Consider the following 144,179-nt stretch of genomic DNA (forward strand, 5'->3'; position numbering starts at 1 on the left):
TTCTTAAGGTTTCTTCTTTCCTGTTGAAGTTTTGCTTATGCTTGTGAATTTCAACGGCTTCCCTGTGCAGTCTGACAAAGTAGTTGGAAGTGTTGTCCAGTATTTTGGTGTCCTGGAATAAGATACTGTGCCCTGTTTGCGCTAGGCTATGTTCAGCCACTGCTGATTTTTCAGGTTGTCCAAGTCTGCAGTGTCTTTCATGTTCTTTTATTCTTGTCTGGATGCTACGCTTTGTGGTCCCGATGTAAACTTGTCCACAGCTGCAGGGTATACGGTATACTCCTGCAGAGGTGAGGGGGTCTCTACTGTCTTCTGCTGATCGTAGCATCTGTTGTATTTTTCGGGTGGGTCTGAATACTGCTTGAAGGTTATGCTTTTTCATAAGCTTTCCCATCTGATCAGTAATTCCTTTGATATATGGCAAAAACACTTTTCCTGTAGGAGACTGTTTTTCCTTGGTTGAATCAAACAACAGGAAGAAACCTTAAGAATGAACAGAGCATGGTTTCCAGTTCTGAAAAACACCAGGCTAACAAAACATTCTATCCCCAACAATAGCCCTGCAGAGAAGATTAGCACATCAAGTACCAATCCATATGCAAAAGAACCTCCTCAGGATACAGTGAAGCCTCCCGCCATTAGCATTCCACACCCTGGGAAACTCTTACAGGATGACTCAGCTCAACCCCACCCCTCCTGAGTAGATACAAATGACCTACATCTTTTCCACACTGTGACACTGAGAGATCTCTGTCTTTTGGTGCTACACCTCTGAAGATGCCAGCCACAGCTGCTGGCGAAATGTCAGGAACTACAATGCCAAGACCACGGCAAGACAGCCCGTAAAACCCACAACAACCATCTAGTATTTTTCACACTATTTTTAATGTCCATCATCATTGAAATCATCTTTGGAGTCCTCAAGTTCAACTGCAATGTCCACATCTGTTTTTTTTCTGGTTGCTACATGTCTTTACTTTCACGCAACAGTGCAAGTCTATCCATAGGACAGTCCTAAACAGTTCGGCATCTGACAGGAATGCACACAGTTGCTTGATAATGTCTCTAAAATTGCAATTGGTGCAGATGGTTCATGCTTCCAATCAATGACAATATTGTCGTCTCTGTCTGTCATCCATAGTTTTTTGGGTTAGGTACATTTGGCTGGTGTTGCAAACTGTCTCTCCAAATTCCTGCCTGGAAGTTGGCCCTAAGTGTGTGCATGACTGGGCAATCTGCATTCTGGAAGCTGGCTGGACCTCAACTCTTCATGCTTGGCACAAAAAAGTTCATAGCGTAGTTTGTTTACAGTAGTAGTACAGGTATTTAAGAAAATACATTTGATAGGTGAATTGCTGGACTTAAACTCTGTAGAACTATCTCATGTCTTCTCTGACTGAATGTGTCCTGGAAGTCCTTGATTTTTCTCATTATTTTGTTCCACGCTTTGCTGCAAGTAATGCATGCTGCAGCATCCTAGTGTCAGTTTCTTTTGTAGACCTCAGCTCACACGTCTTCCCAATGGTTTCTAGTGATCTTGAAACAGGCCTCAATAGTTGTTGTATAATTTCGTTTTCTCTTCCAACATCTTCATGTACTTAGGCATCCTTCACTGTTGTGCCAACATTTGTTAGATGAGCTGCAGATTTATCTTTTTAACTAATGTTGTAAACTGATGCAGTATTCTTCACCTGCAGACAAACATTTGTTCCTCGCTTGCATCTTCCAGCCTTTTTGACAGAAGTTTCAAGGTATACATCAAGAACATCTATCCTTTCACTATGGGTACCTTCATGAAGTATTATCAGACTATAGATTCTGCTAGTATGTCAAGGGGCACATCTAATCATTTTCTCTTCATGCTCTAATTAGGACCAGAAGAATTCCTGCCATGCCCAGATAAGATACCAAGAATGCTGCCAGGCGTCCATTTCCATATCTGAGGTAATTATAGTAGTGCTCAAGGAGCTCCATCGTCCTTGAAAATAATAATTCATTATCAAGGATTTCCATCAGTGAAGTTGTGCATACTGCCTGGTAAAAGCTTCATACGATGTTCACTATTTCATCCAAGTATACAATGTTCTCTCCGTGAATGTCCTTCAGGCATGACTGGAAACTCTGCCATGATAGCTGCCCAAGTCCTTCATAAAGTAGTTTCTGAAGTCTGACTGCAAAATTATACCTTTGACGATCTATCATCCAACCTACTGAACCTTTCACAATTGTGCCTGACTCAATGCACAAATCCCACAGTACAGCATCTTAAAACTGCTTACTGATGATAGCCATAAAAGTGTATACATGCATATACCCATTCTAATTATGACAGTATGCTGTCATATGATTTCTACTGCTTTTGGACGCTTCCATATGATTTCTACTGCTTTTGCATAAAATGCCTGATCAAATGCATACCCAATTTCAGACAACTGACTTCATGTAACTGAGATTGGTTTAGGACCTCATAAACAGTTGACACTTTAGTTGCTGGAGCATTTATTGTCAGCAGATAGCCAATATTGTCTTGCACAACTGTGACATCATGGAAAAGTATGTTGAAGCCTGCCCAGATGTGTGCTGATTTGTATTGATGGCTAAATATATTTGCCAGGAGCCATATGACATTTGTCTGCAACGCAAGGCAGAACAATGTCTTTTTTCAGTGTTGTACATTGGTAACGTAAGTGACCAGCTAGAAATGCTTCTGTTCTTGGTTTTGACCACATGAGGCTTTGATTAGGACAAATGAGGCCCAATGAACTTTATTTTACTTCATTTATACCCTGTCCTCCTTCCCAATGGGGACCCTAAGTGGCTTACATCATTCTCCTCCTTCTGCTGGATGGATGTGTGACGTCCCTTGCGCTGAGTATGTTTCAGTCTTTATTGATGGATAAAGCCAAGCCAAGACAGCAGGGATTTCCCTGTAAATATTAGCAGGAAGTGCAACATCTCCTTCCAACAACTGTTTGCATGTAGAGCTGTATCAGTATCTTGAAGCTGGGAGTATGAAATGCTGTGACCAAGGCAGTTCAAGATCTTGATCAGTTCTATATTTCCTGTTAGAGACTTTACTGCAAAGGGAAGGAATATATACCTTGGATCTTTGTCTTGCCACAGTTAACAGCATATACCAGTCCTGATCAAAAGAGGAGACAAGCCTGCAGACGTTTGTAGGGGTACAACTGGCTTTGGCCATCTTGATAATATCATAAAAAGCTTAAGTTACCAATCAGTTATCATATCAAAACATAACACACAGACGTAAACCTTTCAGAAAACCCAAGTCTTGCCACCTTGCCTGATACTGATATCTGGTCTGGCCCACAAACTAAAACCCTAGCAATATGCATGTATCCAGGCCCTACAGAGACAAACAGTTTATTCCTAGGGACAAAGAGTGGGTGTGTATGGGGGAGCATTTTCACCTGAAGATGACATTTGAACCATGGTATTATCTGCTACTATGCAGTTCATTATCCATCATAAAAAGAGGACACAAGGACTTCTGTACAAGATAGAAAGATTTTACCTTTTTAATGTATACTCAAGTCACAGTATTCACTCAGAGGCTGTTACTCCAGGTAACATTATAGTTTTCCTATTAAGGGGACATATTTGATCAACCTTTCTGAAGATGGAGGCAGACTAGAAGGAGCCCCACAAATCAAGGTTCACCAGGAAAATTAAGGAACACAGTGGTCAGCATTTTCTTATCAAGTCATTTACATCAGGAATTGATCAACACAGATTTTTTTTAAAAAGCAAAAAATCTGACTCTCCCCACACCCCAATACTCAACATTAACTTTCTATTACTAGAAATCAGTAGCTTATGCAAACTGCATATGGTTCTGAAACACACAGATTGTTCACGTGAAAACATCACCCATGTTCAACTGCGTATGACACACTCTCTCTCTCTCTCTGGTGGTTTCAAGAAAGCATTTTATACAATTTTTAGTATAGAAAACACCTGAAACAGTTAATTATTGAAATGTATTAAAATCAAACACTGACCCTACACCCTTAGCAACAGATTCTCCCCTCCTCCCCCCGCCATTACTGTAGGTTGTCTCTACTGATCTTGTGCAAAAAATCCTGCAAAATGAGCATGATTAGAACAGAAAATAATTGTTAAAGCAGAGTGGTTTTGTTAAGGTAGGCATACTTGACCTCTCTACAGCATTTACTTGGTAAGGCCATTGGACTGACTTTGCCTTTCCTTCAGTAAGTTATTTCACAATGCAGTGTGCAGAACAGAGGTGAAGGGCATTTCTTGAAGAATGAGGAGAAAAGTGGAGCAAGAAAGGAAAAGTGGAGGGGAACAGAAAGTGATTTGCATAAGTTCATGTGTCCTTTTGAATATGGAAGGGAGACCACAGCCTCCACGCAGTTTCATTAGCTAGATCCCTCCTCCACTTTGGCTACAGAAGGAGTAGTTTCTAAATCTTTGTTCTGCTTTTCTTTTTCGTCATCATCATCATCTTCCTCCTGAGGGTAGAGATCAGGATACTTCTGCATGCACTCCTGCATTGCACGAAACTGGTCCACACAATCTGACCCCTTTATATCTTCCTTGCTATAATGGAAGCAGGAAAAAGCTGACTTGAATTGTTCCCCGCAAGGGCCGCTAGCCATTCCACCGAGACAAGGACAATTCCAATTGATATCTCCATTGGGCAATATCAAACCTAAGCAGGGAAAAATAAAAACTGGTAAATTAATGGTAGGTAACAGGGATTTTTAAAATGGTTAATGCATTTATCCCATCTGCACAACTGAACTAAAATTCTATCATTTCAAAATAATGCAGAACCAGGCCAACACTAAGTCTTGCAGTGAACTACCTATTTCATTAAATATCATTCCAATCCATTCTGTGTCTTGTAGCCACCTTAGTGGATCACATGTTGTCTGTCTTCTCTGATATTACTGGCAAGTAATGCTGGGGCTAAGAAAATCACCCAGAAAAAAAGTAGCCAAGACATAATAAACAAACAAGTAGCCAAATCTGAGACTGGAAAATATGAAACAGATGAAAAGAGACCTTTGTGCAGACCAGTGCGGATATGGTCTTACTTTACAAAATGAAAAACTAAAGTAGATGCCAACAAGGTAGAAGAGAACAGCAGCATGACATTTCAAGACATTTATCAACACATTAAAAGTAGATCTCAGCAGTTTCTCTGAACAAAGTTTGATTACAATGTGGTTATGTAGTTCTCTGGGAGCAGCTCATCAAGCAGAGCTGCTGCATACCCAAAATGAACATCAGTGAGGCCCAACATTAAGTTTGGACCTTTTGGAAGGAAGTTACAGAGAAGAGGAGAATTCAATTTAAGCAAGTTATTTATGTGTATCTTGAAAACATGTTAACAAAAGAGGAAACAGACTGAACTAAAATAGTAAAAAGTCCAGTAGCACCTTTAAGACTAACCAACTTTACTGTAGCATAAACTTTTGAGAACCACAGTTCTCTTCGTCATATCTCAAAAGCTTATGCTACAGTAAAGTTGGTTAGTCTTAAAGGTGCTACTGGACTCTTTCTGATTTTGCTACTACAGACTAACACGGCTAACTCTTCTGGATCTATGACCATGGAAAGACTGAACTAAGACATCCTGCAGGCAAGCCTTTGAAATACACATTGACAAAAAGCCACTGATAAAATTATAAAGTATCTGATACCATTTACACCAAGACTTTTTCATATGTTAGACAGATAGGGTAAGTTAACTCTGATGAACAAGAGAATTCAAAGGCTCATGACTATGCTATGCTGAGTCAGGTTACCAGATTATGTTTAAATCACTTCCATATTTAAGCAACTCACAGGAACATCTGCTTACCAAAAAGAAATGAACATGCAAAGATTAACTATGTCTAAAAGCAAAGTACAAGCAGGCTTGTAACCTTTGACTGCTTATGGCTAGGGAATCTTTTGAAAAACTGGAAGACCTCTAGTTCTTTCAAGCAGTTGATATGGCATGGAGAAGAGGACATTAAGTGTAGGAGTACAGGGATGATAAAATTATGGACTATACATTTTTCTTGCCTTAGATGCAAGAATGCAGCTTTCGCTAACTGGTGCTCTTCCATGTTATTTTTTGTCTGTAATTTGTGACTTTAGAGGACCTTATGCTCCTTCCAGAATAAGGAACATCATTTTCTAAACACCTGGTACATCAGTGTGGCTATGGAAGAATAAGCAGCATTGTTGGTTTCCCTTGCCAGGCTCTTAGAATAATTGGCTGCCACTGATTAAGGCTTACACTCAAAAGACATGTTTTAAACTGGATCACAAACTGGAGGCAAGTGCAAACTTCAAATACAGCTGTCCAAGTGTGTGAATGTTGCCCCCTAGAGATGAAAGCCAAACACAGATTTCAAACTTTGGATTTTTTGTAATGAAGGAAACCTACCATCCAAATTAAAACTACTTGTTCAAACTGGATTACAGGAAGAATACTATTAAACACCAAGGGTCACACAACACATCAAACCTTATAGGAAATATCCTAGTGACTTCCAAAAGGAACTGCCTCTGTTATCTCCAGCTGATTTTAGCATCACTAGATTTTAACATCTCAGTTCATTCCAGTCCTAATTCACGCCTGGCACACTTTTTACAAGTCAAGTATTCTTCAGCTCCGCCACAGCAAGCTGCCAACCAACATTGCCTGAGCCTCTGCAAAGCAAAGATGATGGTTTCCTCCACTGCAGTGAGAAACCAAAAGTGTGGATTATGAAACAAAGAGGATACAGCCATACAGTATCTCCAAGTTTAACAAAGATATACATGAGGCCTACTTTATGGAGAGTCAGGAAGGTGTTGGCATTTACTGCTCAAGTAACATATGTGGCTGCCTTACACTGTTGTTCCATCTAACCCAAAATGTTTATGCCAAGTGGCAATGGCTCTTCAAGACCTCAAACAGATCTTTCCCAGCCCTGCTATCCAAAATCCTTTTAACTGACTTGAACAGGGGCCTTCTGCATCTAAAGTATGTGCTATCGTCCCTACTTTTGTCAGACGTGACTAGCAAGCACTTAATTTTTTGCTGTGAATCAAGAGGAATGGAAAAGGGAGTCTGGAGGCTTCATGCAGCTGCAATAACTAAGCCATAACACTATGCCACAGGTTGTCATGAATATCTGCCCATAATAAAGGCATCCTAGTAACTGACTACTAAGAGGACTTAGAAGCATGGTAGCATCACCAGAAAAAGTAGAGAGGGAATCCAGCAACTAGAAAAAATACCATACCTTACAGTTAAAGTAAGTCAAGAATTCTCAAATATAACTATCCTTTAAAAAAAGTTTGTTCACATGGCAATATTCACTCATGTTCTTTAATCTGCACAACAAAAGGGAGAAAAAGCCTCATAAGATAGCAAAATATAAGCACTATGCCTTTTACTCAGTTGGGAGGGAATGGCCAAACTATTCACACTTTCCTTAATATGTCTTAAGAACCTCTGCCTGCAACTAAATGGTTCCTTGTTAAGACAAACTTTCAAAGCCAAATGAGCTTGCATCAGTCTGTAACTTCTTACATCACGTTCAAAATGGCAATCTGGATTTGCTTATCCTGGATAGTACTAATGAGGAAATTAATAACTTTTAGAGCACGGCAGATCAGAACTCACCGTTTTTGTCGGCCGTTTTTAGGCTACTCTGCTCTTTTCTTTCACACCCAAGAAGAATGTGCATCTTGGGCTCATTCACTTCTTTTCTACTCACTTCACAGTGCCTGAACATTAAAAACCTTAACTGGGGGTAGGCAGGGGTATTATTTCACAGTGGCAGCTATCTCATATAGCATTGAACGCTGGCATGTATCCCAACAATGCAGTTGGCATTTCCATTTGTGAGTGAGGGGACACTGATTTCTGTTGACTGCCCATCCCCCCAGACCCCAATTTTACCTTCTACTTTGATCCTGAGAGTCTGCCAACCCCCAACAACAAAATGTTAGGAGACTGGGGAAGAGGCTACAGAAGGAGGTCTAAGTGGTGAAGTCTCCCTTCATAAAGTCTGCAACTGCCTGGATACATCCCAGTGGTCAGTTTGGTCCTAACACTACATCTAATACTGACTTGCTCAAAATTGTTATTGAAATCACGATGCCCCCTAACATGATATTGGAATTGTTCTTTCTTGCTGATCTCTGAGACAAGAATATATCCCATCATCACTAACTACAGAAAGTTCCAATTTGTGTATTCACTTTTGCACATAACAAAGAGATAGATGAGAGATGGAGTGAGGGAGAAGTTATGTCCAAAACACCACCAAAGTCATCCAAGTTCCAAGTTGTTACTTACAAAATTTAAAATATTATGAACTACATGGCAGTGGTTCCTAGGAAAACAAGCAAGGAGTTTGAAACTGGCAATCGGATTTGCTTGCAAGTATCAAAGGCATGTAATGATTATTACTATTCCAAGCAAGTACACCAAAAAGGGTCTAATTAGCTTGGCTTCAGCCAAGACCCACAGGCACTGGGAGTCAGGTAACCCTACCTTTCCAAAACAAAACACACAGTCACAAAATTCCTCTGTGCTGCAGAGGCAAGTAGAAGGACAATCTGGCCCTAAGTCAGCCACTTTCATATATCAGCACATACAAAACCTGCAAGCTGACCTCATAATTGATGTCACAGCTGTTTAGGAAGGGCTTGTGGAATAGTTAGAAAAATTCTATTTCAGAGTGTGTGTGTGTATGCCTTTCCTCCTTTTTAGTATAAAATTTTAACTATTGTATAAACTGCCTGGCGTCTCAGGGACATTGTGGGATTTAAATTGGAAAAAACAACTGTGGACCATTTATTAGTTTGACAGGCTGGTCAAACTATTAGTCTTAACAGGACAAACTGACCATCAAAATTGTTAGCAGACTGACAATGTTGATTCTAGTTTGCACAGTGAGTTTACTTGTAGTGCAATCCTCCTCATCAATACATTACCTTTATATCACCTAAAACCCATGGTTCATGCATTCCTGGGTTTTGCGGTGTAGGAGCACAATAGGTAAGCTATGAGATATCTCCTGTCACCCAGTTTCACAGACTGAAACCCCATCAGTAAGTTCTGCTTTTTTTTTTACTGCATTTCAAAAAATAGGCTCTATCCAAGCAACTAAATTGTATATTCAGGTGGCAAAGGAGGAACAGCACTGACTGCACCATTTGTGAGTTCTGAAGGCTGATCTAACTGACCAGCTTCATTAGGCTCATTTATTTTGATCTGACCACAGGGGTACATAACCAACATAATAATACATTTGAATTAAAATGAAAATACATATGCAATTTCCATCCAAAAGCCACTTAATTCAGCAATGCAGGAAACCAAATGTGTATTGAGACATTTCCCATAAACCTGTCATGGTCAAATGGTACTGACCTTGATCCTCGTACGGGTCATTGGGGTCATCTGCTACCAGTTCAGCACTGCTCGGTGTCTCATGATCCTCTTTGGTCACAAATATAATTTTGTCCTTTCCTGAAATGTTAAAAAAAAAAGAAGTTCAGAGGAGGATTAGGTCCAGATAAAAGAGGCCGTTCAAAACTGTTGCCTTGCACAAGCCTTTGAACTTCATTCAGGGTTTGACAGGAAAGCATCTGTTTTTGGATGGAGTTGTTCAAAGCCGAGTATTGGCCTGTGCATAATGTTTGGTTAATGTGAACTGAAAAAGCCTCCAGAAATTAAAGATGAACTTTTTTCCCCAAACCTTTGATCAAGAATTGCAAGGGAAGACTGACAGAAGCAGACTGTGTTTATTCTAAAGAAAGTGATGATTGAAGCTAGGCAGATTACTGGTCACAAATGCACAAAAAAGATGGCATAAAGGGGTCAGAGATCAATTCATCTCGTTAGTCCACAAAGACAGGAAAAATGGTAATGAGCTGATGATGGCAACAAGGTAATTGAACGTCTATTGTCAATCAATTTGCTTTGATGGTGCAGTGAGGAGTCAGAACATGCCAAAGATGGTCACATGAAACAGCTACCCTAGGATGACCTTTCAAATGAGACTGTCCCAGAACAGATTCCTCTGTCCGCCCCAGGAAAACACTGAAAAGATGCATCAGCGTTTTTGAAGGAAAGGCTCCCCAGAAGTACTGCCTAACCCAAAATAACCTACACAGACCACAGGAAACTGAACCCTAAGCAGCCTTCAGCGCAATCATTTCATAGGAGCTGAACCACAATTTATTCACTTTATTCTGATCCAATCCATTCTCCCCATGAGAGAGATCTCATGGAAATAAATGTCTAAAAGAAAAACAAGAGTACGACAAAGCTTTCTTTAACTAGGCTTATATTGCCTTACACATAGATAACATTCAGTTTCACTTTTGGCTATTAATTTAAGCTATCAGCAAAGTTACAGTTCAATTTATTTATTTTAAAAAAAATAAAGTTCCTTTTTGTCAGAGAAAGGCCTCAAAATGGACAAACTGTAGCACCAGACTGAATAGTTTCCTCCAAACTATCCCAAGGATGCCGAGTGAGCAACAAGGAAGCTAAAAACAAGTTCAAAAGCAGAATACTGCAAAGGCCTGTTCCCGATACGGTGCGGCCCACGCACCACCACACAGCAAGTGGGAACCAGGAAGTCCCCCCCCTCCCAATCTCCGCTCAAGCAAGAATGCATTAGACAGCCTTAGGCAAAATCATCTTCTTAACATTAGCTCCTACTTTAATAGAGAGAATGCTAGCTCACTTTACTGAGCCTTTTTAAAGGGCAGAGATAGTAATGGGAAACACTTTGCTATATAAATGTACATTATTATTATGAATATACGGAAAATGTAATCCACAACTGTTGTGAGCCTCATGCACATGGGGTAAGCTTTTCCAACATCTCTGTCCATAAGATCTACAGGGTAAGCTGAAAAAAGATACAGTAGGTTCTATTTACCCATTTTTATCCTGCCTTCCCTCCAAGGAAATCACAATAGGGTACGTGGTTCTTCACCCATACACATTTTGTCCTCACCTTGTGAGGTAGGTTAGGCTGAGACACAGAAAGTGATTGGCTGCCAGACAGCTGATCAGCTTCAGAGCTGAAGGAGGACTGGAACCTAGGTCTCTCAGGGTCTAGCCTGATACTCTATGCAGAATGGTGTAGTGGCTAGAGTGATGGACCAGGATCTCAGTTACCCAGGTTTGATTCCCTGCTCTGCCATGGAAGCTTGTTGGATGACCTTGGACTAGTCACATGCTCTCAGCCTAACCTAGCTCACAGCATTGTTGTGAAGAGAAATGGAGAAGCGAATGATATAAGCCACTGTGTTGCTATTGGGGAGAAAGTAAAATAAAATAAAACAAAATAAATGCACTTCAACCAAATGTGCTCGTTACTAGTGACTGGCTTCACCATTGCTAATTTATAGAACAGATTAGGAAATGAAGGGATATAATGTTTCAAGCAGCATAAAGAGGCATGCCACCTATTCTGACATTGCTAAAAGAATGTTTGTTTCAGCGGACTTGCATAAATCACAGGACATATCATTAAAAGGCCAGCCATTACATTTCTGTTCTTTCAAGCTTAAAAGATGTTTGTTTTCCTTGTAAATGTAAGTGGGAATAGACTTTTATCAAGAGTGGATTAAAGTCTGATAGGGTCTTTAGGGGACAGAAAGAGAATTGCTGGGAGTGAAGGCCTGATTCTGCTGGCTACTTTTCCATCATTATTCTAAGGCATTGTGAATAAGATTTACCAAACTGTTTTGTTTACATACAAGAAAGAGACAAGTCTGTGTTAGTGCTAGAAGATCATGGCTTCCAGCTCACCTGACCCATCAATTCACTCATTGAAAATATAAACAAGGCAGAAACAAACTCAGGCAATTTTGGTCCTATCAACAAACTTAGAGAGTGCAAGAAACCGGTGCAAATCATATTCGCTGGTTTAAAAATGGATGCTGCTTTGCTTGGAAAAACTTATCAAAAATCAACAGAAAAAAATAAAGCATTAAATTAATTCTTTAACAGTACAATCCTAAACAAAGCTGCATCATTCTAAGTCCCCTGAAGTCAATGGGCTTTGAAGGCTATAGCTCTGCTCAGGACCGCACTAAAGTGACTTGAATTTAGCCTTACATTATATATGATTGCTTTCATTTAAAACTGCTTTACAAACACCCCTACCATGTTATTACTAGGGCATAATTACTACCCTGTGTTTATTTATTGTTATAGACTTTGTTCTCAGTAGCACCTTAAGCACCATCTATTAAATTACACACCTTCTAATTCATACTTCTGCAAGGAGGATGCCATTAGAGCCATTAAGCATTACCGTTACCATTAGAGCCATTAAACATTACCGTTACCATTAGAGCCATTAAGTATGAACCGTTAAGCATTGCACCGCTTGAATGCTATTGCCAGTAAATGCCAGTCATATAGCTCACTTCATTTTGTGAAAGTGGAGGAGAGGAAGGATTGAACAAGCTTCCTCTTTAGAATGGTATCTATTGATAAAGAGCCCAGCATCTTATTACCAGTACCCAGGGTTGTTTTCTGTGTTTTCTGGCAACACACATCAGTACACAGTATTGACACCTCTTTCCGCAGTACCAGCACCTCTTCTAGCCAGCAGGCTTAGGCTTCCAACATGCCAAACATGAGTACCGGCACCTCTCTCTCTCTCTTTTTTTTAATAGAAAAAAAGCACTCCCGATATCAAATTTGATAGATAGTATATCCAATCAGCACACCAGGGAAACAGTGAGAACTGTTTCTGCTTGGGTTCAGTCCTTTATGACAGCCATTTCTATTTTATGGAATGATCTTCCCAAGGGCAGGAGGAAGCACCAATGTTGCAAAGAGTTCTCTCAAGCAGAACTTTTCAAACATGCTTTCGGTGACTCGCATGCAGACTTCACTTAGTATGATAGGTGATACTTTCTTCAGTTTGCACCGTATTTCTGTGGACTGACATATCACATATCTATGGCACTGCTTCTCTACCTATGACCAATCACAGCAGCTTCGTTCATCTGAACAGGGCCTTCTGTAGTACCAACTCACAAATGGGCAAAATCAGCAGCTGCCCATACATGCATATCCCCTATGGTGGCGTCTACCTATGGAATGGCCTGCCTGAGATTAGAAAAACTCCCACTCTCCTGTCTTTCTGCAAACTATGAAAAACTGAATCATTCAGAAGAGCTTTTTACACAGGTAATAGGGCCGAGCTGTAAGGAAATGGTCCAGAGAGATGCACTGGTAAAAGGATAGGTGTTGCTGATTATATTACTATGTAATACCTTTTACTGTAATTATTCTCTTACTGGATAGTTTCCCCACATCAATAAGTCATGTCAATTTGCTTATGTATTGTTACAGCATTGTTTCAGCTCTATATTGGATTTCTGCTTATTTTAAATTCCTAATGTATTGTTTATTGGCTGTCCCAGCCACTGATTTATTTATTTATTGAGTCTCAGTGAGAATGAATAACTATAAATAATGTAAATAAAAATTGTAATATATGATGAGTTGCCACTTGCTTAACTAAAGGACTCAAGCCAACCACCACAGAAAAATCCATTTTCCTTTGCCTAAGTCTTGGTGTCTTCAGAAAATGGTGTAAGTACTTTTAAAATTGAAATTAGCTTTTGACAGCCAGAGTCGATCAATTTTTTTTTAAATGCCCAACTCATTTAACAGATTTTCTGGTCAAAGTATTTCATAGCCAAAAAGAAACATATTAGATCACATTTTTGTAAAAACACGGGAACTGTAGCATGGCCAGGTGTAAAAGAAAAGCAACTCTTCTGTTTTACAAGCACATAGTATAACATGTGCCAATTAACCACTAAATAAGTAACCCTGAAGGTGTATGCCAACCACTGGGATTTTTAAACATTATTATTTCATCTTAGTGACTTCACCTTAGAATTTTCTCCCTCAAAACGACACCAATGTGTGATATTACCATGATTTGTGCCCGGCCCCAAAGTATATGTGAAAGCTTTCTCTGTCTGTATATGCAGTATATATATGGGTTAAACTTCCCTAGAGACAGGTGAGCAGAGAGAGGCAGAAAAAATGGAGGTCAAACTCAGCCTGCAATGGCTTGTGCCGCTCCCCCCGCCCCCTTCAGACCAAGGGACCTCAGCGCTGCCGTATTTCCTCCACGACCCCTTCCAAGCCGCGCCAGTGCCCCAGTCCCCCTGAGGCTTTTGGGCTTCCAAGCGAACCTGCTGCTCTCAGACCGGGCCGGGCGCTCAGCTTCCACCGGGCTTGTCTCCGTCCTCCCCCCTCCCCTTCGCGCGTGCCCCGGTACCTTCTTGCCTGCAGTAGGACATGGCTGGGGCGACCTGAGAGCGCGTTGTTCTCTCAACGACGCCGGCTGGCCCAAACCGCGACCCGTCTGCTCTTTCTCCTTCTGTAGCCGGCGCCACAGCAAAGCGCACGCTTTCTCCTTCCAGGCTCCCTAGCGGCGACCTCTCACCCTAACAGCGCGGGAAGGACCCTGAGCAGTCGCTCACGCCGCCTGACCGCCTTTGCTTCTCTTTTTCTCTCTCTCACTCGCTCGCACATATGTACAAAAACGCCCACAGAAACATAGGCAGAAGTTCCTTCCCGAGCTATCACGGGGACCTTAGAAAAGGCAACGGGAAAACTAATCAGCCTAACCCGTTATTCACGAAAGGACTACACATCCCACTATGCTTTGCGTGTAGCAGCCAATTTCCCGACGTGCTTTTGTGACAGGATAAATGTGCTCGACGTAAATCAATGATATTCCCAGCAATGCTTTGCGAGAGACCGTTTTAGCCGCCCTATTTGCAGACTACATTTCCCAGTATGCTCTCTGCCAGCATGTCGGTACGAAAGAAGGGCGGGACCGTCTGGGGAGTGACGGATTAACTCCTGCTGGGTGGGGAGGTTTGGCAACGTAGTAGCATTCGTTTCTTAAGGGCTGTTACAGCCGCCCTTTTCTTTCTGTTGGAAGAACTTTAATCTCAGAATTTAGCGGAGCTTGGAGGCGCAGGCAGGCACTCACAATGTCTCGAAATGTAAGTGTGTTTCTTTTTCCGCCTGTGGGTAGGAGTCTTGCAAGACTTGCACGTTTTTATCGTGGCCGACGAAAGTTTACGCTAGGATGAGAAGTTCGACTTCATGATGCCACAAGCAGCATTTTTTTTTCAACGACGGAGTAGTTGTTGCTCTGGAATTCTTTCCTTAAAAGGGCTTTTTATGGGTTTTTTTCTCCCCCGGGCTTTTTAGGCACAATAGGAGTTACTGTCATGGCATGCAGAGGCTGCAAGCTTAATTAATAGACTTAATTCTATGAGAGCCGTTATATTTGTGGCAGTGTAGTAGCGGATTACGACTGGTGAGACAAATGCTCAGTCGGTTACAAAATTCATAGTTTGGCTGCCTCACAAGGGTGTTGTGGGAATAAAAATGGAAGAGATTCCCATTCCCCTGAGATCTTTGGAAAAACAGCTGGGTAAAAAAAAATGTCATTTAAAAATGTATCGTAGTATTGGTCTGTTTAGGAATAGATAGTTTAGGCTCCAATTCCAAGTCTCCAGGAATTTCCAAAATCAGAGTTGGCAACTGTGGCCCAGGGCTGTGTGAGGATTGGGAAAATAGGGGGGCTATTGGAGTTAGGAGTGCTTTTGCCCAGCCTCAGTGTGTCACAACCAAATGCTGGGCATAAATGGGTCAGAACTACCAAATGACAAGACCACTGTGCCCATGGAAAATAATCAATGCCTCAGTATATTTATCAATTTTTATCTAAAGTGCAAGGTGTATAATAAGGTTAATAAGTGATTGTAATAAATAAACTTCTTTTATGCCACTGGCACCCATTTCGTAATTCAGTATCTCAATTCTCATACATACACATCAATTAGTACAGATTGCATGAACATCATGCAATAAATATATGTAATAAATATTCAAAATAGTAAAACCAGTATAAATGCACATATAAAGGTTGTACTCTAGGTTCTCCAACTTGAATATGTTAAATGCAACCTCGGTCCGCTCTTTCCCATGGAATGAAAAGACCATGGTAAGTAAACTCCATTCCAGCCAGGTGGGCGGTTAGTTCAGTTCATCATAGGTAAGTGCTTGCAGACACAGAGAATGAAGGATTAGAAAATATAACAGACTGATGAATTGGACCAGAAAGTTGTTGCCTTGAAAAAGAATATATGAAACAAGATTCAAGCTAGCAGCCTGTCAGGACATTCTCGGAGCAAGCTGCACCCCATTCCATCCCTGAGGGGCAGTCAGTCAACGTTAGCAAGGTTTGAGAGCATAGTTTCTGGATTACCCTGGAATAAAAGAACACACAGAATTAGTGTGGGGAAGACACACATCATACTTACCTATGATGGTAAGTATGAAGTGCACATTGTTCGCTTTGGAAAGAACATCTGTTCATTTGTGGTTTGTTTAGCACATTTTCACATAAGATGTATAACAGTTGCTTTTTCCTTTCTACTGAGCACAGCGCAAATGTGTGACCTACCTTGGCTATAGTATACATTCAGTTTGAATGGGGCTGGACTTCTGAATCTCCTGTGTTAACAACATTCACACCTTTGTCAAAACAAATAGTGTGAGAAGAATCCTAATGGCAGTTCAGGGCTGTGTGTGAAAACACCTTTACTATGCTTTTCTCTTGAATGCTTCTTGAGGCTGTGTACAGTGAGGACAGTACAGTGAATAACATGAGTTAACACCCTGAAGAACATCTTTCTGGGAAGCAGAACAATTTGGGGAGGAGAGGCCTCTGTCTACATGAATTTGGCAGAAAAAGCCAAATCAAATTCTCAACAGACTTAATTTAATACATTCACAGTACAATCCTAAACAGCATTACATCCTTCAAGCCCATTTACTTCAGTGTATTTAGAAGACTGTAACTGTGTTTAGGATTACAACATGAGTCCTGATTACATTTTGGGTTAAGTGTATTACTAGATTATTACCAAAATAACCTCTTGTGATGCTTTTGATTTTTCACTCATAATTTAGAGGAGAAAGGCAAACAGAAAATTTTGGAATCTGAGTTAAGCCTGGATTGGCTAGGTTTATTCATGAAGTGGATAATTAATTAACTGCTGTCAAGTTGCAACCAATTTATGACATTCCCTCATGGGGTTTTCAGGGCAAGAAATTTATCAGAGGTGGTTTGCTATTACATTTCTCTGCACAGTTTCAGGTGGGTAGCTGTGTTGGACTGCAGTAAATGAGCAAGATTCGAGTCCAGTAGCACCTTAAAGAGCAACAAGGAGTTTCCAGGATATAAGCTCTGAAGGGTCAAGCTCCCTTCCTCAGCCTCTGCATAGTAACCCTGGTCTTCCTTGGTTGTCTTCCATCTAAGTATTGCCTGTGGCTGATGCTGGTGAGCTTCCAAGCATAACCCAGACTAGTCTGGGTTATTCAGGCTGCTTCATGAAATCTTCATTCAGTTTATCTTTTCTGGAAATTAGCAGAGATTATAACCAGAAAAGCTTTCTTTAGTTCATTGCCTATTAGTTTGATATAGGCTGTTGACAACATTTGAATGGTTGTTCAGTAAGCTTCCAGTATGGATTTGTGGCTCAAGTATTCCTTATATCCTATTTTAATTTTTTTTAAATGTCATTCTTTAGATTCTTAACTCTCAGACTTCTTTCTGCAGAATCACTGGATCACCTCACTCAGGGTAGTCCTTCTGTGGCGGTCCAGTGGGGGTAGGGAGAGGAATGCACACTGTGTATGGCAGACATGGTGCAAGTTGGATATTCCAAGCCTGAATGGCATGTAAGGGCACCTAGAGCTGACTTTTGCGGTGTTCTCATTCTCCCTTTTTCCTGAAGGGAAACGGTCATATGAATTGGATCTCCATATAAACAGGCCTAAGTGCGGAGCTGTACCTGCACAACAAGGAAGACTGTGCAACCTACTCCCTCCCTACAGAATTGTGATCCTTGGCTGTGTGCCTGTGAATCAGCCCATTGTGACTACTCTAGTTGACTGAATATTCCATTAAGATCTGGGAATTGCAAGCTTGATCCTTTATAGTGACTTTATTTTGTGACTTCACTGGCTTTATTATGTTGTGGCGAGTGATTAATTGTGAATCCAGTACAGACTCTTGGTAGCGGAGGTCCTTCGTGCCTTCTTAAAGGCCCAACTGATGGTTGTCATCTTTTTGAGCCCTAATAAAACAGATTTGTGCCTCTATCCTATTCCAAACTAATGTTTTTTTCCTGGGAAAATGCCAACCCTACTATTTATAAGACCTGCTTAGCACCACTGATGTGCTAGGTGATCCTGTAGTCCTTGCTAATAAACCTTCTGTGTAGAGAACTGTTTTCGTAGGGGCTGGGTAGTTTTGGATTTGTGTGTAGAAGTGATTTCATGACAGGAACACAGTCCATAAATATTTCATTTCTTCTTGTTTCTTTTTAACAGTTCTCTGACATGGGTAACAAGAAGGAACATGTTAAAATCACAAGTGAGCGGAAGCCGGGGTTTCTGGAGCGCCTCAGTGAAACATCTGGGGGGATGCTCATTGGGTTGGCCACATTTGCACTGTCTTTCTACATTCTCTTTACCAATGAGGTAAGCATACGGGGACAGCTGTACAAGGATATTTGGGTCCTTTTTAATGTGTACTGGGGTACCAAAAATGGCTTTGGAGAGGTGTTTCCATTACTGCATACAACATTCATATCCCGTTCCATAAGTTTGGTAATTGGCAGGACCAAGAAGCCACAAATGGCATACTGGCATACTTACTCCCAAGTAGATCCATTGCTGGAACAGCCCTAGCTTTCCATTAACTTGCATTGCATGCTAAAAGGCAGTCTTGCAGGCAGTCAGTGATTGTTGAATTTGTGATCTATTTCACTTATTATTTTAGCACAACTATGAACATGGCTCCCGGGCATATGCTTGGCGAGGAACAAAGTTCAAATAATTCTCCCCTAGAGCAGACCTGTTAACCGAGCATTGATTAACATTAAATTAAAATACTTTTTTCCCCAAAATACTTGTGTGTTCTGAATTTTCCGTGATTTCCCCCCAGCCTTTCTTAGTGCAGCATTAAGGAGAACTGAATATTCCCTTTTCAGCCAAGCATTGTGCTTCCGTCATTGGCAACTGTCTTCTGAGGAGTTCCTGCAAGACTAAGCTGTGCCAGCCTATATGACCACCAAGTCTCCCGAGACATCACTTGGACAAGTCTCCTTACCCAGAATCTTTAGCACAGGGGACCTTTGTGCTGGAAAGCAGAACTAACTCTCCTGCCCCTAGGCTTACAGAGCCCAAGCTTTATTCAGTTGCTCTATTTTATTTCTACAAAAAAGGCTTTTCTGTTGAGCAGAACTGAACAGATGAACCATCCTCAAGGTTATGCACTGTTGCTTGCAGATAATTTAACTGACTTCTGCAAACACAGTGTATAAATTCCTTAACCATTCAGCTGTGAAAGTGTGACAAGAGACCATCGGCCAATGCCCTGGAGGGTGGCCACTTCAGCACGTTGACTCTGGACTCTAAACTAAGCCCCCCTCTGTGTCCACTGATCCTGATACCACAGCATGTTCATAACTTGTTCAGTGTTGTTGGTCGTGGAATTGGCATATGAAGGAGTTTTAAGAGATTAGATTTAGGGCTGTAAACTCTGCCAGGGAGGTCTAGTGAACAGCCATAGTAAAGTTTTGACAAATGCCCGTATCCTCTGCTCCGTGCCTCAAAATACTCAGTTACAAAACTGCCTGATCTACAAAATTGTGCAGAATATCATTATCCACAGAGCACCTGCTTTTACCAGCAGAGTTGGATGATTTGCATCTGAGAGTCCAAGGAGAGGTGGCTTGCAGTGCTGTTAAAGACTTACTGTGTTTGGTGCCTGTATTTGTACTGGGAGATCCTGTAGGATCGGATGAGAGTTAATTCGCCTTCAGCACAGTGATTCATTGGTTTTGTGGTGGTGGTTTTTTCTTGCGCATGTACTCATTTTCTTCTCTCTTCCCTATTGCCCCTAATTTAATTATCTGTAGGGCCGAGCTTTGAGGACAGCTACCTCTCTTGATGAGGGGCTTTCTCTGGTGGTCCCACTTGATGACATCCAGACTATATTACAAGAAAATGACCACAAACTTGTGCACCTCTCAGGCACCCTTAGAACATTAAAGGTAAACGACATGGTTTTATTATACAAAATATTAAAAATTGTGGTAATGGACAAAAAGAAATATTTTGGTGTTGTAGTTCTTGGGGGATGTAGATACTTCTCCTTCCCCAAGGGTTTCATCTTTTTAAAAAATTTCATCCCAGATTTTTATGTATTTTTGCAACTTTGCATCTCTGGTCTACGTCCAGGTTAACTTGTGGAACTGGCAGTTGTCCTATGGAGCTGTCTATTGTGACTTGTCAATAAATTATAAATCTTTGGAAGTGCTCCTTATTACTACTTCAGGTGAGAATGTGGAGCCGCCACAAAAATTAAGCTGCATAAAAGCCCTGTCTAAAGGCCTTTCAAGTGTGACATCACTTCGAGTGTGCCTTTCACTGTGACATCATCACAGTGAGATGATGTAATTCTAATAAAGGAATTATTTTCCTTTTGCTACCCAACAATAAAGGAATTATTTTCCTTTTGCTACCCAACAATACTGTATAGCAACATAGGGAGTCATGATGTTTAAGTAGTAGGATTTGTCACCTTGGTATTAATCAGGATTTTTTTTATTGGATAGTTTATAGGCCCATGAGTTTGCTTTTACAAACAAGGCCAATGTGGCATGAAACTAGGCAAAGACGCTGTATTTTTAGTGTACTGTTATCATGCTTGGCCAATGGTCTTTGCAAGACATAGGATAGAACTGATTCTGATTGGGTGGGCATGGCTGTTTGCTTTGGATACCAGTTAGGATTTCAGCAGGCTTGCTTTTCTAAACATCCTAGTCGGCAGAAAACGCTGGGTACAGTTCACGGCTTGTGATGGGCCTCAACAGCTGGCCACCCAAATAGATTTCTGGACCGAAGGACCCCGGCTGTAGTTGGTTTATTTATATCACTGCTTTTATCTTGTTAGATCTTAATGATACGGTTTTATTGTTTTGTTGTGAGGGGTTTTTTTTTTAACAAAATGTGTGGGATATATTTAAAATAATATCATGGGGCCAACTGCTAACAAGTATGTAAGGATGTGTACATTTAAAGGGTATTTTTTCTTCATTTCCTTGGGAAAATCTTTCTGAAGTACAGAGCCTTTTACTGATGTAAATTTCCATTGTATTTCCTAGCCTTTGTATGATCCCAGCTATGGGCTCTCCGTCCGGGCTGTCAAGCTTAAACGTCATGTGGAAATGTATCAGTGGGTAGAACATGAAGAATCCAAGTAAGATGCACACTTATGAACATTAAGTCTGCCACAAATTCCTATCATAGCAATGCTGTATGAGAAACTTATATAATTCAACTAGAAATTAAGAAGTGGCACCTGTATTTTTCAGTAAACAGCAATACACTACTTTGAGGGCATGGCTATAACAGTGATTTAATGGAGTCTCTTTTTTGGCATCAAGTTATTTTTTTCAATGGTGCCTGGTGCTTCAAAGTTATAAAGAGCAAATGAATGCACAGCTATGAGTCACTTGTTTATATCTGGCTTCAGGAGTGGAAAGTCTGAGGAACTGAGATCTTGTAGAGAAAAAATCCTTATCCCTGGTGACTAGGCCTGCAGCTCCTCATTTAACCGTGTCTTGGGTGAGCAGTGTGCCAAAATGGGTTACAGCCAAATACCATATATATTGGCATTTTGCCGACATGTATGTGTTACATCAAACTTGAGGCTATTTGACTGAATATTCCACTCAGAAGCCTAGCTCTCAGTGCAGATTTGGAAGTTGTCAAGATTCAAGAGGAAATGTCAAGTTTGGGGAGAAACTTACTTGGCTACTTGTGGAAGGGGATATTCTCTGTGACTTTGACATTAAATCAAGGCCTTAGATCCCCAGTACGTGTCCATGCAAATTGGACTTGTATATTTGGGACATATTCTTGTAAGTGTGCTACATAGGGATTTTCTTAAGGATTTCCCTGATGTGTTGAAATTTTAGTCTACCTTCAAATGGCTTTTTTGTGGGGCTGTAACATGCAAAGCTACCCTTAGTCCCTCTTTTTCCACAACTACTTTCTCTCTTTTTTTTCTGCTCCACACACCCTTCCCACACATCCCCTATTCCTGCCCTGTTGTGTTCTCAGTGCTTGTCTGCTTTCCATTTGATGTTGCCTTTCCCCTCAGTCTTGCCAACTTTACACATGGTTGTGTAAAATTTTTATTTTCCTCTCATCAAAGCAGAGCTTTCCCTTACCTCACAGATGCTGTACGGTTTGCCATTTTTCAACTGTAGATGAGTTCATCTGATTAACTAAACTTTCATATTGGGTTTAGCTGATAATTAGAGTAGCATGTATAAAAAATACAAAGTTGTGAGGGTAATGGACTTCTTACAGTACATACTTCCTTGTGTGTTGTGTCATTTCTTCCTTCTATCTATAGGGATTATGAAGAAAATGGTGAACTTAAGACAGAAACAAGATACTCATATAGTAAGTCTTCTGTTAAGCATTGTCAGTGAGAGCTGCGTGACTTCAAACAGCAGCATGTCTTTTGGAAATTTAACAGGAGCCGCTCTCACCATTACTTGTTGCTTCACAGTGCACAGTTTTTGAGGCAAGTGATGATGATAGTTGCATCTGTTGACTTTCTGCCCATCCTGCAGCTGTTGGGAAACCCAGTCTCTCCTGCATTCTGGATTTAAAATGCCTGTGGAGCATTTATTGATGTTTGTACTATGCAACCTCTTCAAGGGTGGAATGGGTGTGGCTCTCAGGAATAATCAGTATTCTGAAGGGCACAGAATCTGGCTGCACCCTATATCAAGCATACTATGTCTGCATGAGTCATGTGCCAGTTAACACTGAGTCTGCTTGGACGTCATTGTTCAAAGCATATGATGAAGAAGACTCTGCTACCGCAGAAAATTAAATAAGGGAACTTGTGGAGGTTCAACAATCCTATTACCCTTTACAATATGGGGAAGATTTGGTTGTATTGTTTGGCCCCTTATCTGTTAGATTTTTATTGGCTTATTCCCACATCTCATCCTCAGCTGATGATGACTTGTTTTGCTCCAACACCTCACCCCTGTGAACCTCTCTTTTGGGTCCTATTCTAAAGATATTCATGGCAGTTTTTTCAGCGTGCAAGTGTCCCTTGGTAGTTGTCCTGTGCATGCTACATAACTAGTAGAAACTGAAAAGAACATTTTAAACCCAGCATTTTAGGTTTTCTTTTTTATATATATATTTGTTATTTCCTTCTAGATACTGAATGGAAATCAGAAGTTGTAAACAGCAGAAACTTTGATCGAGAAATTGGCCATAAAAACCCCAGGTAAATCTTGTGTGTTGGGTGGAACTTCTTCCAGCTCAATTCTTCTGATTCTGTATTTTTGGGTCATTTGATAGAAATATTCCTTTTTGATTGCTGGGTACTTTACTAGGGACTATGGAAGCATCTGGGTTCTTTCAATAGGCCAAAAATGTTTAAGTAGGTAGAAGCTTTTGTGTCCACCATGTTATTTTATTATTTTATTTTATCGTATTTATATTCCGCCCTCCCCGCAAGCAGGCTCAGGGCGGATAACAACATTAAAACATTTAAAACATTGCATATAAAACATTTAAAAACATTATACAAAGATTTTAAAAATAGCAGCACTCTTTTCTTGATGGCGGCAATACCGTTGATTACAAAAAGTGCAACAGTGCAGTTGAGCATAGCATTAGCTTAAGAACAGTGGTGGGCAGCTCTCATAGGGAGGGGAGTAGATGTTGTATTCTCCAGCCAGTGGAGGCCCAGCCTCAGCCATAAGCCTGGCGGAACAACTCTGTCTTACAGGCCCGGCGGAAAGATAGTAGATCCTGCCGGGCCCTGGTCTCGGTAGACAGAGTGTTCCACCAGGTAGGAGCTAGGACTGAGAAAGCTCTTGCTCTAGTCAAGGCCAGGCGGGCCTCCTTGGAGCCAGGGACTGATAACAATTTCTTTTCTCCTGATTGGATGTTGGAATTCATCTTGCCATTCTTTTTGTCCCTGCAGTGCCATGGCTGTTGAATCTTTCACTGCAGTTGCTCCTGAGGTCCAAGTGGGCAAATTTTTTCTTTCTAAAGGTAAGGTGTTTCTTTGGGTCGGGGGGGAATGGTCAAAGATCATCTCAGTGCTGGGGAATCTTGGAAAAACTGAAATGAAATGTTTCACTTTAAAGTCAGGTAGTCTTTATTTTCTGGTTTCACTTAACTTTTGCAAAGCAGATACTATATAAAACCAAAATTGTCTGGATGGACTCTTGTAGTTAAATGTCTTGTGCTGTACATAAAAGGGAGTTAGCACTTTATTCCTTTCTAGGCCTCATTGAGAAGATTGATAACTTCAAACAGATGAGCTTGTCAAACCTGGAAGATCCGCATGCTGATGTAATCCGCTCTGGGGATTACTTCTTTCACAGTGAGAATCCTCGACGTCCAGAAGTAAGAAGCCAATGGCAAAAGCAGTAATAAGCCCCACTGTCTTCTTTAGCTAGTTACGTTAACAAGGTTACATCCCTTTTCACCGGTCTTGCTCCTGCAACACTAATAGTCATCTAAGAGTAATTCAATAAGGACTCTCATTAAAAGCCTCACCTGCTTAATTCTGTGTCCTGCCGTTATTAAAAGTAAAGGAGCAGGACCGGTGAGCAGGCGGCAGCACTAATGTGCTGTATATCCTTTATGTCCCATTCAATGAAAACACAGCATCACACTGAAGCAGGCCCTTGTGCTGAACAGGAACATGTGTTTCCCATTCTCTGTTATACTAGTAGTCTTAATATACCATTGCACTAAAAGAAACGGGGGGTCATCTGTTTCTTTTTCATCTAAGCAATCTGTCTGGGTTGGCATTCTGCACAGCAATGAGCTAGGAACAGATTGGCTGTGTTTCATGGTCCTCCTTGGCTGAAGGTGGACTGTGTAACTATGCTCAGACCTTCCTCAAAGGCAGTCATTGTGTCTGTGTGGATAAACTTGGAAATACCTGGGTTGTGTGCTCAGCCTTGTATTCCTTAGATGGCTTGACTCTTCAGATGTGTCTTCCATCTGTAAAATGGTCCGGTATAGATGTAAACAATGATTCTCAATGAATTTGTTCTGACCTCCTCGTCAGCAGAATTTCCAGGACAGATGTAAAAATCTGCCTCTTGGAAAGACTGAAATGTGTTGATTCCAAAGTTCTGCATTGTTGCAAAGTTTAGAGTGCCTTCTGGAAATCTCACTTAAAGCATAGGAATAGCATCTGCTTAGAAAATACAGGAAACTTGTGCCCAGAATCTTGCACTGGGAATTTTCTCTTGCTATTCATTTTACTTCTTTCCCTCCCTTTTTTCAGGTCGGAGACCTTCGTGTTTCCTTCTTTTATTCAGGTTTGAGTGGAGACTCATCCCACTTGGGGCCAGCAGATACGGTAAATCTTCCTCTTCTCTTTCTAAAGCACTAACACTCCACAATTTATAATGTGTGGGACTTTCAGGTCTGTTAATCTTATCAATTTGGCCCATTTTTAGGTGACAATAATTGCTCGGCAAAGAGGGGACCACTTGGTTTCATACAAAACCAAATCTAGTGATACTTTGGAGATTCTTTATCTTGATGAGCTCTCTGCTGAGGTAAGAGTTACTGATCAATATAGAGGAGACCAGTGAGAAACATAGTTGGATCTGGATAGGGAGGTAGACATCACAGTGGACAAATAAGTTTAATCTTTTCTCATCTTCCGTTATCTCCTATTACTGGAAATCATACAACATTATAAGAGTAGGTCACCTTTTATACCTAGTTTGTATAGCAGAAGCACTCCATAATTGATTCCTGTGCCCCATGTGTAGCTAGAACTCCCGTCTGCAGATGTTTTCTCCCCCTTCCTTCCTTTCCCCCTTCCTGCTCTTTTTTCTTTCTTTGGCTTCTCTCTCGTTCTCTTTCACCCACTTGCATCCACTTTGCTTCTCTTAGAATATTGCAGTAGTGAGCCAGTAAGTACACTGGCAGTGTCATGCTCAGGGGAGATCAAGCTAGCCTTTTCTTCACCTTTCTGAGCCAATCGCTGGGAAATCCAGTCTCTTCTCAGGAAGAAGGGTATGGTAAAGTTGACAGTGCATAGGAGAAATGCATGTTTTTCTAAGCCCTTTGGTCCATCAAAAAACCAACTCCATGGCCCGTGTGCCTAGGGGCCAGCCTGGTCATGGAGTCTGGGATGGCTGGTCCTAACTCGCAAGGAGGGAGGAGGGATTCCCCCCTCTCTGCGGAGAGTGTTTTAAAAGGCTCTGCAGTCTTGTGTGTGTGGCTCATCTGCAATGGAGAAGGAGACCAAGGTGGAGGAAGCTTGTCATTACTCCTGGAGTATCCACCAAGATGTGCACCTATCCTGAAGGGATGCTGAGGTATCTTTTGTTACTCTCAAGTAGTGTAGCTAGACATTAGCAGCTTATTTTCTTATTTAGCTGCTAGTCTAGTGTGATATATCTTCATATTGTGTACTGTTTATTTTATATTCTATGGTAGTACAATAAAGATCTTTCTTTAGTTAATAACAAGCTGTGTCAAGGTGTCCTCACTTACCTATCACTCAGCCATTGCTAGTACTTTGCACATGTTCAGAGGTTCACCAGTGTCCAAATGACTGGTGGGAGTTGAAACCTGAAAACACTTGCTAGTAGCAGGGAAACAAAGGGACTATCAATAGGGGGAGTGAGAAGTACCACCACCCCCCGGCTGTTGTAATAGGTTGTAACCCGCCTCACTACATTGTATCTTTTTAGAGGGACAAGTAGTGCTCCTGGATGAAAAGCTAACAACCAATTAATAGGTTGATTCATCCCATGCCAGCAAATACAGAGTAGAGGAATTTGGCTGGAGCACAGGTAGGATATGTATAGGACTGTTCTTGCAAATTGTTGCCATGCTAATATTGAAAAGTGTTAATATCCTCCTTGACTTTTGGTATTACTATCATTTTCTTGAATTGGAGGTATAAGTTGAAGTGCTTTCCGCATCACAGGAATTACTTACAGAGCATTTTCATAAATCAGTTCCCCAGCATTTCGTGCAGTTTGAAGAGTGGAGTATGAAGGAAATTCAAATTACAGAAGCATTTGTAGGTTTATCAATCTCTAGGAGTTCTGCTGTGGCTCATTATCAGAAACTGATTCTGCTTTTTTCTCTTTAAAGAAATGCTTGCCAATTTATTTTTAGGCTAAAGAAATAGTTCAGTATAACCTGAATAGAGAGCTGTATAAACTATATATTATATAAACTAACTGGCTTTCTTAATTTACATCTTGGTTATGTATAATAAGTGTTCTGTCTGTTTTCTGCACCACCAATATCTCTTATCCGTCTCTTTCCTCTACTCATACAGATTGTTTCCCACGTTATTAAATGTCATACTTTCCAATGTATCCATGAAACAAGCAAGAAATAGCTGCCCCGCCCTGAATAAATTCCACTCTGTTTAATGAAGCATTGTGTGTATGGGCTGTGAGCTACAGTTGGTTGGGAGTGTCCTTACATGCTTGGACAGCACCATTCAGCCAGTCCCTGGCAGGTTTACTCCACAGAGGGATTATCTCATTCCTTGCTTCAAAGGAGCATTGATGTAATTTAGCAATGTAGATCAGTTTAATGGAATGTTGTTTCCTAGTACGCGACAAAGGCAGGAGCTCTAAGGCAGCTATTTTATTTTTAACATTTTGCAAGCTACAAAACATCACTTTGCTCATGAAATTTTGAGAAACCAGCCATTTTAACAGCCACAATGTAATTGTTTGCGGCTCTAATTGATAATAGGTTTTTCCCCACTCTGAGGTGTATTAAAAATAAATGTAGTATTAAATATACAATATGTTTGAGTAAGCAGTAGACCTTTTTGAAGCCAGCCAAAATATCACAAAATAGCAAGTTTTGGAGTTCCCTAGAACTCTTCGTAAAGATGTTCAGCACAAAAACTGTTCATGGCTGTTAACAGCCACACGGCTGTTAACGTGGGATTATCCTAGAGATTCTGCATGGGGACAGTTCAGTCCTCTGGGCTGGCTCACAGTCTCACTGTGTTGATTCTTCCTGCTGATGTGATTAGATAAGCTAGTGCAGTGATCCTCAACGAACAGCCTGCTGACATGTTTCCTTGTGCCTGCTTCCTCCTTCTCTAAAGCAAAGAGCCAATCCTGGCTCTTTTCCACCTTGCTGGAGCAGGAGGTCCCAGAGCACCCCCTTTGTTCTTGCAGGGAATAACTATTTACAACTGCCTCCTTTCTAGGTGGATGCTTGGCTTGGAATCTCCAAAATGTTATGATTGGCCCCAGGGCAGCTATTTTGTTGCTGGCTGTCTCCCCCCCCCCCCGCCCCCCAAGGCCAGTACTGCGCATATATGGATAGAGATACAGATGAGTTGAATGAAGTTTGATCAGACGTACTCACATTTTAGGAGGTGTTCCAGAAGGAGCATGAGAGTAACAGCATGAAGACTTGGGGTCTACGTGGAGCTGGCTGGCTGGCTATGTTTGTAGGCATCAATCTTATGATGAGAATTTTTTATACCCTAGGTAAGTGTGCTGATAGCAACCTAGCTTGATTTTATAAATATAGTATCAAGATCTTGGATCAAGCTACTTCATTGTTAGGCTTCCTTAGTTTACTTGCATTTGTATTCTCTTGTGTATGTAAAATGCCATCACGTTGCAGTTGACTTAAGGCTTCTAGAGTTTTCTAGGGTCAACCCTGCTTAGCTTCTGAGATCAGATGAGATTGGGCTACCTAGACCATCCAGGTCAGGTAGTTTATGATGTCTATGAGATATTTCTGCTTTGTTCTCTGCTAAGCATGTGAGATAGAATGGGCTGACACATGGTAACTTGCCCAAGGTAATCCCGTGAGTTTTGTGGCTAAGTACAGAGATTGGAACCCTAGTCCAGCACTGTGACCACTATACCACACTGGCTGTTCAGTGCTCAGATCAGTGTCTAATGGGAGGGAAAGGTCTGATAATTGGTTAATGTAATGTTAGGAATATGGAGGAGTACAGTGAAATCAGTGGATATTGGATAGGCTTCTTGGAGTTAACTCCTTTCCTCCCAACAGCCTTTCCTGGCCATTCTGTCTCCTAGAGTTTTGAAAATGCTCATTTATGGTTCTTTTCAGCCTCAGTTACCCCAACTGCATTTTGTCCAAGGCAAAGTAACATTTTTGTGCACTGTTACCGTCATGAACAGATCTCCCTGGTTCTGCCCATAAGGGCCATATTGGCACCTTGGGGTCTTCCAGAGGTTAGAAAATTACCTTGCCTATTGGACTTTGGGAAGTCTCATAAGGCAATTATGTGGAAAAACTTTTGATGAGGTTTAACCAGTGTTGGCATGTTGGATTAATCAGCATCCTCAGTTCCCCAACCATGCTGGGTTTACACAGCTTTCACTGTATTTTTGATTTGTTCACAAACTTGCTGATGATTCATATCTTGTTTAATTCTTTTCTCTTCTACAGTGGACTGGTTTCCAGTAGTCCGGGACCTGGTTAATGTTGGCCTGAAAGCATTTGCCTTTTGTCTGGCCACTTCTTTATCCCTGCTAACTATTTCAGTGGGGTGGTTCTTCTACCGGCCACTCTGGGCAATGCTGATTGGGCTGCTGGCTGTAGTTCCCATTGTGATTGCGAGGTCCCGAGTTCCACCAAAGAAGCAGCAGTGACAGGGTGAGGAATGTGCCTCTGCACCTGAATCTCTTTGGAGCCTTGACACATCCAAAACATCTATCCTGCTTGAAGCTAGGAGGATCGCTTTATTTATGTGCTTAAAACAAAACTTGACAAAGCAGTACATACAATTAATACCAAAGATTTTATAGTCAACTTAGCCGCACAATTATTTGTACAGTTTTTATTATGTAATCAAGTGAAAAGTGGTTGTTTTTCTACTAAATTGATAAAACTTGAGATGCAGCTATTTTTGAGCATATAATTGCTACATTTATGTGGCTGTAACTTTCATAGTATCTGCCAGTCCTTATAAGGGAAGGATAGGTGGAGTGTAACCTTGGTGGCGATCAGGAGAGGTTTTATAATAGTATGTAAATCTTTTATAATCTTTTTCTTCTACCTTGCCATTTTATTTTTTGTTACCATTTTTGTTTCTTGCTGTCTTTATAGTTCATTTATTTCTAGTTTGCTTGTGCATTTAAGTTACCCTAAATCTGAAACTTTCAGCATTGTAAAGGTCACCCCTGTATCCTTGTCAGGGTGCTTACTGACACTGGCGTGTGTATGTTTGCTATTACCACTGAGCTGAAATTCTAAGCAAATAGAGTTTTGTCCATTTAGCTTGCATTTTGGGGAGCCTTTTTTTAAGAATTAAAAAAGGATGGTAGATGTTAAATTAACTCCATTGGGTTTGTTTCTGTATGTGAAATGTAAATGTGAAGGAATTGTTTCACTTACCAGTAACTGCATTTTAATGGCTCAGTTAAGGAAATTAAGACTTCTCGGACTGTCACTTTACAATGGATGCGCATAAACACCCATAGGAGATACTCAGCTCTGTATTCTGTAAGGTCTGGAATAAGCTGAAATGTACTATCGGAGCTTGTAAATCATAATTATTAACTGCAGTGAATTAAAAGGGAATGTTTTTATGTAGAGACATCATTGCAGATCTATCCCTATCTTGCCTGTCCTATTCTTACAGTGCAATCCTAAGAAGAGTTACTCTAGTCTAAGCCCATTGAAATCAATGGTCTTAGATTGGACTAACTCTTTTTAGGATTACACTGTTAGGGCAATATAGATGGTTTTTCTTTCTTCCATCTTTACAAGAACCCTATGAGATTAAGCTGTATGGATCTGTGTGCAACTTTATGAGCTTCATGGCAGAGTAGGGATTTGAACTTGACTCTTCCCACTCTTAGAGCCAAGCTACAAGAAACGAATTACAGGAGGAGGAGCGCGTGAAGGGAGTTGCAGTGTTCGCCGGGAAGCTGCGTTTTAAAAGAGATCGGAAGGCTTTATTAATTTCCCCTCTCTGCAGAGCCAGGGAAATGGACTCAGAGGGTTTACTTCCTCTTCGCCTCTTAGAAGGGGAGGTGAAACTGACAGAGCCTTAGGGTGACAAACAGGAAAGTAACAAACTTTCTGAGCATCTCCCTGGCTCTGTAGAGAGGAGAAATTAACAAAGCCTTCCAATCTCTTTTAAAACTCAGCTTCCGGGCTAACTTTGCGACTCCCTTCATGTGCTCCTCCTCGTGTAATTCATCTCTTGTAGCTTGGCTCTTAGCCCGACTGTCTATTCTCCGTTTCTGCGTTTTTCACGCTTTTGTTGTGATCTACTGTATTTGGAAAGATAGGTTAGTCTTAAAATTATGTTCTTCCTGTGTCCTTACGGTGATATGATGGGTTAGTATTTTAACAGCTGAGTCAATCCTGTGTGAACAGCCAAATCCCTACAACTGGGCCAGCCTCAGCTATGATTTAGGGTTCTACGAACTAAAATAGGGTGCTATGCTAATGTGACTTGTCATGCTTAAAGGGAAAAATGAGCCTTTATCACTGTTGTATATTTTTCATAATAACTTTTGAAATTCTTGTTTTCTCTTAGGAGAAGTGCCAGACTTCTGAATTTTTTGAATAAAACTTCATGAATGATGCTGGATGTTTATTTTCTGAGGTGGAGTTCAATGTTAAGGATACCAATTCAGCTAACAGAGGTCTTTCGCACTCGCTTTATACAGCACGTTCAATACCGTTTCACATCCCATGTTTTTCTGTCTTTTACACTTCCAGGCTAGTCATGTGACACTACTCTGGGGTATCTGACTACAGACATATCTCGACTTTTTTTTTGCCTCAGATGCTGACTCGCCCTTGAGTCGGTGAAAGTAAGTGTAAAATGTTTGTTTCCCCCCCCCCCATCCTTTCCTATTGTAAGTTGATTGGCCAGAGCAGATTTAACCATACCCACCCTTGTCAGCTCCCCTAACCCTTCTTTCGCCATTGGGCAGCAACCGTTGAACCAAGTAGCAGCTCAGCTGTGCCCATCACTCACCTCCTCTGCTTCCTTCCCAGACAAGCAGAAGTGGTGCTGGCTCTGCCTCTTCCCTTCTCATCTCCCCATCTGATTTCTTTTTTACTGCTTCTGAAGGGTAGTATCGTTGAGATGTCAAGCACTTTAAAACAGAATTGTGGGCATTTAACAGTCGTGGAGATGGAATCTTTCCCCAACACAAACCTAAGAGGATTATTTTCTTTAAAGCATTCTGTTGTGACCTGGTAACATGGAGTGGTTCCCCCTCTGAGAGAGAGAGGGAGGGACATGCACGCATGCTCTTCTCTGGTTGCAGAGAACAGTAAAAAAGGCGGCCGGGGAGGGAGATAATTCCGTGAATAGTAGGCAGTGGGGGGGGCGGGGGTGAAAGGATTGGTGTTAATCTCAGTGCAGCTGCTCTTGTGCTGTCTTCCAAGTAAAAAGGCTCACACTTTCAACAGTCAGGGTTTGAAATAGCAGCACAGAGAGAGTGGAGATTCTTAGTCTTACCACACATGCTCATACTTAAAAAGTGACTTGTATTCAGTAGCCCACAAAGCTCGCAGTAGAACAAGTGAATATAAAATGCAGCAGAGAACGTGAGACTGAATCAGGAGCAGAGAATGTAAAAAGGGGCGGTTCCAAGCCAGTGTGAAGGCTATAGGGCTGGCTGCTCAGATCCATTGCTTTTAAACTTAAGTGCGAAAGGGCTCAGAGTCAACTCAGTGCATAATCAGATAGTATTTGAGCAACTCCTGCTGGACTGGGCAACCACAGAAACCACTGGCACTGGAGGAGGAGTTTTCTGTACAGCTCCTTTCCGTACCAGTTCCATTCCACTTCCTGAACCTGAGATAGTGCCAGCACAGGAAGGATTTGCAGACTTCTCCACACTGTAATAGAGACTTACTCATTTTTGTGAGTCCAACCTAGATGAGGAATCTCTTGGGGCCTCTCCTGCAATGCAGTCTGCTCTATGGGGGTGGGGGTAAGATACCAAAGGCCTCACTGGGCATTTCAAACTTACGGCTGTAACCTTTAGACACAGTTCAGTTTGTCAGGAACACAAGCATATTTGATTACATGGATAATGCCATATTTGTGCCAATCATGTTGAAACAATGTAGTCTAAATTGTTAAAAGTGTAATACGGTGTCCCACCACCAAAGTGTTAATTATGCACTTCATCCAACAAATACAATAAAAGGAAAGAAACGACACAAAATAGCTCTTATTAAAGTGTTTAATATTTTTTTTGCCAAGGACTGAATATAAAAATATTTTTGAATATATTTAAAGCGCTGAAGCTAACCGCAGTAAAGTCCAAATGGTCAGATATTTTAAAAATATGACAGGATCTACACTGTATATTTAAATCTTCTGTAAAGCCTTCTGGTATAGTAAGAACATTTTTTCTGCAGTAAAAGTGCACATAAATCAAGACAGTCTTAACAGGCATACCAGAAATTGTACAATGTTAATTATGTGTGAAAAGGCAAATTGCAAGTGTCAATATGTAATTAAATCCTATTCAGGTTGCATTAACTCAGAATGTTTAAAATTTGAATTGTAATAAGTTAAATAAAGTTATCAACATGACCTGTTAAGATCTGAGCATACAGAGGAAAAGTACTGACAACAGATAAAAACAGAACATTCTCAAAAAGGAGGTCCCCCACAGTACTTTTTAACATTAGAAAAAAATCCACCCGGTTGTTACTAAGACTTTTAGGGACATAATTCATTGAGAACAGCTCCTGTACAAACCCCACCAACCTAAAAATAAACCGTACAAGAGCAAACCTACAGTGTTACACAGCTGCCATTTTATTTCAATGGAGCTGGTGTAGTAAAACTTCCTAATAATGGATTCTGCCCTAAATGTGTGAGAACACTATATCCTGAAACCTGTCAGAATTCTTACCTATTTACAAGCACAGAATTCTACATGCCCTACCTTCAAGCTAATTGTGATACCTCTGGGGCACTTCTATAGCTGCTTTGGAACACAACAGAAGCAAAAGATGAGAGCAGCAACAGACAGTGAAAGGGAAACATACATGAGAAGTTACAAGAACATTCAATGGAAGAAGGACTTCGCAGAGATTTTTCTCAAAAAGACTGGTCTCACCTAGTGTATCTGTGCCTCATAACCCGTATATAAAAGTGGGAAACCTAAGTTCTTAAAAGGTGAGAATTAAATACGTCTACTTGAAAACATTTCAAGACAATTCACACTTGGAGCTACACTGTGGAGAAAAGTCTGCTCTATGGCCTAGTCTTGTAGTTGTTATTAAATCCCTGATTATCACCTGAAGTATTTTTACATACAATCTACTTAAATATTGCTCTATTTATATATTGACTCAAGTCCAAGTCTCCACTTTTCAGCAAATACAACAATGGAATTCGTTAAGCCTGAAATGACAGGCAAGTTTGAAAGAAGCCACAAATGTCTACTTGGCACAATGGGTTTCAACAAAAGCCCAATATCTCCTCCTGGTCACAGCTTCTCAAATGGGAACAAATGCTTTGCTTCTCCTTTCTTCTCCTTCTTACTCTTTCTGGTTCTTTTTTCTCCCCCACTCTCTCTCTCCCCTTGTCGATTTTGGGGCCAAGAAACAGCCATGTCCCCAACTGGGGTCTCTGAGCTTGGTCCTTCTTCATCAGAGGAGAACCCAGTCCCCTTTCCCATCATGACATCTGCCTCATTCTGGAAGAGATGCAAGTTTTAATTCACACCGTCAGAAAATTCCTTTTTGGAACAGAACATTAGAAATCAACATGAAAACATGTGCAGCTCACTGATCAAAATCATATGCAAAGAACTCCAATATTCAAACAACCTGTTCTAATGCATTCACAAAAAGTAGTAGAATAAAATGAACTACACGACAGTAGTTTAAGCCTTTTTGCCAGTATCATAAATTGAAGACAACACTCTGGAGGATGGTGGAGCATGCCATCTCCACTTTCTGGTCCATAAGAATGTCATGTCCATTCTTTACTCAAAGGTCAAATGCAGACTCTACAGTGTTGACACAATCCTGAGTCATCTCCGGCCTTAAGAGCTATACTTACTATTCACCGCCACACATCATTATTAGTTCAGCATCCACTATTACAAGTTCCATCACTCCTTATAATGAGTTTGTGGTAAAAGTACTAAAAAGATGTGCGGAATTTCCTTCATCATATATAAAGTTCAGGGAGAGTTTTTCTCTTCCCCTCCCAACAGCTGGAGCATAATTACCTTTTCTTTCTTCGGTAATTTTACACAACCTCTTAGCTGAGTGGTCTCCAACCTTTGCTCACAAAGTGATCTCTACTTATTCAAGCCACTGACTGCAGAGTCCTTCTCCCATCCAGACAATAGGGTCGAATCACAAAATAATTTTATATCCAACTTGTAGATAAATATTAATGCGAGTCCTATAGCAAGCATTACCATAGGGCTACCTTGAACATTAGAGATCAGTCTCTGTAGCAAGAGAAGCATTCTCCATATCACTGTAAGTATAGCAGGGATGCTCATTTTGTCACAAATATACTGACTGGGCAGTCCTTCAATCAGCTGACTGATCAGTGTGGCAAAAGGCCTATGAAACAACATGCAGTAGACTTTTCCTGCTCAGAAATAACAGCATTCGATTTATACACCACCATTCAGGACAACTTAATGTCCACTCAGAAAGCTGCAACATCTGAAGAAGCCCTTTGCTGAAATATAGAAGAGGAAATTACACAGATTTGGGGGAAAGGACAAACACTGTCCATCTCAGTTCAAGAACAGTTGACACACACACGTTTTTTTTTTTAAACCTTTGTGAGTCAGATGTTGACTCCAATATACAGTTCTGAATAATCTCAGTGAGTGCTGCTGTAGTATAGTGGTTAAGTGGGTGAGTTATGAACCAGCACTCTGCTGGCTCAAATTCCACTAGTGCCATGAGCTCGGTAGGTGGCCTGAGAGCCACTCCTCTCAGCCCCAGCCTCCTTAACTATTTGTGGGGATAATAACACACTGATTTTGTTCACCACTCTAAGTGCGGCAGTAATCTGTCTAGAAGAGTGGTATATAAGCGCAGTTATTAACAACACCCAAGCAGAAGAAACAGGTTATACTATTTTTTTTTACCTTAGTGGAGTAGCGTTCCTTCAGTCTCTCTCGGATCAGAACTCCTTTCACTAGCAATTTCCAGTTCCCCAACACTCTCTTCTCTCGCTTCTGCATTTAAAATTCACTCATAATTAGGAAGTGGAAGGTACAATTAAAATAATTGTAGGCCTTATATTTTACAAGAGAACAACGCAGTAATCTGAACTCTCTTGGGCCAAAGGGAAGAACTAGTATCCAAATCCTTATTAAGCTCTGCATCGAAGCAGTAACTTTCTATGTATTCCGTTGAACTGGATGTATGAGAAAGTAATTGAAATGCAGGAATCGGCACCCCTCATGTTAAACGTACCTCCATATTCACAACTAGGTGATAACCCAAGAACACAAACATTTAGGAATCTGAGATGATATTGGAAACTGTGATAACATTTTGCTGTTCACTAGAACTACCTTGCCCTAATGATGCCTGGGTTCTCTAAATGCCAGTTCAATTCACTGAAGGGGAGGATCCCTTTCAAAGGGATTCTTACCTCTTTTTCTTTCTTTTCTCTCTCCGCTTCTTCATTCTCCCAGGCTGCAACAAGCACCTCTCTGTATTCTTCACAGACTATGTAGCCTTCAGTACTGGTGAGAACATCATAATCTAACTATGCAGATATAGTTTGTGTGTTGATGCAACAGATTAACAATTCTTACAAGGCAAGATTCATTATGACATTGCCAGATTTTCCTAGAAACATCAACATGGTTACGTCACTGTGCAGTGGCAACTGGCACCCCATTTCATGCCACAAAATGTAAAGACTATGTTGTTGAGGCAAGATCCTGACCTAGTGCAAAGGATGTTGGCCTTGGGCCTATATTCAGATCTCTACTTGACCCTACAGTTCATTGGAGGGTTTAGGGCACAGTCACTTCCACTCAGCCTACCCTAATTCACAGTCTTCAACGTGTTTTCTGTAAATAAATCTCTGGTTATTATTCTGTTCCAACTGTGTGCTGTCTGTCAAGTAAAAATAGCTGTGGGAAAGGGGTTTCTAACAACCTCATTCTCAAGTACCACATTACTAGGGTCCCAAATAAAAGCTCTTTGGAGACTACAAAGCTACCATACAGTAAATAAAAGCGTTTGTCCTCCTTTTTATGGATATTGTGGAAGCTGGGGTTTAAGTAAAAGGAAAATAGAGGCCAGAGTTGGGGTAACTGGGCAGCATTCAGTCCAGAGGGCCTTTCATCTCAGAGGTCTTCCCCCATAGCTCTCCCTTCTCCTCCTCCTCTTAACATACCAGGACAATGCCATCAATAAAATCAGAGACTGCCCAAACCAGGCAGTCACAATAAAGAACAAAAATGGTGACTACCAGGTGTGGTCTTAGCCATGCAGCAAGCTTCCATGGCAGAGTGGAAATACCCACTCTGCCCTGGATGCTTGTTGAGTGAATGTGGGCCAGTCACATATTCTCAGCCTACATATCTAAGACATATTCTCCACTGATGGAACACATATCAGGTCCCACAGATGAAACCACTGTAGACCTAACAAAACCAGAACAAGACTGTGACATACACTGGGTGTGAGTAGCCACCATGAAAATCAAATCCAGTAACAGCTGAAACACAGTCAATATCCAATTTACGTGCCACTCTGTGAAGGTTAGGAAGCTTTAGCTGCACACAGCCTACTGGTAACATGCTGGGCTGGAAAAGATACACATTTCCAAATTCATTCCGAGGAACCTGAAAACAAGAAATAAGGAAGAAAGATTAAAGTTAATGTTTTAAAATATAAATTGCCTCTTGCTGAGATGCCCAACGCTGTTTGAAATGATAAACTTTAGAAGAAAATTTGCTGCAGGACTGGTATCTACAAGATAAGTTCCCAAGAACACAAAACATTTAAGTGCAATTCTGTTTACTATGTTTAAAAAGCCATAACTTTAGGAGTAAATTTAAGTAAGTACTCTTACAATCTGTGTTTGTACTGGCATGCTAATATTCTTATCAGTTATGAAGACTGTCCCCGAAGAACCTGGTGGAGGTTCACACTTGCATCAATCTGTTATTATCCTTTAAAGGCCAACCCATAAATGACTTTAACCAACTTTGGCCCAGTTCAACTTGATTCCCCCAAAGTAGCTTAAACAGTCTGTAGATACGCTTGACTCCTCATCAATTCTAATTAATAGCAAAACATGGCAGCAGCAAAATAGAATAGATCTCGAGGTGCACGAACAATCCTTACAGCACCTGCACAACTTCCTGATTAGAGTTCTTCCTTCCAAAATAATGTTTTAACTTTGATGCAAGGAATTCAGACAACAGAGAAGGATCCTGCACTATTAATTCAAGCCTTTTTTTTAAATCAATATATATTTTAAAAAATAACAATAAACTATTAAACTATATACAATCATGAATTTGCAGTCATACAATAAGTTAATACTAAAATCCGTTAATAAATACATACATCAAAATTAATTCAAGCCTTTTATGATGGCCAGGTTACAGTAGTCCAGACAGCAGAGTATAATCAGAAAGTTTGCAATTACTTACACACTGAAACGTTTTGCCATGTAAAAATATTTGTGTGTTTTATTTCTGCTAATTACTGTAGGATTTTGAATGCATGCTTGCTTGAGTTTCAAATGCAGGCCTCTATGGTTAAAAAGAGGCGGGCTAGATGGGTAAGTGAAGTGTGTTATGATTGGATGGTAGCTGTACTCGAGGGAGCAGAGTCAACTGCAGTTTTAGATAGTGGTTCAAAGAGAAAGAGTGAAAGATAGAGGAAGAGTGAGGTTCTGGAAACTTAGGGAAGTCTGTGTGTTCTTTCTTGTAGGTGGTATTAGCCTAAGTGGCACCCAAGGGAATAAAGTCTTTGGGTTTAGTTCTATTTAGAAAATACAAAGAAAATGTGTACCTATCTAGCAACTAGGAAGCTAGTAATCTTAATGAAACCATTTACACTTTTGGAACTACCCTGAAACATTACACATATGTACTTCTAAATAAACTCTCTGTTTAAGCAGAATTCTGTTTTATCTAGAATAAAGGATCCCTTTTAACCTCATAGCCACTCCTACACACTAACCATTCTGTCACTATACAGTCATAACTAAGCTTCATCTTCGTTCTTCTGTGCCTCCACACATGGGGACTGCGCAGGCGCAGGCCAGCCGCCGGAGAATTTTCTAGAGCTTCCATGGCTCCGAAGGGGCCGTTTGTCGCGCGCCTCAGCGACCGTTTTCCCGCCCAAACGGTCACGTGATCCTCCAGCGACCAACGGCCCCTTCCCTCAGTTCTCTTCTTGCCGCCGCTTGGAGAGAACGTGAGCTTCGTTGCTCTGTGCTTTTTTGTGCTTCGTGCTTTATTCTGACTGATTGCTTGGATTTTGACTTCGGACTTCGTGACCTCGACTACTCTTCGGATCTCGTTTTGGACTTTGTTGTGGACTCGGTAATTTGACTCGGACTGTTTTTGACCTTCCTTTCGCGTGCCCCTGAAGATGGCCTCAAAGGCTCTCTTCAAGCATTGCCTCCAATGCCACACGAAAATGGCCAAGACCGATGGCCATGAACTGTGCCTGTTTTGTTTGGGGGAGACCCATAACGTGTCGGCCTGTAAGGTTTGCCAGGGCTTCACCAGCAAGGCCCGGCAGGAGCGTAAGGCCCGACTGAACTCCTCCCTGTGGCAGAAGGTCATGTCCGGAGGCGCTCCGTTGCCCTCCCCCAAGGCCGGCCCTAGCCCCTCTGCCGAACGGCATTCAAGAGCTGGCTCAGTGGCCTCCGCGAGGTCGGGGTCGAAACCGCGTCCCCCGAGTACCTCAGCGTCGAGAGCGGCCTCTCCAGCGCAGGGACCGGTGCGGCCGCCCCGTAGCGCGTCATCTACCAGGTCGGATCCGAGACCTACGTCGGAACCGAGGATCCTGGTACCGAGTCCCCGGTCGGAACCGACGTCCGGATCGGTTCCGATGAAGCCTAAGAGGTCGAAGCCGAGGTCCCCTTCGAAGGCGAGGAGCGCGTCGGTTCCGAGGTCTTCTTCGGAACCGGCGAAGAAGAAGAAGAAGACCAAGCACCATCGGTCGCCGCGCCCCGCTCCTCAGGAGGAAGTCATCGTGCTTCCTCACACGCCTTCCCCTCATCTGGGTTCCCCCGAACCAGAGGACATCTCCGTGCCGGTGCCGGATCCGATGGCCTTCGAGACGGTGCCCGCAGAATTCTCGTCGGGGCCGGAGCCGAGCCCGCGCCGTCGGAGCCGACCATCGCCTGCCCTTCGGTCGCCGAGGCTGGAACCGAGCCCGTCTCCTCGTCGGAGCCGTCCGTCGCCTGTCCGTCCGTCTCCACCTCCGGTCGGTCGTGAGCGGCATGGTTCCGGGGACAGTGTCCGATCTGTCCGGTCCACTGCGTCCCGGCATCGACAGGCTTCCTACCTCCCCTCGCCATACCGTTGCCAATGGGAGGGGGCACCTGCGGGCTTCTCCGTGTCGGAACCGAGGCCTTCGACATCGAGGTCGGCGTGGGCTCCCCCTCCGCTCCAGGTTCCGGAATCCCAGCTCGGTTCCGATGAGGAGGATGTGGAGAGCTTTGGCGGCTACCAGTTGGAGTCCTGGTCCGAACCATCGCCAGCTGAGGAGCTAGTGCCATCTGCGGACTCGCCATTCGAGGACCTCCGCATCTACGCCGACCAGATGGCAAGGATGGCCAAGGCTCTCGAGATGGATATCTCTTCGGCAGTCCCCCAGACCAAGGACAAGCTCCTCAAGCGTATCTATGGGGATAATCCGGCGTACGTTGGCTTCCCCATGCTCGAGGGTATTGAGGAGATTGTGGAGAAGGTGTGGCAGGTGCCCTGTGATCAACCTCCAACATCTAAGCGCATCGAGCAGCTTTACAAGATCAAGCAGGGCACCTGGCCGGCGTTGGTGAAGCACCCTCCGCCTTCCTCCTTGGTCACAGAGGAGTTCAACCCCCGACGTTCGGGTCATTCCTCGGTGCCTGCCGATAAAGAGGGCAAGAAGCTTGATGCCATGGGCAGGCGCCAGTACATTGTAGCTTCGCTGGGTCTGAGGATTGCCAACTACCAGACCATCATGGCAGGGTACCAACTGTACCTCTGGGAGAAGTTGGCATCCTACACTCGAGACCTCCCACCTGAGCAGAAGGCTGTCGTCTCCCTGTTGCAGACAGAGGCTGTCCGGCTGTCTAAACAGCAAATGAACGCTGGGAGTCACGCTGCTGACACTGCTGCTAGGGGGATGGCTTCTGCGGTGGTCCTCAGGCGCCACTCTTGGTTGCGGTCGACGGCCCTGTCCCAAGAGGTGCGTTCCAGGGTGGAGAGCATGCCCTTTGAAGGGGACTCGCTGTTCTCCAAGTCCACCGACGAGACCCTGAAGAAGAAAAAGGAGGACAGACAGACGGCGCGGTCTTTGGGTCTGGCTCCAGCGGACAAGCCCTCCTCCAGGTCACGGTACGCTCCCCGGTCTGGCCCTTACCACTACCAGGGCAGGTACCAACAACAGCGGCCGGGCTACCAGCAGTATCCTGCCTACCAGCAGCGGCCTTACCCTCCCGCACAACAGCAGAGGAGGCGTCGGCCCTTCAAGCCTCGTCCGGCACAACAACCGGCCCAGCAGAAAGATCAGCAGGGCGCCGGGAGGCAGTACTGACGGGTCACGCCAGCCGTATCCCCGAACTTTTCGGACAGACTGAGTCCACTCCTCTCTGAGTGGGAGTCAATAACATCTGACTCATGGGTCTTAACGATTGTTGAACTGGGATACGGGCTGGAGTTTGTTGAGCTGCCTAGATGCAGTTCACCCCTGACAGCTGTCAATAACACTATGGCCGAGCTGGATGCGGAGATCGTGTCGCTCTTGGCCAAGGGTGCTGTGGAAGAATTGCCCTATGAGGACTCTGTAAAGGGTTTCTTCTCTAGGTTCTTCCTGGTCCCTAAGAAGGATGGGGGCTTACGTCCCATTTTAGATCTGAGGGGCCTTAATGCCTTCCTCAAGGTGACCAAATTCAAAATGGTTACGTTGGCGGCTGTGATCGCCTTGCTGAAACAGGGAGATTGGTTTGCGGTTCTTGACTTAAAAGACGCATACTTTCACGTGGGCATACGGAAGGAGCACAGGAAGTACCTGAGCTTTGTTTACCGGCAAAGGGTTTTCCGGTATAAGGTGCTCCCCTTTGGCCTGTCCACTGCCCCACGAGTGTTCACTAAATGTGTGGCCCCTGTGGTTTCCTTCCTGCGGGAAGAAGGCTGTACCATCTTTCCGTACCTCGATGACTGGCTCATCGTGGCTGAATCGGAGTCTAGGCTGGTGCAGGACATTGGCATGGTACTTAGCACTTGCCAACGCCTGGGGCTCCTGGTGAACTTGGAGAAATCCAAGCTAGTGCCCAACTGCAAGGTGTCCTACATTGGTGCACTGTTAGACTCTGTGGAGGGTAAGGCCCTGCTCCCCTTGGAGAGGGCTCGGTCCCTAAGGGGTCTAGTGTCCATGTTTAAAAGGAACCGGTTCCAGTCTGTGCGCACTATCCAGTGCTTACTAGGGCATATGGCAGCGGCTACCTCTGTGGTGCCTTTCGCTAGGCTGCGTATGCGCCCTCTCCAGAACTGGTTTGTGCGGAGGTACGATGCTCTGCTGCACCCTCCGTCCCTCAAATTCTCTATCCCGAGGGTCATCCTCTCCTCCTTGGACTGGTGGCTGTCTGATGACAACTTGTTTAGAGGGACCCCTTTTGGGTATCAACACCATGACATCACGGTTACCACTGATGCCTCCCTGTTGGGATGGGGGGCTTACTGTGGTGATGTGTCTGTGCAAGATGTCTGGTCTGACAGGGAAAAGACCCTCCATATCAATGTGCTTGAACTAAGGGCCATTCGTTTCGCACTTGTGTCTCTTACAGCACTGCTGAGGAATCGTCAGGTCTTGGTGCAGACGGACAACACGACTGCCATGTACTACGTGAATCAGCAGGGGGGCACAGTGTCCATGGCCCTGTGCCGGGAAGCCACACTCACTTGGCAGTGGGCTATCAAGAACGGCGTGTCACTCCGTGCTATACACGTGGCTGGGTCAGACAATGCCCGGGCAGATGCCCTCAGCAGGGCCCCCTTACTAGACCACGAGTGGGAACTGAACGGAGAGTGCGTTGGGCCGATCTTCCAGATGTGGGGTCATCCGGTGGTAGACGTGTTCGCCACTGCGGCGACCACCAAGGCCCACACGTTCTGTTCCAGGGCAGGGAGCGACCCCCTCTCTATTGGGGATGCCTTCCAGTTTACGTGGACGCAGGGCTTGCACTACATGTTTCCTCCATTCCCCTTGATTCCCAGGGTCCTGTGCAAGATAGAGGAGGACGGGACGGACTGCATCCTGGTGGCCCCCTTCTGGCCACGGCAGGTTTGGTTCCCGAAGCTCCTGCGGATGTCCCAGCGGACATATGTGAGTCTGCCCCCTCGGCAAGACCTTCTCCTAAACGGGAGCCTAGTCCACCACGATCCCAGGAAGCTGCACCTAACGGCTTGGCGGATCGTTCCTCCCCTGTAGGCTTTACTGACGAGGTACAGAGGGTCCTCCTGAATGCTCGTCGGCCATCCACTAGGCGCGCTTATGCGGCCAAGTGGTGCAGGTTTGAGCTCTGGGCACTTGCCAGAGGAGTGGTGCCCGATAGCAGTCCCTTGGGGGTTGTGTTCGAGTATTTGTGCCACCTGCGTGGCCAGGGCTTGAAGGTGTCCTCCCTCAAGGTCCACTTGGCAGCGATATCAGCTGCTCACGCCCGAGTTGAGGGTGCTACGGTGTTTTCTCACCCACAATCCCGCCAGTTCCTTAAGGGCATGTACAATCTTTACCCACCTGTGTCGGCGCCAGTGCCTCAGTGGTCGCTGTCCTTGGTGCTCTCACGTCTCATGTTGCCTCCATTTGAACCTATGGCTACATGCCCCTTGGATATGCTATCCTACAAGGTAGCATTCTTGGTGGCCGTCACATCGGCCAGAAGGGTCAGTGAGCTGTCTGCACTGCGGTCTGACCCTCCCTTTCTTGTGTTTCATCCCAACAAGGTGGTCCTGCGTCCCTGCCTCGGGTTCCTGCCCAAGGTGGTGTCCGCCTTCCACCTCTCGCAGGAGATCTCACTGCCTGCATTCTTTCCTCAACCTTCCTCTAAGGGGGAAAAGGCCCTCCATTCCCTAGACTTGAAGAGGGCCCTAGCTTATTACCTGGATAGGACGAAGGGATTCCGCTCCTGTCCTCACCTGTTTGTATGTTTTGGGGCCAAGGACAAGGGTAACAGGGCTTCCTCACAGACCCTGTCTAGGTGGATTGTGACGGCCATTAGCAAGGCCTATTCCCTGGCAGGGGTGGCTTGCCCGCTTCGTGTCAGGGCCCACTCCACGCGGTCCCAAGCATCCTCTTCGGCACTCCTCAGGGGGGTGCCCCTGGTTAACATTTGTAAAGCAGCCACATGGTCCTCTGCAGACACCTTTGTCAGGCATTACGCCGTTGATGTCAATGCGGAGCAGGATGTATCTGTGGCCAAGGCTGTCTTACACTCCCTTTTTTCCTGAGGGAGTTTTGGAATGACTTTCTTGGCGTACCTGTTGGGTACCCTTGAGTGAAAGTGTGTATATATGTACCTGGGGGTGTGTATATATGTAAATATTGAGTATTTATGTGTCCTTACACAGTATTTTTACATAGATGTATATATGCATATCTATTTATTGTTGATCTTGTTTGCTTAATAAAATTGTGTTGGACTTCACCCCCGCCTTCCTTATTGTGTGAAGCTTGGTACACTCCCATGTGTGGAGGCACAGAAGAACGAAGATGAAAACAGGGTTAACATACCTGTAACTTATGTTCATCGAGTTCTTCTGTGCTGACACACAACCCTCCCTCCTACCCCGCTGTGAACTCCAATGCACGGTATTGTGATGGCTGTAACGGAAATTGGTGTTTTTAAGGTGTTACGGCTGAAGTGTGTTGGTCAAGCGGCGGCAAGGGAGAACTGAGGGAAGGGGCCGTTGGTCGCTGGAGGATCACGTGACCGTTTGGGCGGGAAAACGGTCGCTGAGGCGCGCGACAAACGGCCCCTTCGGAGCCATGGAAGCTCTAGAAAATTCTCCGGCGGCTGGCCTGCGCCTGCGCAGTCCCCATGTGTGTCAGCACAGAAGAACTCGATGAACATAAGTTACAGGTATGTTAACCCTGTTTTCCCCATTCTTCAGATTAAATGTAAAGAACTAAGGAAATGGTTTTTGGTGGCAGTGAAAATCTAAGGAAACACTAATGAAGTCAGAGAGGCAGCATAATACAGGTCTAATTAAGAGAGCCAGCAGGGCATCCTGGTTAAAGTGCTGGACTAGGATCTGGGAGAACCAGGATTGGACCCCACTCTGCCATGGAAGTTTGCTCGAACTTTGCTGGGTGACCTTGGGCCAATTACACACTCTCAGCCTAACGTACCTCACAGGGTTGCTATGGGGATAAATAAATAAAAGGAGTAAAATGCCACAACACCCAAAAATGCTCCACTGAGATCTTGAAAAACATTTTGGGCTGCTGAATTTTTTAAAAAGACAAGGCCTAAATGCTTCAAATCAACACAGTTCTGCCATAACATTGCCCCTGAAAAAGCCCAATAATCTTCTTTTTCAAAGGTTGCCCTCCCCCACCCCCCAGCCAAGGGTGAAATCTTATCAGCAATTAAGATGCAGTTTTCAAGCTGATTATTCTGGAGTAATTCCACTGAATCTAATAAAACTACTGTAGAATTGGTGTTGAGAATACTAGGACTGGTTTGGAAAAGCTCAAAAGAACTGCAGTTGAATCCCAAAAACTTAGTATATGCTTAGAATCAATAAAACAGTATACCACAAAATGTGATGTGTTGCTAATACTACTGATAGCATATTTAAATATTTGGAGGATTGGGAAGGGGGGATGGAAACCACTTCTGACAATACTTGCTTTTCCTGGGTGGAGACAAACAATGGTTGGAAATGCATGTATATGAAATACTATGCCAGCAGCATTGTCAAAAATGATGTTACAGTGGTTAGCAGGCAGATACAGTAGCACAGATACTAAGGTTTCAGTTTATTAAAACCTCTCCATTGTAGTTGATCTTGTCTCTGCCTTACCTTTCCATCCACTGCCAGAGGGGGCTGATAATCCTCTGTTTGCCAGAGACCAAAAAGTGCCAAGTCCTTCTTGTCCCGGTATGCAGGTTCCACCATTCGTGCCTTCCTTGCCTGGTTGGAGTAGCCTTTGACCATCTGTGCAAACAAGACAATTGAATGTCAGACACACTACAGACACATTAAGGCAGGCACTCCATTCAGATGAGATAGGGCAGAAGAGACAGCTTTGCTTATCTCTTGGCTGATGCAGGTAGGTTATCTTTTAGGCCAAACTACATGCAGTTAAGTATAGCTTTGAACAAATTGAAATAGGCACTATTCTGTCCATTATGAGAACATACAAGATACTACTTCAAACAGGATATTACTTCATTATAGCACTTTAAATGGAACAGGACTTCCAGGGGGCAGTTGTAAGGAGGGAGAAATGCAGATGTTGGGGAGCCATAAGTTTGAGACTGAGGAAATGAAACCAAAGTAACTTGAAGCTTAACCATGAGTAGAGAATCAATAAAGCAGAAAGAGAAAAAATCTATCAGAAGATACTTAAGCATGAAGAGATTTGACAACAAATGCAGAAGCTTAAACCAGGCCTGGTTAGGAAATGGAAGCCAATAGGTGGTTTCACAAAGGAGATCATAATACTTTGGTGGGCCTTGTTTGTAACTCCATATCCTCTGCCACGAAATCTAAACTGCTTTTCTACTGAAGTCAGCTGGAACCACCTAGACCACCACTATAATTCTTCACCCAGAAGTCATAGTAAAGGTCAGTGACTTCTCCACACTCCAAGACATTTAGTTAGCATTCATCTTATATTAAAGACCAGAACAGGAAAATATGGGGTGAGAGGCACCACAGTCAATTCCCAAATTTGAAGTGACCAACCCTCAGGGCTGTGGAAAATGCAAAATTTCAACAGACATAGTTTGCCATGTGTGAGTGATACAAGGGTATGAAAAGCTTCACCTACCCCGAATCTTCCATCTATAAAAAAATTAAAAGCATGGAAGCCTTCAGGCTGAAAAATGGATGTGCTGTCCAAAATATCCCAAGAACTGTGGAAAGTAAGACACATGTAATTTGCTAATTCTCATATGTCTGTCCTAGCAAATCCCGTCTCCAATTTATTTGATTTTTGTCCCACAAAGAGCTCAAGAGCCAGTGAAGTGTAGTGTTTAGAGACCAGGATCTGGGAGACTCGGATGGAAATCCCCACTTGCTGTGTGGCCTCGTGCCAGTTATTTCTCAGCTGAACCTAAGTTGCAGGGTTGTTGGAAGGATAAGTGCAGAAGAAAATGAGGTGTGCCACCCTGAGCTCCTTGTAGGAAGAGCAGGATAAAAATGGGCTTAATAAATAAAACACTTAATAAAGTGGCCTGCATTCCCCCTTGCCCACATTTCTTTCTCACAGCAGCATTAGAAGCAAGAATGACAGACCCAAGGTCATCGAGAGCCGAAAGCACTTGTCCAGCCTCCTCATTCCTCCTACATTCAACTGACACAGCAGGCTGAGCAAAAGGCGGCCAGGAATTGGTGGCATCTCCACAGGAGTGGCTGCCTGATTCCCCAGCCCCTGCTTGCCTATTCCTGCCTCTGTCCAGGAGTCAGAGTAACTAATATTTTCCTCCTCCTGCCACGGGAAGAAAGTGGAAACTATGACTAGAGTAGTGATCAGGTTTCATCAGGGTGATGAAAACCAAGGCAGCTTGCAAAGAGCTACCAGAAGGGTCTCCACAAATTGGGTGAGTGGGCAACAATGTGGCACATTAAGTTCAATGTGGTTAAGTGTAAGGAAGAAAAATCCTAACTTTAAATACAGGCGAATGGCACCTGAACTGGCTAAGACCAAAATTTAAAAGAAATCTTCTTGTAGTGAAAAGCCTAGTAAAAATGTCAACCCAACGGGCCTCTGGGCCTCCGATAAAGTTGATGGCCAAGATTCATAATGGACAAAAGGAACTACTTTACTCAACAAGGGATTAAAATGTGGAATTTGCTGCCAGGGAATGTGGCGATGGCCATAGGCATAAACAGATTTAAAGTGGGACAGTTTCATGGAGAACAGGTCCATCCATGGCTATCAGCCATCTATAAATAATAAAACATGGAATCCCAGTAAAAGGAGGGGACATCAGAGGAAACTTCAGAGGCCCAAGCACTATAACGCCAGCTGACAGCTGCCATTCCCTTACCTTATATGGTACTTCCCCAAGCCTCACCACTCGAGCTTGCTTCAGCCATGTGTCCTTGGAGTGCAATGTGTGAATGCAGTCTCTGAAAAAGCCCAAGTAAGAGAGCATCCCGTCTCAACATGAACGCGCACAATGATTCTGGTTACTATTCAATATTAATGCCACACTTTAAAAATGAGGGAATTGGAGCAGCACAAACATAATCCAATTTCTAGAACAAGAGCTAAAATTCTGCCATGAGTAAAACTGAGCAAACGTGTTAATGGTTATAATTTTGCATAATATTGTCATGGACAAGGCCAATGAACAACGTAGGTTGCCGAAGGCCTATGCTTCCCTCCACAACTATCAGTTCTTTTGAAATTTCACCAGGCATTGCCTACACATGTTCAAAACTGGTCTTCACAGTCATAACAGCTAGAAATCTTCGGTTAAAAAATGAAACTTGGGAATCTTCAGATGCTGAATTCTGTAATCCATAACAAATGCTGCACTTCTGTGACTTTTATACCAGAAAGCACAAATCTCCAATTCTTAACATAGTCAAAATGAAACCTTGAGGATATCATAAAAGAAGCCTATAAGGAATGAACTTTAGATGTGATTTGTAAAGGTTCAGCTTTATTCCTGGTACCAGTAGCAGGGGATTCAGTATCTCATCACATACCCAGGGAAGCCACTTTTCAGGGTGTACACACCTACGAGATGTCTCACCTGGAGTACACAGCCTCCCCTCGGCAGTATCCCAGCACAGCAGCTGACTCAGGGTAGATGGCTTCATATTTAAGGAGGTGCCTCTTCAAGGCATAAAGTGGGTGATTCTTGTATTCACCAATGGCTGTTGGCAGGGGCTGGTCTTGAAGCTGGACTAAAAACTGTGGGAAACATACTGTCAGTGACAAGTTTCAGAGTTTATACCACACAAATATATTCTTCAGTTGTTGGAAGACTAAGGCCAGCTGACACATCTGATCAAGTGATGACTTGTGTGTGTGTGTATGAGCTATCACAGCTCTAACACTACAAATGGAACTTTCATGTCACTTGACACACCACCTCAGAAGACATACTTTCTTGTGGGGTCAGTTCGCACATTCAGCTGTGAGTTTTCGGGCTGAATGAAACAACCAATGAGATAGGCAGTGTACACACCTGCATGAACCAGATCTCTACATACAAGCAGAGAGTTCAAAATAACCAGCCATTCCTGACTTGGTCAGGATGTAGTATGAACTGAGCCATCCCTGGAAGCAATTTTCACTATTATGGTTGAAACAGCTAAGTGGCCTTTCCCAGTTATTATTCCAGATGTTGTTATTCCTAATCTACAGGGATATACTGATCCACAGAATCAAAGCAACTGGGCTCACTTTATCAAATTTATGGACAGTCGGTCTATAATCAGTGATATATTACAATTGCTAAATGGAATTTCTAGGTTCAGAGCCATATACCTCTGAATATAGTTGCTGTAAACCAGAGGAGATTTGTTGCCTCCAGACCTTGATTATGGATCACCTGCTTAGTAACTATTGGAAACAGGAGGTCAAGCATCCATCCACCCATCGACTGATTAAGCAGGGAATACAGAGGAATACAATGCCTACCAGACCAGATTACTTATACTACTAGAACACTACAAGAACATGCTCTGCTATGGCTTTTTGCTGAACAATAAAGTTTCACTTGACAGTGAGTTGCACAAGTATTCATTCCCCTCCAAATAATTCTGGCATATATGAACACTAATTCATTCTGCTTACAAATTTGTGGCATACTGGAAACTAAATGGGAACTGCTAATTTATCAGGTATTTGCTTCCTCAGTGAAAAGCTTTTAGATTTTAGAGCTTGCTACCCCTTAATCCTCCATCAAAGCCATTTAGTGAAGCCCATTCCACAAAAATCCAGAATGCACTTCACACCTCTGACTTCTGTCTCCCTGTCTGCCCTGTCCACCATGTTTAATTATTCAAGAAAAGAAAATCAAAAGTATTATCAGGACAGGGAAGCATTAAGCCAATTTGGAATCAAATTTGGTCACGTAGAAAAAACCTGACCAATTCCATAATACTTACCTCTTTTTCTTCTTTTCTCTCCCGTTCCACAAATGGACTTCTGTATGGTTCCAAAGTGTCCTCCCACCACTGGGCATCCACACGACTCTTCCGAGTTGAAGTCATCCATGCTGGATCATATCTTTGTGTCACATCTTTTACACATCCATCGTTGTCAATGCCAACAATGTAGCACACCGGTTTGGTGGCATATTTGAAGCTCAATGAAGGCTGACCAACTGTGCCATGAACACAGTTCACATCCACCCATTTGTCTTCTCTTTCAATGAATACCTCCACCCATTGATCAGTGCCTCTCCGTGTAACTGGCTCTTGCCTTCCTTCTTCATCATCACTACTAGAAATTATTTTGTTCCTTTTCTTTGATGAATTTGAAGAACTTGAGAGAGTGTTTTTCCTCAATGAATGCTCAGCTTTGTTTGAATTCTTGGGTTCTTTCAACACCGCGGGTGTAGATTTTCGTCTATTCTTAACTGCTGCTCTTGCTTTAGGAGTTCCCAGTGAAGGCCTATGCTTCCTATTAGTAGTTTCAAAATCATCATCAGAAATGCTGCTATCATCATCATTCTCTGAAGCATGGAATTCGGAATCACTACTTTCATCACTTCCACTCTCCTCTTTATAAGACACCTTTGAGGCCACTCTTCGTTGGCGGTCATTTTTGGGCCGTCCCAACCCTTCCCTTCCCCTCAAGTTGCTTTCACTACCACCAGACTCTTTTTGTTTCTGAGCACCCGCTTTAGACTTATTTGTTTTCCTTTTGGCTTCAGGAGAATCTGGTTTTCTGTCAACTTCTAGGTTCTTTGATGAAATGTCCTCTTGGCTTGCTTTTTGTTTGGCCTTTAGTCCTGTGTATTGTCTTGGGGCAACTCTAGGCTTTTTGGCACAACTCTCCAATTCCTCAGAGACTATATTGGCAGAACGCTTCTTGGATGGGGGCTCTCCCTGAAATAAAGCAAAGGAGGTTTCTGTTCATCTTCTGTTAATGAGAAGATGAAAGAAATTTAAACACATTAGATTCTTTTATATAGGCCAACATCTTAAAATAATGTTACTATGCCAACAGTGCTATGCTCTGAAGTATCCATTCTGTACGTTCGCTACTTAGCTCAGCTCAGAATCACACAAAACCATGGTTTAATTAAATTTACCGCATTAATGTGATAGTAAAACAGCCTCTGTTCAGAAAAACTAATATATTAATTATGGTCCATCAAGCCAGAGGCTTCAATCCACCAAAAATTCTGATGAAAGGGATCCCCAGCAGTGGAGCACAACTTCTTTGCCTGCCTTCTCATGCTGTAGCCTGAAATGTTACTCCTGGGGGACACGGAACCCCCCAGGAACAGCATACAGGGGAAGACAGAGGTCTGCAGAAAGAGGGGAGGAACCAGTGGAAATCACCTCCTCCATTCCGTTCATGAAAATCCTCTCATGGATCCAAGTCAGAATCTGAAACTGGCTTGAAGAAACAAAGATAGGGGGAAAAATAGTAATTTCTTTTTTTAAAAAACTGAAAACACATGTCTGCCTGCAGTGATCTCGCTAACAGAGATCAAGATGGAGGTCCTGTACTTGGGCTGGGGCTACCAGATTTGGGAATCCGGCTCCCGGTCTTTGATGGGGCACCATTGATGCCTGTCTCATCAGTCTGGAGTCTTGGAGTGATACTGGACTCCTCCTTATTGATAGAGGGCCAGGTCACAGCAGTTGCCCAGTCTGCATTTTTCCGTCTTGGACAGGCCAGGCAGCTTGTGCCCTATGTAGCAGCCCACAACCTAGCTACAGTGAGCCTCACTACAGTCACCTCCAGGATAGACTACTGTAACTCGCTCTACGCAGGGCTTCCTTTGGGCTTGACCTGGAAATGACAGCAGGTCCAGAATGCTGCTGCACATATCCTGATGAGTACACCACACAGGGCACATATTACTCCAATCTTGCAGCAACTGCACTAGCTCCCCGGGGAGTTCCAGATCAAGTTCAAGGTTTTGGTGTTAACCTTTAAAACCCTAAACGGACTGGGACCAGCATACCTGAGGGACCACCTCTCTCTGTATGAACCTAGGAGAGCACTAAGATTGGCAAATAAGAACTTATTGGTGGTCCCTGGCCACAGGGAGGCTCGGCTGGCCTTGACCAGGGCCAGGGCCTTTTCAGTCCTGGTCCCAATCTGGTGGAATTCTCTGTCGGAGGACACCTGGGCCTGCCAAGATCTTATATCTTTTCGGCAGGCCTGTAAGACAGAGATGTTCTGCCAGGCATATGGTTGAGGCCAATCTTTGGTTGTCTTGGGAGCCTCCCTACCAGTCTCCCGCCAGGCAGGCTATGACATCATCTGCCCCCTCTACAAGCGCAGTTACCGGAATGTTATAAACTGTGCCCCCCCCACCCTCCCCTCTTTTGTTTTTACATTGTGATTGAGAATTGGAGAGAAATTAGAGGGAGTCACCATCTGAGATGTTGACTGTATATGTACCATGGTTCTTGGATTTTTTATTGCATTTTAGTGTTTTAGTGTGTATTACACATTTTATTGTACCCTGCCCTGAGCCTGTTCGTAGGGAGGGTGGACTAAAAATCGAATTAATAAAATAAAATAAAATATAACCAATAACTTTAATGTGCTGTTCTTACCTTCCCTGCTTGCTTTTTCAGAGGAATGGGTTGCAAAGACAAGACAAGCCGGCACAGAAGTTGCAACGACCGCAGAATAAGTAAAAATATCTATTTAAAATACAAACACAAATAACTGTTTGGTTCATATTGATGGTCCTGCCCCCCACACTCACAAACACAAGTGCATTTTCCTACTCCCCCAATGACCTCAGTAAAAATTGTTTCCAGATAAAATGGAATGAAAAGCAATCCAAATAGCACTTTCCCCACAGCAGATGAGCAGAGTCTGATCTCCTTTGACACCAGCTTCTATAGTTGCTGCTACTTGCATAGCTGCTCCAGTGCTGTTCAGGTTCCAGGCAAAAGCTTCTGCCCCAAAGGCTTTTCTAGCAGCAAGTTTTTGCTCATCTGAAGGTGCCATCCTGCAAATGGGTAAGACCTACAGCAACTTATACGTGTGAATTCTCTGCAGTGATTCCCACCCTGCGGAATGGCCTGGCTATGGAAGTCAGGAAGACAAATTTTTGTAAAGGGCTAAAGTATAAATGAATGGTTTGGGAAGGTGCTTTTATAAACAGAACAGAGCTATAGCATATGCAACTGTGTATTATATGTATTATCTATTTGTTATATGTATATTATCCTGCTCTTACTGCATTGTTTCCTACTTCATAATTACATTTTCTGCATCACTTGACGTATCATGTCTGATAGTGCAAAAAAGTCTAATTTTGTAACTTTGTGTTTCAGCAAGAATGACTATAAATAAATTCGTTTAAAATATCAGTCTTGCCATGTCCCCTGGAGTCAGTGCAAATCAGTATGGCTTGCATAGTATGCAAAAGACACTAACCATATAGGTGGAAAACCTTACACAATCCATGGCCGTTTCCAGATGGCTTACCTGAAGCCGCTCCATGCCTCAATGTTGTGGATCGTGCCGGGGAAAACGCGATTATTTCGCGTTTTCCCGGCACGATCCACAACACTGAGGCATGGAGCGGCTTCAGGTAAGCCATCTGGAAACGGCCCATGTGAGAAGAGCCATGGAAGCGACAGCAAGCATCCACCTGGGGTTCATGTAAAAGCTGCCTAGTCTCCTATTTCAAGAATCTGAATTCCCAAAGACTTTACTGCCTTAAAAGCCTTTTCACTTACATGCACCAATTCTTCATCATCTCGTGCAGCATAGACAGAAAAACGCCGCTCTAAGGTGGACTGCCAGCTTTCTTCATTAATAGAGAGCTCACTGTTCACAGTAAAGGTTGCAACAAACCTTGAAGAACAAAACCGTGTGTTATTTTTTCTACTTTCCTGGTTAGCTTCTTCATATTGCATTCCCATATTTTAGAAGCCATCATACATTCTCCCATTCTTACAATTAACATTTTTAAAAGAATAGATTGCTAATACTTAGATGGCTACGCATACAGAAACAAATATTTTTCTCTGTTGCACTAAAGACACAAATACCATTTTTTCAAAAGAGCTGGAAAAGAGAGAATTTTACCATTTCACAAGATTTGACAGATACAAGCGGTCTGCACGATCTGGAGGCACTTTGGTAAAATGGGCTGGGATAATGGAAAGGCCAATAGCTTGGAGATCTGGCTGGTTGCAGATTCTGTTCCGATAGAAGCCATTTGCTAACAAGCACAGTAAGTGAACCTGTTGAGAAAAGAAAACAGGCCCCCCAAAGAGAAAGCAGCAACCTTTGATTAATGATGCTGCTTCGAGTTCAAAACCAAAATGGACAGTTCCAGTTTTTCCAAAAGCATTCTAGGAACTCAAAACTGTTATATCAGTCCTACTGCCTATATTTTACAGATTGGACTTTCTCTATGTGCCCTCTTGAGCCATGAACAGTGACTGCTAAAAGCAGTCCCTTTACTGTGATCACCCTGAATCTATGGAATGATTCCCCTATTAAAATAAGATGATTTCCCTCTCTATCTTTACTTGAAAATAGAATTTTTGAAGATTAGAATTAACTGTTAATTAAACTGACTGTAATGTACTTAGCAGGCTATAGTTTCTTGTATTTGCATCCTTTTTGGTTTACTGTTTAAAGTTATTCTTTTAATTGCTGTTTTAGTCATGATTTTTATGCCACTCTGAGCATAGAAGAAGTGGCATATAAATATTGTAAATAAACAAGTAAGTTTAGGCCTATAGGATGAAAGCTATACTAAGATTTAAAAAGAAATATATGTGAAAGGGGATTCTTGAGTGGCATTTTGTGCTATTTAACAAATTTCAACAACCAAAACAACAACCATTTTCTAACCCCCACCAAAAATAAGTATTTTTCCAGATGACTTGGTGAACATGTCTCTTGCTAGTAACAACATACTGATCCTGGAATTTTAATATGCACAAATTTCAATAAAGTCTCCTATCAAGAACCAGAATAAGGTAACAGAAACAGAATCCCAAATTTGTCCTTGTCATTTACTTTCTTCAATTACATTCCCATTACATTATGAGCCAGTGTGATATAATGCTTAGTGTTGGATTAGGATGTACAACTAGGGTTGCCAGGTCCCCTTACCCTCCAGGCAGGAGGTGGGAGACATGGCACTCACCTTATGGATGTCCTTGTGTGCACTCCAGGGACTATGCAATGACATCATTTCTGGTAAGTGATGTCATCGCACAGGCCATGTGCTGCACCTTGGAGTGCTCCCGCACTCCACCGCAGGCTGATTTTGGCCCATTTGGAGCCAAAATTAGCCCTCTGTGGAGCGCAGGAGCACTCCCAGGGTGGTGCGACAGATCCTGGAGTGCTCCTGCACTCCACAGTGGACCAATTTAGGCCCATTTGGGGCTGAAATCAGCCTGCTGCAGAATGCAGGAGTGCTCTGGGATCTGTCATGCTGCCCCTGCAGTGCTCCCACACTCCATAGATGGCTGAAATAAGTCCACTGCAGCATGCAGGAGCACGCTGCACTGCTCAGGAGCGCACCCCAAAAGGTGTGTTCCCCTGCCTTTCTCCCCGCCGTCCAGATAAGCAGGGGCAGGTGGTGGGAGCAGGGGGTTCCCCACCTCCAGCAGGGGACTGGCAACCGTACGTACAACACACAAGTTCAAATCCCCACTCTGCCATGGAAGCTTGCTGGGCGACCTTGGGCCAATCACTCTACCTGCCTCCCACAAGGCTGCAGTTGTGGAGATGGGGAGAATGTGGTTATAAGCCTCCTATGATCCCCACTGTGGAGAAAAGAAGTTTGTAAATATATTCATAAAATAAACCAAGTGACTCTTACCTTGTGAGTATCTTCATGAACTTCTTTGTTGAAGCGCTTCATCATCCTCCGGAGATACGTCTCAAACTCAGCTTGCCTTTTCTCTCTGCAAGATGCCACATGCTAAACAATAAAGTCAGAACTCATGCCCCAGAAGACACAGGAGCAGATTCTTCACATTATAATATGCATACAGCTGTATACAGGACTCAACAGCTGCATTCAGACCTCACAACAAACCAAGATTAAACACAAACCTAGCTTGTTTCCAGCTTGCGTATGTATGCCATGCCCCTTCCCTTCTCAAGTGGAGTGAGACGAAGGAATCCTGCTTTAAGATGAATTCCCATTGACCAAGATTTACAAAAACAGGAATGAAATTTAATCCAAGTTTCTAATCTTGGTTTATGAAGGGAAAATTAACTCTGGTTAAGTAAGAGTGGCTTGCAGCCCATGAACGGGTTCTGTAGATAGTCTGTGCTGCAAAGTGCACTTTTCCACTAAAACTTCCATTTGCCCAAGAACAATGGCTTTCAGTGGGCTCTTGCGCAAACAGAAGGTTTAGTGGAAGATGAAGCTGCACAGACTATCTAGGGTGCACAGAATGCTCACAGGATTAAAGCTTTGCCTGCATTCATATGTCGCAGGGAATAAGATTTAGCTTTAAACCAGGACTACTTCATCATGTTTTATGTGAGAAGAGGGGTGGAAGTGGAAGACAGAAGGAAGCCAGCAGCAAGCTGGACTTATGCCCACTCAGGCTTGTCATGACACTGAATTGCAGACACCACACACTATCCTTTGGATTTGCTAACCCACATGGGAGAAAAGACAAACTAGCCGCAAGTTCTGAATATGGAGCTCTCCAGCCTCAGCTTACCTTCTCTCTCTTTTCTTCACTTGTTCTGGTGTCTCAATCTCTATCTCAACCATTTTGTTGGGCAGGGCAGGCACTGGAGAAATGTCTTTCAGGATCCCTATCTCAGGCTCATGAACTTCTGGAAATGAAAGAATGAAAATAAATCTAATCTGCACAGTTCAGATAATGCCCAGTTAAGATGCCAAGCATTTTAGTTCTAACTCACAGCTGATTCTGATGTAACCTTTCTAATAAAAGGCACTTTTTCAGACCAGAGCCTTATAAAGAAATTGCATAATAAAGGAGATATGAATGCTTCAGTTTCACAGAGAAAATACATGTTCTCTCAGCTTTCAAGGACTTTACCAAATAATAATCTTGTCTGTTAGACAGAAGGGCATGCAAATCTTTGAACTTGATGTTTGCATGGATCTTAAGACAATGGGTGTACAAGGCAGGAACTAAAAATGTAACATGAAATGCAGACTTCCGACCTTGTACAAACATGGTCCAACTGCCACTTGCTGTCAACAAAGGATTCAAATGAACCAATTTTATACCTGTAGCTTTGAAGACACCTTAGTGGAACAAAGCAAACATGGTATCACTATCAACCCTTTTGACAGAAAATGAATATGAATGCTTTAGCCGCTACTCGCAGGTTTCATGTGTCAGAAAACACATGACTGTGTGAAAAAAAGAAAGTGAACGGCCATACAGATTTCCACCACAAATTAGCGGAACGCTCCATCACCATGTCTGTCTCTACTGGCTGGATTTTAAAACTTGGCCAACTCACTAAACTAGTTCCATATTTCTAAGGTCAAAACAAATTCATTCCCTCTAACATACCAGTAAACAAGTAATCTATGAAGAACTCTCTTTGTTGCTCATAGGAATAACCTCTCCCTCGTTCACATACATGAATTCTCTGTCACGTGTGTGTGTGCATGTGTGTGTGTGAGAGTGCACGCAGACACACTCCTCATGCTAGAAAAAAGTACTGAAAACACTTAGGGATATGTTCTCCTTTCCACCTCAAGAAACATGAAACAACCTCTGATAACTCAGCACTGCATAACGTTACCTTCAGTTGCATCAGATTTCAGAACTTATCTAACAGCGCTCTCTTTTACCCTTTCTCTTATTGGGGAAAGGACTTTTTATACTACTCAAGGAAAGAACCTGTTCATTTCATGGATGTTTCCAGTGGAAGCTATGTTCAGCGTTGATTACTTGCTAAAACACAGGTTGAAGATCATGTTTCTTTCTGTCCAGTTTTTTTCTGAGGGAATACATGAAACTTCTCCTGCCCCTCCCACAATAACTGCCTTGAGAAAAAGAATTACAGAACTCAAGGCAGACATGTGCCTACTTTCCCTATGAAGGAACCACCTGTCACTCACACACGTAAAAAAAACCACCCGCAATGAAGCCCGTTCTGGCTGAAAGGTTGGAGGTTGCTCTGCATCAACCCAAAGGGATGCCATGATGCATCAATCCATGCTCTAATGACTGATTTAAACCATGTGTTTGTTCTTTGAAATAGTTGCAAATAAAAAAATATTCAGAAAAATATGTGCCAAACATTTATAATGGGTAGTCTGCTTGAGTTAAGGAGGCTGATATTTCAGGAGGACTAGCCCCTTTTCCTACTAAGTAATTCTTGCATTTAGCTACTCTGCTAACTGGATAAAGGTCCACATATCATACACAACCAAGAAGTCTTATGTTATTATATTTCTCTTGAATATGAAGTTGTTACAACATGAATACAAAACTCTACTCAGTTATCATAAAACTCAGGAGAATTTAGCATAAGAACAAGCCCAAAGAATAGATAGAAATCTATAGGAAAAAAAATAATGGTTTATAACGACAAAAAAACCCAGCTACCTTCCACTTCTTCCCATTCATCTTCACTTTCCTCTTCATCCTCATCCTGTTTCTTTTTGATGGCATATTCTCTTTTTGAGCATGTCTCTTCCTGTAGAAGACTGCTCTGTAAACCGCTATAAAAGGTGCAAGAAGAAACAAACTAGCTAACAAGTTTAAGGAGACCACATTGAAGACAGCACCTGAAACATACTTCTGAATGCCAGACACTGCTGAAAGCCCCAACTGAAAAACCACAAACGTGTGTGTGTGTGTTCTGTCTAGAAAAGTGAGGGGGAAAAAACTTACCCTAAGAATAAGCCTTAACCCAAGAATGGCTTCTTTTTTTTATATATATAATTTTTTATTTTCAATATCTAACATACAACTACTACATACATACATACCCTGCAGAACAGTAACTACAAAAGACTACAATAACACAAGGGATAGGAAAGAGGAGAGAAAAAAGAGAGAGGGAGGGAGGGGTGGAAAAAAGGGGAAGGTACCCTACAAACACTAAACACTAAACACTACATTTCTGTTTTCCCTTCATACTGCCATTATTCAAAAGTTAAAGCTTTATATTATATTGATGGAGTGGTTGACCTTACTAAATGCAAATTACAATTTAATTTCAAGTTAAATTTTTCTTCCCCTCCTGGGTCCCGGACGGAGTTCTCTCTGCGCAACTGCAGCCGCAGTGCTCGTTTCCTCCCCCTCCCCCTCAGACTTCTCCTTTTCGTCTTGCTTGGTGCACTGGAATTCTGGGTTCCTGTCCTCAAAATCCCTTAGTTGATCTTCTGATAATATCTTAAAGGCTTGATCTTTATGGGTGAACCAGATTCCTTCTGGAAATAACCATTTGTACTTTATTCCACGTTCTCTCAGAAGAGCTGCGAACTTTTTATACTTAAAACGTCTTTTCCGGACTAGAAATGGGACGTCTTTCAATATCTTAATTTTGTTGCCCAAGAAGTCCAAATCCGCATTGTATGAATTATATAGGATAGTGTCCCGGATCCTCTTAGATGAAAAATCGATGATGATCTCACGCGGCAACTGACGCTTCATTGCATACTTTGAAGTAGCCCGACGGGCTTCCAAAATGGCGCTTTTAACTTCTTCTTTAGTTGCCCTCGTGGGTGTCGCCAATAGTTCCGAGACAAGACCCCGTAAGTCCTCGTTTTCCTCCTCTTTCACATTCTGGAGGCGCAAAATTGTCTGTGTTCGTTCCACTTGTAGCCCGATCAACTGATTCTCCACCAGTTTAAGCTCTTTATTCGTAGCCTTCACGAGTGACGCACTTTCCCGAGCAGACTTCTCTGCCCCCCCCACTGCTTCCTTGATGGTTTTCACTTCGCTCTCCATTAAGCCCACCCTTTGATCTGTTTCATTCAGCTTGTCAACAAAGGGTTTTATAGCTTCACCAACCGCCCTCCGTACAATTTCCTCCAGCGATTCTCCCTTTAAGGCAGCCAAAACTGACTTGCCAAGGGCAGGACTTTGTTTTTTGGTTGCCATTTTGGGGGGGGGGGCCGCCAACCAAATTTTGAGACTCAGCAAAGGGGAAGAGTGAGCCTTCTTAGCTTCAGATCTCACCTCTCCTTCACGTACGCTTGTAATAACAGAAGGAATTCGCTTACTTGTAGGCTCTCGCCTAGTTCTGCTCTTTGCCGTTTCTCATGGCCCGGCAGCACTCGAGGCGCCGCGCACGTCCGCCGGCCTCCGTAGGGACAAACGGGCAATTAACCCCCCGCATTGATTCCAGGGGGCTCTTCCCGCAGCGTCCCGGACCCAGCCTCCCTCACTGGGAGTTTTGGGGGCTAATCTTCGCAGATCAGCCGCCCGGACAGGGTGCCCGGCCGCTTCCTCTCGAGCCAGCGAAGAGGAGCGTCCGACATGGCGGAGAAAACGAAACCGAATCCCCCAAGAATGGCTTCTTTACACTTCCCATTAAGTTCTATGAAGAGGATTTAACAATACAGGAGTCATCTGCAAAACGGGGACATTCCACCATCATCACAAAGTGCACAGGGACTAGAACAATTTTCATCTACTGTTCACAGTCCACAAGCCATAAGAGGTGCTGAACCAGATGGACCAGTGGTCCATCTGGTCCAGCATCCTGTTTCATATATTGGCCAACTAATTGCTCTAGAGGGCCAGCAAGTTGGTTCATTTACAGTACTGAGGTCAAACGAATTCATTCACTCAGTACCAATTTCAAAAGAAACGTTATCTGATACTGCAGACAAAGTCCCATGCAATACCAGGGAGAAAAATGATCATGCCTTGCGTGCCTCCCACTACATAGGATGTTGATTCACAAAGCACTGCGTGAGCACATTTGTACATCTCAGAAGCTCCCCCGACCTCAGTATAATGTTTTATATGGGGCTAGTCTAACAGTAAGTTAAGAAAGAAAGAAAGTAGAGGAGTCAACATTTTGCCAGTTCTTTCAGTCATTTTTGTTCAATAGTTTATGCATAAAGATTACGTGAGTAAAAGCAAACATTTTATACCAGGATTCAGGAAATAAAGCATAGCCCCCTATGAAGACAGCCAATGTGGTGTTGTGGTCAGAGACTAGAATCTGGGAGATCCAGGTTCAAATTCCCACTCTGTCATGGGAGCTCACTGGGTTACTCCAGCCATTACTCAACACTTTCTATCATGGAGTTGCTGCAAGTTGTGAAAAACAGCCCTAGAAAGAGTTCTGCCTCCCCATGCCATTTACTGACAGAAAACAAGGCCTAAAGGCTGAAAACACTGTTGAGGTCGTCTAGCAACAGCTACTGAGAACGTTTCTTAAAGCTAGAGATGCTGCTTCTAGCATTTTGGAGGGTTTGAACCCTCTGTTTTTTTTTAAGATTTTAGATTTTTCTGCAAACCTAGGGCTTTTCTCAGGTTTGCAGAAAGGTCTGTCTTGTCTATCCATGGCTCCAGTCTCCAGATTTAAGAATCCACAGATGAGGCCATGTTGAGAACTGGATATACTAATACATTCATTCACCTGCATTTCCCCCTTTTATCTTCTACATCTATATTATTCTCTACTTTCACTTTCAATTTTGCTGCTTTCTGCCTTGAATTTCTGCAGGATGGGAGTTGGGCATTCCTCTCACAAGCTCTCTTCTTTTTTCCAGACAAAAGCTTGGTCTTATTTTGCTTTTCCTCTTCAAAGTCATCTGGGATCAAAAACAAAAACAAGTCTCACATGTTTGGAGAAGCAATGTATATTTAATAGTAAGTAAATAGCAAGCCATGTTATGAAAAGCTTTCAAAACAAACCAGTAACAAATTCTCCTATGAAAATTTAAATCAAAACTATTGATATTTGTTATTAATTCCAAATTGACACCAGTCATCACAGAATCTTTTACTTAGGTATAGACAGATTTATACAAACAACAACAACAAAAAAGATTAAAGGACAAATCAAAATACTTTCCTTAAGACTCCACAGGATTCCAGGGAGTCCATATTCAAAGCTGGTACACTTGGTCCTTCCTCTTCAAGGACCAGCATTGAAGAGCTTCCACACATATAAAATTTAATTATGTAAGTGACAAGATGAAGACACTCTTTAAAAGGAGCCTGCATTGCTAGTGTAAACAGTTGCAATACCTTTCTTTTCTATGAACTTTCCAGTTTCTGAAGAGCATCATTACAGGCCCTGTTCCACCTTCCTTCATTTAACGTTGTTAGAAGGAACAGAGCAAAGCCCTCTCTATAGCTACATCTAACCTACAGAACTCTCTCCTCCAGGAGATTAGATTGGACCTCTCATTATACAGCTGCCATGAACAAGCAAACACATTTTTATTTCCCAAGGTTTGCTGGATTAGTGAACAAGCTAGTGTGTACGTGCATGTGTTTTTGATTGCTATGTTGGCATTTCATGGTTTTACAAGTTTTGATGAAAATTTTAGAAACATCATTTATCACCTAGAGGTCTATAACTGTAAATAAATAAACTCCACAGAGCTTCCAAGTAAATATTTCAGAATTGAGCCATAAAGGGTGAAGAAACAGAAGATTTTGCTTTTGGAAACAGCTTCCCACTTGAAATGTAGATGTGCTAGATGTCAGCGGCAGACAATTTATTCAGCACTGGAAATACAGGGGTATTTTTACCACTGCAGAGATAAGATTACTACCATATGCATTCCTATCCACCTTTGTCCACCCCTCAGTCTTCACCTCCCCACCACCAGTAGCCTCTCCCATATGAGCCAGTTACATACTGCCAGCTGAGCCAGGCCCAGATGCATAATGAGGAACCTGCAAGGACTTGCTGGGGTACTTCACTTTCCTCTGTATCCCCCTCCCCACATGATTTCCTCTTTTCCTCCTCCTGGCAGCCTCCATATGCTCACCTTTCTCTATGTCTTCTCTCATTCAAACCCACTAATAACTTACGCCTTACCTGCTGCTTAACACTAGCAAGAATCCATGTAAGTCATGTGGTATCAAGTCATCAGCTGGTTGCTTCTGGGCTTCACCCCAGTGAGTCCCTCAAAGGCCAAAACAGCCCTGAAAATGAACTTGCCCCCACTCCTTGCCTTTTACTGAAAGCAACCAAGTCTAGAATACTGACTGTTACGATTGCCTAGCAACAGCCAGTGAGGGCATCTAGTTAAAACTGCAGGTACTCCTTTTATCATTTTGGGGTTTTTTTTTAAACCCAAAATGTTTTTTTGTTTGTTTTTAGATTTCAAATTTTTCTGCAAACCTGGGGCACTTTTCAGGTGTGCAGGAAGATCTGTCTTGTCTGTTCATGGCTCCAGTCTCCAGATTTAAGTATCCTCAGATCAGGACCACTTTGTTATTAGTACGTAAGATGGTATCAACCAATGACTTGCGTATTCAAATTAACCATCACAGATTCAACAATACATTCTGAAAGTCACTCCATTGGCTATCCATCAGTTACCAACTCAATTTAAGGTTCTGGCTATCACATACCCTTCATGGCCTTGGTCCCTCATACTTACAGGGTCACTTCTCTCCCTATGCTCCACCACAGCAGCTTTCCTCATCTGAACAAGGCCTTCTGCAGGTCCCATTTTGCAAATGGAAAAAATCAACAGCTGCCCTTACACTCACATTTTCTGTAGTAACCCCTACCTTGTGGAACAGCCTGCATAGAGAGGTCAGGAAAGCTCCCACTCCCCCAGCTTTCTGCAAACTCTGCAAAATTAAAGTATTCCGGAGGGCTTTTTTACACAGATAATAAAGTTGTGTTTTAAGAAAATGATTCAGAAAGATGCTTTGATAAAGGAAATGGTTCAGAGAGATACTGTGATAAAGGAATAGACTGTACACTCCCTTGGTTATCCATCTACTTAGTACTGTCTGTTACGAATATATCATGTTAAATTGCTTGTTTTGTTTCAGCATTGTATCAGCTCTGTATCAGATTTTCTGGAATCTATACACTATTACATTGTCTATTTGAATGTCCTGGCCATTGTTCACTGTATAATCTACCTTGAGTCTCAGTGAGAAAGGTGATCCATAAATAAAAACAGATAAAGCATCCCAAGTAGAATAGCCTAGCATCTTACATCACCTCCAGCACAATGCTTATCAACCAAGCTCATGTGTTCAACTGCAAACCATGAAGGAATGAGAAATCAAATGACAAACATATATAGATCTACAAAGGGGCCCAAACAATAATGCCATAATGGCCTGGTGAAATGGGAAGCATTTAAGATAAATAAACACTAAACATTCTTCTAGAAGCAGCTACTGCTTTTCAGCTTAAAACACTTCTTTCCCTTTGATCAGGGTAGCTATCTTTGCATTATATCCATTTTCTTTCTGCAAAACAATTTATAAACGTATCTTTTCTAAACATCTATTTACATAAACAAACACACATCCTCTGCAGCATTTAAATGAAGTGGTCACAACCAGCAGCTGCTAACCATGTGGCATACTGTAGAAAGCATCAGGACACATATCATTCACTGCTACATTTTTAACTCCCCACCACAAAGATATTTATGTGTTTTCCGCCCCAGAGACAGCAGTTTAAAGAGGAAAATCAACAAAAGATTGTGATTTACAAATCACAAAAAATTAGTGGGGATTGGAATCAGGTCATTCAGGTGTATTGTCGAAGGCTTTCACGGCCGGAGAACCATGGTTGTTGTGGGTTTTCTGGGCTGTATTGCCGTGGTCTTGGCATTGTAGTTCCTGACATTTCGCCAGCAGCTGTGGCGAAAGGTGTAGCACCAGAGGTGTAGCACCAAAAGACAGAGATCTCTCCCTCCCGCTCACTGAGAGATCTCTGTCTTTTGGTGCTACACCTCTGAAGATGCCAGCCACAGCTGCTGGCGAAATGTCAGGAACTACAATGCCAAGACCACGGCAATACAGCCCGGAAAACCCACAACAACCATCATTCAGGTGTGTTTTTTGTTTTAACTTTCACATAGTCGTCGTTAGATCAAGACGGGCAGCCGTATTTGTCTATAGCAGCAGAAAAGAGGAAGAGTCCAGTAGCACTTGTAAGACTAACAAAATCTGTGGTAGGCTATCCGTTTTCCTGAGCCACAGCTCACTTCTTCAGATAGTTGTTGCTGCTGTTGTTAATAGTGTCAGAAAGTGTTACAAGTGTTTTACGTATTTCCCGGGAAGGGAAATTATTCAGCGACGGAGAAGCGCGCCATAAAATCAGCTACCTGCCAGGGTTATGACAGGAAAAGCTCCTCCTGCATTTGGCCCACCTGGCTCCCTTGATCTCGGCTGCTTATGCAACCTCCGGCAACCGGCCGCGATCTTTGCCCACTCACCCTCTGGCTCCTGCTCGGGAGCTGGCGGACCCGAGGCGGACTCTGGCGCTCGCCCTTTGGCTTTCTTACTCGGCCCCTGCGGTGACGGGCCCCCTTTGCGCTTCGTGCCCATGCCGCTACCTGCCCGGAGGCGTGGTGGCCGGGACACAAAGGAGGCCGCGAAGGCGGAGGAAGGCAAGCCGCTCCCCAGGAAGGGGCAGGACTGGGCCGTGGCTACGCGCACCGCGGGAGGTTCGCGGCAGGTTGCCGGGGCAGCCGCGGGTCCGGGTCTCCCTCTCTCTGCAGCCCGAAGCGGAGAGCAAGGAGGCCCGGCCGGCGGCAGGCAGGCAGACAGGCTCCCTCGCGCTTCTCTCTTCGCTCCTCCTTCCGGGCGTCCTTTGCGTGCTCTGCTAGACAAATGCGTGCAACAGACCGCAGCCTGGCGCGCAGCGTTTAGAAGCAGGCGGCGGCCTCAGGAGACCCTGAGAAGAGACACTCTCGTAAGCGGAGGAAAACATCCGCGCAAGCTTGTGGCAAGCTCCGGGTCTTTGAAGCGCCACAAGGTTCCTCTCTTCCCCCCCCCCCCCCAGTAGGCTAATGAGATCCTAAGCACGTCTACTCGAAAGTAAATCTCACTGAGTTCAGCGAGATCAATTGCCTAGTAAGAATGGTTAGGGAGGCTAACCTATCGCTGTAGTATTATTCAGCAGTCCTTTATGGAGTTTACATGAGCTGGGGCCACTACTACGTTAACACGCTTAGAACAAAACATCGATCCTGGAGCCCCTTAAAGGCACATTTCTTATAGCTTGAACACACACACACCCTTCTTCAGATGCGGCTTCATTTCGTACCACAAACCGCTCCGTCTACCTAGTATCGAAACTTCTTTGAATTCAAAAAGAAATAAAAATCCATTTATTCCATGAGCGCTGTATCGTTGCTGGGGCAGCCTGCGCGTTAAAGATGTTAATACTCTGGTTTCTCTTCAGACAATTTTTAGCCCTAGCGTTTGACCCAGGAAATGGATCTCATGCAATCAGTAATAACGTAATAAAATATACAATCATACAATAAGTTCAAAAGAATGTAATAATAAATAATGCAATATTAAGTAGCAATGTAATGAGCAGGCGATGATACACGATACCGAAAAACTAGCCGCAGCTACAACTCGGCTACCTCTGCGCATGCTCGCCATCTTTACCCCCAGTTGCGCACGCGCTACTACAGGGCATAAAGTCTCACGAGAAAATTCTAGGGTAGGGTTTGAAAAATGGCGGACGAAGTGGACCAGGTGAGTGGGGGAAAGAGAAGTTGTTTGCACGGTGACGATTTTATGGATCGTTGCTTTCGGCCGGGTTGAATGTGCAGTTCTCTTGTCTTTCCTCCCTGGGTTCGGTATAGGGTTTTTCGGAATACTCTGACAAACGCGCCTTGGCAGAAAGGCAGTATGCTTATCTTACAGCCTTGTATCTCTCTGTTGCTGTTTGGAGCGTTGTGATTGGAGCGTTGCATCGGTCTCTGGGTTCAAAACCCCTTTCAGTCGTGAAGAAAGGCCCTGGACCAATTTCACGCATTTAATGTGGTCTGATCTCTAAGATTGTCATGATGCTACAATGCGAGAGGGAAAGTGGTGTAAGACATGCCGAGCCGCTTGGCGAAACAGTGGGATAAAAATGTGCTAGAAAAGCTTTTTACGCTATGTAATTTAACAGTATGCCCTATGCTGATAATCTTTCTGATGGACAACCGCTAACTTACTGCGGTTGTCCATCAGAACAACCGCAGATCGTTCCCATGGTTATCGGTTATGCATCTGTAATATGTAATTATTAATGTTAAATGTTATAGTCCTCAATTTTTTAATAAAACACTTCTTGAAGAATAGAGCTGAGTTTAAGGAATGGAGCGATTGGAGAAATTTCACTTCTAAATAGTGTGTTTCTTTAGAAATTTTTATATACTTTTATATTATTACTTATACCCCATCTTTCACTCCAATGGGGACCCAAAGCAACTTATAGCCTTCTCCTTGCCTCCATTTTGACTTTCCTACAACAATTCTCTAAGGTAAATTATACTAAGTGTGTGACTAGCTCAAGATCGCCTCATGAGCTTCCATGATAGAGTGAGGATTTAAATCTGGGTCTCCCAGATCCTAGTTTAATCCTCTAACCATGCTAACTCTCAATACTATGTTAGCATATGTGTCTCTATATATTTGCTTTGCTGAAGTGCATGAATTCCTTTTCTGGGGTTCTTTTACTACTAGACAACACAGATTTTATGTTGGACCCCTTGAGAGATAGTTGGTTTGCTTGGCAAAACATGGTTCTGGAGGTCTGGAGCAAGGCAGTGGTACAAAAATCTTCTGTATCAGGAGAAGACATTAAAAAACAGATTATATTACGTGATGGAACTAAGATATCCATTATGCGTTTATACATTGTTAATAGTGCAGAAGAAGTGGCAGCATGAATCCTCTCTGGGTTCAGTTGTCTTTATTGGTAGGGCAATTCTAGGTTGAAGGTTAGCAAAAGTGTTGGGGACAACTGTACATTCATATGCAGGTTGCTTAACGGCGGTCTCAATGATTCAGGTCAACTCTTATTTAGAGTAACTGCATTGGATTGCACTGTAAATCTCCCTAACTGCAAGATAGCAGCTTAAATTGCCAGTGTCATGTCTGCAATTTGTGTCCATTGTTCCTTTTGATGTGGTTAGATTTTATTTCTTCCCACTGTAATGTGTTTCATTCTGGCTGAATAATGTGCACTAAAACTAATAATACGCTGTTCACAAGGGATCTTTTCCTTATGGTAAAGGTATCTGTTGCCTTCACAAATTCTCTCTTCTCTCTTCTCTTCAAGCAACAAACTACCAATACTGTAGAGGAACCCTTGGATCTCATCAGACTCAGTCTTGATGAGAGAATATATGTGAAAATGAGAAATGACAGAGAACTTCGAGGCAGGTTACATGTAAGTAAAACTCTATAGGGATATTGAAAAATGTGATGGATAGGGAAAACCTGCATAGATGTAAGATTATTCTGATCTGCCATTGTCAAAAGGTGGTTTAAGTAGCAGGATTCATTCAAGTGTTTCGAGAACAAATGCTACAGCTTGTAATATGCAATAAAATAACACTCTGGTTAACTTAACTGTTGAAATCTTCTTGGGGGATTCATTGTGCTCATTGTTTGCCTGAAAATGATACGAAGTGTACTGTGAATGCTGAACCATTGCTATAACTGTAATCCTGTGTGAAGTTAGTCCAGTCTGATTTTGATGAGTGTTGACTGTAGTAACTCTGCATAGGATTGAGGGTTGTGTTTTGTAGAATGTTAGCTGAGTGTCACTTCTGGTTTTGTTGTTTTTCCTAAACTGGAACATGTCAAACTGTTCCTGCAAGATCTTGTTCCTCCTATCTAGGTAGTCATTTTGACCGTGCATATTTGGCTCCTGGCTTGAAGTGTGTAGAAGATTTGGTTGGGTCAGAATCTGTGTGTGCACTAGTATCAGTTCTTTCTTATGTGCTGTATTGAGGATATAGTAGAACCTTGGAGAGACTCAACAAGATTTTCTGAGTGTAAGCTTTCATGAGTCTGAGTTCCCTTCTCTGGCTCTCAAAATCTTGTTGGTCTCTAAAGTGCTACTGGACTCAAATCCTGCTGTTCCTATGTGCCATTTGTTTGATAAAAACCATGCCTCCCAAAGGTGCTTTGGGGTATAATGTGTGTGTAGATGAATTACTGTTTCAGTACTGGAAAGTTTTCTTATCAGCTTAAGGGGTGGGTGTGAGCTTTATAGTGAGGAAAAAACTGAGGCAGAGAGATAATATAGCCATGATCCACATTGGGCCCTGTCAGTCTAAAAAGGAACACTTCATTTGGCCTTTCCTTTTAAAAAGCTGTACAAAGTTGTTGAAGGCTAGCTGATCCCTGTGGAACAAAACATTTGGAGAGTAGGATTAAAGCCTTTTTTTTTCAAGTTGCAGAGGAGTTAGCCGTGTTAGTCTGTAGTAGCAAAATCAGAAAGAGTCCAGTAGCACCTTTAAGACTAACCAACTTTATTGTAGCATAAGCTTTCGAGAATCACAGTTCTCTTCGTCAGATGCATGGAGGGCAAGAAGAAACTGGTCAGATATATAGGTGGAGAGGGGAGGGTGTTGTAGATGCAAATAGTAGCTTCTGATATGGAGATCCGTTTGCTTCTGTTAAGGAAGTCAGTTACTTCTGATAATGAGATAACCATTCATAGTCTCTATTCAATCCCAGCCTGACTGAGTCAAATTGCTGAATTCCAATTCAGCAGCTTCCCACTGGATTTTGTTTTTGAAAGGTTTCTGTTGAACTACAGTGACCTTTAAGTCCTTGATGGAATGTCCTGGTAGATTGAAGTGGTTTCTGGATGTTGCCATTTTTAATGTCAGATTTGTGTCCATTTATTCTTTTGCGCAGAGGTTGGCTGGTTTGTCCAGTGTACAGAGCAGATGGACATTGTTGGCACATGAGGGCATATATCACGTTGGAGGATGTTGCACATCTTGGAGTAGTCAGTATGGTTTAAGAAGTGCTATCACGAAAAGACAGAAGATATTAAATGATGCTTCATGAACAGTCAAAATATTTCAGATCTCTAAATATCCATGTATGTTTTCAGCAATGCTCTTTGCACAATATCTACTTTGTTTTAACGGTCTGTCTTTTTTCTCTGCATTGCTGCTTAACTCAGAAGGTACAGTGCCTTCTATGGAGGTGGTTCTTTATTATGTAGGGCTGTGTATATTACTAGTATGTTTCAAGATAGTTGGTCTCCTTAAGCTGAAGGATTCATTTGTAAGAGGGCATTTCTCAGGAATGTGCATGAAAGAGAAATGCTACAAACTTGACATCATCCATAGAGCAGGCATTTATAGTGCAGGAACCTTAAATAACTGTCATCTCCAAAATGTACACGCTTTTTTTTGGTGGGAAAGTACAAACTATTTGCAGCTAATATGCTCATCTATAAAGAGCAAACAGTTTTTAAAAATTTGCTTTCTATTTCCAGTACAGTCACTTTTCTGAAAAATCTGATGGGTAGCTTTCATTTATTTTTAGTTTATGTTCTCCTTTTCTTGTCCTAATAAATGCAAATGTATTGGCACACATTTGGAAGAGCTACTCATTGAGTGATTAGATTTGATTTAAAATGTGTGGAATATAATTAATGAAATTGAATTTCAGCTCTAGTCTAATAAATCATAAAGATTGGTTTTCAAGCATAAGACCATTCCTCAGTTGTGTTGAATAGTCCCATATTTTTCAAAGTAGGGGGAAATATGTAGGGAAAGTACATCACAGTGCAGCTGGAGATTATGTAACTGTACCTTTTTGAGTTAAATGTTTGAGTTAAATATTAGTGTTGATTCTATCAATGGGCATCACAATTTTAGACTTCTTTCATTTCCACAGGCTTATGACCAGCACTTAAATATGATTCTGGGTGATGTCGAAGAGACTGTGACAACAATAGAGATCGATGAAGAAACCTACGAAGAGATTTATAAAGTAAGAACTTCCAATGCTTTTTAATCATGGCCTTTTAAAAGAGAAAATGCTGCTTCAGAAGCACAGTAATCATTTCATTTGCTTCCCGTTAATTACCAAGTTCAATTCAAGGTAAGTCCTTAGAATCATAGGGTTGGAAGGTACCTGTAGGGTCATCTAGTCCAACCCCCTGCACAATGCAGGAAAATCACCACTATCCCTCCCCACCCCCGACTGCCCCAGTGACCCCTACTTCATGCCCAGAAGATGGCAAAACACCTCCAGGTGGCCTTTGTCCTTCATATCTGCAGGACTGCCTCTCCCCCATACTCTACCGTGACACCTTTGCTCATCTGAGTATGGCTTTCTGGTGGTGCCACCCTGCAAATGAGCAAGATCAACAACTGCCTGTACATGTGCATACTCTGTTGTTGCCTCCACTTTATGGAATGACCTGCCTAATGAGGTCAGGAAGGCTCCCACTCCCTCGGCGTTATGCAAACTATGCAGAACTGAGTTATACAAGAGCATTTTTCACAGGAAGCTGTAACTAAATGGTTCAGAAAGATACTTAAGTAAAAGATAGAGACTGTTCTGTACTGTAGTATATAGTTCATACTGCCTGTTGCTGTAAGGAATTGTGTGTAATTTTTGCATTGTGAAAATTGTCATGTTAATACTTATGCTTTGCTTCAGCTCTTTTTTCATATTTCTGGTTGGTTCCATATTCCTACAGTCTTAATCCACTCCATTGTTTATTGGATGTCCTATCCTGTATTGATGTCTTCTGTGTAATCTGCCTTGAGCGCCTGTGAGAGAGGCAGACTATAAATGTAAATAAATACAATTATAGTGGCTTGGTGTCTGGTAATATTGAAAAAAATATAGATCAGTAAAAGAAACAACATTGTATTATCTGTACAGTGAAGGAATGACCATATTTAAGATTTGTTTGGATTTATTTCGATAAAATATAGTTCTTGCACATTCAGAATTACACTGTTGAAACACTATTTATTTACCCTGTACAGTTGCTTACAGTCTCTGCATTGTTTTTCTTCCACAGTCTACCAAGAGGAATATCCCCATGCTGTTTGTCAGAGGAGATGGAGTTGTACTTGTAGCTCCTCCCCTGAGGGTTGGCTGAAACTATGAAAATGTGTCCTTTGCAAAGTGTCAGACCACGGGACACTGACTTCTGCTGTTCACACAATAAGATTTTGCATCTCTTTTACAGAACATTGTCAGCGTTCAACAATATGTTGTAAAGGCACCATTTTGTTTGGGAAAAACGATTTAAGAGTTTACCATATTAATTTAATTATATAACAGTTTCTTGTGCCAGTTAAATCAGTGGATTTAACGTATTTAATTAAATCAGTTGCTTCAGTTAAATCAGTGGATTTAACACATTTAGTTACATTTGTGGCAGTTATCTTTTTAAAAAATAAATCTCTAGTTTGCTTATTTAATGTGTATTTAGTGTGAAACGTGCTTATTAAATTGCGCTGTGTTTAATTAGGCCATGTGTATGCCACCTCTCCCGAGAACTGCTCAAGGGAGCTCAGAATGTAAAATATGATAAAATCATAAGCATTAAGTTGCATAGCAAGCCAGATCATAAAAACAGCATAAAACATTTAGCAGCCTAAAATGGTCCTCATTAAAAACCGTCCTTGGGCTGGAAGCAGATGGCAAAAAAATTGAAAACATCAGTAGCCTTAGTTAAGCCCGCAAAAAGAGAGATGTTCTTGCCTGGCACTTGAAAGTAGAGTAGATGCCAGCTCAGCTTCTGGGGAAGGACATTTCACAAGAGAGGTGCCACCCCAAAAAATGCACTAGAATTGCTGATTATTCTCAGTCAACCAACATTCCATCAGATATCAATTACTCACTGTGGCTGCTCTAGTAATTTGGGTCTGCATGCATGTAGCTCATATGCTTGAGTAGTGGGACTATTTGGAGAGTGTACTAGTTCTTAAACTCACAGGCTATCTAGCGGAGAGAGTGATCACAACGGATGGAAGAAACTGCAGCTTGTGTAGTTGTCTCACTTCCCCCCCGCTCCGGTAGTCAGATGAAGCTATGGGCACCTTTGGAATTTTAAGAGCAGTTGGTGAGCACTACCCCAAATGGTGCAGAAACCCAAGCCCAGCTGGTGGCTGCAGGAGGCAGAGCCAAGCAAAGTACCGCCCTCCTCACTTTGCTAGAGAACTACATGGCAACCATGCTGAACACATGAAGCCACCTTTCCCAGAGTCCAGACATTGGTCTGTCAAGATTAGTATTATTTATACTTTGGCTGGAAGCCTGGAGAACGAGTAGGTGGACTTCTGCTCCTGAACCTCCCTCATACAAAAGTCCAGCTCCCTGGGCTCTCAGAACAAAGCTTCCTATTTGATTTGCAAAAGGAAGTGCCTAGGCATAGTTGGTCGGGCCCGAAGGGAAGATGTACTTGCGTTGTTAAAATATTTCTCTTAACTCCTCTTTACCCAACTTCTCCCTGAAATCCAAAGAGCCGTTTGTTTTCAAACTGATTCCATTTTGATCAAAAGAGAAATGGAAAAAGAGGAGGGGCAGAAAGGTGGTGGTACAGAACGTCAGGACTTTATTCTGGTAATGTTCAGAGGCAGGCAACATCTTCCCAAACTTTCCTGCTGGAGCACCGTATGGTCTAGTACCACAAACTCTTGTCTTTCCTGTTTCTAGGACCTAGTATAATTCTTATACAGGTGTATCTGCAGCTGTCTTAAGATCCTTGCTGGACACTAGATGGTGCTGCCTGCATGAAAATCTCTTGGCATGTCTTGCCTGATAGTTATCAGTAATGGTAACACTATATACTAAGCGGCCAAGGATTTCATAAAATTAAGTCATTTGTTTCTAACGAGCGGCTGCCATAATCTGCAGTCCTGAGTGGGCAGTTGCAACATTCTGAACAGAAGTGCTTTAAAGAACAGAACGTTCTCAGTCACTTTGTAAATATCAGTAGTGTGCTCCTGAGAAGAATAATGGTTTAGTATGTTTATTGTCAGATAGAAGTCTTATTAAACGATAAACTTCCTGGATTAACATTGCTTTTTGATAGTCCCAGTTGCATGACAATGCCTGTGGGAAAGTGAGTGGGAGAAAGAAGGTAGGATCAGACAGGAGTGGAATAAGAGGCTACCATGAAGTGTTCACCGCAGAGAGTGGTGCATATTAAACACTGCAGGTAGCAATATTGTTTCACAAGGAAAAGAACACAGTGGTATGGTAATTCTTTTAAGAGTGGTTAAAATGACTATAGAGAGAGAGATTTTGAGTTCTGCAGAACTGTCAAATTTGGCTGATCAGTACAAAGCAAAAAGAGGGAAGAGAAGACAAATTATCTTTGGCAAAATGGAAGAGTGCCAGATGAGCTGTGGGTAGCAATCTGCCTTACCAGCAGAGCTGTGTTAGCACTTCAGAGGTCTGATGAACTGTTGAGTTTTTATTCTCAAAGGGAGAATCTATGTTCTGTGTTCTGGCAGCACAGACTGAAATTTTGTCTGTATCCAGCACCAACTGCTTAAGTCAGGAACTCCTTAGTACTTTAAAACATACAAAGTGCAGTCTGAGGTTGTCTGTCATGCCTGGAAACATCTTTTGCTCTTCTCCCTGCCACCTTTCTTTTTGTTGCCTTTGCCCTTAACACCTAGCCTCATCGAAGAATTCTGGGGAACCTGAAGACTTGCTCATCACTTTCACACTTCAGTTATTTCCAGTAAAAGGCACTGCTGTTCCATTCATATGTACTAGCAGCAGGCCTAGCCATACTCAAGAAGTAGTTTGACTGAACTAGGTGGGATTTAAGTTAGAATTGTGTGTACTTATGAGGAAATGAAGAGCCAGCCCTTATGTTTGTACAGCAAGATGACAATCTGTGTACCTCTCAAACTGCTCTTTGCAGTCTAACCATCTCCTTTATGGCTGTTGAACCAAGGGAAGGACATGCCTTAATCACCCACTACAGGTCTAAGGACTAGTGAGAGGCTGTACCTGTTTTCTGCTCGCAAAGGAAAGCTTTCTGACTTGAAATACCTATTTTAAAAACTCACTATTTCGAGCTTATCTTTCCACTTGTTTTCTCCCTCTCTAGCTAGAGTGTAAGCTTTCATCTCTCATAACTACTTCCTGTAGAATCTCTAAAAATAGTTTTCTCCCCCCCCCACCCCATCAGTCTCTTTAGCAGAGGAAATACATTTCTGCTACAGCTGAGCGTAGGCTTTTTTTTTTACTAGCCTCCCAGTCCCAACACACAGGGATCTCTTAATCCTCCGGGAGTGTCGTGGCTTCTTTTTTAGCTTGGAGTGTGATGACTGCTAAGAAAAGTAGTATCCCATAGGATGTGGTTAATGTCAAAACCTAAATAAACAGCTCACCTAATTGTTCTTTGGGTTGGTTTATGCCCATTTGAACCAGCTGCTGCTGATTGTGTCTCTGAAAAGCAAAATTGCTATCTCATCTGATGAGGATTAAAGGAGATTCTAACACGGTGAACAAAAGATTGGAGTTAATCTCAATTCTTTCACCCTGTTTTAGCCAGGGGCTAGCATAGTTAGTAGGCTGCATGCAGTGTGTATAGTAATTGCTACAGATTGTGCTTCTCCCAGCTCCTGCCCACTTGTAAGAAGAGGGGAAGAAACCATCTTAGGTAAATACCTTGACAAATACCTGTGTGTTGATAAAATTTTCCATGGGCATTGCATAGTTCTCAGATGGCATCTGATGGAATAGCATGCTCAGTCTGTCCTTGCACAATCTTTCAAGTGTGTAGGTTACATGTTTAAGCTGCAATGAACACAGTTCTTAGGTGCATGGTGAAAAAATGCTGTGTCCGTCTCTTTGATTCAGTGGGAGATATATGAAGTACAGGCCTATGCATGTTTACTTAAGTCTTGATGTGCATGGGAGAAAGGTGGGCATATAAATGTTTTAAATAAAATACCTAGAAGTCCTTCATGAATTCATTTGTACGGAAGTACGTCTTAAGTGTTCAGAGGGCTAGCCTTGTTAGTGTCATTTAAGACAGTCCCCTGATATTTTCTTACCAACAGTAATGGATCATCTAACAGAGACAAACCCATTGCTCCAGCCCTGCAACAATGCAATGTGTAAACTTTGTTGTGGTATGTACTCAGGCAGTACTATTATAGGACCTAATAACATCAGCCTTGCTCTCTTGGGCTCATCCTCCAATGTAATATAGGCCATCATGTCAGCAGCACTGCCTTCCTCTCCCTAAGGACAAACTGCTCAGCCCTTTTGTAAAAGAATAAATAGGTATGAATTTGACAGATCATGATATTCAGAAGCTAGTGGAAGAATGTTCTACTGGTATACTGACCTCAAAGTTACCAACAAGATAATGTCAAAGGGAGACTGCAACAAGAACTGTCTGAATTGGGATTATTAACCTCATGGTTTCATGCTACCTCTCCCCCTGGGTTCACTCAGTATTTTTATATCATTTGTAACTGCTACTCCCCAGGGAGATATAAAGTGCCTGTGTAATAGCAGGCATTTATTTATGAATGTTGAGTGGGTAGAGATTACAGAAGCAAGTACATAGACAAAGAATGGTAGTCCCAATAAAACAGACATTATTTCCCAGAACGAAGCCTACCAGTCAAATCCAAATGACTGCTATCTAGCTAGTCTAGCAACACACTACCCTGACAGAGACTAAGATAAACCCATGTAGGTTGATGTGACTGCCAAGTGTCCATTAGTATCTGTTGTCTTCAATGAAGAATAGGCCTCGCCAATTATATCGAGAGAGTTCTTTTTCAGTTTTGATAGAACCACATCTCCACTCTTCCATGGAAGTTTGCTGGGGGACCTTGAGTCAGTCACACACACTCAGCCTACCCCACCTCTCATACTTGTTCTGAGGATAAAATGGAGAGGTGAATACTGTGGGTATAAATCAGGTAAATGGGAACCTTGCCTGGCTATTGAATGCACAAAGCTGCCTTACTCTGAATCAGACTCTCGGTCCATCCAAGTCTACTCAGACTAGCAGCTGCTCTCCAGGGTCTCAGGCAGAAGTCTTTCATATCACCTACTACTCGACCCTTTACCGCTGAGTCATGGCCCCTCCCCACACACACGTGGCTACCTTCCTCCCATGGCTGCTGTTCCCTAGCCCTTTACTTTTTAACTATCAGACTCCACCCCATCTCTTCTTTATGTCCTTGACAAAGCGTCTTGACATTGCTGAAAAATGCACTGTGAGGAATAAATATAATCTTAAGAGTTTCTGTCTGTTATTTTTAAAGTATAAAATATGAATAGGGGGTAACAGACACAGCATTACACTTCTTGTATTTCTGAAGCCAATCATTACTTCATTGACAGGACATGCCCTAGATTTTTCAAAGCCCCAACCGGGCATGCGCTAGCGTCAGCAGAAATCCTCATTTAAGTTATTTAGAGGCAATCTTTGGGTATTCCAAAGCCTTGGTTAGAAAGGCCCTCAAGAGGCCATGTTTACAAAAACCAATTAACCCTCTGAAACCTCATTCAGATAGAAAGCAGATGCTATTAATCCCAGCGTTGTGTCTAATACTCTGGCATTAGGTTACGGTGCAGTTCTAAACAGACTTATGTCTGCTGAAGTCAATAGGCTTAGGAAGGTCCAACTTTGCTTAGGATTGCACTGGTAAAAGTGCAGGGGGAAGTAGAACAGTGAAGCAATTGGTACTTACAGGCAAAGCTCTCTATTAGAACTTTCGCCTTTTTGGTTTCTCTCAGCTTTGTGTTCTTGACCCTAACCAACATTCCTTTAGAATATAACGGCAGACCTGATGCATCAATTTGTTCCTCTGAATATTCTGCTTCTCAGGGATACTGTTTGGGATGCTGTTGTATGGGGAACTGTAGTCCTTGTTTAAATGTCTGAAATACTTTGTGTGCATTAGTTCAATCTTTTCAACTTTGCAAGGTAGGCCAGTATTATTCCTGTATTGCAGATAGCTGGACTGAAGCAGAAAGGATCAGATCTCCATGGAGATAGTTTCAGGTGAGCAGCCATGTCGGTCTGTAGTAGAAGAGCAAGATTCTGGTCCAGGAGCACCTTAAAGACTAGAATTAGATTTCCAGAGTATGAACTTCTCGAAAGCTCATACCCTGGAAATCTAGTTGATTTTTAACATGCTACTGGACCTGAAACAGATCTCCAGAACATAATCTAGTTCCTGTGGAGAAAATGGCTGCTATAGCATTATACCATGCTGACTTTCTCCTGCTCTACCAACCCTGCCCTCTCCAAGGTCTATGCCCAAATCCCCAAGAATCTCCCACGCAGAGCTGGCAACCCTACTTGCAGGTCACATTCTTAGTCAGTGTGTTTGTTTTACCTGCTCTAGAGCCTAGAAGGGGTCAAACAGAAAACTCTCTCCCTCCCTCCCTCCCTCCCTCCATCTTGCCTCTGTCATTAACCTAGCCCCATGACTTTCTTCTGCTAGCTCTGAAGTAAGCTGAAAGTGATTATACCGTGGTGGTGACTGAAAGATTTCTGAAATCTGAAAGATTTCTTGGCCTTCTATAAAAACTATTATCTTCCATTTTCTCTCTTGAACATTTCATTTAATTGACATTTTATTTTAAAGGAATATGTATAGGAGGAAGTTGCGGTTATGCCTCCACCATGTTAGTCATTTTGTGTTGGTGGCCTCTATTCTTTTTCAAAATTTCTAAAGTAACTGCAGGCTCAATAGGATTTGGAGTGCCTGTTCTTGTTTGTGAATAAATAGCAGTTTGGAGATTTTCACTGGTGAAGTTTCCCTGCATTGCAGCACTTCATCCATTAGATGGCAATGTTGAATAAAGTGGGCCAATCAGCTGTGTTCCTGTTTTCAGAGTGTTTGTGCAAACTTCAGCAGCAACAGTGACTTGAAATGCATGATGAAATTCACAAGATCTGGGGTTACGTCTGCTGTAATCTTAAAATGGAAATAACTTTGGATTGTGTAGTGAGAGCTCTGACGTGAAGAATTTGCAGGGAATCCAATTTTATCTGCTTTGTGAAATCCTCTGTGGTATCTTGTGGTACACTATATTGTAATGGCATGTGTAATGTTCCATGGCTTCCCACGCATAAACACAACAGAGAGCTGCTTCTGCTGCTATGAGCCTCAAGGCCTAGAATTTATAATTGCCTGTTCCACTGTAACATTGTGTTATGGTATGGCTTTATGGCTGCAGCTAATTAGTCTTTTACTAGGGTAATAGCCCAGCATTGTGGGTTGAGGCTTCATTCATGAAAGCCCAATGGTTAGAAGTGGCTTCCTGAAAGCCTGAATGCAATACTCATTAGAATTTGGGGGCTGTGAGACTCTTTCATGTAACAAATGTAAGTTGTGGGATTGCCCTCAGTTCCCATGTGTATGGTGCCTGATTCAGCTCAGAGCCATGGCTTTCCAGTGGACCAAAGAGCAGCCTCCTGGTCCATTTTAAATCTGGAAAATGGTACTTGTGGCAGTGGGAGAAGAATGGATGGAGCCCCTTCTTCACATGCAATCTGAATCAGGCACTGTGTGTGTGGCTATTGAGAAAAATCCTTACAATCACATCTGATGATTGGAGGACCTAAGAGACCCAACCTGTGCACTCTGTAACATGTTAATCAGCCATATGAGCTGTCTGAAGATGAAATACCTTGGGGTCTAGGGTATCTGTCTAGGGATCTGCTAGTGTAGAAGATCTCCTGTCTTGTAGGAGGCCCTTTTTGCCTCCACTTATGCTCCTCTTGTATATTTGTATGTAAAGTAAATATTGCCAAGATAGTATAAATCTTCAGTGTTCTCTCATCCCAAGGAAACCAGAGCCAAATAAGACTGCCCCTGACGCTTCTTTTTGCTGAGGGAAGTGGGGACACACGTAATGTTTTTCAAGCAGTTGAGTAGCAGCTTCCATGGCAGATAGCCAGAACTTGGCCTAATCTATAGGTTCATTTTGTTACGAAAATGCCGCTCCTTCCCCCCCCACACACACACACACTCCCCACCCACTCGTGAGCCAGATCCCTGCCCCTTCAGATGCAGGTCTGTAAGGCACTGCTATTGCAGGACAAAGAACACATACAGGCATCTGGTAGCCACTGCTGTCAGTATGGTAGAACCCTGGCCTCAGGAAATTGGAGTCACATGCAAAGAGGAGAGAGCACTTTTCAGATACCTAGCAACTATAAGAGGTGGCACATTCTGATTGTATCCTGATCTGGGAAACACAACAACAAAAACAACAATAGTGCGCTTATATACCGCTCTTCTAGACAGATTAGTGCCTAGCCTGAGTGGTGAACAAAGTCAGTGTTTTTATTATCCCCACAATACAGCTGGTGCTGAGAGGAGTGGTTTACCTAAGGCCATCTACGGAGCTCATGGCAATAGTGGGATTCAAACCAGCAGAGCCTGCTGACACTCACTTTCTTTGGGGTCCATTGTAGTATGTTTGTGGAGTGTGATTGAGGAAAAACTTGGTGGATCACTGGTTTAGAAGGAGGGGGGACTAGTGGTCAATGTGGTTTTTGGGTTAAGAATTAAAATAACTTCACCAGAGCCTTGTTTCCCCAGCCCGGAAAAGAACAGTGTGTGTATGTGCCGCTAACACTCGCCTTCTTGAAGCATTCTTTGGAGTCCATAAACATCAAACCTAGTTTTGGCATGTGCTCAGACTTGGTGGGTCAATGGTTTAGAGGTGAATTGCATTCTGTGTGATTTCGGTGTCATTAACTGCAAAAACAGCTGCCCAGAAGAGCCTTGAAGGTCTCATTGCAAAGAACGGGGCCGAAACTCATGATAACAAAAACCCCGAAACAGATTACATCCAAACCAGCAACGCTCCACCGAGATAAAAACAGTAATGGTACACAGTTCATTCAGCAACCCTGGATTCAAAACTGAAACGGAAATGTTCTCAGTACACACCCCTCATGCTGGGCTCCTTGTGGCCCATCCTTTAGGGAAGGGGAGTAAGTCAGTAAATCTTGTATTCTTAAGACGTAAAAGTTAAGTTGGAGTCTATCTGCACTTTTGCATGAAGTAGATTCATGCAACCCTCCTGGGTCTGTACCATTTCAGAACGTGAGAAAATAATATATTTGAGGGCACTCCCATGTAAAAAGAAGCCCTTCCCTGAATGCAGTAAACTAATGTGTGTTTGATCCAGTAATCTGCTAATACAGTGTTCTGTTGATATTGTGAATTTCCTACATTCAGCTCCCCCCTGCAGCCCTCTCCAACCCAAGGAAAGTTGATTTCTGGGGTCACAGAACCTGCCTGAACTAATTGCCACAGGTGTTTGGGAGCAGCAGAAGGGAGAAGGGAGTCCTTCCTGCCTCTCCCATCAATGGAGGTGCAAGTAATGCAAGAGGGAAGAGAGGAGAAGAGTGATTTTGCTCTTTTTTTACCGTCTCCTCAGCAGAGCCCTCTGACCAGCATGGTTATTAGTTCACATAGATCCTGTGAGCCTGGGAATCAATTTCCTGGGATCAGAAAGGATTGGTTGAGGGAAAGGAATGCAGGAAAAGCTCGTGATCCTTATGGCCTAGAGTTGCCAGTCTCTAGGTGGTGGCTGGAGATCTCCCAGAATTACAACTGATTTCCAGTACATAGCGATCAGTTCCCCTGGAGAATATGGCTACATTGGAGCATGGAGTTGATTGTATTATACCCTGCTGAGGCCCCTCCTCTCTCCAAACTTTGACGTCTCCAGGCTCCACCCCCCCAAATCTCCAGGAATTTCCCAATCTAGAGCTGGTAACCCTACAATGGTTCACTGAACCCTATAAGCTTGAAACCTTGAATGTTTGGTGTGTTTTTTTTAAAGTTTGGGGCAGCAATTGATCGTGCACTTCCTTCATCTGCATTCTGCAGAGGTTCTCTCTTAGGTGGATGAAGCATGAGAATTTTCTGAACATGTCAGTTGACTCTTAAGCTCTCTTTCATCTGGCATTCCCTTCCTATGTAGGATGATTCTATCAATAAGCAAGTTTAATATCATGAGGCTGTATGTGAATTATAGGGAGTGATCCAGGAAATCAGCAGCAACCTTGGTGTTTAGACACACACACACACCCATTCATGAACAGAACACAAATTTTGAACCTTTGAACTTAGAGAGGAGGGGGAAGTAGTGCTCTTTCAGACTCCATCTCTAATTATTGTCACTCTTGATCTACATGGGTAGATAAGCACAATTGTTGAATGTTATGGTAAAATGATCGTTAAAAAAACCCGAGCTCCATTCTTCTGCCAAATTCTGCAGGCTTAATATCTTTGTTCCTAAGTTCAGCTTTGATTGCCAATTTATAACTGGTCAGAAAAGAATGTTCTACTTAATTCGCTGTCTACAGTTGTCCTTCAGAGCTGGTCTGAACTTTGAATGCACCTGTAAAGGCGCCACTTGCCTGGGTTGCTGCTGGTAACCGCACAGATGGAGTCAAGCAGAAAGAAATAAGAATCAAAATGAAAGGCTTCATTTCAGAGACTGAAGCATGGTTAGCCAGCCAGTGTGAAAGGAGGTGCTTGTAGGGCTATCGCTGCTGCAGTATCTTCTGTAAACTTCCCTTTACAAACATCATATGAGCAGAAATTCTAAAGTGTACAAGTTGAATATATTTATAGAAAGGATGTGAGTTTACTTATTTTATGTAATTCAGGTTGCAAGCTTTTCTCAAGTGCTCAGTTTGTCCAAGATAGGCACAAATGCAGTTTATTACATTGTCCACATGTTTTCCTCACTTCTTTCTCCTTTCTTTATCCTCTGCACATGGAGTACAGTTGAAGGTTTTGGCTTTAGGGAAGCCTAGAATCAACTCTCACTTCACTCTGAGGTCTGAATGCAGGTGTCTGGATGAATAAGACTTGGTTTCCTCCCCTCAAACTAGAGGCTTTTCTAAAACTTGGTCTAATTCCAGTTTAGACTCCTGGTTTATGGGGAGATAAACTCCAAATCACCCAGGCATCTGGCCCTCATGGCAAACTGGATTTTGATTCAAACAAGACTTTCCCAAACTTGGAAGTCTCCAGTTGCACTCATCACACAAAGGGAGGAGGGAGCAAAGCACTCAGGCATGGCAATAGACTTGTGTTTGTGCCAATCAAAGGCAAGCCATTGTCATAACATTAGGAGTTTAAAAGTGTAGAATGGAAGAAGCATTCAAATGGTAGAATTAGGAAGGTAAACATGCAAGAGACTCATGAATGGGGCCAGATGCCACTGGCAAGAAATGAAATAGTACCCTGGGTGTATATTGTTCCCTTTTCATGGCATATATTAACAACAACAACATTTGATTTATATACCACCCTTCAGGACAACTTAACGCCCACTCAGAGCAGTTCACAAATATGTTGTTATTATCCCCACACTAATCACCCTGGGAGGTGGATAGGGCTGAGAGAGTTCTAGGAAAGCTATGACTGACCCAGGGTCACCCAGCTGGCTTCAAGTGGAGGAGTGGGGAATCAAACCAGGTTCTCCAGATTAGAGTCCTCCTGCTCTTAACCACTATTCCAAACCTCATGAACTGATGTAGCTGCATTATTCTAAATCAGATCATTAGACTATCAGGGAAAGTGTTGTTCATTCTGACTGGCAGCGTCTCTCAAGGGTTTCAGGCAGAGGTCTTTCACATCGCCTGCTACCTCTAATGGACGGTGATATGCTGGATCTTTTCCTTGTCCATTATGCCTCCTCTCCAGGTCATGCCTGCAAGGTCTCTTCCGAGTGGAGTTCTAATTGTACTTTTGTGAGGGCAAACACATGGCAAGAACCCCATGAAGGTTAAAGAAGCAAAACAGTTTTTCTGCCGTGAAGTATGTAACAAAACAACAGTATTATTTAATAGACGAAGGTTTTATTGCCTTTACATGTTGGTTTCAATCAGTTAAGATTGATGTTCTTTGATCTTGGGTCCACAGCTTTCTCTGTTCTTGTTGACCCAAAAAGGTTATCCTGGGTCATAGTTATGCTATCTCAAAAACACCAGGCCAAATCATCATAACCCCATTATTTGATTAGTTGTAGCTGGCAAATCATGAAAGGCACTGAGTCCTGAATGAAGATAACAGGAGTGCTTCTGTTACAAAGAATTTCACTTTTGCTCTTTTTGGTCCTCTTAAGATATAGTTCAGCTTATCAACCTCAAGATAGGGCCTGCTATGGAGAAAAGAATATTTTCAGAGGATGGATTCTACAGTATACCATTAACCGTGATACCAGCGTCCAAGTAGGGTCTGGAGACGTCCCAGAATTACAACTGATCTCCAGACAACAGAAATCAGTTCCCCTGGAGGAAATGGCTGCTTTGGAGGGTGGACTGGACTCTATGGCATTAAGCCTTGCTGAGGGCCTTCCCCAGGCTCCACCCCAAATCCCCAGGAACTTCCAAACTTGAAATTGGAAACCGTAATGCCATAGACTAGTATAGGAGAAATGGAAGTCCTTGAGCAACATCACCCCCCCCCCCCCAACGGAGCTCCTTCCCCAAACTGTTCCCTCCAGGAATTTTCCCAAACCAGAGTTGGCAGCTGTAGTGTTATCCAAATGGCTACCCAAGTGCATCCCCTGGCCTTTAGAGGCATCCCTCTGAGCATGTCCAAAGTACAAACCAAAACATCAGCACCAGGTGAATGTTCGTGTGGGGATCTTTACCTGTGTACACAGAGCCCTATGAGGAGTGCGGTTCTTGGTTATTGGGGGGAAATCCCACTTATAAGTGAGAGAAAGATTTCATAGCTGTCCTGTGTTACAACTCACTATTGTAGGGTATTATTAACATGTTACCTGACCAATTTCAAAGGAACCACTTAGACAACTCATGGGTTTCTTGTATAAAAATGTATATTACTTCAAAATAAACATATACAGGAATGATAATGAATGCAATAATCAAAATCCACACTACAACACTGAACAACAACAAGCTCAGTCAGGGCTCGGAGTACAATTTCCCATTCACAAGACAGATGTAAATACTGCTCTCAACCTCTAAGACTTAACATGAGGCCTGGTTAGAATTATTCTATAAAGCATTTTCATGCCATTATCCCTGAGGTGTACAGGGGAGACTGCTTTGACTTTAGGGTTACCACCAGTCCCTTGGTGGGAGCGGGGATCGCCTACTCTCAGACTCTGCCCCCTCCCCCCGCCATCACTCACCTGGCCAGCAGCAGGGGGGAGCACAGGGAATGGGCTCAGGAGTTCTAGAGAACACCTGTGTGCTCCAGAGCATTTTCTTGTCATGCCAGGAATGATATCATTCCCAGTGTAACAAGGAAATTAAGGCCCCCACGTTGGACTTTGATGAAAACAGGGAGTCGTGTTTGGATGACGAAGTGGCAGGGGGTTTAGATCGTGTACCCTGCTGTGTTGTTGTAGGATCTCTTTCCTCTGCTAAAGTGTATATACGGGAACAGAACTAAGAAGAATCAGGATTCAGAAAGATTCCCCCTGATGAAGCTGCATGTGAAACGTGTAGGGGTTGTACAGCTATTAAAGATTCTTTTCTTCTGCACCAATTCTCTCTTCATATTTGTTTTGTCTACATTATATACTGGAGGAATATTAGTTCTTAAAGCACTTGATATAAACATAGTTCATGCACACAATCATAAGAGTGCAAATAAAATGGTAGCTCTGATATCACAGTAGGCATAGTTAGCATATCCAATATTTCTTTCCTTTTATTAATTCTCACCTTATCCCTGATTCTGCATCTCAAACCATGTATATTTAGTTTAGCTGCAATCATCTTCATGCATCTGGCTGGGTATGCTTTTTTGGTCTATAAAAATTCCCGTTATTGGTCCATTCATCTCAGAAGTCTGAGCCTCTTGTTGTTTACAATTAACAGGAGGCTGCCGGGGGGGGGGGGGGCGGGGAATGCGCCTTCCTGTCACCACCTTCTCTGTCTCTGGATTGGATTCTTTCCCTGCTTTAAATGCAGTAAAGGGAAACACTAGAACCAAGCTTGACTGCAAGTAACTCTTAGCCACAGTTCCCATTTAACCAGGATCCAAAATCAGTTTTTAATCTTAGGTTTCACTCCTGGTTAAACAGCAGCTCTGGTTAGCATTAACTGCTGTGAATGTTGGTGCTGCTATTGTCCTTGACCCTGGCTGAGGTGAGGGATGGGAAGCAAATACACTCCAGAGGCTGATTTTTTCCCCTTTAAACTGCAGTTAAGTAGGAGCTAGCTTTGTGTCTGCACCAGCCCTTTTGTAACCTCTTTGCTGCTACAAACTAGCCTGGCTACACTGTTGAAACCGGTCCAGTTTTCACTGTAATAATAACAATGTGGCTTTTGATGATAAGATGGTAACTTCAGTTCAGATTGGGGGGGGGGGGTTGTAAAGAAACATTCAAGGGCATGTGCGCTTGGCAGCTGAGCTATCCACATGCCCAGGTCTCTTGACTGTCAGAGCAGTGCCCTTGCCTCTTAGCCCCTTTGGCTTAACTTCAAGTAGTCAATAGACAAAGTCCACTGATTTTATCTAGCTGGAGATTAGACTTGTATGTGATGCTGCTCCAAAGGGCTGAGATTCTCATTCTCTCGAATCTGCTATGGCTCCAAGTGTTGTTTAAGCAATAAATCATATTGTACTGTAACTAGATCTGAATCCCAAATTGTTTTATTTGTTCTGTTCTATGCTTTGAATTTTCTTTTTAGTGCAACAGTGTTACATGATGGGTCAAATGACCGTAAATGAAGAAATGAATGAATGCAATAAAACTTATATTGACCTACACTCCGATATGATGGTGATGGAAGAGGCTGTAATGCATCTAAGAAGCAATATCTGAAAGTTGCTTGCATCCAGCATATAGTGGCAGCATACATGATTAAGAGCGTAATCTTATTCTTTGTGTCAAAACATGCTTCCAGGTATGTTTATTTAAAAAAACCTGCATCATACCGACATATGAAGAGCTCTGCTGGATCAGACCGATTGTACATCGACTACTCTTTCTCACAGTGGCTAAGTGGATGCTTCCCGCAGAAGGCCAGTAAGCAAAGCATAGAACCCACAGTCACCTCCTATTGTTCTTCCCCAGAAAATAGTATAATAGATATGCTGCCTGAAAACATGGAGCTCTTTTCTCCATGAATTTGTCTAATCCCTTGTCTAAAGCCTTCTAAAATAGCAGCCATTCTATCCTGTGGCAGTGAATGCTTTAAATTAATTCTGTGTTGTGTGAAGAAGTACTTCATTTTATCTACCCTGAGTCTACTCCACCAAGTAAGCCAAATTATGCCTGTAAGGCAGTGATCCCTAATATAGCGCCCATGGGCACCCGCTAATGCCCGCTAATCTGTTCCATGGTGTCCAGTTGTGCCTTACCCAAATATCTCCCAAATCAAAGGGCCAGTCCTGGTTTCCTCCATCTCATTTGAACAGGAGGTGCTCACCAGAGCAGAAGGCATTCCTTTTTAGTCTGCTGCGAGGGCTTATTCAGAAATAGCTGCTCCCATCATAGAAAGATATTTGGTCTGGGACCTTTCAACCTTATGAAACTGGCCCCCTCGGCAGCCATTTAATGGCTGATCCTCCTCTCGTGCCAGTCATTTTACAATGAGTAAGAATGAATGGATTTAAAAGTAGATATGGTGGAATTTAAATCAGGCATGAGCAGAAAAGAAGGAACCAGTGTCGGGTACAGTAAAAAAGAAAGAAATTGGTCAAAACGATGCTGAAGAAATTAGACAAGTTGAAGAATTCAAGGGGACAAAATAACTTGAGGGTAGAGGTAGAAAGCCCAAGCAGGGGAGTGTTATATTAGCCAGTGCACAAAATGTATGCAAATTGGATCTTCCTCTTTGATAGGCAGTTGCTTGTTAGACCTTCCCTTTTTTCCTCTTCAGGTGCCATTTGCCCTGCTACACAGCCTGCTTCTGAACATACAATTAGTACAACACAGTATTCCAGGGACATTGACTGCGCCTGACATACTCAGGTCTTAGATATCTGAATGCTTGGCACGAAGTGACCTAAGAGACTCCCTTTCCAATGCTCTGCTACTTCGCCCATTAAATTTAATTCCCAGAGGATGATAGTGGAATAGCTTAAACTCTCATTAACTAACATGTGCATCTGCATAATTTCATCTTGAAGGTTTCCTCTGTTAAGTATGTGATCAGTGCCAGTCCCTTAGTGGTCATTATCACAGCTCTGATGTAAATTCAGGTAGCTGAGTCAATCATGTGTGCATCTTGTTTGCTACATCATATTGATTTCTACTTCATGGTAATGGAGAACTGCAAAAGGCACACTTTCAGTGAAATCCTAAGTAGCGATACTCCAGTGTATGCCCACTGAAATCAATGGGCTTAGACTGGAGTAATTCTTTTTAGGATTGCACGGTTTGAGCTGGATCCAGCTAGCTTTTTCACTTAATCTTACCCAACCCCCCTCCATAGTACAGGGCTTTTAAACATGCAGGCCCCATAATTCTCAGCATAGCATTTTTAGGTGGTCAAAGAGTACTCCATCCTTTTGCATCAGCAGAAAAGATGATTGGATTCAACCCTTTGTGCTAAAGTACAGTGATGATGGAAACTTACTGAATCCTAAAGCAGGAGTCTCAAAACGTGGGGGACAGAAGCCGTTTAAAGCTCATGTACTAATATTTTTATAATTGTATTAAAATCATTGTTCTTTCACAAATATTAGCTTTCAAAAGGTGATGGGTTCAAGCAAAATATTTATTGGACTAGAGGTGACTCAGCATGCCTGGACATTTGAGGGGGGCACTATTTTTCTTTTTTGCACCAGAACCAGGCTGCATATGTGTAATACCTCTCTTTGTCTGAGCTAGAAGCTTCTCTGGCCCCTCCTTCTCTCTCTGTTACTTTGTTCTCTCTCTCCTCCTGGTCTTGCAAGAAGCAAGGTAGGTTAGGCTATGAGAGTGTGACCTGCTCAAGGTTACCCATTGAGCTGCCATGGCAGAGTGGGGAATCAAACCTAGGTCACCCAGATTGTAGTCCACCACTCTAGACACTACAACACACTGACTCCTTCTGTTCTGAATTACCTCAGTCGATGAAGGTTTTGGAACACACATCTGCCAAAACACATTTTTGTTCTGCCTTAAGAGCCTTTTTCAGCCACCTTGGTGTATATTTGTTCTCAAGCAGTAAATATGAATTATGAATGGCAGATATATTTCTACTATATGATCAGAGAAATGTATTTCCCTTTCACATTTAGAATGTATTGCTTCAGGCAATACAGTTCCCACATAGTGAGGCTTCTGGTAGGGTAGTCGTATTAGTTTGTTGTAGCAAAACCAAAATGGAGTCTTGTGGTAGCTTAAGGACTATCAGATTTATTGACACACAAGCTTCAGATATATGAACTGGGCTATAATATAGAAGCTATTATAATCTAAATTTAGGCAGGAGAGAGAAAGTGTCATACTATAAGAAGACTGAAGGTGAACCATCTTAGGCTGTAACTTCTCTGTTTTATGCAGTGCTGGTGGTTGTGTTGTCTGCATTCAAAGGAAACTATCTCTTGATTTTTCACTGCTCAGAGAAGTGCTTGACAGAAGGAACTCCCTGCCTTTCTTTCCAGCTTACCTAGATAACTGGAAAATTAGCAGGATCCTCTCCAGAATCAAGTGCAGTTTGTAAACATGAATGAATGGAGCTGTCATGGGCCAGCCAGGACTCAGCAATAGTGAGGACTCCTCGAGAGGAGACTCCTCAGGAAAAGAGGAGCCCCATGTAGCCAACTCCGAATCAACAGAAGCCAGCAAGCAGGAAGATGCAGGCTTGTCAGGGTTCACAGCCTGCAGATGGTGCAGAGCAAGAACACCCTCCAGCCCTGATACAAAAGGTGGGACATTTCCAGCTCTCCAGAGTTGCCCACACCCTTTCAGTGCTGGCAGTAGAGGTTAAGAATGGAGCTATAGAAGAGACAATAAAGTGCACACCTCCTGGCTTGATGTTGGCTGTTTGCTGATAGCAAGGATGTGTAGCTGCAGGATAACTCCCAAGCAGCTAGCTTCAAGCATGACCCCCCAGTGCAGGGCTGTAAAACCAACCAAGGGAGACTGTTAAGCGTGGAAGTAACAAGTTGGAATCCCTCTGATGCTGCAACCACTTCATCAGATTCTGTCTTACTCCTGTGATGCTTCAGACTGTTCCTTGACTCTGCCTTCGTCTTGTCCCTGAACCTGCACATGGAAAACTCTTGGACCTCCAGACTTCGATATATGGACTGACCCTTGGACCAGACGACTGACAGCTCATGACTGTGCTTTGACCTAGGACTGGACCTTGACTACACTGCTTGAGTTGATGCTTGAGTCTTACTCATTGCATGCTCTGGCAGCATGCACTTGCCATCCTGGTCCGGCCCCTGAAAGTTTGCTTCCAGCATGGTGGGGCTGCAGCTACACCAGGGGCTGCAACTGACTTACAGCAGCAGACAGCCACTCTCCATGCTGCACCTGCTGTGCTCCCATCTGTCAAGTGCCTAGTCAACCTTCAAGAAAGATTTGAGGATGACATGGAGGAGTTCCCAGCTTTTCTTACCCAATGCCAACTCTATATGGAGCTTTGGGCCAGAGAGTTTCCCACCGATAAGGTAAAAGCTTGTTTCATCCTCAGCCTCTTAAAGGGGCAGGTGACCAAGTGGGCTATGCCTCTGCTGCTCTCCAAGTGTTCATTGCTGGAAGACTTTCCGAACTTTGTGTCACACATTACTGCTGCCTTTACTGTTGTTCATATTACTGTTATTCATCTATGTCATAGTGGACTCAGGCCCCTCCTGCTGTTTCATGGATGAACAGTTTGTTGCGCAGCACAAAATTCCCCTTCAGCCCAAGGATGCACCCACCTTAGTCAAGGCAATCAACAGATGCCTGTTGCAATCCGGCCCAGTGGTTCAAGAGACTCAACCAATCATGTTATAGATCCAACAACACCGGGAGCAGCTTTGCTTCAATGTCAGTATTCCAGAGGTTCATCATGAATGATATTTTTCTGGACCTCCTGGACCAGTTCGTTATTATCTATTTCGACAATTTACTCATGAAACCTGACAAAACACTCCCAGCATGTCTCACTGTGCTGCAACAACTGCAACAGCACGGCCTGTTTGCCAAGTTGGAAAAATACACCTTCAAATAACAGGCAGTGGAATTCCTCAGGCACATGATTGCACTGCATGGAATCAAAATGGATCCCAAGAAAGTTGAAGCCATACAGATTTGGCAGGCCCCACGCTCCCAGAAAGATAAGCAATGCTTCTTTGGCTTCGATGGTTGTTGGGGGTTTTGGCTTCGCAAATTAATACTGCCAGTTTGTCCTGAGCTGTCATGGTACAGCCAAGGCTTGCTGACAGATCTGATACCTCTGAGGAGGAGCAGCCGAAACAGCCAAGGCTTGCTGTCAGCTTTGATTCCCCTGAGGAGGAGGAGCCTGTCACCCACCAGCTGGCCACAGCTGAACTGTCAGATGGGGAATCCCAGCCAGAAGGCCAGGAAGCTTCCCCTCCCCACCCAGCACCATCAGTCCAGATTCAGCCAGCTTCTCTATCCCCTCCGAGATCCCCAGACCCACGAGAGCAATGTCAGCGCAGGCACAGAGGAGACTTAAGGCCCAACGTAAGTCAGCACGCCTCTGAGCTTTGAACTGGCTGGCCTTTCCAGAGGATGGAGGGGCCTCATCAGAGGAGACTTGAAGCAGCTGTTGCCAGCTGAGGTAACACTCACAGAGCATAAGATCATGAGTGGGGGGGGGGCCTTCGGTGTGGATTCCACAAGTTTCCTGAACTACTGTCTTGTTGCCTGTGCTTGGTTCTCGGACTGTTTCTCTGACCTTCGACCCTGGCCTGTCTCTGACGACTCTCTTGGTTTACAGACTTTGTTTATCCCTTGCCTTGCCACCTGGCTTTCATTATCTGTCAGCAGTACTGTGCAGACACCAGCTCCTGCCTGAAGCAAAACACGAGCTGCACATCCATCACCATCCCTCTGACCCAACTCTTGCATCCCCAGGAGACTTTCTAGTGGACACTGGAAGTGGACCAGCATTTAAAACCTTGAAGGCACAGTTCATCTCTGAACCTTTAGTCTGGCACCCTGATCCACAGCTGCCTTTCATTGTCAAGGCCGATGCCTCTAGCACAGTGAAAGGAGCCATACTTCAGCAGCAAGAGATCCCCTCGAGCACCCCACAAACCTGTGCCTACTACTGACAGCAGCTCACTCCCACAGAAAAGAATTATGCAATCTGGGAGCAGGAAATACTCACAATCAAGACAGCTTTAGAGGTTTGGCAGCACCACCTTGAGGGGGCATGGCACCGAGTTCAAGTTCTCACCAACCATTGCAATCTGATGCACCTCCAAATGGTCTGTCACCAATTCATTGGTCCTTATTCTTTTCTTGTTTTAATTTCGAGAGCGCTTATGTGCCCAGCTCCCAGAATAAATGAGCAGATGCTCTCTCTAGGAAGCCGAGTATGCCTCACCTCCTGATGAAGAATGGCCCTTGCCTCCAGAAATTTTCACTGCCACCCAACCCTCCCAGGGGCTCTCTGATAGGATATGCACCCAATAGCTACAGGATCCAGTTGCTGAGATGCATTTCTGGAACCTCTGAGAGTTTCACCAACCCAAGTCAGAGAGTTTAGAAGAGGAATACGATCTGCTCGCCCACCAAATCTGGGTATATGTACCTCCAGGACCATTGCAGACAGAAGTGCTACAGTTGGTGCATGATTCTAGACTCACTGGGCACTTTGGCCATCACAAAACAACAGGAACAGCCCCAACAGGAGCAGCCTATAAATTTTGCTTTCTCATTTGCCATGAAGTCCCTGACCATCACCTCTGAGCCAAAATCAGCAGCTCCTTTAGGGAAATACTCCTTATGTGAAACAGGAGTGCTGCACTGTAGTATTGTTGTGATGGCAGAGTGGAGGAAGTGTGCCAGCAACCTGTTCCTTGTGCTTTTGGGACAAACTCTGTGTGGTCCACAAATGCATGTTCTGAACGACAATGGCTTTTTTTCCTGAGTGTGTGTGTGGCATAGAGATCAGAGTGTTAGAACGGGATCTGGGAGACCTCAGTTCAAATCCCCATCTGTAGAAAACTTGCTGGTGACCTTGGCCCACTTGTGCTCTCTCTCCCTCTCTCACATCTTCACCTACCTTACAAGGTTGCTGTGAGGATAAAATGGGAAAGGAAGAACCATGTAGACTGCCTTGAGTAGAGGGAGGAGCAGCTGGGGGTAGGATTTAAGTGGATAAATGGCCAGCTGGAGACAATCTAACCATCCCTTGTCTCCTCTGCTCAAAATTCCAGTCTGCTGAGAATACTTTTACTTTTTGAAGAGACTCTCTGGGCTTCATGACACAACTTTGCATGTGACTAACATCTAATCTGCTTCTTATTCTCATTGAACAGACCCTGAATCCCTAACAACAGCAGAGCCTTTTACTGACTTGTGCTGTTGCAAGGGCTTGCTTTTTCACAGGCACAAGAAATGATGCTCTGCTGGCTTCCCTCCCGCAGAATGCTGCAGTAGCTCTTTTGCACCCACCCAGCCTCCAAAGATGGTACAATTGAACTGGCCAAAGATATCAGCTTCCGTAGTGTGTCTTGAAGGAGTCGTTGAATATGTAGCTATATCTTGCACCAATTTTGATGGCTAAGACAGCAATTATCAATGGCATGGGAGTAAAACATCATTGATGTGTTTAACTACTTTCAGTTAATTGGAAACCCGCTCTCAGCACAGCATGATCTTGCTTGGCTCAGCACTTGTGCTAGGCCTCCACTCATGAGAAGTTTGCAACACTCTTTTGTTCATGCAAACCTAGTTGTCTGCCCTTGTGAATATTTTACCCCTCCAATTATTTAAACCGATCTAAGTAGCAGGGCAGACTTCCTACCTGTCCATCATTTCAAAGCTTGCTCTTTATTTGCATAATGAAATAACCTGTATTCCATGCACACAGTTTCCTACTGACTTGAATCAAGGGGTTGGAAAAGAGGTAACACAAGTCACTCAAAAGTCAAGTGCTAATTTCCTTTGATTTAGCATCCTACGTTCTTGTTAGTTTATGGCTTTTTGCCTGTAGGGCGTCAGGTGAGGGAAGGGGTCAGAGTTTGAGTGAGAAAGATAGTGTTCAGCTTGAGTCATTAAAAGGACATCCAGAGGGAGGTAGTGATAAAACAAGTGTCACAAAGAACATGAGATTGCTGCTGAAGATGACAGCACCATGTCACATCTGCTGAAGTCTAGTACAACTTACCCCGGTCCTATACGTTTTCCCCCTGCATATCACTGGCTCCTGGTGATAAAGAAACCATCCAGTATTAAGGACATCAAAGCCTCTGACACAATGCCAGAAGTCCATAAGAGAGGGCTGTAAGAAGGACGCTAGGTTGCCCACAGCTCCTAAACCTCCCTAACCACAAAAATGAAATAATGTGTCTAAAGTCTCACTGATGACTTGGCTCTGGCCTAGCTCTGGCCTGCTTGCTTGTAGTGAGAAAAGCATATCAACAGCTTGCACATCAATAGCTGCAGCAAGGAAGTAGATGGAGCTAGGACAGATTTGGACCTAGAGTATGCTAGAGAGGGGCACTTCCCCCCTCGCCCGGTTCTAAGTGCCAAACCAGCACACATGACTTCTAACAGAACATTTTGATCTCAGGCTCCACACCATCTGTTTTTCCCTTTCTTTTCTTTGCTTCTTCCCCTTCCCAAAACACACAATTTGATCTGCCTGAGGGAGCCTTTGGAAAGCTTATTTTTCTGTAACAGGCTCCCACTGGGAGCAGCTGGGTATATGAAGCACGGAAAGATAGGCCTCTTTCCTTTCAGATAAAGCCAGGAAACCAAAGGTAACTGGCACTGCACAAAAAGTTCCAAATGAGCTCTGGCAACGGCCTGCACATTGTGACTCCTTGCTCCTCTTCCAATTCTATTTGTCCACCTTCCTACTCAAACATTCCGGCCATTCCTCTTTGCCTAGGACGCTGTAATGAATGAGGATGGCTGTCACACCCCATGCAATGGCGTTACAGCACTGGCAGGATTTGCTGAGCCCATGACAAAATTGAGAAGGCCTAAAACTCATACCAGGGAAGGTTTTCAAGGCAGGGACAAGTAAAGCAGTGTGTGTGGCTGAAGTATGCCTAGTATGGGAGAGAACCAAAGAAAGGACTCAGGAACAATTCCTTCTCTCCCTCTTCTGAGTTTTACACCATATGCAATTTCTTCATAGGAGAAACCTACCTATATTTCTTTTTACTATGAGATATCAAAAAAAAACCCAGCAACAAATACTATTCAAATGTATGGCCGTTGGCTGTTTAAATTCAAATCTACCCCTCGGATCTACCTTTGACTTTTGCAATGAAACTTGCTTTTTTGTCTACTTCTGTACTTCTCCCCCCATGCACAAGCACTGAAACCAGAAATATCAAGGGAACAATGTTCTTCCCCATTTATGCTCAAACACAGCCAAGAAGAAAATATTATCTGTCTTTTAGGATAGGGCTGCTAGATAAGTTTGCCAGGCATGCAAGTGTTGTTTTGTGCTCCCTACTTCCCTGTGAGACAGTCCAGGGGTAATGTATTAAGTTTCTCTGTTTAGTTTCTTCTGGAGATTTAAGGTGCCTGTTATATTTGCTTTATTTATAAATGTCCAAGCAAAGTAGCAGCAAAGAGGCACTTCTATAAGATGTGCTAGTCCACATAAGATCCCTAGAGAGAAGCTCCACATCTTAAGGATTTTCTCCAAGTAGTAAGTAAGTAAGAAAACAATCAAACACCTCTCAAGAAGCCCTCTCCTAACCTTTACTCCCCATAGTTAAAACCTGAACTGTAGTGGGAAAAGATAATAGTTAGGCAGGCAGCTTCACAGTGTCTCAGGTATATCCTTTCTCAGACCACTGGAGTTAGGAAAAGTCCCTTCTCCATGGTACAGGGCTTTTAGACTCCCCTGCCTACCACAGACACTTGTTTTCTGTAAGACATGAGACACTATCACAAGAAGAGCTGAGACATTCCCTGTTGGCCTTGGGATGACTCATTGTCTGACTCAGTGATTGCTCATGATCAGGGAGTTTGGACCCTTGTACTCAACAGCCAAGTCTCAGGGCTATTCTCATGACCATTTCAGATTGTTGCTGCTGCAGAAAAAATAGCCTGCATTCGCTTTCAGCTGCTTCACCCATGTTGTGAGCCAACAAATACGGTTGCCAGTAGTGACCATAAATTTAATCCTGATTATAAATTGGGAAAGGCTGTAGTCTACGTCACCACAGAAATAATTATTTGAAAGACACTAGAAACATAGCGAGCCAGAGAGTGCCTCTTTCCAACTGGTGCTGGGCTGCTAAACCGATTTACATGTGTTAAAGAATGAGGTGGCAATGCGGTGGTAAAAGACTGAAGTGGGGTCATACATCAGACTGTTTGTATGAATGTCCCTCTTGTAAGAAAATACCTCCAAATAGTTTCAGATGGGTAGCTGTGTTGTTCTATAGTAGAAAAGCAAGATTCATGTCCAGTTATTCCTTTAAGGACCAACAACATTTCCAGGATATAAGCTTTTGAGTGAGGCTCTCCTCACTCCTCTGATGAAGGGAGCTTGACTCTGGAAAGCTCATACCCTGGGAATCTTGCTGATGGTTAAAAGTGCTACTGGGCTTGAATCTTGCTCTTCTACCTGCAAATAGAAAACCAGCACACCAGATTAAAAGAAAGGGGAGAAAATTTCTCCCATCTCCCATGTTCTAGTTGTGTGGAGTTTTCACTTGAAGAATCATTCAAAGGTGGAATCCACCATCAGCTGTCTCAGGTGGTATTGTCCATTCTACCACCTCAGCATTCTACCATTTCATTTCCCTGCATGTGTAAACCAGTACCATGGGATGGAGAGCAAGAGGTTACTACAAACACACATATGATCCACTGCTCTTGCACTGCAGTAGTCTCTTGTTTGGCTGCAGTTACAAAATTACTTTGTCTCTGTGAAAACAGGAGGCAAAAAGCTGGGCTACTAGAAACAAAGGCATACAAAAAACTGTGGATTTCCAGAGGCATCTGTAAACATGTGCACACGCGGTGATCTATACCAGAGAGCTATGGTCAGTTGGGAGTTCCTTGGGGTCTGGTCACCACGTGCATTTGTGAATACATGAAGCTGCCTTATAGTGAGTCAGACCACTGCTTCATCAAAGTCAGTATCGTCTACTCTGTCTGGCAGCAGCTCTCCACGGTCTCAAGAAGACTTCTTTCACTTTACTTCCTGCCTGATCCTTCTTGGGATTTTTGCAGGCGTCCTATGTTCAGTCATGAAAGAATTAAATTGTTATTCTGTTTGTTTAGTCAGACAGCTAGTTAGCATAGGACCCCTTAGGCCTCAAGTAAATGTCCCCACCATAGAAATGGGGAGTCTTTAGTCTTAATGAAGGAATCTAGGATTATCTATTGGGTGAACCAGTTTATTGGGGGGCAATTAACTAGAAACATATCCTTAGGTTTTATTGCTCTTTGTCCAGTCTGTCTCTAAGTAACTCTCAGCCGTTCTCTCTAACCATCAAGATGTAGATAGTTAGATATTCTTTATTTTTTACTAAATGTACCCTTTTCCCTGACATGTAGTAAAAGTATTTTTCTAGAGCTAAAAACACAGAAGTCTGTCTACTTATTTCCAATGCGCTAATATTGCACTTTCCTTTTAATTTCTTCCAAACAACAATCCTTTTAGAAGGGATTAAACCTGGGAACTTCTGCATGCAAAGCAGCTCTTCCCCACAGTTAGTGTGCACTGCCATGTGCTAAATCCACTCTCTGGCACATGTAAGTAACCAATGTGTCATGGGCTGAAGCAGCTGTGAAGCTAGGCTTTTCTTGCGGCTGCCACAGGCTGAAATGGCTGTGATATGGTTCCTTTCCCAGTAGAAGGAAAAAATATCCTGGCCTCAAAATCTTACTTAACAGACCTACACAGGGTTTCACAGGTTAAACTTCAGATTATAAATCACTGGAACACAGAAAACCATCCATCTCCTTTGTGCCAGCAGCCACGCACGCAACTACCCACTTGACAGATGGCTCTTGGGAGGGTGGAGTGACTGCTTGTGAAGCTCATATGCTGCCTTTAAGAGGACCGGGATGAAAACTTTACGTAACTGTGTGGGCTGACTGGATCTCTTCCGCTGCCTGTGTCACCCAGAAATGAGAAAGAGAATCTGTAAGACACTAGACCAAACATCTGTTGCTGTTTGGAAGATAAATGCTCACAACTATTAGCTCAGACAGAACAAAATATGATGGGAGGGCAATTAACCTGGCAACAGAAATTTTCAGGAGAACCATGACACGTGGAATTTTGTTTGCATGCCATTCTCATGTAATTCGAGTGTATTTCATATCATGTGTTGAGACCCTCAGAGAACTACCAGAAGCTCTCGTGGAATAGAATAGACTCAGAGGTTGAGCTGGGAGGGATGCCCAGCCTAGCTAGGATACAAAAGAGATAAGGTAACACATCTTATTAGACTGCCTTCATGTGGTGAAAGAATATGCAAGTATTCTGAGATTTTTTAGTATTCTTCTGCCAAATTGGGTTGGTGCAACAACAAAAAAGAGCATTATATGCCTTACGCTGAGTAAAGCATTGAGAATTCAATTGTTTACATATTTGTTCTATTTTATCAACTGTAGCTAATGTAACAATATATCTGTTATATTTTAATCCCAGTTAATGGTACCATACATGATCTTTTCCTCATTTTCCTTCACAATAGCCCTGTGATGCAGGTTGAGTTGGGAGAATGATGGCCCACAGTCAACCAAGGAGTTCTATGGCTGAATGGGAATTTGAACCTGGGTCTTTCTAGTGAAACCATTACACTACAAAATTCAAGTCCAGTATTGCCTAAAATACCAACAAAATTTTCCAGGGTATGAATTCTTATGAAGTCCTTAGTAACTTTCACCCCACCACCAACCTGCCCATGAATCAATCTTCACAAAAAGTACATTTTCTAGACATTACTGTACAAATACATGATGGACACATAAATGCCACGTTATAATGTAAACCTCCTGATTGACCAACATAACTATCTACATATCATCTAAACACACTGTCTACCTACAGCCAAGCTCCATGTTACAACTGTTATCTGTTCCAATCCTTCTGACATGGATTATCACCTGAGGGCTCTACAACAGACATTTTTGCAATTATATACAGACCTGATACAAGCTGCTTTCACACACATTGGATAATGCACTTTCAGTGCACTTCAGCAATTGTTTACAAATGGGTTTTCCCGTGTGTAGTAGTCTAAAAACAATGACAAAGCCAAAAAAGTACCCAGGGATAGCCTGCTTCAAGAAAGACCCCAAATGAACCAACAACAGAACACCACTGGTGGTAACATACAGCTCACAGCTCAAAGCAGTTCAACACATCATTGATGACCAATGACCTAAACTGTATAATGATATTCCTTTCTCACAGGCACTGCAGAGCAGACCTTTTGTTACCCATAGGCAGGGCCGGCACATCCATGGAGGCGGGTCTGGCAGCTGCCTTGAGCGCTAAGGTGTCGGAGGGGGCGCCGGGTGCCAGGGGCGGGGGCGCGCATTGTGGAGCAGAGTGGCAGCACTGGCAGATGAGCAGGAGGGCTGGGAAGCCACCCGCATACTGCCCCTGCCACCTGCCACGCCTGTCCCACAACTGCTGCACCCAGCCGGGAGCGTGTGCTGGCGGCGGCAGCACGGGGCAGTCTGAGCGGGGAGCCTCCCAGCCCTCCCGCTCAGTTGCCCCATGCTGCCGCCTGCACACAGCTGCGGGCTAGGCGCAGCAGGCGGCCGGGGTGGTGCGGGGCAACAAAGCAGGAGGGCTGGGAGGCCGCCCGCATGCCATCCCAGCTGCCTGCCACGCCAATGCAGCCAGCTTGCAGCAGCATGCTGTGTGATGATGTCACACGCAGTGATGTCATTATGCAGTCTGGGTGCGCGTGCATGCACGGGGGCAGCAACAGCCCTGAAGCTGCCCCTGGCCTCAGATGCCAGAAACTCTGGCACTGGCCCTGCCCATAGTCAGTGCCTTAGCCTTAAGCAACTTCTCACGTATGTCATTCATTCATTTTAAATATTTCTATATGCCTTTTCACTTTACTCCCCCCCCCCCGAGGTAAAGAATATTTCAGACATTAAAACAGCATTTAAAATGCAAAAAATATAATCCTGAAACAATTAAGTAAGACTTATAAAAACGCATACAGAGAGGTGGGATAAGTGTTAGTGAGGGAACGCCACACAAAACAAAAATGTCTTCATCTGGTGGCTGAACAGGGAGATGGATGAATCTCCTCTGGGAGAGAGTCCCAAGATTTCAGCACCATGTTTGCGAAGGCCTTTTCTTGGTTTGCCACCCATCTAGCCTCATATGGTAGGGAGACCCAAAGCAGGTCCTCTGATGATGACCGGAATGAAGATGGTGGCCATAATTACAATAATGCAAGACCGAACATGGACACAGACTCTTGGATCTGAGCCGGTCATAAGCCAAGATGCCAACTTTGTCCCCATATACACTCTAACAACACCATTACCAGACCTAAGAACACAAACTTTACCATCTCAGTTTTGTTCACTTGCTTACTTTCCAATGTTGTATGTGCCATCAAGTGTCAACAATGCCCTTCTGCTGTCTACATCAGACAAACAGTTCAGTTCCTATACAAAAGAATAAGTGGACATAGATATCACATTAAAAATAACAATACATGGAAACCAGTAGGAAAATTTTTTAATTTTCTAGGACATTCCATTAACTGACATAATACTGGCAGTTCTCTTACAGAGAAGTTTCAAAGGGAGATTACAACACAAGATTGTGGAACTAGAATTCATTAACAAATTCAGGACAATGGACTGCACCCAGGGGGCTGAACAGCGGTTTGGATCCTTATCTCACTATAGATGGTATTTTTCTGCATTTCCTACCTCTATGTGCATCTCCTTGCTCAAATAAAGCTGATTATATTTGCATTGTATCTCTGCATCCTCACTCCAACTAGTCTTTCTAGGTAACACTCCTCCCACCTTCTAACCTGGATAAGTGCTGATGGAGCTTCATTCTTACTTGTATCTGATGAAGTGAGCTTTGACTCAGGAAATCTTATACTCTGGAAAATGATGGTGGTCTCTAAGGTGCTTCTAGTTTGTTCTGCTACTAGAACAACTACCCACCTGAAACCACTGCACCACACTGGCTCTGCTTATATGGTGTTTGTATAGTCATAGTTCTCAAAGGTGAAATAGGCGCTTGTTTCACGTACTAGTTGCAGGGCATGTGTTTCTTCTTTGCTTTTCTTACTGGGCCCTTGCAAAAAAATATGGTTGTCTCTGAAGACTTCCTGCTTTCTTCTCATCCATATAGTACTGATTGAGGGTGGCAGGAGACAATGGGCTACCACTGCTTCAGTAGGACATTTTGAGAATAAGTTTTTTGCTCCCCTAGGGAATTGCCCTTGGATACATGAATGTAATCATTGGAATCCCACATGCTTACTTTTCCCTCTATTGCTTTTAGCATCTTTCTCATTCTGTTAATGGAGAGAATATTGGCTAAACTATCTGTTTAGCATTTTTCCTAATTATATTTAGGAAAAATATATTTTCCTAATTAGTTGCCTTGAGAGCCATCTGAGTCATCTGTAAGAGTGGTATAGGTGTGGATAGATAAATGTGTACATTTGGGAAGGCAATATTTCTTTATATCATCCAGGGTTGATGATATAAAGAAATATTGCCCCAAAGAGGCATGCTGGTTTTATGGATTGTATTGCAGCCACTTATGGATTGTAAGTAACTGATGAGTGTATCGATTTTTTAAAAAAATTGAAAGAAACAAAATATTATTTCAGTGCATATTTATTTATTTATTTATTTCGATTTATATTCTGCCCTCCCGATATCAGCAGGCTCAGGGCAGATTACAATTAATACACTAATATAAAATACAAATACCTTTAAAACCAATAAAACTCCTTAAATATTTAAGAACACACAGCAAACAATACAGCAGCAGATTTTAAAAAGATATATAGCAGCAGCTTCCTCCAGGAACCGTAATCCCAATCGCCATGGCTTAATCTCTGCAATAAAATGCTAGGCCAAATTAGAAACTTTGAATGGTGTTTGCATTTCTCTGGGAAAGAGACTCAGGGTAGGTGATGGAATTCTGGCATAATGTGCTCTTGACTAGAGATGGGCACGAACAGCAATATGAACTAAAAAAAGCCACGAACAGTCCAATCAGGTGTTTGCGAACAAGCTGTTCATAAGACCCCATTCTAAATGAACAGGGGGTCGTTGCAAGCCTCGTTCATTGCTGTTCGTCAAGCCAAACAATCTGGCACCTGCAATCAGTTCCCTTGGCAACCAGAGGCAGGGACTGTCTGAACTATGTCTGAACTCCTGCTGTTGCCCTGGAAACCCCAATCTAAGCCCAATTCAGCTTGATAGGCAGGTCTTCCTTTCAAGTGTGGAGCTCCAAATTTGTTATAAGGAAAGAAAGAGCAGGGGGGAGGGGGGCTCCCAGTTCTGGTTTTGCAGACAGTGAGGGAGAGACAGTTGCTGTTGGCATTTTGAGAGAGAGAGTGCATTGGAGTTTGAATTTTCTTTGTGTGTAGTGGGATAGGGATCTACATCTTCAAGTTCCAGGGCTGCTGCCAGGCTCTGGGCCAAGCTATTATTTATTATTGGTACCTTTCCTGCTGCCTGCTCAGGTAAGGCTTCTCGGAGTGATGCAGTAGGGATCTACCTCTTCAGGTTCCAGGGCTGCTGCTAGGCTCAGGGGCCAAGCTATTATTTATTATTGGTACATTTCCTGCTGCCTGCTCAGGTAGGGTTTCTGGGAGTGGTATGGTAGGGATCTTGATGGCTGGAGGAGAGCCTGCTGGCCCCCACGAACAACGAACAATGAACATGTTCATGTACAGGTCATGTTCATCAATGTTCGTTGTTTGTGGAAGGCAACGGACACCATGTTCGGTTTTTTTTTCTGTTCGTGCCCATGTCTACTCTTGACAGCCTGCTAAAATCAAGGGTAGACAATTGCATTCTGTTTTAGTTGATCCTTTCATATGGTTGCCAACGGAAACTTCACATACTGCACATTATGGTAATCTAGCCTCAAGGTTCCAAAGATATGAATGAGGATTGCTCAGTCTCAATTCCTCTTTTTCCTTAGACGAGTTGATGAGTGCTAATCAGGTCACAATAGTAACCTGAGTTCGCTGCAGTGCTGCAGTGTATCTAGGGACTCTTCAAACTCTATAAGTCTGCATGACTAAAGGAAGTTGAAGTCTGTCAGTTTGAAAATGCCTACTAATCCTCACCTTCAGGTTTCAAGGCCTACTATGTCAATTTTTTATGGGTTCAGTATATTGGTTGTTCTAGCATGCCAGCCACTGAGTGAGAAAGAAGACCTCTATAAATGGATGAAAAGGAGAGACTAGGGTGTTATTAATGTATTTGTTGTACTATGTCTTCACGGAATCCTGACAAGAGAATAATGAAGGGGAAAAGACTTAACCCAAAATGAATTTGAGGAAAACAAACCACAATGAACAAACTCTAAGAGTTAATAAATGAAAATGAAAAACTGATTTAAGAAATTTAATAGAATATAGAATAATTAAAATATGGAATTAAAACGATGGCTGTATGTATAGCACCTAAGTTTGGCACTTTTCCCTTATATATAGTACAAATAATTAACAAGATATAACAGTACACAGAAGGATGTCATATAGATCACTTTCAAATGACAAGGCATGACTTAATCACCACCAGACCATTCACATTACAGCCATAAGGCCTTCTTCATTGGTCATTAATGAATTGCTACATATCATGTAAAATAAAATAGACCCAACTAGGCCCAGAATGAATTGTTAAGACTCCTGTATGTGGTCATGGAAAGAGTTGATATAAATCCCAACCTTCCATTTATAGTCAATATGCATTAGAGAGCCAGTTTGGTGTAGTGGTTAAGAGCAGCAGGAGTCTAATCTGGAGAACCAGGTTTGATTCTCCACTCCTCTGCTTGTCCTGAAGGGAAGTATATGCTATAAGCATACTTGATAGGAATGATGGTATTTCCATTGTCCTGTGTACCATTTGAGTCCTGATCAGTGAAAATCATGTCCATATGGTGTTTCTAGCAACAGCAAAATATTGTGAATGACCCTAGAGTGGGTAGACTCCCAAAGAGACATTAAAAATTTTCTGTACACAAGGAATAAGCTCTCTTAGCTTTTACTCTTGCATTAACTCTTATGTTTTTATATCTTGGGTTCTTCTGTACACAAGCCATGAGACGGACTAAACTTTTACCTAAGAACTTCATCTTGACCACATTTTGAGGAACAATGAGATGTGGCAGCTTCAAGAATTACACACCTATCTTAATTAAATACTGTTCAGGATAAGTATAAAGTTTAGAGGTTGTGTATTTTCACTTTATCCTTGCTCAGCCTGATGCTTGTACTGATCATGTGTATTCTTTTTATTTGTTTAATACACTTTCTTATATTTTGAATGTCCAAAGCCTGATCTCTGTATCCAAACCTATTCAGTCCCACTTTCCAAAGCACGGTAAAGGGGAAGGGTAGTAGTAACTGAGATCACCAGCCCTTGAACTTGATAGCTTGAAAGTGTGAATGTGTGATAGATCGTCCACACATTTGCTAGTATGAATAAAGCAGGAGATTAAATAACTAGATGGCGCCTTTAAACAGTAACATATATATACACAGAGTGCTAGATGTACAAATCCATCTAGCGAGAGATACTTTTCCAGATTTGTTGGTGGCAGCAGTTTCTACTTGGAAAGAAGATGATACTCCTGGGAGTAAAGGGAACAGTTGCCCAATCGGGCAGAGACCCAAGATGGCAACAGGGACTTTTACAATCTCCCAAATCAGAAAGGAATGAGGCTCGCAAGACTGTTCCTTCACAGCCTGCTACAAGAAGGATCCTGAGGGTGCATGACAGATCCTCCCGTACTAATATATTCTGGAACCTTCCTGGCACAAATCAGAAGAACCAGTGAAACAGTCCTGTAAATCCCTGCCACAGACATTAACTTCATCTCATAATTAGTGGTATTAATACTTGTAAAAATGTCTGTTGAATCAACAAAGTACTGTTTATCCCACTTATCTCTAGGTAAAGTTCATCAACCAAGGCTGCAAGTGGAGTCTTGTTCTATAGACAGAGTGAAAGCCAAATCAGCAGGGCTCCAGAAATTTTCCAGGGGTGCCTGAAGCTGCACAGCAGCCAGTTCCTTAGAAAGAAAAAATAGAGCAGAGGTTGGAGAGAAAACAATTGCCATCAGGGAATCAGCATTAAATCTATTTTGCTTCTATGAGCTGAAGTTGAACGGGTTGGTCACTGATTTAAAGCTAGCCTCCTTCCCTCATTTAAAGATTAATTGATCACCCTAGCTAGTAAAGGGCCCGTCTTCTCTCTGGTGACGTCCACCAGCCAGTGTGGGCATGCACCCAACTGTCAGGTAGCTTGACTGCCCCAAAATATTCCTTTTGCTTCTGGGCAATACCAGCTGAACTTGATCCAAGTGGCAATGGCTAGACTGATCCATGACTGTTTAAGCGAACACCTGCTGCCTCTTGTCAAACTGAAGAAGAACAATATTGTCTCTAACACATGTGGAAATCTCCTTCTCGCAGGCAGGCCATCTTCATCAAAGATAGCACAGGCTGCTTATCAGTGCCACCGAATGATCACACAGAACCACCATCAGCAAATCCCAGGCCAGCCCCAAAGATGTTTCTTCATAGCTTCCACTGCTGAAAATGTAAAAATCATCAGTGCTGCAGCAGTGAGTGGTCTGGAAGAAAATGGAGAGGTTAACTGTTGCAAAAGCAATCATGGGATGAAACATAATGATTGCACAAACCTTCCTTTTAGTGCTTCTTTAATTTCCATCACTTTTTAATTGTAGTGCTCTATAAAACATTAGTAATCCTAATGCATTCAGGAGGTGTCTGAACTTCTGCTGAACTGTGCATGCTTTTCAGCTGAGACAGTTACTTTCTGCTGTGGATTTCAATTCTCCGAAGGTCAATTGATATTGCTGAAATCTAATAGCACGTAGAGATCGTGGAGGAGATTTTAGGAAAATTACAGCACAAGGCTGACCTCCTTAAGGGATTCTCAAATGTTCTTCCATTTTCCTGGAGCCAACTCCCTTCTTCTGATGAAAACAAGAGGCACTCGCAATCTTTTGACTTCCCTCCGAACACACTCAGCTGCTGATCTACCCCTGTCTGCTATTCTTTAAAAGAGCATAAAATTTCAAGCACCTTAGAAATGCAACTCACTTCATTCTGACCATGTGGTGAGAACAGCTGATTGCCAGTCATCTGATTAATATGCTGCTATTTGCTGTAATGCTAGATGGCCAAGCACTTGGCTGTGGAGAGGAGGAAAGGGAGAACACAGAGACAGGACCCGAGGCTGACAGCTGCTTGGCAGTTATAAAGCTGGAATATGATACAAGGTTTTCAAGATATGTAGCGGTGGGAAGCCAGTGCAGGGGAAAGGAAAAGGGCTGTGGCTCAGTGGTAGTGTATCTACTTTGCATACCTATGGGACCACCTCCCTTCCTATGTTCCTCCATGGCAGCTTCGCTCATCTGAACAGGGTCTCCTGCAGGTACCAGGCTGCGCACAGGTGAAGTCAGCAGCAGCCTGTACATGGGCTTTCTCTGTGGTGGCCCCTGTCCTGTGGAGTGACCTGCCTGAGGAAGTCAGAAGAGCCCCTACTCTCCTGGCTTTCCATAAATTATGCAAAACGGAACTATTCAAAACAGCTTTTTACTCAAATGGGAGGGCTGCATTGTAGGGATGGGGTCTCAGGTGCTTCATGAACAAGTTGGGGATCATAGACTTCATCACCATTTTTGCCTCATATATTATCTGCTGCTTTAAATATGTACTCCTATGTACAACCATCGCTCCATGCTGTCTAATGTTAGTCCTAGAATTGATTATGTTTTGCTTCAGTATCTCTACTGTGTCTTGGATCCTTGCTAATGCTATGTCTTTAAACTTGTATATGTTTACCTTATGGTATTGTATTGAAATGTACTTACTTGATACTGATTGTATTAACCTCATACTGTGTAATCCGCCTTGAGTCTCAGTGAGAAAGGCGGACTATAAATGATGTAAATAAAAAAATAAAAAAAATAAATGTTCAGTCCCCAGAATCTCCAGTTAAAAGATTTGGATAGTAGATCACGTGAAAGACCAGTACCTGAAACCTGGCCTCACTACAAAAAGGATGTGGACAAAATTGAGAGGGTGCAGAAGAGAGCGACAAGAATGATCAGGGGTCTGGGGACTGAGCCCTACGAGGAAAGGCTGAGGGCCTTGGGAATGTTTAGTTTGGAGAAGAGGAGGTTGAGGGGGGACATGATTGCTCTCTTTAAGTATTTGAAAGGCTGTCATTTGGAGGAGGGCAAGGAGCTGTTCCAGTTTGCAGCAGTGGATAGGACTCGAAGCAACGGGCTTAAACTACATGCACAAAGGTACCAGTTGGATATTAGGAAAAACTTTTTCACGGTCAGAGTAGTTCAAAAGTGGAATCAGCTGCCTAGGGAGGTGGTGAGCACCCCTTCACTGACAGTTTTCAAGAAGAGGCTGGATGAATATTTGTCAGGGATGCTTAAGCTCATCCTGCACTGGGCAGGGGGTTATGGCCCCTTCCAACTCTGTGATTCTGTGAGTCAGAGAGAAGACAATACTGGCCTTTATATACCAATAGTCTGATTCAGTATAAGTATAAGGCAGGTTTGTTTATTGGTTTGATATTTCTATGCTGCCTCATCAGAGTTCTGCTCAAGATGGCTTACAATTAAAGGAATATAACAACATAAAACAGAGGCTCAGCAGGCAAGTAGACCAGCCACTCTCTGGGTGCTGGCTAGGCAGACTATCGGGCTGGCTGTTCCCCCCAGGTGCATGGCAGGCCAGCCCACTCACCTGCCTGAGTGTGCTCCAGATGAGCATACAGGTGTCCAGTATTTCAACTTTGTTTCCCCTGAACAATCTGGCAAAAAACTGGACTGTCCAGTGGAAAGCCAGACACCTGGGCAACCTTAGTTAGTGGCATCTCATAGAGAAGGGCTAACGCTCAGTGGTAGAATCCAACTATTGCAGGCAGAAGGTCCCAAGTTCAGTTCCTAGTATATCCAGTTAACAGGATCACAAGCTATTGAGAAAGACCAAGGGCTGGAATGGCTAAAGGCAAAAGAAGTGGGGAGGTTATTTACATAGTTGGGGGGGAGGAACAAGGACCAGAATCATTTTCTGTATTGGCAATAAACCCCAAAGCAGACCTTGCCTTTACATTTGCTCCTTCCATTAAGAGGTGCAGAAAGATTTTTAAAAATGGAAGGTGGGGATCTCAGGATGAGAAATTCTGCTTCAAGTTCCACTTAGAGAAAGTGGCTATATGGCTCCTTCTGCCGTTCATCTGAGCATCTTATCAGCACCTGTGAATTTATCGTCTACGCTACGCCCTCCCCCTTTCACGAAATAAAGACCTCTCCTGTCTTGTGGTGGTGGCGGCAGTGGGGGAGTGATGCACAGAAAAGGTTGCACCCTGCCAGGGTTTTGTTTTGGGTTTTTTGGCTGATAAAAAATTTGGTCTCTTTTGACCAATGAAAATTCTGTGCTGGGGATCATAGGATCTGTGTTGATAAAAGCCATGAGGAACAGGAGCAAAAGTGAGAAGGAAAACTTGTGAGATCAAGTGGAAAACCTGATTGGAAGTAGCCTCATGTTGACGTTAGCTTTCCAGTGCTTTAGGAAGAAAAAGAAATCACTTTCCATGTGTGTATGGTTTTCCAAATATGGGCATTATAGTGTGTAGCTCATGGTTGTCATGCATGGCTGCTTCCAGTCTGACCTTTCAGGTCCCAGGTAAACAGGGAGGCCTTTTTGGGACACCACCTGGGAATGTATGGCTATCTAGATACAAATGTGTCTACAAGCAAAAAGCCAGATGAAATGAACATCTATTACAAATAAATTATAACCTTACTGGGACTCTATGATATGCTCCACTGGCTCTTTGCTCCACTGGCTCTTTGCCTGAAATGAACTGTGATTTCACATGGATGGAGATTTCTCTTAAAGCAAAAGGTCACTTGAACAACATCCCAGCATGCATCTTAAGCAACGGATTGTGCCAAAATGACTAAATGCCACCTCTTTGTCTTTGTCACAGGGAGAGATCATAAATTAGGCATGTTCCTTCTAAAAAGTCAGAGGCATAGGAAATGTGGTGGAACCAACCTGTTCCTGCAATAAAGTCATAAACTATTATAATCAAGTGTGGCCTTTTGTTCCCTAGGTAAATGCAGAGTTTATTTACTTGCATTTCCAGTTTCAGCCAGACTGAATGTCTCGTGACTTGTGAATTTGTTCTTGATATTGTTTGCTGAACTCATCCCACAACAAACCTGGTGAACCTTTTTCTTTTCATAAGCAAACCATACTGTAGAGAGTTGTCTGGTAGCATGAGATGTCTTCTCCGCACCCAGACATACATGCACGCACTCATGCACCCCCTCCAGCTCAGAGTTTTAAGTCTCATCTACCTCTGACACAAGAGTCATCACAAAACATTGTGCAAAAAGAATTACAGGGAGTGAATATGTTGCCAGTGTGAGGAAGGATCAGACAATGTCAACAGAAAGCAAACTGCAAGTTGTATGTGGTTCACAAACTAGTTTGGGCTCTCTCTTGTTTAACACAGGGATTAGCAGTTACTTAATGGCTGGCAACAGATTTAGTGATTTAGACTCATTTTATGCTCCCATATTTTCTAGTTTGTTTTCATTATATTTTATATTATTCTGATGTTGATTTTGATCCCTAGTTTTCAAACTTGCTATTGTCAGGAACCTTTTCCCACCCTGAAAGATGGCTAGGCCTCTGCTGTAGAACCCCTAGACGATGCTGAAGTTTCTGCTCTTCTCACAGATCACCCCCTGGGCTGGTTCAGACAACTCTCAGCTCTGCACAGAATAAGGCATTGAAAGGGAGCAACCGTGCAATGGTTCCATCTCTAATAGGGATAGCTAATAGGGATAATAATAGGGATAGCTCTAATAGCTACTAGGGCTGCCAATCTCCAGGTGGGGCCTGGAGTTCTCCTAGGATTACAACCGCTCTCCAGACTATAGCAATTAATTCCCCTGGAGGAAATGCAGCTTTAGAGGGTTTTCTGGTGTTCCACAGAGTCTAGGAGCAATGGAATCCCTAGAGTTAGGGTTGCCAGCTCTGGGTTGGGAAATTCTTGGAGATTTGGGGGGGGGGGAAGCCTGAGGAGGGCAGAGTTTGGAGTGGTGAGGGACCTCAGTGGGGTATAATGCCATACAGTCCTCTTCCAAAAAAGCCATTTTATCCAGCGGAACTGATTTCTGTCACCTGGAGATCAGTTATAATTCCAGGAGATCTCTAGCCACTACCTGGAGGTTGGCAACACTACCTAGAGTTGACATTAGATCCCCGCTGAGCTCCCTCCCTGCTTCAAACTCTGATCTCACCAGGTGCCACCCATAAATCTCCAGGAAATTCCAAAGCCAGAGCTGGCAATCCTACCAGCTACTAACACAATAGTATAATGTTTGAATGAGGCCAGAACTAATGTTTGAAGATTCAAATCCCATGGTGAATTCTTGTATTTAAACTGTGAGATTAACTTTCAATGGGGATTTACATGAATAAGTTTGGGTCCCATGTGGATCAACCATGTGGATAGCTGGTAACACTGGAGGTAGGACCCGCGTGCCTGCTGGCAAAGTACGCTCTCACTCTTTCCCTGGTGCCCACAGCATGTAGGGCTGGGTATCATTTGAACCAGCCCCTGGCCCAATAAGCTTCTAAAGAACCTCAAGAGTTCCTGGAATGTATTTTGAAAACCAATCAGTTTTACGCTTTATGACTTCTACTTTGAGTGTATGTTTGAAAAGTGGGGTATCAATCAAGCGTAAAATAAGCCACATGGAGAGAAACACCAGCAGAAACAGGCCTGAGGGAATGCCTTTGGTGTTGGATGATCCTCTTCTGATTCTGCAGCAGATAAACAAGCAATGCCCCGTTCCTGTGGTCTGGGCTCAACCACAGAAGGGTTGAAATAGTTACATTTTATCGAGAGTCCATGAAGACTATAGCTGAGCTGCAAGATCACTGCTATGGTATGTTTTATTCATGCCATTTTGAAAATAAACGAGACTTTCATGACTCATGCGATTTATGTGAACATGTGATGGAATCAGTGGGGGTGAGTGTGTGCCAGAGAAATAAAATTTGAGACCGGTTGTGCTTCCTCACAGTTGAGACAAACCCTCTGCTCTGCTGAATAAAATCTCAAATGGCATTTGAAAGCTTTGTAAAGAACAGCAGGTGGTGCCAAATCTCGCTTCTCGCAAGGATTTGCTCAGCAAATGTCTAAGCTTATCTAAATCTGATCTAAGAGAAGTTTCTCTCATCTGTGACAATTCCTTAAGGGAGTTGGTCATGCACATGAACACACATGAAGCTGCTTTATATTGAATCAGTCCACTGGTCCATCAGGTCTGTATTGTCTACTCAGACTGGCATCGGCTCTCCAGGGTCTCAAGCAGAGGTCTTTCACATCACACCTACCACCTGGTCCTTTCAAAGCAGGTAGGACCTGGTCCATTCAGATGAGTGAAGGTGATGTGGCAGGACATAGGAGGAGAGGTGGTCCTGCAGATACGAGGTTCCAAGGCTGTGAAGGGCTTTGTATGGAATGGCCAGTACCTTGAACAAGATAACTAATGGGCAGCCAATGGAGTGACTGCTGAATGGGTGTAATATGCATGTACTACCAAGTTCCTGATAATAACCAAGCTGCAACATCCTGCACCAAGCTGATTTTGAGGGAAGATCTATATAGAGTGCATTTCAGTACTCTAGTCTCATGTTACCATGGCATGGATCCATATGGGAGATCAACCAACTCAAGGTAAGGGGCCATCTAAACCAACGTGAAAGAAAGTGGTTTTTCCAGCTGCGTTAATTTGCTTCTCTAGTAATAATGCTGGCTCCAGTATAACCCCTAAGCTCTTGATCAAGTCATCAAGGGTCAGCTGAACCCCATCAGAAGTGGGAAGCAAGACCTCAGGCTTCCCAAGAAGCATTACCTCCATCCTGTCAGGATTCATTTTCAGTTTGTTCACTCTCACCCATTTAATCATGGCAATCATGACCTCTACTGCACCCTTGGAGTTTCAGATAGAGAGCTATAGACCTGCATACTGTCAGCATACTGATGGCATACAAGACCAAAACTATGAGTGATTTCTTCTAAGGGCTTTACATAGAGATTTAATACCATGGGAGTAAGACTGCAGCCTGTGGAACCCCACAGGACAACTCCCACACTGAAGATAACGGGTTTCCAACAGCAACCCTTTGAGTCTGATTCATGAGGAATGGTTTAAACCACTCCAAAGCACATCTCCTGATACCTACATCTGCTTCCAAACATTTCAGCAGGGTAGTGTGGTCTTCTGTATCAAAGGCAACAGATAAATCCAATAGAAGCAACAAAGAAGCATGGTCTTTGTCTACATTCAGTCAGATACCATCAACTAAAGCTGGCAGCACTGTCTCTGCCCTGTAGGCTGGCCTAAAGCCAGACTGCAAAGAGTCCAAAATGCATGACTTATCCAAGAAGCCCTGGATTTGGTCTGCAACTGCTTTCTCAATCATTTTACCCAGAAAGGTCAAATTAAATGCAGGGTGAGAATTGGTCCCATCATTTTTCTGTAGGGATTTTTTTTTAAGTAGGAGGTGGAATTACCACCTCTTAGAGGCCAAAGCAAGGGGCCAAAGCAATGGTGCTCTATGCGAACGGCAAACATTAATTATGTGTTGTGTAAAGAAGGAATTTTCTTTTCCCCTGTCATAATTTGCCATTCTGTAGTTGGAAAACATAAAATATTAAATAAAAGACATTGACCATTTCCACATGTCCTCAAAGGGACAGCCCACTCACCAAACACTATTGGCTTTTCCCCTTTGCTCCACATGTCTCTGATTTCAAAACAGTAGCAGGCTGTTTAGCTTCCATTTTTTGGCACCTTTTCTGAGAACACATTTTCCCAAGGTACCTGAAAAGATGCTGACAAAACGAAAGCCAAACAACCTGCTACCATTTTGAAATCAGAGACGTGTGGCGTGAAGGGGAAAAGCCAGCAGCACTCAGTGAGTGGGCCATTCCTTTAAGAATGCATGGAAATGGCCATTGTTGGAATATCCTTTCAGAAAGATGTCCCAGTGTGGGTTTTAATGGGTGTTTTACTGAAGGCATTCCATAACTGCGGAACTGCCACACACAAAAAATTATATGGAGACTCAGCAAGAGAACAATGCAATTGCAAACGTTATTTAGTTTAGTTGTTCAATAAATGTTAATAAATCAAAGATAAAATAGTTGTTATTTAGATTGTTCTTTTGATAAGGCTTGTGACAGCTGGCACAGAGCTATACATTCCAGGAATATTACAGGGACAATAAATAATTGGCATTTATTTTCCTGTATTATCTGGTTCATCTTACATTCTTCATTGTGTGGTAGGAATAAGACTATGGTTATTCGTGTATCTAAGACCACCATTTCCCATATGCAACTGCAAATTGGGCTGAGGACATGGTTGTAAAGCAAACTATCATAACAACTGAACTGAGGAGTTCTGTGCCTAGTCAATACTTGGATGGGTGGCTTCCTGGGATTCCTATATTGCATTCCAGGACGGAAGAAAAGCCACATAGAAATAATATAGTTCATTCAATGGGAAACTAACATGTAGCCATCATTACATATATATTTTCAGTTTGCATGGGGGGACAGAACTAATCCAGATCAGGATCAGATATGCCTGAGAACACGAATTCCTAGTACAGATCGTATGTGATCCACAGTTTTGGTGGCACCCATGATGACACTGCTTTGTATAGATTGGCCTCAACTTCCATGCCCTTTGTTTGCTAAGGGCTAGTTGAATGAGGACTGGTTACTTGCATTTCATTCAGAGCCAAGCTACAAGAAACAAATTACACGAGGAGGAGAGTGTGAAGGGAGTTGCAATGTTAGCTGGGAAGCTGAGTTTTAAAAGAGAATGGAAGGCTTTGTCAATTTCCCCACTCTACAGAACCAGGGAGATTCCTGCTCAGAAGGTTTGTTTATTTCCTCTTGGCCTCTTAGAACTGGAGGTGAAACTGACATAGCCTTTGGGAGGCAAAGAGGAAATTAACAAAACCTCTGAGCAGTAATCTCCCTGGCTCTGTAGAGAGGGGAAATTGACGAAGCCTTCCGATCTTTTTAAAAATTCAGCTTCCCAGCTAACATTGCGACTCCCTTCACGTGCTCCTCCTCGCGTAATTCATCTCTTGTAGCTTGGCTCTCAGATATATGGGCATTTGGAGGGTCAAATGATTTGATCTCCGCTGTCCCTGCACGATCCCTGTTTTCTGTCCTCACTGTGTGTGATATTTATTTGTGTGGTTTCAGTTGCTAATATGTGTCATTATAATCCTGGATATTGTAAAACCAAAACAATTCACAAAGTGGCAAGAGAGTAAGGCAGTGGTGGTAAGGTAATCAATATTTGTGCAGCTAATGGTGGCAGGATTATTTATTTTGATTTATACCCCCATTTGATTTACATAAATGGCATCGATCTCAGAACAAGACACAGTGGGAAAAGAAAAATGCACCCCTGTGAAACTATCCTCTTGTGGCTTCTGTTCTTGACCAAAGCTTATGTTTACTGAATTATGAAGATTGGCAATGAGCAATCTGTATGATCCGTCTCCAAGGCTGATACAAGATGTTTGCTTTAATTCAAAGGAATCCAAACAAAAGACAACTCTGGAGCCTAGAAACACAAAGCTTTGCCCATTCTGGCTTCAGAAGCAAAAAGCAAAGAATTCAGACAATGCCTGTACAAGGACAGCCAAAACCTCCCGACCAGTCGTAAACCAACTTTTGCTGTGAACAGCCTGAATCGTTATTGAAATCTCTGGGTCTTAGCAAACAGAAGTAGGTGCCAAACATCTCGAGCTACCATTAAGGACACAACAAGCAATGCTCTTTGGGGGCTCAGGACTTGTATTTCTAGGAATAGTTTGCTATCATTCTGTGATGTTTAAGAATCCTGACAGAATAGGATTAACCCTTATACGGTTTAGATCATAACATCAGCTCTAGCTAGTTTGTCTCCCTGTATATTTGGAGACTATGTACAGAGACTACGTGACCTGCATGCATATTACATGCAGAAGGGATGACTTTTAACATTCATAAATAAGAGTAATCTAACCACTCTGCAATCAAATGCATACTGTGTATCATCAGGCCTACTGGAAACATATAACAATGCAGAGAAATATTGATTTAGCTCTCTATATACCCTTCTTTAACCAAGATGGCTTTGTCCTCCACAATATACCAAAAGTAATACATTCTCAAGACTGGAGGCATTTGTGCATGTCAAAGCTTCTGAACAACCCAAAGGCAAAATAAAACTGCTGAACAAAAATATATAAATTTTGGAAAACTGGAACATGAATTCAGTTATATAAAGAAAACAAAGAAACAAAATAGCATTTTATGGAATACCTTGTGCCAATTTAAGTGGGAAATACTAAAGGACAGTGCCTAAAACTTATTTATTATTTTATTTGTTAATCATTATTTATTTATTTATGTCATTTATAATCTGCCTTTCTCACTGAGACTCAAGGCGCATTACACAGTATGAGATTAGTACAGTCAATATCAAGGACATTTCCATAAATAATGCCATAGGTAATAAATGCAAGTTTACAAAGACATAACATTAGCAAGAATCTAATACAGAGTTGAAGAAATGCTGAAACAGAACATAAGCAATTCCAGAACTGATATTAGACAACATGAAGCACAGGTAGCCCATAGGGGCACCTATTTAAAGCAACAGATAGTACGTAAGGCAACATAGTGGTGAAGTCTATGGTCCCTAACTCATTAGCGAAGCATCTGAGACCCCCCCCCCTTTACAATACAAAAGCCGTTTTGAATAATTCAATTTTGTATTGTTTGCGGAAAGCCAGGAGAGTGAGGGCTCTCCTGACATCTCACAGGCCATTCCACAGGATAGGGACCACCACAGAGAAAGCCCATGTGTGGACTGCTGTTAATTTCGCCTGTGTGCAGGGTGGCATCTGCAGGAGACCCTGTTCAGCATCTGCTTACTTCATTTATATCCCTCCTTTCTCCCAATGAGAACCCAAAGCCGCTCACAGCATTCTCCTCTCCTCCATTTTATCCTCACAACAATTCTGTGAGGTAGATTACTCTGAGAGAGTGGACTGCCCAAGGTCACTCAGCAAGGTTTAATGACAGAGTAGGGGTTCAAACCTGGGTCTCCCAGATCCTAGTTCAGCAATCTAACCACTAAACCACACTATCTGATTTCAGGATTACCAGAGCATAGATTTTTAGAGATTATATAGACATTAATGTTGCCATAGGTATAACATGCAAATTTATCACTAGAGGCTGTGATTTCTAAGAACACAGTGAGACATGAATTCTGACTAATGATTTCCAAAAGCCTAGTATAATGTACAAGTATATTTGTAGATTTCCATAACTCTGTTCATATGTTATAGTTAATGCACATGTTTCCTGTCTTTATGTGCATATACCAGTTTACAAGAAAAAGCCACCAGGTGTTCACTTTACAAATGAAACCATGGACCAGTACCTCAATAAATGTGCAGTTTTGTATCACAAGTTCAGCTGGATGTATGTTGGCATTACTCAATGAACATACAAAGAACAATCAAGTGTACACTGTAAATGGACTGTAGGTGCATTCATTGTAATTTGTGAATAGGGTTCATATAATAAACAAGTGAATGAGAAATAGGGCAAGTCAGTGGAGGTGAACAAATGCTCTTAAGAATGTAAGAATTTCCGGACTTCCGGAATGGCGTGGTGCCATCTCGGCAGCTGAGTTATGAGCTCAGTGCCATGATCTTCCTGACTCCTCGGAACTTGAGGATTTGGGCCCCCAACCCCCCCCCCACGGAGAGGGGGGGGTAGGCCAGAGCAAGGTGGAAGAGCTCAAGGGGACTGGCAACCCCCTGTGTAGCCCCCCTCACTGGCTCTTAAGGCAAGGACCGTGGAAGAAGACCTGTGGCTCTCAAACTGCGAACTCCGGGACTTTGAATAAGCGGAAATAAGCAAGGATTCTTGACAAGATAAATAAGCAGAGACAACTGAAGGACTGAAAAAGAGTGATTCTACATGACATCTCTCCAGTAAGAGAATTGTTTATGGCTTTATGAGGGCTATTCAGCTTGAGGAGGGGGGTTCCATTATTCTCTGGAGAAGCAGCCATTTTATGACCCAGAGGAATGTTATCGAAGAGTGATTGCAAAAAGTGTTTTTCTGGAAAAGAGATGGGTAGCAAAAATCTTTTGAATTATAAGCAGCAAGAGCAAAGTAACTTTTTACCTGTTTTAAGAGATCTTTGGTGACTATCTGAAAGTGAGTGAATAAAATGGCGCTCCCTCAAGAAGCATTTTCAAAGCTGCAGCAAATCTCTAAACTGTTGGATGACGTATTAAGAAAAGCAGAGACACTTGAACCCAAATCAGATAAAGACAAAGTGATAGATGCCAGATTAGAAGAAAACCTTGAAGGGACAGATTTATTTGAAAGAAAATTGGAGGAGAAACTACAACAAAAGCAAACAGAAAACCAGTCTCTTTCTGTGAAAGTACAAAAGCTGGAGAAGAAGGGGGAAGGGCATGGACAGAAGGCTGAAGGGAAGAGATCTAGTGTACCACCTCTGTACGAAGCAAAAAGCACACAACGCACTTCAACTAAGAAATACATCACAAAGAGGAAGAAAGATAATCAGAGACACAGTAATGTATCCATCGACATTTTGCAAAAATGCTTGGAAGGCAAGAAGAGCTGTTTATGGTTGATTCTTGGAAAGAAAGAGTTGCAACATTATTTTAGAGGGAGAAGGAAGAAAAAAAGAAAAGATGGAACTTAAATCATGATCCTGGGGCTCTGACAAATGGATTAGAGGGAGTGGGATAGAAGGGTTCTTAGAGGGAGGGAGAAAATGAAATTCAAAGTATGACCTGGTAAACGGGTTTTGGGGGTCTCTTATCTCCCCTCTTATTTCTTATGTTTTTTTTAATTATTATTTCTAGAAGATGGAATTTAAATTTTGATCCTGGGGCTTTGATAATTGGATTAGAGGGAGTGGGGCAGAGGGCCTCTTGGAGTCCTCTGCTCCCCTTCTTATTTTTCTTTTTGCTTTCCTTCCGCTGGAGCTCTTTTCTTTTCCTTAAATAAAAATATTGTAGGAAAGAAGGGGCCATAATACTGTTTTGGAGGGAGGGATAAGAGGAATAAAAATGAAATTCAAAGTATGACCCACGTAAACGGGTCTTGCGGGGTCTCTTATTTCCCCTCTTATCTCATATGATTTTTGTTGGAAGTCTTTTTATTCCTTTAAATCAGAGGATGGGAATGATTTTGATATAAGATAGATGGTAGGTTTAACAGAGATTTTGATATAAGGTAGCTGGTAGGGAACTAGAGGGAACCTTATAAATGTATTAATTTTTAAATTTAAATTATAGGTTAAGCTAAATTTGCCTACATATTTGCTTTTCTTTTCTTCCGCCTTTACATACTGAAAATACAAATAGTAAATTTTAGATGGCTTGAGATTTGATATATTAAAGATCAAGGGTAGGCTGTTATAAAAACTTTATTGTATACTTCTCTCCTTTAAGAAAATATTTAGTTAATGACATATACAAATAACAGGACCAATAATAGAATGTAATGATGTTCACTTTTACTTTCTGTTTTTTCTTTTTTTTTCTCCTCTTTGCTTTATTTCTGGAAAGATTAAGGGTTTAACACCCTGGGCTCAAGAATTAAAGGACTGAAATGTGTTTTAAGATGATGCTCACTTAAAATATAAATAATTGTTAGAAATGAGAAAGGAAATGGAATAGGTGGGTTAAAAAGCAAGAAAATTAAAAAGTGCTTGGAGAGATTTAAATGGACTGTGTACTATATAAACAGAGAAAGAAAGGGGTGTGTGGTCACTCAGTTTTCTTTTCTATGGATTGATGTCTATATTGCAATTTTTTCTGAAATATTGATCATATAATGGATTATCTTGTACACGAATCTGAGACAAAAAAGTTCTCTTGTCTTTTTTTTTGTCTTTTTTCTTTTTTGAAAACTTAATAAAACTCATATTATAAAAGAATGTAAGAATTTCCTCGGTGGATCAGACCAAGAGTTTGTCTACTGAAACATTCTGACTCCATCAATGGCCAGCAGGAGGCATCCCACACCTAGGGCATAATTTTATTTATGTCATTTATAGTCCCCCTTTCTCACTGAGACTCAAGGCGGATTAGTACAATCCGTATGGGAAACATTTCCATACAGTATCAAGGACATTTCCATACAGTGTTAAGGACATTTCCTCAACAATGTCATAGGATTTTACAAAGACGTAGCATTAGCAAGGATCCAATACAGAGTTGAAGAATTGCTGAAACAGAACATCATCTATTCTAGGACTGACATTAGACAAACATGAAGTACAGGTAGTATAAGAGTACATATTCGAGCAACAGATAATATGCAAGGCAACGTAGTAGTGAAGTCTACGGTCCCTAACTCATTAGCAAAGCATTTGAGACCCCTCCCTATAATACTTCCCTCCGATCTGAGTAAAAAGCCTTTTTGAATAATTCAATTTTGCATCATTTGCAGAAAGCCAGGAGAGTGGGGGCTCTCCTGACCTCCTCAGGCAGACCGTTCCATAGGGTGGGGGCCAGCACAGAGAAAGCCTGTGGGTGGGCTTCTGTTGATTTCACCCATGTGCAGGCTGGGACCTGCAAGAGACCCTGTTCAGATGAGCGAAGCTGCCATGGACGGACATAAGGAGTGAGGCGATCTTGTAGGTATGCTGGGCCAAGGCCATGAAGAGCTTTGTATGTAATAAACAATATCTTGAACTGAACATGGTGACTGATAGGTAGCCAATGGAGTGATTGTAGGATGGGAGTGATGTTCATGCTCCTGCTTGCTCCTGCTAACAGTCGAGCCACAGCATTTTTCACCAATTGGAGCCTCCTAGTTAGCTTAGGTGGGAGACCAATGTATAGTGCATTACAATAGTCATGGATCCAGGTGACCAGGTTGGCTGTGTCGAGGTAAGAAGCCATCTTCCAGGCTAGAGTGAGATTGTAGTAAGCATTTTTTGCCGCTGTCTTAACTTGTTTTTCTAGTAGTAGTGCTGGATCCAGTATAATCCCCAGGCTCTTAACCAAGTCTGCGAGGGTCAAATGAACTCCATCGAAAGTGGGGAGTACAATGTCTTTCAAGATCTCTGCTTTCCCAACAAGCATCACTTCGGTCTTGTCTGGGTTCAATTTCAATTTGCTATTTTTCAGCCATTTCGCTACAGCTGTCAGGCAACAATCTAAGATTTCTACTGCATCCTGTGGGGACCTGGATAGCGAGATATAGAGTTGGGTGTTATCTGCATATTGATGACATCCCACTCCATAGCTGTGAATGAGTTCTCCTAAAGGTTTTACATAGAGGTTGAATAACATTGGAGATAAGATTGCTCCCTGCGGAACCTCACAAGTTAGTTCTCATTCTGGAGATAGCTGATCTCCAGCGGCAACCATTTGAATCCATCCAATGAGAAATGATTAAAACCAGTCCAGGGCACATCCTTTGATGCCCACTTCTGTTTCTTAACACCTCAACAGGATGGCATGCTCTACTGTGTCAAAGGCTGCAGACAGATCCAGGAGGACCAATAAGGAGGCATGGCCTTTGTCTATATTCAGATGGAGATCATCCACTAACGCAACTAACGCTGCCGCTGTCCTGTGCCCTGGTCTGAATCCAGACTGGAAAGGGTCCAGAACACAAGAATTATCCAAGAAGATCTGAAGTTGGTCAGCTACTGCTCTCTCAGTCACTTTGCCCAAAAAGGGCAGGTTAGAGACTGGGCGATAATTGGCCACATCAGTTTTGTCTAGGGATGGTTTTTAAATTAGCGGACGGATAACTGCCTGTTTGAGCGGCCGGGGGAAGGTGCCCTGAGTTACCAATTGATTTATAATAGATTTCAGTGGTTCACTTGTATGATCTGTACTTGATTTTAACAGCCATGCCCTGGTGCATCCAGAAGTCGGAGGGCATCTGCCTGTAAACATAGGAATGGATCCTCACCCTACCTCATTTTCTGTGAGGTTCCACATGTGTAGGAGGAGGCAAGATTTGCCCATTCTCCTTCCCGTTGAAGCTTACCATGCCTTCTCAAAGTCTTGCCCACAGAGGCTAATGGAGGCAAAGTAAGGGTCTGCATTGGGCCAGATCCCCCCCTTCTAAAAGGCAAAACTTGAGAAGGCTCCAAGCAGAATAGTCATAACGAATACTCTTTAATAGAGCAATGTCCCATAACTTTCTCTGACCTTTTTGAAAATCCATATAAGCTAGCATTGGCCATTGCCACTTGCTTAGGTAATGAATCGCATTAAGTTAAAAACTGAGGGAAGTTGCACTGAGCCTTCTGCCCTTGGATTTGTCTAGAAGCCAGGATGAGGCTAATAACAAGAAGTGAATGGTAGAAACTATGCAATCATAACTTCTGAAGCTATCCTGGAAGAAGAATCTTTCCTGTAGGATTGTCATATCTAGGAAATTCCAAGATATTTTCAGGGGGGGGGGACCTCAAGCAGGTATAATGCCATAGAGCCTACCCTCCAAAGCATCCATTTTCTTCATGGGAACTCATCTCTGTCATCTGGAGATCAGGTGTAATTCCAGGTGTTATTCCAGGAGATATCAAGTCGTCACCTGGAGGCAGGCAACCCTACCCTCTGTTGTCTCCCAGGCCAGGCCACACAATTCCAAGGAACAACAATGGCAGTTAGGCCCGAGGGCTTCATGCAAAGCTGGAAAAGATTGAAGATCATTTCAGAATCAGACGGCATCTACAATTTTGAGAGCTAGGACAGGTCTAGTGTAGAAATGAATCTCGCAAGCCTGGGCATTTTTATCAGAGAGTGAATGAGCACAACCTGCCTATTTATAGATCAGTGCCTAGAGAGAGGCACATTATAAATCAGTTTTGGCCTTGTGGATGACAGGAACTCTATAAAATGTCAATCCTTTTATTTACTATGTGCCACCGCCAGCTGGGCCTAGAAATCTATGTCAAAGAGGCAGTTCCTCCTCTGTGCTTGGATCAAAGAGAGATGCTATGCTATAAATATGATGGCACATTTTCACATTTGTCATCACAAGTACAGAATGGCTGTCAGGATGTAAGAATGTTTGCTTGGGTTGCATCCCAGTGACGTAACCAGTGCCTATTACAGCTCCAGTATAACTTTCGATAATAGTGACAAACCTGAGGGTTTGGAGGGCGTGTACTGAAATGCTGTTTTCTCCTCCCTCAGTTACTGAGCTGAACTCAACATTCCAAAACTCTATAGGAAAAGGGTTTTATATTAACCAAGAGAACTACAGAAGGACCTTGCCAGAATCAACCAGCTACCTACTACTCTCATCAGCCATACAATGGAGTGATCTACATGATGAAGAACCAATTCCCAGATTATGTGCGTAGGCAGAGCATGGGTCACACCTCAGTCAGGGCCAGAGTCGTAATGTTTTGCCCATAGATCAGTGAGAGCCACTGTGGTACAGTAGTTAGTATATCAGATTATGATGACTGGGGAGACTGAGGTTCAAATCCATTCACAGCTGTGTGACTTTGGGTCAGTCATTATCTTACAACCTAACCTGTCTCTCAGGGTTGTTGTGAGGATACAATAAAGGACAGGAGGTGAACAAAGGTTTGCCAACTCTGGGTTGGGAAATTTCTCAGTTGGGAAATTCCTGGGGGTGGGAAGGGATTGCAATTTGGATTGCAACCACCATGATGAGGGAGGATGAGGCATTCCTTTCTCTTCACTATGCCATTTTCCCACCTGAAAGGAGGCATTTGGGGTTGGGAAACTGGAGCAGAGTGAAGGCAGGTGCCCCTCATCCCTCAGCACCAGTGTACAGACCAGAATCAGGGCCCTGCAGTGCTTGGAATTCACAGCTAGTCCTACTTTTAAGTCCCCATGGCAATCATGTGTAAAATGTAACATGTAGCTTGGTCCTCTGGATTCCCACTGAGCAATTGTCTTTCAGCGGCCTCATTAGTCATAGATCAGTCACTTCATCATAGACACATGCCTATAAGGCCCATTCTTGACAACACGTTTTCTGAAACCACATCTCAAAAAGTAATCTCACATCTATGAATATTGCCAGTGGCCTGAAAGTATGGCCTTTGCTGTACTTCTTTATGTGGTTGGAAGCTCCTTTCATAAGAGAAATCCACAACCTTCACTGTGGTAAAAAGCATTTGGCTGGAATTCATTTTGAGAAGCAAGCTTTGTGTAGGGAGAGAGGATGGGACAAGTGGAGTTCAGACTCTGACATCTAAAGCAATGAGAAAATTGCCTCTGCAGGACTGCACAGAGCTGGAAAACAGGTTATCTGTTGGTTGCATAGTGGTGGTTCCCCTGTTTCCAATCCCCTGTTCTTGAGGAGGGAGGGATGGGATTAGTCCGAGTTACTAAATCTGACGGGAACACTTTAGGAAGCTAAAAATAAATTGCACCTGTTGTTAAAAAGTGACTGGAAGATACTGATGCTTCATTGGGATGCTTTCCTGGATCACGGAATTTTAAAGAGAGCTTTTCCCTTTGGTCCCCCTGCTGCATTCTGTCCTCGCCAAGGTGAGAGCTGTCCCAAACAAAAGTTTGACCCCTCCACTAATCCAGTGACATTGGCCTTGGCATGTGGGATGTTGACAAGTACACAGAGTCCAACAAAAAGTACAAGAAGGCTTAGTGGAGCTGTTTGATGCTTCGTAATCCAGAAGAAAGTGGGATTAAATGATTAAGAGTGACAGCTAAGGAGAATCGGGCTGTCTCTTCCTTAGACTAATGAAACTAAGGGCAGGTAATTCTTTATGGGGATCGTAACTTGGACGCAGCAGGGGATAATGATCCATGATTATTCAGATCATGGGGGAAATAGAATACGATGTCTTTGCAAACCCCATTAAATATCTGGAGAACGGGGTTTAAATGGTGGTTTTGTTTTAATCTAGTAGAAGAGCCTCTTAAATTGGCAGAAGGCTGCTTATGCTGGAAGACACTCCCTCTGTTAGCAGAGTGGTGCTATAGGATCCATTCTCATACATTTAGTAAACAAATAAAATAAGCAAGCACTCTTGCACTCAAGTGGTACCAGCAGTGAAGAACTCAAACCGGAAAGAAAACATAAAACAGAAACTTTAAATATGGCCACCAAACGGTGTGGCATGAGAGTGGGAAAATTATGCTGTGTTATATCAGAGACTCCATGACATTCACATTTTAGATAATGACTTCAGCTCTGCTAGCTGGAAAAAGAATCATATTTTATGTGTACTAGAATAATATCCTTGAAAAAGCAGTGCTGCTGAGGGAAGAATCTGGGTTTGGTACAGATGAGGAAAAAACCCTGCACAATTTCTTATGCACGTAAACAACTTGTGATGGACACCACTACTGTAATTTAAGTACTAAGGCTTGTATTATTACCTTACACCTACAGTGTCTGGTTTGCATTATGAATGGCTGTGACTACTGATGGCATGTGTGGTATAGTGGTTACAGTGTCAGACTGGGATCTGGGAGATGTAGGTTGGCATTCCTACTCTGGCACAGAAGCTCACTCACTGGGTGCCCTTGGGCCAATCACACTCATCTGAATCCATTTTAAAGTGCTGCTGTCAGGATAAAATGGAGGTAAAAAACGGTAAAGGTAGTCCCCCAGTGCAAGCCCCAAATCATTATTGACCCATGGGGGGACAAATGGAGGAGAGAATGATATAAGCTGCTTTGGGTCCTCTTGGGAAGAAAGGTAGGGTATAAATGAAGTAAATAAATAAATAAATAAATACACATATAGGAACTTCTCATGCTCTAGGTTTGGGACACAATCCAGCAACAATGATTCTTTCTCTCTCTCCCTCCCTCCCTCAGTTGTACTCTGGGGGGGGGGGTTAGTGCAGACAGGAAGCAGTACTTATGGAAAGGCAACATGAGCTGTTACACACTAAGAGCTGTCATACATATGTATAGATTGCACAGCCCATAATCCCACGCATCTGTCATGTGGACAGGTAGGTGATTAGTTGCATATGAATGGGATGTGATTAGGCAGAGATTGCAAGATCGGAATACAGAAGTACAATATTACTTTGTCAGTGTGCGCTGGGACAGGATTTTTGCATCAATCTTGAGTCAGTTACCATGTCATGTTCCTGTGGTCATGTTCCTTTGACAGACATCTGCTGCCTTGATCTATTTTCCATGATCTCACCAGAGATTTTAACATAGACCAGAAAGGTGATGTACATGCAAACTCCATCTCTATATGAAGACAAACTCCTTAGCTACTTTGGCAATATCTGACATGTGTGTGCAAGTCAGACAATTAAAATAGCTTACTAGAGCAAGATTGACTTTATAGTGGGCAATGCACAGCACCATCTGTTTAATCATCCCCAAGAGTTCCTTCTCTTCTTTGATGTTCATATCATCCAGATAATTATGAATGGTTTTCAGATCATTCCACAATAGTCTATTTTGTGTTTAACTCCACTGACCTAACAGTGGGGTGGATCCTGCCCTGATTGTACTACTCCACTGAACAAAGTTTTTTTTCTCTATTAAAATATTTGCACCCCACCTTTCCTTTTGGCTGAAGTTTGACACCTTCTTCCAATCTAAGGAGTCTTCCGCTAACTTAAGTGAATCTTCCATTGGACAAAAAGCAAATTAAAGGCATTCTTGTTAGACTGGATGCAGGGGGATGCCAGTACTTAGCAGGGTCCAAGGACAAATTCATACAGCACATTTTTTCACAATACTGGCCCAACCACAGCCAACTAAGTAAGGGTGGGGATTCCAGATCAGGCCCAAGTACCAGTCCCTCTCTTTTTATTAACAGTTTTCATTAATTAGTCAGTTGTGACCATGGATGACTATTATTTCATTACAGATCCCAAGGAGCAGACCGCACTCAGCACATGTTGGACACACCCCTCTCCCTAAGTTCGGGACAGTACAATAAAAAAACAAACATTTTGGACACACACTAACAAGGTTCCCCTTCATATTCTCATGCACTTTCCTCTCCAGTAGACAAATCAGGTCCATTGCTTCCTGTGTTAGGTATCCTATTTTTATTGTGACCTCCTCAGAAGATACCCTTTGAATCCAGCAGGTATCCCCTCAGTGAACTGCTTTTGACACAGCTCTCTTAGAGAATGTAAGACAGATATCTGCTCTTAATACCTCTGTGGCTGTCCTGCTTCCTTCCTGATGTTAAGAAAAGGATACAGAGGGCTCAGCTAATGCTTCCATCTCTCTATCCAATTTAAGAAGGGGATTTAATGACCCACTTTTATTACTTATCTGCTGCTCACAGGCTGGATCTGAAAACTGTGCTATAGCTTGTTATTGGCTCAGATGGCAGGGGGCTGAGGGGAGGTTTGAAACAAGAACATTTATGCGAACAGCGCCTATTTCCTATATCCTGTTCCATCCACCTGCATTCATGTGTGTGTGTGTAAAATGCTGTCAAGTTACAATTGACTTATGGCAACACCAGCAAGGGGCTGTCAAGGCAAGTGAGAAGCAGAAGTGGTTTGCCAGAGCCTTCCTCTGCAGTCTTCCTTGGTGGCTGGCCATCCAAGTACTGACCCTGCTTAGCGTCCGAGATCTGGTGAGGTCACGATATGCCATGACACCTTCCCTCTCCCTGCATTCATACAGAAATGTTTTTGTTGGCAGTATAGATTCTCTCCTGTTTATTCCTACTGCAAAGTCATTCACTATATTTTGTGTTTCAATAGTTCATTTAAAGATCATCCTCATATTAAGTTCAGTTGGATCTGAGAGATTTGATTGCTGCTAGCACTTTCAAAATGCTAAAACCTAGGAAAGCTACAGGAATTTTTTTGGTAGGATTGGCAATACAGTCAGAGCTAGAATTTTGCTTCATTCTTTTCAGCTGTGCTTTAGAGCCCAGTTTACCTAGTCTTGCTGGTATTAAGTATTGTGGTTAACAGCTCATAACAACAACTTTATTGAAGACTGGAAGCAGACAGACTGAAACCAGGCTCAACAGGAGCCAATTTATACTTAAGAAAACTGCACCCCTTTTTAGCAACAACCAATACAAAGCAAGTAGTTAGAATCCTTTATTTGCATGAACTATATACAATGTAACTATTTACAGCACAGTGATTGGATTATAAGGCAACAGTTATGATTGGCCGTTACCAGTTATGATTGGCCGTTACCAGTGCAAAAAAGCTATGTAGGCCTCAGGAGCCTTCATTCAGACTCAAGCTGCAGCAATGCACAACAACTGGCATGTTAGAAAAGTGGATTAAGGGGATCTGTTCAGGATTCTTCACACACTAGAACAGCAATGAGAACGCATCAACACTGGATACTCAGTTCAGTCCACTTTTATCCACATTTACTGCCTCACCACCTATCTGTGTTAAGCTGTTCTTTGTTGGCACAGAAAGCAGGGGCTTTTGTGAGCTGAGGGCCCACTAAAGTAATCACACAAGTGCTTCAACATAAACAGAATGTTGAAATACATATGCGGAGTATGTCACTCTAATCAAGTGCAGTCCAGTCTTAATATTCCAAAAAATAGTATAGTCGTTCTGGGATGATATTACTCAGGTAACCACATGACTGAATGTTTCCCACATATCAAAGACTCCAATGCCTACAGGCAGAACTACACATCATGTTTACTCAGATCATTCTAAAAGTTTCTTTTTCAAATACAGCCACTAGGGCTATTTTTTCAAGAAGAGAATGACATGGGGGGAAGGGGCTTTCACCTCACTACCATTTTCCCTTGAAGAACACCACCACTGGGCCACTTTTATGCCATGGGAAAAAAATGAGTACCCATAAGTTTTCCCCAGTGGGGATAAACGTTAATTGGGTGTGGGGAGGGAGGAGGAAAGGATTAAATATTTTCTTTCATCAAAACAGCTGGTAAATAACATAACTATTAATATGCTTGATTTGCATAAAATAACTATTTGCTGTTGGCTTCCTGGAATCAGGGAATGTGAATATTGCAACTTTATATGCATGATCATTGATCTACTTGATCATACAATTGCTGAATGGTAGAACAAGCATACATGAACTGCCCCTCAAAATATATATTAGTGTTATGTAAACCCCTGCTTCCATAGTTATTTCAGATCAGTAAGGTCACAAATGCCCTGACCTGGATAGCCCAGGTGAGCCTGATCTTGTCAGATCTCAGAAACTAAGCAGGCTCAACCCTGGTTAGTAATTGAAGTGGAAACCTCCAATGAAGACCAGGTCGCAGTGGCAAGAAATAGTAAACCACCTCTGTTAGTCTCTTGCCATGAAAACCTCACCAGGGGTTGCCATAAGTCAGCTATGACTTGAGAACACTCTCTACCACCGAGGTCACAAATAAAATGCTCATTCTGAGACTACTTGTGTTGTCTCAGAACCATATCTGCAATAGCTTCAAGGCTGGAATTAAGAGAAAGGTTAAAAGAGGTATCATAGAAGGGGAAAGAATTCAGGCAATAGATCAGGATAGGAAGGTGAGGGGCTTGCAAAGTTCACATCAAGGCCTCAGAGAATATCTGTGTGGCATCACTGAATACTGAATGCCAACCTGAATGCTGAATACTGAATGCCAACCTTTCTACAATTGGTGCTGAGACCAAGGTTGATCTTGGAAACAGGAATAAGATCCAGATTCCGCTGGTGGGACTTCATACAGATGAAGTAATTTTCCATAAGAAGAAGACAGACTCCAATCAAGAGTTGACAGCCAAGAGTCAATAGTGGAAAATTAGAGCATATGGAGTATTAAAATCTGTCTTTGGGAACAGCAGCCTCTGACCCCTTCCTTGCATGTGAAATTCATTGTCCTGCATAATCCCAAACTGTCAATGTACCCCTTAAGGTTCCCATAACCCACTGATGGGCTTCCACTCAGGAATGACATCTTTTGCCTTTGCTTATGGAAGTAGCAGCTTCTGTGAACTTTACTTGTAAAACTGGGACCATAAAGTTACGTACAAGCAGATTATCAGTTCCTGGAAAGAGCAATTCCAGAGCAGTACATTTAAACTGTTCTATGGGTTATTTTTTATGTGCTCTTAAAAATAAAAGTTCAAGTCAGCTTCTAAAATAATTTCTCATCTTGGCTAGACATGTTATGATGAATAAAGTACACTGGGATCTGTCACTGAATGAAGTGTCCACACTTATAACCTGCTAAACAGGCAATGGCTCTCAAGGAATGTATTGCAGTTCACATACTATTATGCTTTACATGTAAAAACCAGGCAGGACACTTCCCCCCCCCCTCTTTTACCAGCAACTTCTGACACTTCCAAAATGTTGATGCTGGAAGATGTGGGAGTCATCATGTGTACATAGATGCAGAGGAGTTAGCCGTTTTAGTCTGTGGTAGCAAAATCAAAAAGAGTCCAGTAGCACCTTTAAGACTAACCAATTTTATTGTAGCATAAGCTTTCGAGAATCAAGTTCTCTTCGTCAGATGCATTTAGGGATAACTTGATTCTCGAAAGCTTATGCTACAATAAAATTGGTTAGTCTTAAAGGTGCTACTGGACTCTTTTTGATCATGTGTACAAAAAGCCATGTGTCATATGGGAGTCACATGTAGAAAAAGCCACGTGGCCCTGAGAGTTGCAGTGAGGAGGAGGAACAGGTGAAATTACCCCAATTCCTTTTCCATTAACAAATTTCATTGGTGCAGAAATGGTGCCAGGCTAGTTCCCCCTCTTCAGTACAGGAGCCTCCGGTTATGTGGCTTTTTGTTCACATGACTCTCTGAACCTTCAGTATCAGTACTTTGGAGGTCCAAGGGGGTTGCTTAGGGAAGATGAGAAAGCACTAGGCCCACCTGTGTCCTTACATGCATACTCCATAGAGTTACCAAGGATCCCTTCCTAGACATGTGCTGTCTGTCCTGACTCCTCCTTGGCTAAACTCACACCTTGGCAGCAATTTTAGGGCTAGCAAGGTGTTGCTTTTGCGAAGGCTATGCTAATGAGTGTCCAAAACTTAAGGCGGGAGACTAATTTACTGGTGGGACATCTGCATGGTTACCCATTGCTGTGAGGGATCACAAAGCTGAGTGCCCACCTTGGTCTATCAATATAGTTTTATTAGCAAATGCAATTCCTCTTGCATGCAAAATCTAATTGCTATGAAGCAGCAGGAGAGTTTAATTACTTTTACTGGCCATGCCTGAATGTCTCTTTCAGCCTGCCTCAGGCATGAGTGAAGGCTCTTGCCCAGCAGGGTTTCTGAATTGGCCTCTGAAGATCCAATTGGTATGGGGATTAAAATAACGTTGTTTCTGCAGCAGCTGCCACTACAGTGTTTGTTTTATTCTCTGCCACTCCGCTTTCCCAGAGTATTTTTTAAAATTACTCCACTTCTCCCCTGCACTTGTGCTTCCCCTGTGGCCCCTTTCACACTTCCCATCTAACCTGATTGTTATCCATTGCTTTCCTGACTTCATGTAAAGCAATGTGGGGACAGCGTTTTCAAATAGCATTTACATCCATTTATGAACCATATGTGAATTGCTGTGGTCATTTCAAACAACACCTGGTGCAGGAAGTGACTACTCCTCTCCCTTGGCCCACCAGGGCTTTTGCATTAAAAAATTGGAACAAAAATATCCCTATAGCTCTATAACATTGTAACTATGAGTGCAGGAGGTTCTTTGAATTCCCAGCTTTCATTTTTTAAAAAAGTCTCTACTTCCTTTCCTTGTGGAGACATGTCGTATTTCCTTATATCTCCACAATAGAAAGATCTAGAGATTTACATTTTTTAAAATGAAAGCTTAGAGTTCACATGAGCTGCTACACCTATAGTTATACTGTTATAGCACTACAGCACTAATCTACATGTGCTCAAAAAACCAACATACTGGAATTGGGCAGGAAAATAAAAAAAGCAGCACTGTTGAAAATGCTATGGACATTTCAAACAGTACTTTGCAGTGAATGGGAAGTGCACTAAAAACCTGAGAATGGGAAAATACAGGGGGTTTTAAGGCTCAACCCCAACATTGTATATGGGAAACAAGTAGCATTGTCTGAAAAGATTTTTTTTTAAATCTGTTAGCAACCTGCAACCAAACTGGTTGTGTCTGAAATGGCACAAAAATCCACTAGAACCCAGGAGCCAAAACAATTTACAAAGGCTGTGTGAAAAGGGCCTGTGTTAGTTTTGCCTTCTATGGCAGACATTTCATAGTCATCTCCACCTCCTGTGGCAGCCATTTTCTGGTTGTACCCAGTACCCAAAGGTGCCCACAGATTCACCATGAATTCCCATACTTTCTTTGATATACTTTTTGCTGGTTTTTATAAGTATTGCTGCTCTGCCAGCCAAAGTATGGTGGTGGTCTCTTTGCTTGCGTCAACTCTGCTGTTCTTTCTTTGGGACTCTAGAACATTTGTGGTAAGGAGAGTCTCTCCACTAATTTACCTTCTTATTATTTCCTGAGACCTTTGGAAGACCTTTGGGGGAATTCCTTTGCCTGCCAGCTGATAGTTTAAAGGGTCCTGCCCCCTTGCAAGCGTCAGGAAAGGGCCCTCTAAATGATTAAATGCTCCTTTCCCTTCCAGAAAAAGGCATTTAAACCCCACGAACCACAAAGTGGTTCATAACTGGGCCCAGTTCCGTGCCAGTTCGTGGTTCCTGGTTCATGGAAACCCTATGAACCACGAACCCCATGGATCGTTGTTTTTTTTAATTCATGCCCATGTCTAGTTGTGAACCCCTGTTCTGGGTAATTGAAATGGACAATGTACTGTACCCAGCTCAGCAGACTGAGAACAAGTAAACTCCTCCTTCTCTTAAAAACTCCTTCTCTTAAAAACACTCCTTTCCTCTTCTTTAAATCCTTTACTCCCACTCCTCATGGCTATTCTCCAGCACAGAATTCTCACTCCGCCAGAGGCTTAGCAAGTTCTGTTTCTCTCCTCTCATGTAACTCTTCATATGCATATCCTTTTGCACACAACAATTTCGCTTATGCCTAAGCACCTTTTCAGTTCCTGTACCTTGTATTTCTCTCAATAAATTGTAAACTTTGTTTTAGAGAAGATCTGGTTGTTTTCTGGTTACTGTTAGCCTATTAAAGGCACTTTGAGCATGTTTGCCCAGTATTCGGGTAAAGATTAGAAGCATTTAAATAAACTAAAATTAGGCATCAACTTGTTGTCCTTTGCTCAATTGTATAATAGTAGAGATGAGGTAAGGCAGAGGGGAGCCGTGAGCCCACGAGGATGCTTTGCTTACCAGGATGGAAATGTTCACTGTCTCTCCAATAACAGAGACCAGAAATGCATCTGTGGCAGCCTCATCCCTATACAAAGGGCAGTGAGGGCAGTTACATCCTGTTTAGAAAGATGTAAAGCATGGCTTTTGGCTAATGGCTTTTGGCTAATGTTTTTTAGGGAGCAAGCAGGGAAATGGAAATGTTTGGATAAGTTTTGCTGCATTGTCCCTTCTATGGCAATCTCAGATATGCATTTATCATTCCTATCGTTCCCGAAACTGGTAGATTGAAGGAATTGTATACCTCCCTTCTTCTAATAGTCAAGGAATCTGGAACTATAGATAAAGCTATTAGATTCTGTGCAGCCACTAGAGTCAGCCATAGTTCAATGCTGACTTAATGATTTATATTTGCTATTTTTATATTTTCTAGGTAATAGTTCCTGTAAATATTTTTTGCTGTCATATGTCTAATTTTGCTGGTCTGTGACCATAATAGACAATGGATTGACTGACTGACTGACTGACTGACTGACTGATTGATTGATTGATTTTTTTGTGCTCCTGTGTGTTCATAATTTTAATTTCCTGAGGTTATTTATAATTTATGAATGATTTTATGGATTGTTTTATAGACTATTTTATGTGGAAAGTGCTTTGAGCCATGTGGAAAAAACAATATATAAATATTTTAAATAAATACATGAAAGAATGTGCTCCATAAAATTGTGAAGTTTCCAGATTACAAGAGATTTTTAGTGCAATTAAGAGCAAAGCGTTCAGTGCAGAATGCACTGCAGGATGTTGACTGGAGTGGGTCACAGGGAACATATCACTCCTGTCTTGGCTTGTCTACATGGCTCCCAATCTGTTTCTGGGCACAATTCAAGGTGCTGGTGCTGGCATTTAAAGCCCTACATGGATTGGGATCAACATACCCAAAGGCTCTCCTACTATTTTGTGAACCTCCCCAACCACTGTGGTCATTTCTCTTAGCTTTCCCTCAGTGATCCCTTCTCTCTCTTCAATGTTTTTAACTGTTATTTTTATCTTTTGTATTTATTTTAAATCTTGGTTTTAAATTGTTTTGATGATGTGTTCGTGTGTTGGTTTTAATGGCCTTTAAGATGATATTGTAATTTGTATGTTTAAATCTTTCAGGGTAACATTTTTGTGAGTGAATGAGTGAGTGAGTGAGTGAATTTTCAGTGCAGTTCACTCAGAAGTAAGTCCCATTTTATTCAATGGGTCTTACTCCCAGGTGAGTGCTTTTAGAATTGTAGTCCCTTTGAAATCCAACCCCTTGCAAATCTCCCTATACAGATTCAGTTTCTTTTCTGTAATTACAAAAATTATCAATAAGCCAGTCACATTGTTTCTTGTGCACACTGCACTGCATAGGAAATAATGTTGTGATTGGCACAACCTCACCTGCTTCAGAACTACTAGTTCAAAACAGGAAAAACACCTGGAGATTGGATTGGATCTCCCTGTATTTTTTTTTTAAAAGTTAAGCATATAGCATACATATATGGACACTGTATGGTTTCCTCTGCAAGGCTTGGGGGCAGGGCATTTTGTATTGAGAAAATAGCTTTGTTGAAGTTTATACCTACATTAGAACCACAGCCCTGATCTGATCCCTCGCAATTGTTTTTAGCAACAACAACAACAATAATAATAATAATAAAACTAATAAGGAAAGTCTTCAAAGGGTCACCTTGTGTAATTTGGATGTGAGGTAGCATGAAATGGAACTACATGGTGGACAGTGTTTTAAATGGCTATCATGTTTTGTTGAAAGCATGACAATGAACTCTAAATATCTTTGGTATTGGCCAGTTGCTCCATTTGCAAGAACTTCTTCATTGGAAGACAGCGCCTTCTGGTAGTGCCATCTCTATAAACGTCTACGTCTATCACATTCATATGCTATGACGTTGATGTCCGTATTTAGATCTCCCTTCTTTCTGTTGTTGGGCAACAATCAGTCATCATTTTTCAGTTTAACATACTTCATGGGGTAGCAGTGATTATATCAGATGGGACAACCTCCAGTTGGCAAGCTCAATCTCCTTGAAGAAAGGGTGGGATCTAACTAACAATAAACAAACAAACAAACAAACAATGCCCTGTTATGGCAACCAGTTACTAATGTTCCATACTCGTAAAGCTCCTTCATCTAATGGGCAGATTCTCGCATCTAAGAACAGACATTCTGAAACTTAATTCTTTGCATACTGTTTGTAACTGCAATCCCAACCCTTCCCCTTACCTCTTCTCTAGGAGGTTTAAGGATCAACAGCATCACTGACAGTTGATGAACATGGAAGGATGAACGGTAAGTTTAATCTCTCCACCCAAAAGAACATAAGAACATAAGAACATAAGCAAAGCCATGTTGGATCAGGCCAGTGGCCCATCCAGTCCAACATTCTGTCACACACAGTGGCTAGAAATCCAGTGCCATCTAAAGGACTGTCAGTGAGGCCAGGACACCAGAAGCCCTCCCACTGCCTTCCTTCCAGCACCAAGACAACAGAGCACCACCTCCCCACAAAGAGAATACCATCTATCTCCTGTGGCTAATAGCCACTGATGGACCTCTGCTCCATATATTTGTCCAGTCCCCTCTTGAAGCTGGCAATGCTTGTAGCTGCCACCACCTCCTGTGGCAACGAATTCCATGTGTTTATCACCCTTTGTGTAAAGGTCACAGAGACACAAGGAAGCAGCTGTCCTGGCTGTTGCTGTTCTTTTAGACATCTTCTCTGGAATACACATATGCTCTGTGAGTTCCTCTCCTTCCTGCCAAATCAGAGAGTTTGAATAAAAGGTGAACTGGCCAACCAATAGCCAATTTCATTATTCCCCCCCCCCCTCCATTTTGATCCTAAATCAGCTGCAAACACAGACTAGTACTTGGACAGAGCAATGGTCATTTCTTAAAACTCTTTATTCAGATCATGGAATATTCTCATGAAGTAGTGCCAGGTAACACAACCATTTTTAAACATGGTAATAACAATATTTGCATTTGTTAAACCATCATGCGGAATGGTTCAACATGTGTCCATGTTATGAGTCAGCATATTCTGAAGCCTCAGCTTGGGTTGAAGTTAGACCTGGTGAGTCGTGATTTGGCCAGTACTGAATCCCGCACACAACCCTATTTCATCATGTGCAGCTCCACTGGGGGAGGTTGACCAACCTGCTCACTTTATTGTATTAGTGTTTCAGCCTTGAGGAGGTCCTGAAAGAATAACACTATATTTAGAGGCCTGTCAAAAAGTATGTCATGCACCAATGTAGAGGAGGCAATATGTTACAGCACGTGATTCTACTGAATTTATTGCAGCACGCTCCTCTGCTTCCTTGAACAGTGAGAAGGTCTAGGGTCAGCACTAAAGGATCCATTTTTCTTTGAGAAGAGTTATGACATTTTGTTGATATACTGATTATACACACACACATGATCCATGTTGGAATAAGCAAGCACCAAGAGAAACAACGCTTGCCTGGAAAGCACCATCCCCTTGGTGTCCGTCAAGGCTTCTCCTTCCAAAGGCAAAAAGGAGGCATACAGGAACAGTTGTGCCCACCTTGATTACAGCCTACCAATACCAAATGGGTTTTACAAGATGAGCTTTGCTTTTCCATTCTTGGCCACAAAACAAGGAAATAACCTATTGATTTATCAATTACAGCTGTTCCAGAGTTACTTGTAAGGATCCTATCCTCAAGTCATCTACCTTGTGCTAAAATGTGGGTATGCTAAAACAAGTGGGGGATCCACAATGAGTTCTGGGAGGCATCTCACTTTCCCCACCTCTATAATTCCCTTTCAATTCATTGAAAGCCTCCATAGTTTCTCCTCTTTCCTGCCTCCTTCTCTCTTTCCCATCCACCATCCAACCTATCTTTATCTGCCCTCCCACCCCATCTTCAGCTTTCCCTTCTTCCTTCCCTCTGGTAACCTCTGCCTGGAAAACTCCACATAAACTCTGGAAAGGGTCAATAAGCTTAAACTGGAGGAAATCTGCTTGGGATTTCACTGTCTATTTATTTTATTTTACATTATTTGTCCTTTCTCACTAGGACTGAAGTCAGATTACATACAGTAAGTTAATACAATCAACAGGATAGGAATTCGAATAAACAATGCAATAGGATTTGAATTGTAAAAGTCTGGATCCAACTAGAAATCTGAAAACAGAACTGAAGCAAAGCATAAGTTATAACATGAAGTGTTAAACAATGCAAAAATTATATAGTAGGATCCTATTTGCAACAACAGACAGTATGAGTTATACTATTGCATCATACTATTATATTATACTATTAAATTATTATATTAGGTACATAATTGCATCAGTTGGATAATGTCACAGTGATTTATGCTTGCTGATGAAATTGGTCTTAGAAGGGACATTTTTCTATAGGCATGACATGAGAATTGCTGAAGGATAAAGCATAGGAGTCCTCTGTAGACTCCATGGTAGCATCTTAAAGAAAATAAAAGTGAAATAACATTGCAAAACATCAGTCATTTCTGCTAAAGACGTATGACTACCGAGTAAGAAGAGCAGAAGAATTGAGCTTTAACTTGAATGTTGTAAAATAGCATCCTCTCTTCTCCAGCTCATTTCCCCTCCTTTGTTAATGAAGAAAAATGGCAACTACATATTTTCCTTAAACATGTAGCTTAAGGAAAATATGATCATGTCATCTTGAATCACCATCTTGTAAAGATCTAAATTAAAGTATTTGCCAGGGAGCATCCAAAAAAGAGGGCACAGGTGACAGTATGGGAGCGCAAGGCAGCATGTGTGCTTGTGTGATCAGTGCTAAGCAGGGCTATTCCCAAGGCCAGTTCTTTGACCCAGCCATCCCAACAGTGACAGCAGGGAGTAGCACAACATGGCCAGTGCTGCTGCTGATACTCCATCGGGGCTTGGCTTGCTCCCTGCTATCAGCAGCAGGAGACTCCATCATTGTGCTAGAAGGGGATTGGCACTGTACACCTTGCTTGGGGTCACAAACTGCACTGAAAATACCTTGAACTGCCCTCTAGTCATTGCCTCAATATATTTTAAAAGAGAAAGTTGTGAGCACGGCTGCTATCCATAAACTGCTTAAGTGGGAAATCTGAATTAAACTAAGTTAATGTGAACTATACATATCACTTGGAATAGGGAAAAATCACCATGTGAGACTGTAATTCCAGCTAGAATTATTCTTATAGATGTGCCCTTGCATTCATGACACAAACATAAGAGTTCATTTTTAATTGTTGCATTTCTGTGGCTGAAAACTTATTTTACTATGCTGGGATACAATTATGAGTAGGTAAAGGGTAGGTACAATTATGAGTAATTGTAGAATAATAATGGGGAAAGTCATAATGTGGTGATATTTTCCTGTCAATTATAAACTAACCTTCAGGTCTTTTAATTTCCAAAGCCCTTCATTCAAAGAATCAGTTCAAACAAAACCCAAAATCTCTAGGTTCTTGATACAGAATAATCAAACTGATTCTTTTATAAGGCAGTAGATGGCATGGATTGCATGACCATCTGGTGATCCGGACACGCACTTTTTCAGTTATGCAACAATCACTCCCCTGCTCAATGACAGCCAGTTGGGTAGGGGTTAAGAGCAGTAGGACTCTAATCTGGAGAACCAGGGCCGTTTTCACACTGTCTGTAAATCACGGGAGACTCACGGAAGGCTGCAGGCTTCCTCATGCGGATTTTTAACACCATCCGATTACAAAACGCCGTAAATCACTGTTTGTGGCATTTTGTAAACAGATGGCATCAAAAATCGGGTGAGAAAGCCGGCAGCCTTCCGTGAGTTTCGTGCGATTTATAGACAGTGTGAAAACGGCCCAGGTTACATTCCCCACTCCTCTGCATGAAGCCAGCAGGGTTACCTTGTGTCAGTTACACTCTCAGATCTCTCTCAGCCCCTCTCTCATAGGGTGTCTGTTGTGGGGAGAGGAAGGGAAGGTGATCATAAGCCGCCCTGTGACTCCTTTGGGTAGTAAAGGGCGAGGTATAAAACCTGTCTGTTAAACTGGGGAGCGGGGGTTGATGTTTATAGGTGCCTTTAAATCTGTTTTATGTTCATTTATTTACTTTTATTTTAAGCATTTATACACCACTTTTCTCCCCAATGGGGACCCAATGTAGCTTACACCTTATACTTATAACAACTCTTCAAGGTAGGTTAGGCTGAAAGTGAGACTGACTGGCCTAATGTCACCCAGAGAGCATCCATGGCAGAGTGGAGATTTGAACAAGGATGTCCCCAACTGTAGTCCAACCTTCTAATTGCTACACTGTGTAATTTAAAATTTAAAATCTATTATTACGCACCTCATCCTTCCTGATAGTAACATGCTCCAAATTCAATCAAATTAAATACAAATTAAAGGCTGTGTGCCTGTCAAAACATTGAAATGGGAACAGGAAAGTCAGCGGGATGGTGCTGGAAGGCGTGAACTTCTTAAACATCAACCAAATGCACAAAGGGATGATAAGAGTGTTTCTATTTGATTTCTTATTACAGAGATTCAAAACCAGAAGCTTAGGCTCCATTTCTGAACTTTTTTCTAGCTCTGGTTTCCTCAGATCTGGAATCAGACTTGGTTCTTTACATGTTATGTTTAGTACAGATCCTGTTACTTAGCAAGGCAATGATAAAATGAGAGAGACGTGCTCAACTGACCACTAACACCACACAGATTGGCAGCTTCGAGCCCCAGATGCACAGCTCATTAAGGGAATAGCAAAATTGTTGACGAAGAGGAAACACTAGAACTTGAGATGTATCATACCCCTTTTTGCTGAACGTATCACAATACCGAACACTGACACACCCCTCAAACTGTCTCAGATTCTGACTGTTGGATCTATATCACCCCACTCTGCATATGCTTTAGTCAATATTCTGTCAGGGACAAGCCTTTTGAAAGCTGAATGATTTCCAAATTGTTCCTTCCATTCCTAGAAGAGAGAGCTTTCCAAGAAAGCGGCACGATTATTTATCAGACTTCGTAGATGTAGCAAGTACATCAGAGGGTTCCTTGAATCTATCTCTTAGTTCTTCTAGAAATTGCAAAATACAGACGACCCTGAAATAGAATGTGGTGGTAGCTAACAATGCCTTGAAAGTGCAGACATTATCAAGGGGAAAAGGAAGATTAGTTCTGGGGAGAAAGGGGGGCAAGGAGAAAGGAAAAGGAGGTCTTTCAGAATGGTTACTTATAAAAAATGTCAAAGCAGAGGGACAGCAGCACAGCAGTCTGTTCCAAAATGAGAATCTTAAATTATTTTGGGGATTGTGTTTTCTAGAAAAATCACTGTATTGAAAGACAGTACAGGCTAGTAGTGTTTGTATAGTTTCACGTATATGTCTATGAGGTGATGTAAAGAATTGAGGCCACCAGAAATCCAAGAAAAACAACTTCATTTTATTTTGGTTTTGAAAGTTGAGAGGGCTCAGTCAAACCTCCATTTTTGTAGTTGGGCGGGGGAGACTCATGGTCTGGAACTGGACCCAGTTTTATCTTACTAAATTACTATTAAACCTTTTGTTTAATAAATGGTAATATGTATTATTTTTTTTTTATTTTATAGCTTACCTTTGTTCTACCATAGAATTCAAGGCTGCAGATGTAGTTTCCATTCAGGTACTCCTGGCCCACCTTAGGTGCTGCAAGGTTGTTGTATCATGTGACTTCAAACTATAACTTGGAATTCAGCGGATTAGTATACAGATTTCTTGAATATAGTTTTAGATTGGTCTCACGGCTATAGTTTTTGCTGTAGCAGAGAACCCTGGGTCTTGTAGTTTTGTGGGAAAGGCTAAAAATCTAGCGCTCACAAAACTAGAGTTTCAACCTACCTGAAAAAATATTGTTATTTTTATATCATCATCATCATCATCATCATCATCATCATCATCATCATCATCATCATCTTGTTTATCCTCACAGTTTAGTGGGCACAGTTTGACTGACTCTAAGTTACCAGTTAATTATCAGACAGAATGAAGAGTTGAACATAGATCACTTCAGGTCAGGCTCAATCTGCTTTACCACCCTGATAGCAGAAGTATTCCATGAATTCTTTACACACACCTAACTATTCATATGGTGGATAATTTGTGTGAAAATAACTGGCCAGTCGTAATGTCTGAATATTGCCTGAATTTGTATAAGACGGCAGATTTTTGCTGTGGAGTAATTCTGTACAGGGTTAAGCAACCATGCCCATGCAGGGTTTTAGAGTCTCTTATTAGTCTCAAAACATTTCTGCCTTTTTCTTTCTGTTCCCCCCTTACTCCAGAAACATACCCCACCTTGCTTTCTGTAAGCACTTCTAACAATGTGCCGTTTGTTATCCAAAATAAACATTATGGGATGCTTCAGTTCCAACAAAAGGTTGACTGGATTTGGTCCAACACTCAAGAATGACCCTGGAATAACCACTAATTGTGCAGAGGCTAGCGGCATTCATAGTCATGATGATTCAAGAAGAATGGTCAGAATAGACAGGCTGTTTTGAACAGTTTCCTTTTTTATTCATGGCCTGCCCATCATTGTGACAAGCACCAAGTAAACATCCTCATCTGTGCCGTGGGAGATGAAACAGAGAGATAACATATTGACATTCTGCCTCACACCAGCACATTAGAACAAAAGTGCTTATAAACTACAGGGATAAAAATGAAGCGGAACAAAACTAGCAGCTGGCTACTCGTTTGATAGACACAAATGCTGGCTCCAAGTAATTACAAAGTGCCCTGATAATGCTTCTTCTTGGAAAGAATTGCAAGCTTTCACCTTGCACAGGATTCATCTTCAGGCAGAATGAACAGGGAAGCTCAGAATTTGCTTTAATGTAATATCTGCAAAGTACCTATGGACACATCATTTCCCCACTCACACAAATGGATGTCTCTTCTCTGTGAAGTGCGCTGAAGCAGCAGTGAATGATAGGGTAAGTTGCTGCTAGAGTTTCATAGGGAAAGAATTATATCCGTATCAGCCAAACACGGCTGGGTCCAAGTTCTCTCAGTGATGGGGGCATATTTTTCAGTGTACCTGCCAAAGGGGGTTACAGGTAAGGACTGTAAAAGCAAGCTGTTGACTTTCCCAGTTGGCTGGAGAAAGGCTGTTATGTCAGATGCTTGTCATCTAAATCATTCTGAACATTATGACAATTTTCTACTTGTGGTATCAAGGCCCTTCCTATACTCATACCATCCTCATGCCACATAGTTCTCCACCCAGCAATTGTTGAAATAGCTAACAGGGTACAAATATAGGAGGGGTGTATAAAGAAGGAGAGGCAACATTATTTTAAACTCTTCTCTGAAAAATAGTAACCCAGGTTGCCTTCATCTGAAGCCACTTCAAATCTGATTCTCTTTAAGATCAGTTCTTCTGGCCTAGCAAATACCATTGAACAATTCACACCTCAGCAAGAAAAACAATTGTTCAGCACACAGTAGCATCACCTGATTCCATTTTGTAACAAAAAGCTAAAGTACACTGTGGAACAACTTACTAGAAAACACCACACTCTGTTGATAGTTACACGAAACTTTTCCTCTAGTTTGTTTGCTTGTCTGTGGAACCTATTCCAGTTCTGTTTTGGCTTCTTGTTTAAACACGTTCAAGAGGTGAGGCTGTACAAACACAACGTGAACTGTTTCTATAGAAATGTTCAGGGTGTGCGTATATCAAGCCTAAGAGGCAGTTATTACAGTTACCTCATCAAGGCTGTATGAAATCCCCTCACATGGTGGCTGCCACTATTATTGTGCACTGGCTGCTCTCTCTGGTTGCAAGACTTTCAGCATGCCTCTTTTTTCTCTGCCATTTGCTGCTCTATAAAGAAAATCAGTCTGAATGGAGAGATTCCTATGCCATCCATTATACCCTAGTATGGTAACTAGCAGCAAAGCCCCTTGTGGGGAAAAAACCAATGGGCTCTAGAAAGGGGAAGGCAGGCAGGCATTGCCTCCTCTTCCGTGAACAATCCTGGCCAGGTGAAGGAGGGTGGGCATTGCCTCCTGCTCCATACCTGATCCCTGCCAGGTGAAGGTGTCAGGTGTGTATTGCCACCTGCTATGCTCCTGATCCTGGTAGGGGGGGAGGGCATTAACTTCTGCTCCACACCTGCTCCCAACTGGGTGAAGGGGGGAGATTGCCTCATGTTCCACTCATGATCCTGGCTGGCGAAGGTGGGGGGTGGGCATTGCCACCTGCTCTGCTCCTGATCCCAGCTGGGTGAAGCGGGGAGTGGGCATTGCCCCCTACTCCATGCCTGAGTCCAACGGGTTGAAGGGGGGACGAGCATTGCCATCTGCTTTGCACCTGATCCCAGCTGGGTGAAGGGGGGAGTGGGTATTGCCTCCTGATCCTCGCCTGATCCTGGCTGGGTGAAGGGAGGTGGGCATTGCCACCTGATCTGCTCCTGATCCCAGCTGGGTTAAGGTGGGGGGGTGGGCATTGCCACCTGCTCCACCCCGATCCCTGTTTGGTGAAGTTGGGGGGGCAGCATTGCCACCTTCTCCCCTTCTGCTTCTGGCCTGGGGTTCCTGCTACAGCACGCTCTCTGGAGGAACAAGCTGCCTCGCCTGGGCTTCCCTCCATGGCAGCGCTCTCTGGTGGCGCACCAGGGTAGGAAGTGAGTTGTCTGGAACACACTTACTCTTTTATATAGTAGGATAAAGGTCTCATGCTCTCTATTTGTCATCTATCATTCTAGATTGACCAATTAATTGACAGATAGTATTGGATCTTTATTACTTATACTAAGGTATAAATAATAGACTGAATGCATCACTGTGGTGTAGTGG

General features: G+C 42.7%; 4 protein-coding genes across 5 annotated transcripts; 2 read left to right on the forward strand and 2 right to left on the reverse strand.

The window, feature by feature from the left end:
- Nucleotides 1–3,525: 3,525 nt before the first annotated feature.
- CHCHD4 (coiled-coil-helix-coiled-coil-helix domain containing 4) lies at nt 3,526–14,447 on the reverse strand. The gene is made up of 3 exons (XM_054977809.1): nt 14,316–14,447; nt 9,413–9,511; nt 3,526–4,696 (listed from the first exon to the last, which is right to left on the reverse strand). Exons 1-3 carry the CDS (start codon nt 14,335–14,337, stop codon nt 4,404–4,406), a joined length of 414 nt encoding a protein of 137 aa, XP_054833784.1. The 5' UTR covers nt 14,338–14,447; the 3' UTR covers nt 3,526–4,403.
- A 474-nt stretch (nt 14,448–14,921) lies between these two features.
- Nucleotides 14,922–31,775, forward strand: TMEM43 (transmembrane protein 43). The gene is made up of 12 exons (XM_054978149.1): nt 14,922–15,051; nt 18,458–18,607; nt 20,050–20,184; nt 21,298–21,392; nt 22,557–22,606; nt 23,384–23,453; nt 24,159–24,229; nt 24,465–24,586; nt 25,482–25,556; nt 25,657–25,758; nt 28,572–28,689; nt 29,627–31,775. Exons 1-12 carry the CDS (start codon nt 15,040–15,042, stop codon nt 29,827–29,829), a joined length of 1,203 nt encoding a protein of 400 aa, XP_054834124.1. The 5' UTR covers nt 14,922–15,039; the 3' UTR covers nt 29,830–31,775.
- Nucleotides 31,776–32,556: 781 nt separating this feature from the next.
- XPC (XPC complex subunit, DNA damage recognition and repair factor) lies at nt 32,557–66,547 on the reverse strand. Of its 2 annotated transcripts, XM_054976928.1 has the most exons (16): nt 66,102–66,534; nt 62,309–62,483; nt 59,314–59,429; nt 57,439–57,556; nt 56,580–56,664; nt 54,824–54,981; nt 54,472–54,589; nt 53,332–53,421; nt 50,695–51,639; nt 49,332–49,492; nt 48,618–48,699; nt 46,423–46,557; nt 37,841–38,010; nt 36,804–36,897; nt 36,292–36,381; nt 32,557–34,866 (listed from the first exon to the last, which is right to left on the reverse strand). In XM_054976928.1, exons 1-16 carry the CDS (start codon nt 66,211–66,213, stop codon nt 34,657–34,659), a joined length of 2,859 nt encoding a protein of 952 aa, XP_054832903.1. In that variant the 5' UTR covers nt 66,214–66,534; the 3' UTR covers nt 32,557–34,656. The 2 variants fall into 2 exon arrangements, with proteins under 2 accessions (XP_054832903.1, XP_054832904.1); XM_054976929.1 differs by lacking the exons at nt 32,557–34,866; nt 36,292–36,381; nt 36,804–36,897 and adding an exon at nt 36,906–37,265 and having other exon boundaries at nt 37,985–38,010; nt 66,102–66,547.
- Nucleotides 66,548–67,282: 735 nt separating this feature from the next.
- LSM3 (LSM3 homolog, U6 small nuclear RNA and mRNA degradation associated) lies at nt 67,283–73,083 on the forward strand. Its single transcript, XM_054978049.1, has 4 exons — nt 67,283–67,377; nt 68,954–69,064; nt 71,542–71,637; nt 72,683–73,083. The coding sequence occupies exons 1-4, from the start codon at nt 67,357–67,359 to the stop codon at nt 72,761–72,763; spliced, it is 309 nt and encodes a 102-aa protein (XP_054834024.1). The 5' UTR covers nt 67,283–67,356; the 3' UTR covers nt 72,764–73,083.
- The last annotated feature ends 71,096 nt before the right edge of the window (nt 73,084–144,179 follow it).

This window comes from Eublepharis macularius, chromosome 4 (assembly GCF_028583425.1).
Source record: "Eublepharis macularius isolate TG4126 chromosome 4, MPM_Emac_v1.0, whole genome shotgun sequence".
Lineage (NCBI taxonomy): Eukaryota > Metazoa > Chordata > Lepidosauria > Squamata > Eublepharidae > Eublepharis > Eublepharis macularius.

Coding starts and splice junctions, on each gene's coding strand:
- CHCHD4 (XM_054977809.1), bottom strand. CDS start 14,337: ATGTCCTACTGCAGGCAAGAAG. Junction 9,512..14,315: donor GTCCTACTGCAGGCAAGAAG/GTACCGGGGCAC, acceptor TTAACATTTCAG/GAAAGGACAAAATTATATTT. Junction 4,697..9,412: donor TGACCCGTACGAGGATCAAG/GTCAGTACCATT, acceptor TTCCCTGCTTAG/GTTTGATATTGCCCAATGGA.
- LSM3 (XM_054978049.1), top strand. CDS start 67,357: ATGGCGGACGAAGTGGACCAG. Junction 67,378..68,953: donor TGGCGGACGAAGTGGACCAG/GTGAGTGGGGGA, acceptor CTTCTCTTCAAG/CAACAAACTACCAATACTGT. Junction 69,065..71,541: donor AACTTCGAGGCAGGTTACAT/GTAAGTAAAACT, acceptor TCATTTCCACAG/GCTTATGACCAGCACTTAAA.
- TMEM43 (XM_054978149.1), top strand. Junction 24,230..24,464: donor CAAATTTTTTCTTTCTAAAG/GTAAGGTGTTTC, acceptor ATTCCTTTCTAG/GCCTCATTGAGAAGATTGAT. Junction 28,690..29,626: donor GAGAATTTTTTATACCCTAG/GTAAGTGTGCTG, acceptor TCTCTTCTACAG/TGGACTGGTTTCCAGTAGTC.
- XPC (XM_054976928.1), bottom strand. CDS start 66,213: ATGGGCACGAAGCGCAAAGGGGGCCCGTCACCGCAGGGGCCGAGTAAG. Junction 57,557..59,313: donor TGAATGGGAAGAAGTGGAAG/GTAGCTGGGTTT, acceptor TTTCATTTCCAG/AAGTTCATGAGCCTGAGATA. Junction 56,665..57,438: donor GTGAAGAAAAGAGAGAGAAG/GTAAGCTGAGGC, acceptor GGCATCTTGCAG/AGAGAAAAGGCAAGCTGAGT.